The 102,144-nt window shown below is 41.8% G+C and overlaps 2 protein-coding genes and 1 long non-coding RNA gene across 3 annotated transcripts; all 3 read right to left on the bottom strand.

Moving 5' to 3' along the window:
• Positions 1–2,140: 2,140 nt before the first annotated feature.
• On the bottom strand, positions 2,141–4,018 carry LOC119882785. Its single transcript, XR_005440541.1, has 3 exons — positions 3,925–4,018; positions 2,388–2,516; positions 2,141–2,184 (listed from the first exon to the last, which is right to left on the bottom strand). It is a non-coding gene; the product is annotated as an uncharacterized LOC119882785 (long non-coding RNA).
• Positions 4,019–15,250: 11,232 nt separating this feature from the next.
• On the bottom strand, positions 15,251–21,186 carry LOC119883205 (mucin-5AC-like). Its single transcript, XM_038693773.1, has 2 exons — positions 18,174–21,186; positions 15,251–18,098 (listed from the first exon to the last, which is right to left on the bottom strand). The coding sequence occupies exons 1-2, from the start codon at positions 21,164–21,166 to the stop codon at positions 15,251–15,253; spliced, it is 5,841 nt and encodes a 1,946-aa protein (XP_038549701.1). The 5' UTR covers positions 21,167–21,186.
• Positions 21,187–26,017: 4,831 nt separating this feature from the next.
• Positions 26,018–59,411, bottom strand: LOC119883204 (mucin-5B-like). Its single transcript, XM_038693772.1, has 29 exons — positions 59,268–59,411; positions 58,566–58,657; positions 46,316–46,401; positions 46,086–46,145; positions 45,692–45,953; positions 45,361–45,475; positions 45,041–45,131; positions 44,849–44,955; positions 40,567–40,792; positions 39,925–40,050; positions 39,705–39,822; positions 39,241–39,379; positions 38,143–38,253; positions 37,571–37,640; positions 36,390–36,527; positions 35,806–35,970; positions 35,627–35,721; positions 35,388–35,514; positions 33,923–34,178; positions 33,538–33,590; positions 32,747–32,850; positions 32,455–32,606; positions 32,195–32,333; positions 31,577–31,687; positions 31,046–31,225; positions 30,674–30,913; positions 29,242–29,398; positions 26,405–26,533; positions 26,018–26,172 (listed from the first exon to the last, which is right to left on the bottom strand). Exons 1-29 carry the CDS (start codon positions 59,409–59,411, stop codon positions 26,018–26,020), a joined length of 3,948 nt encoding a protein of 1,315 aa, XP_038549700.1.
• Between the last annotated feature and the right edge of the window lie 42,733 nt (positions 59,412–102,144).

Raw genomic sequence — 102,144 nt, 5'->3', positions numbered from 1 at the left:
TTTCAATCTACAGTTTCAGTTTTAACAATTGATGATTAAAAGGGGAACTCTCCGTTCACTACTCATGGCTAGAACTACTGAGCCTGTGATAAGTTGCATAATGTATTCTGTGGTTCTGTGGGAACAGATTTTGACCTTTCTCTTTTAATCTGTCTCTTACAATTCCCCCAGCTTAATGGAAACGCCGCTTTAAAGTGATAAAAAAGCACAACAGGAAATGATCATAAGGAAAATGACATGAGGAGGGACTCACAAGGTGTAGGTACCACATGCACCATTACAGGATGTGACGTTAACCAGTTCTTTGGAGTGGCAGCCCTGGCTCTCCAGGTGCACAGCAGTGGTGGACACAGTGCAGGGACGAGTCTTGGGAATACCTGAGGCAGGCAGGAGATTCATGTTGAAAAAGGAATAACATCTCATTTGAGTTGATTTAATGACTCAGAAACAAAAGATGATGGTGCGAACACAACTACACTTTCATGCGTCTTCGTTTGTTTTGAGAAGTAAAACAAATCCAAAACTGCAATTAACTAAACAGGAGGAAGCTGTTCTACCTCTTTGTTCTCAGCTCTGGATCAATACAAATAAACATGAACCAATTACTGAATATATAAAGAGGCCCAATCCACCAATAATGCTTTGAATGTAGGATTCATCTCATCTAGATAACAGAGCTGCAATGATTAGCGTAACATAATCGACGACGTCAACTATAAAAATTTGACAACGGGAATTTTCATTGTCGATGCGTCGTTACATAGATGATAGATGTTTAAGGGAGAGATATAAATCTTCATATTAGGAACATTTGTTTATTTCTAACTGCAACCCATCACAGGAAGTGCTGGGGGCAGTACCGCTTCCACTGTCTGCCATGACTGCTTGACTGTGAGACTACTCACGAAGAAGAAGCTTTCATGCGAGAAGCGGAAAGAAACGGAGAAAGAGCCGAACAGCAGAACGGCTTTTGTTTTTACAAGATTTGTACACTATTTAATCACTAAATACACTTTTGAACGGTTTTGAGGCCAAAGTTGATGGCGAATCGAAAATGTGCTCAAACGTTTTCAGGGTTGAGAAGCTCCACAAGTGCCGGCGGCGGCCGGTGCCAGTTACATCCACAGAGCGCCCTGGTCCCAGACCACTACAGCAGCAGAGACTGAGGAAAGGCAGTGTTTCCTATACGTTCATTTAGTTGTGGTGGCCCGCCACATACTGATTTTTATTTTATTTTACTAGGCCTATTTAAATTGATTCCAGATCAGCGCCGTAGCGCATTCACATTCTAAAAGTTACTATAAATCTTCATAATGTATATGGCAGCACTTGTAGAAGCAGTAGCCGCTAGCTCCTTCAAACTTCACTACACTTAAATGTTTTCTCTTTTTTTTTTTTTTTTTGCTTTATTGCCGAAACACGTGTTACCTCTGACATAAATACAGTCATGGGAAGATAAATATGGGGTTTTTACATTAAAGAGCAGCAGACCATGAGCCACCCGGCCATAGAAGAGGAAAGAGCCAGGAGAGGAGCCATGTTGGCCCAGCTTGGACTTAATTCTTCTCCTAAAGTGGACAAAGTGGGACTCATTTTGACCAAGCAACGGAATTCAGAGACTGTTGTGTCCACATCGTTACAAAGACCTGTCCCATCAAGCACTCAGCAAGTGGTCCATGTTCCGAGCTGTCAGCGTAAGACTCCATCAAGATGAGAGGAGGTGGACTCAAATGCAGTCAAGATGGACTCTGTTTCCCAAATGTCAGACTGTTTACTGTGAAGATGAACCTTTCATACTATAATCTGGTTGCTGCTGTTTATATTCAGCCCAGATGCAAATTCAAAAAATTCACTGCAGAATGTTCTTGATGTTTCCGTGCATGTTTAAATGTACATAAATAACTGTATATATTTTCATGAAGGAACTACAAATATCATTTTGTTATGCAACCTTTACTATTTTTACTACTATTACTATGCTGTATAATGACAAATAAACAACCTTCTACCTTGGATCACAACTGGTCACAATGGTTTTGTCCTTTTGCGTGAGAGGTTAGCTCTAATAGACATCATGGGGCTTTTGTGTAAGAAGAGTGAATAAAAATAAGTAGATATGAAAAACTCATGGAAGCAATACATACAGACATGGCAGCATCCATCTGGAGCTATGGTCTCTGTTCCCTGCAGGACACACACACACACACACACACACGTTCACATCAGTATTCATGTTGTAGAGTTTCTCATTAAACAGCAGATGGCAGTGTGCTCAGTCTATTTCCAGTGCTTTCTTGTGTCTCATGTCATCAGTGAATGTGTGTATTTTCTATTCAAATCTTCCAAGAATAGGATGATGATGGTTTGTGTGTGTGTGTGCAATCTACCGGTACGCATTCACTGGAGTTGAAAAGAGGACAGACGGTCTTGGCCTCAATGGTGATGAACTGATTAGCGATCTTCACACACTCAAACTTCAGACAGGGGCTCCAAGGAGGTGTCCAAGTGGTGCCGGGCTGAAGAATAACATAACAGAATAACAGAAGGACTGGGACATGAATCCCTCTCATCCATAACAACATGTCTGATATGGCTTTAGTTTTGTTAGTAGGGCTGGGCAATAATGATAACTATATAAAACAATTATCGCAATATATTTTTCCTCAATAACAATATAACAAATGTTTGATTTAATTAATTTGAACCAATACTTCATTTTTCTATTAAGATATTTATTTTGTTGAGGAAAAGACTGAAAAAAGATTTTACTTCATTTTGCTCATGCATGAAAAAAGATATTTATCATAATAGTTTTGAATTTTTTACCTCAAGTGATCCACTGTTAAGCATCAAGTGTTTGTTCTGACCATAACAAATAGTTTAACCACTTGGAAACTACCACCTATTTCCTGGAAAAACGCCTAAAATAACATACCCAAAATAAATCATTCTCGCCTGGTATAAAATCTATATTTTAATTGCAATATCACCATCAAAACCATCATCCAACTCATTATAATGCAACTGAATATCTTCTAATACACCGAAAATACACCTGTAACTGTAAATTTGATGAAAAGAAACTAATACTAATACACAATTTTTCAAAAATATACCAGGCAAATTTCCATGTTTTATTTACTGTTCACTAGTATTGGGGGTTTTCTTCAAAACACTATTTCTCTCCATATAACCACGTTCCAAATAACATAAAGCTTCCAAAACATTGAAATATTGATTAAAATTGTGAATATTGATCAATATTCCTGTGACCAAAAGTACTCCTGTGCTTTACAGGTGCACAAGTTGAGAACAGAACATCCTACAGGGCTGTAAATGGGCTCTTTCTCTTCGTATTGAAGAGATGAATGGTTTGATAATAATTTGTTCATGTGTTCTCAGACAGTTTAGTGGTATGGATCCAGTGCAGTTAACTGGATGTCTGTGTAGGTCCTATGGGTTGGCCAGTAGAAGACGATAAAGACCGTCTGTTCCAAAGCAGCACTTTTTCTCTCCTTCATTTTGATTGCACAATACCAAGATGGCAGTGCCTTAACATTCTGTACATTTCCTATTTACTATAAAAGCAAAAATTCTAATTAATTCTATTGATGTAATACTGTTTGATCTGATTCTCTCGTTTAACCTGTAGTAATGTCACACCTCCAACTGCAAATGACAGCTTTTTTCAACTGCACATCCAGTGGTATGTTTTATTTTGACCTGCCATCATGTTATGTTATGTTATGATGAAATAGCAAAGTAATAGGTGCACCTGTACAAATGAAGGCAATGTGATCTGTTAGGATCATTATTGTAGTAGAGATGTTAGAGACCTTAGTGACCCTATAGATACATAAAATCTCCTCTTTTCACTCTTTTTCAAAACAAACACACACATTGCATGCACAGCCATATACCAACCTTTAACATGTATGTGGAGTTGTTCAAAAGTGTGACAATGCAGCCTACTTGGACACACTTCCCACAGCACTGGCCAGGGGTGATCTTGTACTCATAACCCTGAAGAGCAACGCAAAGAAAAACAAATCCAGCTCAACATCAAGCTAGATGAGGCTATTCAATGTCAGGATTTGGACATTAGTATTCTGCTGGGTTTACAGCATGGCTTTTTCAAAGATGTACCTGTAAATGTAACTTTCACATATTTGAATTAGTTCTGTCAGTTCTTGCTCTAGCAGTAATGCTCAAAAACTATGCTTCGGCCAGGACTGCATTACCTAATAGTTTTGGTTTTATTTTCTTTTGATATTGTCGATATGGGCAATTCAGTGTTCAGTATCTTGCCCAAGGATACTTTGACACGCAGCCTGATTGAACCGCCGACCTTCCGACTAACGGGCATCCCACTCTACCTCCTGAGCCACAGCCGCCCGCTCAACAACCATACATATCCTGTACACATAAATATCAGAGACCCACAAGCTGCTTTGACTGTTACTACTACACTTATTTACGTTCTTGTTATGACACCTTACTGTATGTGTAGTCTGAATGTTCCCTCCTCCCTCCCACTGAATGTTGCATCATTCATTGTTTTGTTTTGCAACAGTTTCAAACTTGTGATTGAACAGACAATAAGGCAAAATAGAAAAAGAGGTCAGTGTTACAATGACACTCAGATCTTTGGGAGAGACTGTGGTCAATGACTGTGCTTAACATTAGACAAAAATGAGTGTATGAGCCTGTGTGTCTGAGTTAGAAAGTAGGTAAGTGAGAGGGTGGGAGGGCAAGAGAGAGAGACTAGTCTTACCAGAGAGCAGTGTGTGTCACATGGATTAGGCTGACATTCTACTGTGTGCCAGCTGCTGCTAGCATCTGTCTGGTTACTACAACGGCAATTCTCACATTGCTTCATGGGCACAGTGTCTCCAACCTGGACGGACAGAGTGTAAAGGTCAGACAGATACAATATATAGACAGATACTCTCAATATAATGCAGTCCAGAATAACACCACTGTAAACTTTAACTATGTTTATTATTGAGGTTAAAGTAATACCTCTGACAGTGTCAGTCAACGGCTGAACATTATTATTCTGGTAAAGGCAGAATTGAATTGGATTGCATTAGGTTTTACAGGTATAACTCACAAAGTGGCCACAGAGTGTATGTCCATAATGCCCCGTGTAGGGATGGAAAGAGGAATAAAATATGCATCCAAATGGAATCTTATGAATTCAGCTTTTGTAAAAGGTCAACAACATCTCAACTCAGATTCAGACAGCTGCTCTACAAAAAGGTACGCTTTGGAAAAAGTTTTGTACCCTGCGCTATAAGAGCGTTAAACTCACAGACTAAGTTAAGGATGTCACTCCTGTGTTATATGTGTAGATATGTGTACATTGTCTGTATATGTGTACTATATGTAGTTTGTATGTAGAATTCATGTTGAAGGTGTTCTTTGTACAGACTGTGAAAACAAATTTCCTCCACTGAGGACAATAAGGAATGAATCTGAATCTGACTCTGTCCTAAACCTAAATTAGCAATTTCAACAACACTACGTAACTAATACACAAACTGTGACTTTGCCATCAACAGATCTAGGTTACGAAACTTTTGTTTTAATCCTGAACCATCAATCATTTTTAAGGTTTCAAAAAAACTTGCCGAAGGACTGCAGTTGAAAATTAGCCAGTAGGCTGACACTGGCACATTTACAGTAATGTTGATTAATGTGTGCTGTGAGGCAAAGAAGCAAAAGAGTTTTTTTTTCCTGGATTCACAGATCTATCACTATGGGACACAGCCATTTCCACCTAGATTTGTCTACATTTTTATGCTTTCAAACTTTTCCTGCCACTCTATCATTAAAGTCCACCCAGTCTTTGCTATTTGATATGCCGTTCCCATATCTTGTCATGTAAGTGGTTGTTAAATTTTATAGGTGTGGACTAATGCTGCTGTGACAAATGTAAATAACACTGAGGAGTAAGACTTGTCTTAGTACATGGGAATCCTGCAAAATCTGATGGTATTTGGTATATGGCACTACAGCAGAATAGTACATTTAAAAGGCCATAACTGAGTGCTCCTGAGTTGCAGCCAATTTGACAACACATGACTCCTAAAAACCATGCCGTAAGTGTTCACCATTATAACCAGTTATTCTGTCTATGAATGTTATGTGATTATAACATATATATTATAACTTTCTGATGACATATGATTTCACGATCCCACAGTCTATGTTTCGTGTATTCTAGTGGCTTCCCATCAGTTTCACAATGAGGAGGTAGGTGTGACATCTTACCTGATATTCACGGTTGTTGAAAACACACACATCGTTTTTGGGCACTGTGAAGGAAACAGTAAATCAACCAATGCATTTTAAATGTACTGTAATAGGCACAATGGCCAAAGTGAAACCTTGCTATGCAGGTACAGTAACGTGCACACACTCACCGCAGGAGTATTTGTGACAGCAGACTCCCATGGTGGTGTTCAGAGTAAAACCAACAGCACAGGTCGGCACAACATCAGGGCACAACTTCACATCACACACTGTTCAGATACAGATGAATAAGTGAAGGAGGGAATGTTCATGCCAACAAATAGCATGTGAGGAGCTCAAGACTCCTTTTGATTCTGAACACAAGTTCTCCAACATGGATTGATTACACACTGTGTTAAATATATACATTTAGTGTGTATTGACTCCAGTATAAGATGTTGCTACCTTCTTGGCGCTCACTTACCACACTTCTCCTTTTCACAGCAGCCATCAGTGTAATTTATCTTGACTTGACCTTCTTGGTCACAGCTGAGGGGTGGTGGTGATGGACAGGACATGGGTCTGCAGGTCATCTGCCATGTATGGTCCTCACATATACACTCCTCACAGCCTTCTGCCCATGTTTCATTGGCCTGAGGACACAATGTTTGTTGTAGAATTTTCTCAGGAGGCATGGCATTATCAGCAATTACTGGGTTATCAAATGGTTACAGAAAAAGGGACTTCATTAATAAACTTCAATCATTTACCAATTTCCATTTTCCATTTGGCAGCAGACAAATTTCTATAAGGAGAAAAGTATAAAGCATTAAGTCATTTCCATCCTTTAGGGGTTTGGTTAGCCTGCCTGTGGAGCCAGACTAGTAAATGCTGAAATCACAGTTTTTAATGATTCTAACCATTGCTTTTCCATTAAAGCAGTCTGTTAAAGCACAGAGTTGTTTAGTGGTCAAAGGTCGCGGTACTTTCTCAGGTGCGGATACTGACTAGCTAAAGCTGAATCTGTTTTGTCACATAAATAAACTAAATGAGACTAAAACAGGTGAAGCAGCAACTTATGTACAGTATGAGGGCAGGCTACTAACCACAGACTATGTTGATGACATATCTGCAAAACACTGAAATATATAGTGACATTTTGTTTCCATAATAGAGTTATGGTGAAACACTTGGTTAAAGTTATGGATAGATTGTTGTCATGATAAGAACAGCCAACGTTAATTGTTAGTCTAAGGTAAGGTGCAAACTGGGTTAATGGCATCAAAGTTCAGTTCGCTGACCTCTGCACCCTCATTTTCCTCTTTGCTATAGGATACTGACTGTGTCCGTATGCTTTTATTTTATGATAGAATAAAAAATGGGATTTTAACGTGGTTATAAAAAACATAAAAGTGTGGGACATTCTTAAGTGCAACATAGCTTTACCGCACTGTAGGGTTATCTGCTCTTACCACAGCTGGGCACACATTCATTTGAGCTGGATGAGAAGAGGGTGGTGTTAATTGGGCAGAAGCAACCCTCCAGTTTCACATTTGTCATGGCACTGAACTCATTGGAGGTATAGATGAATTTCTGGTTGTACCTGCAGAAACAACAGCAAACCTTTTTGTGAGTCATGTGAGTCCAAACATAAATGAATGAATTAAGATGACTAAGTATAATGCACAACAACAATGTGTTGGGGAAGTGCTGTACCAGTGTTGACAGGTAGGCTCCACCAGAGGGCCACAGGCCTGATACACTTTGGGACTTGGACATGTATATTCTATTAAGAGATGAAGAGATGATAAACATAATTTTTCTTAGCATAGTTCGTTGCTGCGATCTTGATGGTGAGTTGTGAAATTACGAATGTGTAGTTCTTGACAGTGACATGACATGTTCTAATTACATACCACAGATTCCTTTGGTGGTACTTCTCCAGTCAATGCACACTCCAGCTTCAGCGCAGGCATCAGCATAGGTTTGTAAACTGGTACAGCCAATTTCATTAATGTGCATGTGGCAAATGTCAAACTCACAGGCCACAACAAATGGAGTGTAGTCAACGAGTTTGTGGCAATCTCCAAACACACTGGGGAAGGTAAGAGGTATAGTCAGTATGGACAGTGGACACAAACTGAATGCATCATTACAAATTATCAAGCTGAGACTGTGAACACACGACTAATGTTTTGCTTGCCAGGTGCGTTTCAAAGCTTTATGTAATTTATCTAATAAGTCCTTTTCAGATATGGAATCTGCAAAGGTGCTGGCTCATCAAGTAAGGGATTTTTGTCATTCAGGCAGTGGTCTCTGTTATCTAGTGATTGTTATAGCTTTATTCAGACATGCCAGGATGCACTTGGCTGCATTACTGATGGATTTTAAAACTTATTTTGCAGCAGAAGCCTTGATTACAGTTTTTTCTGTTGCTATGGTACTATTTACACAACTATGTGGTAATATATTATCGCTCTTTGTACAAAAAACACAACAGATCAAGTACATCTGAAATTGAGATTGACTGATTGATTGATTGATTGATTGATTGCAGATCTGTGAAAAGGGACACCTTTTTTAAGCTATCTAAAGCTTGTATGTAGGGGCCAAAACACTAAGGAAATATAAATATATTTGAAGTACTAACACATTGTCTAAATAAATACTACAAATAAATGAAGCACATGCAATTTATAGTATAATTTCTAACCTACACACAGAAAACCCTGAGAGCAAACTACCCTAATCCTACTACCCAGTGGTCCCAAGAAATTCATTATTCAGTCTCTAGCTCTATCATTCTTAAATAGGTTAAATAGGTGAAATACAACAAATGGAGGTGATGGACAACTAAGAAATTGGGGGATAGTGTAGGCCCCCCTTGGAGCGACAAACAACAGGTCCCTAGCACCCTGAATGCAAGTATCCGTCAACTGTCTCTGCACATGTAAATATTATTTCATTTCATTTCGTGCACACTGCACATATTTGTTGTTAATTGTTTAATCTTTGTTGTTGTATATTTTTACAGTCGTCAGTTGTCAGTTTATATTTATGTACACGATACTTTCTTCTGTTGCAACACGTCTTTCCTCTGCAAATAGTTGTATTATTTTTCTCTATTCTCTTATTTTTCTTTTATAACTTCCATTGTCTAATCCATATTTATATATTTCTACATTTATTTATGTCAGCTGTATTGTTTGTCAACATGTAGCACCACATCACCAAAGCAAATTCCTTGTATGTGTAAAATACTACTTGGCAATAAAGCTCCTTCTAATTCTGATTCTGCAATTACACCCCCAAACACTAGCCGGCAGTAGCGCTACAATGTCCACTGTGTTGACATTTGCTAGCCGAGCAGGCTATTTTCTGGTTTTGCACTCTGCTAACGTGAATGAGGGTAAAATTGTATGCTTGCAGCTGGTATAGCCTTTTAATTTGTTATCGACTATACTTTGGATATTAAAAACCTTATTCAACAGTACATTTTTAATTTTTAAGAATGACAGCAATCTCACAATGTGAGCAATCAGGTTTAGGCACACACCCTAATGGTTAGGGTTAGGATAAGATGCTTTTGGAAGCTGTCAACGCATTTTATACTAACATAGCTAGCTAGCTACCTAGCTAGTTTGACTTTGCCGTCATGCCACCGCCATGCAGTTAACCAAAAACTCACAAGTTTGACATCATGGCCTCATCATCATGCTTCTGTAAATAGCATCATAGAGTACGGTCTAGACCTGCTCTTTTATGAAAAGCGCTGTGAGATAACTATTGTTGTGATTTGGCGCTATATAAATAAAATTGAATTGAATTGAAATTGAATCAATGTGTTAAGGGTTTTCTGGGACGAGTTTAGAGTTTTGTACTAAGAGTTGTGAACTTTTACCACATACTTAACCTTATACTTGCGATAATAGTACCAAAGCGATCAAAAAAACTATGATGACAACTGTGAGCATGACCAATGCTAGCCCCACTTACCTCTACAGAATTCTCTACATTTTCTCATCTGTTTAATCATTTAATAGAGAATTCTGCTGCCTATTTTAATTCTGACATTGCACAAGTATGACAGCATGTTAGGTTTGAACTCTCATACACATACATATATATAAACAAACTAACTGAGAATGAATATTCAAACTACCCAAAATTTGAACCTGATGTAACAGAAGACTGGTGCTTATTCTCCTATAGTACCTGCTGCTGATGATCTGACAGAGGGTTTTATCACAGGTATCAGGCAGAGGTGTTGGTGTAGGCTGGATTGGATGTTCACAGAAACTGTCGTTAGCATGCCACTCATGTGCCATATTAGGACATGAAGGATCAATTTTGCCACTGGGCAACATGCAGTCATCTGCCCGGCTGTTGTCACACGTGCCTAGAGAAAACCTCATCGTTAGTAAAATCACAACACAACTAAATTTAGACCTGCACTGCAGTTTCCTGCTGAATGACGCAGTGATGCATCGCTTTATGTAAGCTGGTTCTCTTATCTTATTTCAAGATGTAATCATACTGAGTACAGAATGTGTCAAATAAGTGCAATAGGTTCTAAAACTGTAAGATGCTATACATTTCTACTGCAGAACTCACCACACTGTCCCTCCGTGTTGTTGCCAAATACACTATAAGGCAGGTAGATACTGAATATGAGCCCTGAGAAGGTGACCTTGGCCTGAATTTCAGGGATGAGGAGCACTGTATCAATACCAGTGGTAATTATTCGGAAATCCCCATTCTGGTATGCAGGACTAACAGGCTTGTCATTCACAGAAACCTAAAACAGAAGCATTATGTTTTAAATGTCAGAAACAATCTTCTTTGGAAGGTACAGTTTTACAAATTAGGATTAGTTCGACTATGCAGTAAGTTTTGGTTAGTGACTAGAGCTTGAATTAAAAATGGAAAAAGTCAATAGTGCCACTTAATTACCTGGTTTGTAAAAATGCCATTGATATCCTTCTGGGTCATAAAAATCTTGTAGCTTTTGTAGAAGACAGTGATGGACTGAGGACAGGACAAGCCATCAGCTGCACCACAATAGTAGTTATCAATCATAACACTGAAGTTGTGTTTGGGCAATATCTCTTTCACCAGCCAGTAGGAACAGTTGCCTTGAAAACCATAGTAGGTTCCATCAAAGGTGACGTAATGGGGGTCTCCCCAACCGTAGCAGATACCTTGATATGATAAGATTTTTTGTTAAACATAGATCTGAGTCAAATAAAATGAAAACACAAAAAACAAAACATTGCTACAGTTAAAATGCTTTTACATATTTAATCTGAGGATTTCTGCAGCCAAGCAACATTTTAGTAGGTTTAACAGACTTACATTGGCATTCATAGTGGGAGCAGCATTCATCTTCATCCTTCACTTCAATAGCAGGGAAGTTGTTTGCACACACTACTTTCTTCAGTGCTGGACAGTTTGTGTGGTTATAGGTCACCTTGCCATTATCACATGTTCCAACACGACAGTTATTTACCTTCCAACTTTCACCATCCTACAAGGGGAATCACAGATTGTAATCAAAGAAAAGAAGTGAGGGTTGGTATTGTCGACATGATATTATAAAATCTATAGCAAATTAAATGAGCATTTAAGGATTGAGCAGTATTGCTGAAGAAATGTTGATGGAAACAAATGTAGAAAATACCTTTCTTGGAGGATTTACATCAACACACTCTTTTCCAGGTATAGCTGTAGTTATAGGACACGGGTGATGTATGGACACTACATGACAGCTCTCATTGCAGTAACCTATGAAACAGTGGCCATCATGATCGGTCACATTGTAGACTATGGAGCCTGAAAAGAAGGTACAGGAAGATTGTTTAAAAGGTGACATCACAAATATTACAAAGTCTATCACATATCACACAGATATATATATTCCATAAATATAAGTATCACTTATTATTTTACCACATCAATCAACTAGAGTTGTTGAGTTCTTTTACACATTTAGTTTAGTAGCCACTCTTTAACAGATGAAACTGTATAGTCTCTACAAGGCCGTTCTGAAGATGCTGATGCTTTGGTAAATAGGCTTGTAAATTACCAGCTGTGATTAATTGTAACAGTAACATATTGAACTGTGCCTTTGGACCAAACTGTGAATCATTTTTCATTGCTTTCGCACAAAATGCATTCAATGACTACTTTCTCCAAAATCCATGAACTCTTTTCTCATTACTTCTTACCCACTTGCAAAACACTATGTATATGCAGCACATTTGTCCAAAATTGTTGTACATCATTTTGTCCAATCTCTAGTCACATTTTCAAAACACTAAACACACTTAGTCCAACATTGGTCTGTTCATGCCATACCATTAAAACTATTCATGCTGTTTACACAGAATATGCAGTCAATTAACCCATTTCTAAAATGCTAAGTTTTACTTTACGTACAAGCTTACCCAATAACAAAACTATGGATGTTTTTTGTGTTATTTACAAATGCTAGCACACGAGTGTACGAGTGTAAAATGTGCTTGTCTTTTAGCAGATTTGTTTCAGGTGGTTTCTATATGTAATAAGCATATTAAAGCAAAAAACTGTTTATTCTTGTTACATATGTACATTTATTCATTTAGCTGACACTTTTAACCAAAGTGACTTTCTATACACGTCAGAGGTCACACACGTCTGGAGCAATTAGGGGTTACATGTCTTGCTCAGGGACACAACAGTTGTTGGGTCACAGTGGGGGATTGAACCTGGGTCTCTCAAACCAAAGGCATAGTCTTAACCATTGCACCATTGCCACCTAGTATGTTTCAGTACAGTCAATACAGTGAAAATATGTTATTCTTCTTCTATAATGAAATACTGATTATGTATACTTCAAAGATACAAAAGCATCATTTATGTGTAATGCTCCCTGTTGTTAGTGTTTTTTAGGTCTGTGTGTTATGAGTGAGAATTGTTGCCAGTGTTGGGTTGAATGAGTTTATTTTGAGACATGTAAGTGATGGTGGTGGTTTGAGTGAGTTTTGGAGGTGAGAATAACAATTTGGTCAAGAATTGCAGACTGTATAAAGTGTTTCGAAAAAGTGGCATCAGTATTGTCCGATGCTTGTTAGCAATTGAAAATAACTGTAACTGCTTAATAATTGGGAGCGAGAGCGGCAGAATTTTTGCAATACTGCAGGATCACTGATTTTCTATCTTTTAGCCAATGCTGAAAGAATTCACAAACAAGTCAAGTCAATATATTTGCAGGAATGGTAGCTGACAGCTTGTTGTTGCAACATGGGTTTTATTTTCTTGCCATTGACTTTATAATACTGTACTCATCAAAGTATTTGGTGAGGTGTAAGAACAGGACAACACAGAAAGTTAGTCCACCCAGGCAAGAAAAACAAGCAGTTAGAGGATGACACCAGTTGTGCAACTTCACAGTTTACCCAAAACACCTTGGATGTAAAACCAAAGTGAAATCTTGAAAACAAAACATCATTGCACGAGAAAAGTGTGAGTTTTCCAACATAGTTTATAATTTGTGTTCTGATGTACTTTTGTTCTTTGCTTCTAATATGGATATTCATTACTATTACTTCAGAGCAAAAGAAGGCTTACTTGAACAGGCTTTACAGGTTTATTTGAACGATGCCCAAAATACCTTGCTGCCTATTTAGAAGTCATTGTTACTGAGTAAGGGAAAAGAAGAGCAATACACCCAAGTTTGAAATTCACAGTTTCAATGATGTCTACCATAGATGTGACTCAACTGCAACTTAATGGTTTATGAATCAGAACTTACCAGGGAGAAACTTTGTACCATTGTGGAGGCAATAGCAAATCTGAGATCCAGTAACTTGTGGAGAGGTGGACGAAGTTCCTCCTGTCACTACAGGTACCTCAGGTGTGGTAGGTGTAGAGATGCTTATTGGTGGCTCAGCAGTAGTTGGTGTTTTAGTTGTGGTAGGAAGTGTAGGTGTTTTAGTAATTGTTGTTCGTGGCTGAGTTATGGTTGCTGTTTCACGTGTGGGAGAAGGGGTAGCGGTTTTAGTAGTAGTTGTTGTGTGAGTTGTAGGTGTTTCAGTTATGGTAGATGGTGTAGGTGGTTTGCTAGTAGAAGAAGTTGTAGCTGGAACTGTAGTAGAATGAGGAGGAGATGTTGGACACCCACAGCATTTCAATTGAATCTCATAATCAAAACACTCTTGCTCAAGCCCTTGTTGTTTGTTGATACATATGAGACCCGCATCTGTATTACAAGTCACATCTTGTCCTAGCTGTGACAAGGAAAGACCTGGGTAAAGAACAGCTCTACATCGGACTTCTACTGGGGCTGGGCAAAAAAGATGACCAGCAGAGATTATCTTCTGGATGGATTCATCTTCTCCACCATCAGGTCCTGGTGTGGGCTTTCCCAGATTGATCCATCCTGACCAACCACATGTCATATCATGACCCCCAGGGCAAGCTGTAGTTGTAGGTGGGTGAGTTGTAGTTGTTTCAGTTGTGGTAGAAGAGGTAGAAGTAGTTGTAGATGGGTGAGTTGTAGTTGTTTCAGTTGTGGTAGAAGGTGTAGTAGTAGTTGTAGATGGGTGAGTTGTAGTTGTTTCAGTTGTGGTAGAAGGTGTAGTAGTAATTGTAGGTGGGTGAGTCGTAGTTGTTTCAGGTGTGGTAGAAGGGGTAGTGGTTGTAGTAGTAGTTGTAGATGGCTGAGTTGTAGTTATTTCAGTTGTGGTAGAAGGTGTAGTAGTAGTTGAAGGTGGGTGAGTTGTAGTTGTTTTAGTTGTGGTAGAAGGTGTAGGTGGTTTGCTAGTAGAAGATGTTGTAGATGGAACTGTAGTAGAATGAGGAGGAGATGTTGGACACCCACAGCATTTCAATTGAATCTCATAATCAAAACACTCTTGCTCAAGCCCTTGTTGTTTGTTGATACATATGAGACCTGCATCTGTATTACAAGTCACATCTTGTCCTAGCTGTGACAAGGAAAGACCTGGGTAAAGAACAGCTCTACAACGGACTTCTACTGGGGCTGGGCAAAAAGATGACCAGCAGAGATTATCTTCTGGATGGATTCATCTTCTCCACCATCAGGTCCTGGTGTGGGCTTTCCCAGATTGATCCATCCTGACCAACCACATGTCATATCATGACCCCCAGGGCAAGCTGTAGTTGTAGGTAGGTGAGTTGTAGTTGCTTCAGTTGTGGTAGAAGGTGTGATTGTAGGTGTAGGTGGGTGAGTTGTAGTTGTTTCAGTTGTGGTAGAAGGTGTAGGTGTCTTGCTAGTAGAAGACGTTGTAGCGGGAACTGTAGTAGAATGAGGAGGAGATGTTGGACACCCACAGCATTTCAATTGAATCTCATAATCAAAACACTCTTGCTCAAGCCCTTGTTGTTTGTTGATACATATGAGACCCGCATCTGTATTACAAGTCACATCTTGTCCTAGCTGTGACAAGGAAAGACCTGGGTAAAGAACAGCTCTGCAACGGACTTCTACTGGGGCTGGGCAAACAAGATGACCAGCAGAGATTATCTTCTGGATGGATTCATCTTCTCCACCATCAGGTCCTGGTGTGGGCTTTCCCAGATTGATCCATCCTGACCAACCACATGTCATATCATGACCCCCAGGGCAAGCTGTAGTTGTAGGTGGATGAGTTGTAGTTGCTTCAGTTGTGGTAGAAGGTGTAGTTGTAGGTGTAGGTGGGTGAGTTGTAGTTGTTTCAGTTGTGGTAGAAGGTGTAGGTGTCTTGCTAGTAGAAGACGTTGTAGCGGGAACTGTAGTAGAATGAGGAGGAGATGTTGGACACCCACAGCATTTCAATTGAATCTCATAATCAAAACACTCTTGCTCAAGCCCTTGTTGTTTGTTGATACATATGAGACCCGCATCTGTATTACAAGTCACATCTTGTCCTAGCTGTGACAAGGAAAGACCTGGGTAAAGAACAGCTCTGCAACGGACTTCTACTGGGGCTGGGCAAACAAGATGACCAGCAGAGATTATCTTCTGGATGGATTCATCTTCTCCACCATCAGGTCCTGGTGTGGGCTTTCCCAGATTGATCCATCCTGACCAACCACATGTCATATCATGACCCCCAGGGCAAGCTGTAGTTGTAGGTGGGTGAGTTGTAGTTGTTTCAGTTGTGGTCGAAAAGGTAGAAGTAGTTGTAGATGGGTGAGTTGTAGTTGTTTCAGTTGTGGTAGAAGGTGTAGTAGTAGTTGTAGATGGGTGAGTTGTAGTTGTTTCAGTTGTGGTAGAAGGTGTAGTAGTAATTGTAGGTGGGTGAGTCATAGTTGTTTCAGGTGTGGTAGAAGGGGTAGTGGTTGTAGTAGTAGTTGTAGATGGCTGAGTTGTAGTTATTTCAGTTGTGGTAGAAGGTGTAGTAGTAGTTGTAGATGGGTGAGTTGTAGTTGTTTCAGTTGTGGTAGAAGGGGTAGTAATAGTTGTAGATGGGTGGGTTGTAGTTGTTTCAGGTGTGGTAGAAGGTGTAGTGGTTGTTGTAGATGGGTGAGTAGTAGATGTTTCAGTTGTGGTAGAAATGGTAGTAGTAGTTGTAGATGGGTGAGATGTAGTTGTTTTAGTTGTGGTAGAAGGTGTAGGTGGTTTGCTAGTAGAAGAAGTTGTAGCTGGAACTGTAGTAGAATGAGGAGGAGATGTTGGACACCCACAGCATTTCAATTGAATCTCATAATCAAAACACTCTTGCTCAAGCCCTTGTTGTTTGTTGATACATATGAGACCTGCATCTGTATTGCAAGTCACATCTTGTCCTAGCTGTGACAAGGAAAGACCTGGGTAAAGAACCGCTCTGCAACGGACTTCTACTGGGGCTGGGCAAACAAGATGACCAGCAGAGATTATCTTCTGGATGGATTCATCTTCTCCACCATCAGGTCCTGGTGTGGGCTTTCCCAGATTGATCCATCCTGACCAACCACATGTCATATCATGACCCCCAGGGCAAGCTGTAGTTGTAGGTGGGCGAGTTGTAGTTGTTTCAGTTGTGGTAGAAGGTGTAGGCGTTTTGCTAGTAGAAGATGTTGTAGCTGGAACTGTAGTAGAATGAGGAGGAGATGTTGGACACCCACAGCATTTCAATTGAATCTCATAATCAAAACACTCTTGCTCAAGCCCTTGTTGTTTGTTGATACATATGAGACCTGCATCTGTATTACAAGTCACATCTTGTCCTAGCTGTGACAAGGAAAGACCTGGGTAAAGAACAGCTCTACAACGGACTTCTACTGGGGCTGGGCAAAAAAGATGACCAGCAGAGATTATCTTCTGGATGGATTCATCTTCTCCACCATCAGGTCCTGGTGTGGGCTTTCCCAGATTGATCCATCCTGACCAACCACATGTCATATCATGACCCCCAGGGCAAGCTGTAGTTGTAGGTGGGTGAGTTGTAGTTGTTTCAGTTGTGGTCGAAAAGGTAGAAGTAGTTGTAGATGGGTGAGTTGTAGTTGTTTCAGTTGTGGTAGAAGGTGTAGTAGTAGTTGTAGATGGGTGAGTTGTAGTTGTTTCAGTTGTGGTAGAAGGTGTAGTAGTAATTGTAGATGGGTGAGTCATAGTTGTTTCAGGTGTGGTAGAAGGGGTAGTGGTTGTAGTAGTAGTTGTAGATGGCTGAGTTGTAGTTATTTCAGTTGTGGTAGAAGGTGTAGTAGTAGTTGTAGATGGGTGAGTTGTAGTTGTTTCAGTTGTGGTAGAAGGGGTAGTAATAGTTGTAGATGGGTGGGTTGTAGTTGTTTCAGGTGTGGTAGAAGGTGTAGTGGTTGTTGTAGATGGGTGAGTAGTAGATGTTTCAGTTGTGGTAGAAATGGTAGTAGTAGTTGTAGATGGGTGAGATGTAGTTGTTTTAGTTGTGGTAGAAGGTGTAGGTGGTTTGCTAGTAGAAGAAGTTGTAGCTGGAACTGTAGTAGAATGAGGAGGAGATGTTGGACACCCACAGCATTTCAATTGAATCTCATAATCAAAACACTCTTGCTCAAGCCCTTGTTGTTTGTTGATACATATGAGACCTGCATCTGTATTGCAAGTCACATCTTGTCCTAGCTGTGACAAGGAAAGACCTGGGTAAAGAACCGCTCTGCAACGGACTTCTACTGGGGCTGGGCAAACAAGATGACCAGCAGAGATTATCTTCTGGATGGATTCATCTTCTCCACCATCAGGTCCTGGTGTGGGCTTTCCCAGATTGATCCATCCTGACCAACCACATGTCATATCATGACCCCCAGGGCAAGCTGTAGTTGTAGGTAGGTGAGTTGTAGTTGCTTCAGTTGTGGTAGAAGGTGTGATTGTAGGTGTAGGTGGGTGAGTTGTAGTTGTTTCAGTTGTGGTAGAAGGTGTAGGTGTCTTGCTAGTAGAAGACGTTGTAGCGGGAACTGTAGTAGAATGAGGAGGAGATGTTGGACACCCACAGCATTTCAATTGAATCTCATAATCAAAACACTCTTGCTCAAGCCCTTGTTGTTTGTTGATACATATGAGACCCGCATCTGTATTACAAGTCACATCTTGTCCTAGCTGTGACAAGGAAAGACCTGGGTAAAGAACAGCTCTACAACGGACTTCTACTGGGGCTGGGCAAACAAGATGACCAGCAGAGATTATCTTCTGGATGGATTCATCTTCTCCACCATCAGGTCCTGGTGTGGGCTTTCCCAGATTGATCCATCCTGACCAACCACATGTCATATCATGACCCCCAGGGCAAGCTGTAGTTGTAGGTGGGTGAGTTGTAGTTGTTTCAGTTGTGGTCGAAAAGGTAGAAGTAGTTGTAGATGGGTGAGTTGTAGTTGTTTCAGTTGTGGTAGAAGGTGTAGTAGTAGTTGTAGATGGGTGAGTTGTAGTTGTTTCAGTTGTGGTAGAAGGTGTAGTAGTAATTGTAGATGGGTGAGTCATAGTTGTTTCAGGTGTGGTAGAAGGGGTAGTGGTTGTAGTAGTAGTTGTAGATGGCTGAGTTGTAGTTATTTCAGTTGTGGTAGAAGGTGTAGTAGTAGTTGTAGATGGGTGAGTTGTAGTTGTTTCAGTTGTGGTAGAAGGGGTAGTAATAGTTGTAGATGGGTGGGTTGTAGTTGTTTCAGGTGTGGTAGAAGGTGTAGTGGTTGTTGTAGATGGGTGAGTAGTAGATGTTTCAGTTGTGGTAGAAATGGTAGTAGTAGTTGTAGATGGGTGAGATGTAGTTGTTTTAGTTGTGGTAGAAGGTGTAGGTGGTTTGCTAGTAGAAGAAGTTGTAGCTGGAACTGTAGTAGAATGAGGAGGAGATGTTGGACACCCACAGCATTTCAATTGAATCTCATAATCAAAACACTCTTGCTCAAGCCCTTGTTGTTTGTTGATACATATGAGACCTGCATCTGTATTGCAAGTCACATCTTGTCCTAGCTGTGACAAGGAAAGACCTGGGTAAAGAACCGCTCTGCAACGGACTTCTACTGGGGCTGGGCAAACAAGATGACCAGCAGAGATTATCTTCTGGATGGATTCATCTTCTCCACCATCAGGTCCTGGTGTGGGCTTTCCCAGATTGATCCATCCTGACCAACCACATGTCATATCATGACCCCCAGGGCAAGCTGTAGTTGTAGGTGGGCGAGTTGTAGTTGTTTCAGTTGTGGTAGAAGGTGTAGGTGTTTTGCTAGTAGAAGATGTTGTAGCTGGAACTGTAGTAGAATGAGGAGGAGATGTTGGACACCCACAGCATTTCAATTGAATCTCATAATCAAAACACTCTTGCTCAAGCCCTTGTTGTTTGTTGATACATATGAGACCTGCATCTGTATTACAAGTCACATCTTGTCCTAGCTGTGACAAGGAAAGACCTGGGTAAAGAACAGCTCTACAACGGACTTCTACTGGGGCTGGGCAAAAAAGATGACCAGCAGAGATTATCTTCTGGATGGATTCATCTTCTCCACCATCAGGTCCTGGTGTGGGCTTTCCCAGATTGATCCATCCTGACCAACCACATGTCATATCATGACCCCCAGGGCAAGCTGTAGTTGTAGGTAGGTGAGTTGTAGTTGCTTCAGTTGTGGTAGAAGGTGTGATTGTAGGTGTAGGTGGGTGAGTTGTAGTTGTTTCAGTTGTGGTAGAAGGTGTAGGTGTCTTGCTAGTAGAAGACGTTGTAGCGGGAACTGTAGTAGAATGAGGAGGAGATGTTGGACACCCACAGCATTTCAATTGAATCTCATAATCAAAACACTCTTGCTCAAGCCCTTGTTGTTTGTTGATACATATGAGACCCGCATCTGTATTACAAGTCACATCTTGTCCTAGCTGTGACAAGGAAAGACCTGGGTAAAGAACAGCTCTGCAACGGACTTCTACTGGGGCTGGGCAAACAAGATGACCAGCAGAGATTATCTTCTGGATGGATTCATCTTCTCCACCATCAGGTCCTGGTGTGGGCTTTCCCAGATTGATCCATCCTGACCAACCACATGTCATATCATGACCCCCAGGGCAAGCTGTAGTTGTAGGTGGATGAGTTGTAGTTGCTTCAGTTGTGGTAGAAGGTGTAGTTGTAGGTGTAGGTGGGTGAGTTGTAGTTGTTTCAGTTGTGGTAGAAGGTGTAGGTGTCTTGCTAGTAGAAGACGTTGTAGCGGGAACTGTAGTAGAATGAGGAGGAGATGTTGGACACCCACAGCATTTCAATTGAATCTCATAATCAAAACACTCTTGCTCAAGCCCTTGTTGTTTGTTGATACATATGAGACCCGCATCTGTATTACAAGTCACATCTTGTCCTAGCTGTGACAAGGAAAGACCTGGGTAAAGAACAGCTCTGCAACGGACTTCTACTGGGGCTGGGCAAACAAGATGACCAGCAGAGATTATCTTCTGGATGGATTCATCTTCTCCACCATCAGGTCCTGGTGTGGGCTTTCCCAGATTGATCCATCCTGACCAACCACATGTCATATCATGACCCCCAGGGCAAGCTGTAGTTGTAGGTGGGTGAGTTGTAGTTGCTTCAGTTGTGGTAGAAGGTGTAGTGGTTGTAGGAGTGGTTGTTGGTGTGTGAGTTGTTGTTGCTGTTTCAGTTGTGGTAGAAGTTGTAGTAGTAGTTGTAGGTGGATGACTTGTAGTAGTTTCAGTTGTGGTAGAAGGTGTAGTGGTTGTAGGAGTGGTTGTTGGTGTCTGAGTTGTTGTAGTTGTTTCAGTTGTGGTAGAAGTTGTAGTAGTAGTTGTAGGTGGGTGAGTTGAAGTTGTTTCAGTTGTGGTAGAAGGTGTAGTGGTTGTAGGAGTGGTTGTTGGTGTCTGAGTTGTTGTTGCTGTTTCTGTTGTGGTAAGAGGCTTAGTAGTAGTATAAGTTGTAGAAGGTGCAGTGGTTTTAGGAGTAGTAGATGTCGGTGGTGGAGTTGTAGTTGTTTCAGTTGTGGTAGAAGGTGTTGTGGTTGTTGGAGGAGTTGGTGTGGTTGCAGGTTTTGGTGTTGTGTTGCATTGCACTGTCTTGCAACACTTTACCTTTATTTCGTAATCCAAACATATGGGGGGGTATTGTAAGCTGTTCTTACACAGGAGTCCTTGGTTATTACATGTTACTGTTTGTCCCATTTGCTTTAGGGGAACCCCTGGATAGTGCACCGCCTGACACTCCACTGCCACTGGATTCTCACAGATGTTATATCCTTTTTGGATGATGTGTTTGATAGTTTCATTGTCCCCTCCTCCAGGACCATATTCTGGGTAGTCTGAATTTATCCACTGTGACCAGGAGCATAATGTTTCCTGACAAGGTGTTTCAGATGGAAAAGGGGTAGTAGTAGTAGTTGTAGGTTGGTGAGTTGTAGTTGTTTCAGGTGTGGTAGAAGGGGTAATGGTTTTTGTAGTAGTAGTTGTAGGTGGGTGAGTTGTAGTTGTTTCAGTTCTGGTAGAAGGTGTAGGTGGTTTGCTAGTAGAAGACGTTGTAGCTGGAACTGTAGTAGAACGAGGAGGAGATGTTGGACACCCACAGCATTTCAATTGAATCTCATAATCAAAACACTCTTGCTCAAGCCCTTGTTGTTTGTTGATACATATGAGACCTGCATCTGTATTGCAAGTCACATCTTGTCCTAGCTGTGACAAGGAAAGACCTGGGTAAAGAACCGCTCTGCAATGGACTTCTACTGGGGCTGGGCAAACAAGATGACCAGCAGAGATTATCTTCTGGATGGATTCATCTTCTCCACCATCAGGTCCTGGTGTGGGCTTTCCCAGATTGATCCATCCTGACCAACCACATGTCATATCATGACCCCCAGGGCAAGCTGTAGTTGTAGGTGGGTGAGTTGTAGTTGTTTCAGTTGTGGTAGAAGGTGTAGTAGTAGTTGTAGGTGGGTGAGTTTTAGTTGTTTCAGTTGTGGTAGAAGGGGTAGTAGTAGGTGTAGGTGGGTGAGTCGTAGTTGTTTCAGGTGTGGTAGAAGGGGTAGTGGTTGTTGTAGATGGGTAAGTTGTAGTTACTTCAGTTGTGGTAGAAGGTGTAGTAGAAGTTGAAGGTGGGTGAGTTGTAGTTGTTTCAGTTGTGGTAGAAGGTGTAGGTGGTTTGCTAGTAGAAGATGTTGTAGATGGAACTGTAGTAGAATGAGGAGATGTTGGACACCCACAGCATTTCAATTGAATCTCATAATCAAAACACTCTTGCTCAAGCCCTTGTTGTTTGTTGATACATATGAGACCTGCATCTGTATTGCAAGCCACATCTTGTCCTAGCTGTGACAAGGAAAGACCTGGGTAAAGAACCGCTCTGCAACGGACTTCTACTGGGGCTGGGCAAACAAGATGACCAGCAGAGATTATCTTCTGGATGGATTCATCTTCTCCACCATCAGGTCCTGGTGTGGGCTTTCCCAGATTGATCCATCCTGACCAACCACATGTCATATCATGACCCCCAGGGCAAGCTGTAGTTGTAGGTGGGCGAGTTGTAGTTGTTTCAGTTGTGGTAGAAGGTGTAGTTGTAGGTGTAGGTGGGTGAGTTGTAGTTGTTTCAGTTGTGGTAGAAGGTGTAGGTGTCTTGCTAGTAGAAGACGTTGTAGCGGGAACTGTAGTAGAATGAGGAGGAGATGTTGGACACCCACAGCATTTCAATTGAATCTCATAATCAAAACACTCTTGCTCAAGCCCTTGTTGTTTGTTGATACATATGAGACCCGCATCTGTATTACAAGTCACATCTTGTCCTAGCTGTGACAAGGAAAGACCTGGGTAAAGAACAGCTCTGCAACGGACTTCTACTGGGGCTGGGCAAACAAGATGACCAGCAGAGATTATCTTCTGGATGGATTCATCTTCTCCACCATCAGGTCCTGGTGTGGGCTTTCCCAGATTGATCCATCCTGACCAACCACATGTCATATCCTGACCCCCAGGGCAAGCTGTAGTTGTAGGTGGGTGAGTTGTAGTTGCTTCAGTTGTGGTAGAAGGTGTAGTAGTAGGTGTAGGTGGGTGAGTTGTAGTTGTTTCAGTTGTGGTAGAAGGTGTAGTGGTTGTTGATGTGTGAGTTGTTGTTGCTGTTTCAGTTGTGGTAGAAGTTGTAGTAGTAGTTGTAGGTGGATGAGTTGTAGTTGTTTCAGTTGTGGTAGAAGGTGTAGTGGTTGTAGGAGTGGTTGTTGGTGTCTGAGTTGTTGTAGTTGTTTCAGTTGTAGTAGTAGTTGTAGGTGGGTGAGTTGTAGTTGTTTCAGTTGTGGTAGAAGGTGTAGTGGTTGTAGGAGTGGTTGTTGGTGTGTGAGTTGTTGTTGCTGTTTCAGTTGTGGTAGAAGTTGTAGTAGTAGTTGTAGGTGGATGAGTTGTAGTTGTTTCAGTTGTGGTAGAAGGTGTAGGAGTAGTTGTAGGTGGGTGAGTTGTAGTTGTTTCAGTTGTGGTAGAAGTTGTAGTGGTTGTAGAAGTGGTTGTTGGTGTCTGAGTTGTTGTAGTTGTTTCAGTTGTGGTAGAAGTTGTAGTAGTAGTTGTAGGTGGGTGAGTTGTAGTTGTTTCAGTTGTGGTAAAAGGTGTAGTGGTTGCAGGAGTGGTTGTTGGTGTCTGAGTTGTTGTAGTTGTTTCAGTTGTGGTAGAAGTTGTAGTAGTAGTTGTAGGTGGGTGAGTTGTAGTTGTTTCAGTTGTAGTAGAAGGTGTAGTAGTAGTTGTAGGTGGGTGAGTTGTAGTTGTTTCAGTTGTGGTAGAAGGTGTAGTGGTTGTAGGAGTGGTTGTTGGTTTCTGAGTTGTTGTAGTTGTTTCAGTTGTGGTAGAAGTTGTAGTAGTAGTTGTAGGTGGGTGAGTTGTAGTTGTTTCAGTTGTGGTAAAAGGTGTAGTGGTTGTAGGAGTGGTTGTTGGTGTCTGAGTTGTTGTAGTTGTTTCAGTTGTGGTAGAAGGTGTAGTGGTTGTAGGAGTTGTTGTTGCTGTTTCTGTTGTGGTATGAGGCGTAGTAGTAGTATAAGTTGTAGAAGGTGCAGTGGTTTTAGGAGTAGTAGATGTCGGTGGTGAAGTTGTAGTTGTTTCAGTTGTGGTAGAAGGTGTTGTGGTTGTTGGAGGAGTTGGTGTGGTTGCAGGTTTTGGTGTTGTGTTGCATTGCACTGTCTTGCAACACTTTACCTTTATTTCGTAATCTAAACATATGGGGGGGTATTGTAAGCTGTTCTTACACAGGAGTCCTTGGTTATTACATGTTACTGTTTGTCCCATTTGCTTTAGGGGAACCCCTGGATAGTGCACCGCCTGACACTCCACTGCCACTGGATTCTCACAGATGTTATATCCTTTTTGGATGATGTGTTTGATAGTTTCATTGTCCCCTCCTCCAGGACCATATTCTGGGTAGTCTGAATTTATCCACTGTGACCAGGAGCATAATGTTTCCTGACAAGGTGTTTCAGTTAAACGTTCTGTTGTTGGAGGTTTTGTGGTTGATCTTGGAAGTGTTGTAGAAGGAGTAGGTTGTGTTGGACATGCGCTATAATCACAACATAGAACTCTGACTTGGTAGTTAAAGCACAAGGCCAGCGGTCCTGACTGGTCTTCATTTCTGCAAGTCAGCCCCTCAGCCAGATGACATTGCACCACTTGTCCTACATTGTCTATGGTGACATTGGGGAATTTCTCAGCTCTGCATTGGATCTGATTTGGCTTTTCGCATATCTTGTGCCCTGCCTCTCTAATCTTTTCATAAGTTTCATTGTCTCCTCCTGGAGTTCCCAGTGTAGGGAAGCTGGTATCATACCATGGCGACCATGCACAGGGATTACATGTGACTGTGACTGATTCTGTGGACACACATAATTAAGGTGTTGATTATGTAGGAAATCTTACATATTACACAACTGTATATGTCTCCAGCTTACAAAATAAATACCTTGCACATACCTAAGGTGGTTGATGTAAAAACAAATGTGGTTGGAGACTGAGTGGCTGTAGTAGTGGTTACAGTGGGCATAGGTGTTGTTGGTTTAGATACTGGGCATCGGTATGAGCTCTTGTCAGTGGTACCATTCTTCCCACACACTGCTATGATGCAGTTGCCATGTCCATCTGTTGTGTTATAGATCGTCTTGCCAGGGGGATATTTACTTCCATGATACGTGCAAGTACAAGCTGTAAACCAAAGAGATGTATTAGTAACATATTAACTGAATACAAGTTTGTATTTTTAACTTAAACTCTCCAAATCTTTGTATACCTTGGGCATCGTAATGGCATTGGATGGTCATTGAACTGCATGTACTTCAAAAGACAGAACATTAAAAATAATGTCAGTTTTAATTTCAACTCATCACAAGGTTACAAAACCTTGATTGGCACATGTAATTTATGCAAGTCCTACCATGTATGACAGTTTTCAGTTGTCGGCACTTTGTCATCATTATTATAGTGTCTCCCTTCTTTATCATAGCAGCCGCATCCTTCTTTCAAAACACATGTCATCGTATCCTCATCAAAGTATGGCTTAGCAGGTGGACATTTTGGATAGCAACCTAATTAAAAACAAACAGCTGTTTATTTAGTGCAAGATATGGGTTCTTTAATACGTGTCTACATTATTAAAACCATTGTTACTACCAGTTGAAAGAGGAAATTCTTTTTCGTTCACCTGGCAAGTGGTTGAATGGGATATTACTTTGCCTACCAATTGGTATGATCAATCTTGGATCTCAAATTTAATTTGATGAGCTAATCACGTTAAGTAATAAAAACCTAATCTTGTACCTTCGAGAGGTGGTATCTGTGTAGAGCAGCTGCCTGAGGGGTTCCTGCAGGTTTTCATACAAGGAGATCCACATGGCATGTAGTGCCATTCACATTCACCAGGGGGATTGTAGTAATCACAGAAGATAGCTGGAAAAGACAATAATATTTATTTTATATAAGCATGTTCCAGACTGGAATATTCACAGAGCATACTGATCAGTTAATCACTAATCAGTTAGCTAAACTTCAAGCATGCCTTAAGGATGTAAAAACACGGATTCCCTGCAATGTTCTGATGTTAAACTCAGAAAAAACTGAGGTTATTGTACTTAGCCCCAAACACCTCCAAGACGCATTATTTAAAGATTTTTGTGTATTCTGTGCTAGTATGGGATCCATGGTGGCATGCACCTAATGGATTCAGTTTCCTTTGTTTTTGTAAGCCATGCTGTTGTGAAGACATGCTTTTGTGTTAATAAGTTATAATTGTTATATCCAGTATAACCAAACAGTGAAGATTACAATAAAAAGTGACAATGAGTACATCTGAACCGAATTTTATTCTGATGCCTCCCGCTGACCAGGTGATAGACAACACCAGTGCATGGGTATGTTTGCTTTGTGTGTATGCTGTGCAGCCAGCTAAGTCGGAGGAGTGGGGCAGTGGAAAACTGACAGGTACGAGTAGTGCCAGGGACTTGAAAGGGTTCCAGAAGAGAGTTGTCTTTAAAGATGCTAAGATGCTAAAAGTTACTTTTGGTGGCCAAACATGGATGGTTTGAAGAGATGGCCAAATGTCTTTCATCTTGTCACAAGGTTTGCCACTAGATGCTCTTCATCCCTGGGAGTTCCCACAGGAGCCATGGCATCATGTGCACATTGATATTGGAGATCCAATTGAAGGCAAAATGATTCTTGTTCCGGTTGAAACCAGAGAAAATGGCCTGAAGTGGCTCCCATGAGATCAACTACCACAGAGAAGACACAGACAGAAGTTAGGAGAAATGTTTAGACGTTTCAGATCTCCTACACAGCTAGTCTCTGGCAATGGATCTCAATTTGTCTCAAAGGAAATGAATGCATTTCTGCAAGCGATTAGAGATACCATACTGCATCAAATGGCCTTGCAGAAAGGATTGATCAGAAAATGAAACATGCACTGAAGCATCACAAGGTCAAGGAGCACTGCATTATAGACTGCACAATTGTCTGCTAAACTATAGCAACAGTCCACATGCAACAACAAAGACATCTCCAGTGCCTGTGGAACTGTCTCCTGGAGATTCTATAGGTGCACTAACCAACACACCAAACAAACTGTCCCTGCAGACCTCCGATACCCCACGTTACAGCCTGTATTATTAGGCTAATAGTTACTAACTCATTCAGAATAATCCCCATGGGTACAGTCAGGGGCCAAGGTATTTTACACTTGCCCTAAGGTAGCATAGGGAAGATGTGAAGAAAGGTTTCTCAAATAGAATGGGATCTATGGTGGGATGCACCTGGCTTGTGGGTAACCTTCAGTTTCCTTCATTGTTGGAGCCATGCTGCTGTGAGGAATAGCCAAACTCAGCTAACAAGGTGAGGCTGCTGAAGATGGTTTACTGTCAGAAGTCATACACCATGGCAAGACTGAGCACAGCAATAAGACGCAAGGTAGTGATACTGTAAAAAACAAGGTCTCTCCCAGGCAGACATTTCAATACAGACAGGGGTTTCTAGATGTGCTGTCCAAGCTCTTTTGACGAAGCTCAAAGAAACGGGCAATGCTGAGGACTGTAGACACAGTGGTCGGTCGAAGAAACTTGCTGTAGCAGATGAAAGACAGATCCTGGTCCCTTCACAATTGGAAGATGTCCAGCGTTGTCATCAGCTCAGAACTGAAAGAAAACAGTGGGAACCTGGTACACCCATCTACTGTCCGGAGAAATCTGCTCAGAAGTGGCCTTCATGCAAGTCTGGTGGCCAAAAAGCCTCTGACATGGAAACAAGGCCGAGGGACTCGTGAAATATTTGGCTGTAGCAGAATGCAGTTTGTTCACCGAAGGGCTGGACAGCGGTACAAGAAGTGGGGTGTCTGCAGTCAACAGTGAAATATGGTGGAGGTTCCTTGCAAGTTTGGGGCTGCTTTTCAGCAAACTGAGTTGGGGATTTAGTCTCCTTAGTGATGAGGAGTACAGGCAGATACTTATGCATCATTGGCCCCAAATTTAGTTTGCAGCATGACAACGATCCCCAAACATACAGCGAAAGAACAAGGAGTCCTTGAAGTAATGGTATTGCCCTGTACATAGCCCTGATCTCAACATTATCCAGTCTGACTTTGATTACATGAACAGAGAGAAACAACTTAGGCTGCCTAAATCCACAGAAAGACTGTGGGCAAGCCTATCTGCAGAGCTTCTTCAAGTACAAGTGTACCTAGAGGTACTGATGCTGTTTGAAGGCAAAGGGTGGTCACGTGAAATATTAATTTGATTTAGGTTTGTCTTCTGTTCCCTCACTTTGAATTTTGTTAATTGATAAATATAAAATATTAACATTTGTCTTTTGTTTTTTTTCAAAGCATTCTTACTTCACTTCAGTTTTCTGAAACTTGTGGTTGTACTTTAGAAGACCAAGGACAAAAATGTAGCTATTTCTGATGACAAATGGTTATACTTAGTTATTAGTTAATAATTATAATTTGTCATGGATAGAGGTTCAGAGAGGTTATTACAGATTTGATATTACAGTGATATTACATTAGTGATAGGTATATACAATTTTTACGAGTTTAGCTCATATAAACTGTATCAATTGTATGCTGACTGTAGCTTTTCAACAAGGAATGCCTGCTCATGGTTACTCACGGCAGATCTTTGGGGTTCTCCATCGTACACAGATGCCAGCTTGATTACAGGATTCAGCATAAGCAGCCACAGCAGTGCAGAAACACTCGCAGTCTCCACCAGTGTCACAAGCGCACGAATCAAACACACATGCTTCATAGTATGGAGCAGGATCCACCTAAAGACAAGTTTATGATCAGAGTCTAATGAGTTGAAAGGTAAGAGCATCTCCACAACATAAAATGCTTTATGGAGGAAATAAATTTCTTCTTTTTGTTCAATAAGAAGCATTTATTACTTGAATCCGATAGCTACAATTACAAATTACAAGGGCTGTCCCCGACTAAGGATTTACATAGTCGAATCAGAATCGTTAAGTCCTGCCTGTAGTCGACTGATAGTCCAATCGTGTGTTTTTGTGCGCGCCCATTGAGAGCGGAGGGCTTTTTGAAGACCCTTTTCTTTAGGTTAGGTGATCCTTGTTTCACTGCGAAGCTTCGACTGTGAGATTGACAATCAAATCAGGCTCCGCCCATCGAAGCATCGGATCTTCAACTATTGTGGTTCAGCCCTACAAATTACTATTAATTAGTAAGTATCAAAAACAATGCATGGTTTAAGATTTTTTTAATAGTCTTTCATCCACTCAAAGCACTTTTACCTTACTTAAGTAAGGAATTTTTTTAATGAGTATTTTTTGGCATTGTGGCATTGCTACTTTTATCTGAATACTACTCTCTACTCTGAATTTATGAAAATACTGTGTATGCTACAATCTGTTATGTAGTTATATAATTTTTTCATCATGATAGTCCATGCCATATATTTTTATTATACTGGTTTATTCTGTACAAAGGACATCTGTTGCATGTCTGTCCATCCTGGGAGAGGTCTGCCTCCTTCGTTCCTTTGTTAAAGCCAACAGAGGCAAATTTGTGATTTGTGACATTGGGCTGTATAAATAAATATTTAGATCAATAAATTCACTTGAAGACAAACAGTTTAAACAAAACTGTATGCACCTCTGCTGCTTCATGGCAATGTGCCTATTAGGTTTTATGATGACTTAACAAAGTAAAGAGTTAAACTCGTGAATAGTCTAGTTTGGTCTGAAAAAAGTTTTGATGGTACTGATCATGTTCCTTATGTTGGAAATTATTGCCCTGTATGTCCAATATAGCCCCACTAGCAGAAGGTAAAGGGTTTAAACAAATTATTCAGATAAGGAATGCTGGGGATTAAAGCAAGTTACATGGCAATTTAGGCATTCGCCTTAGCGATGCCTTTTCAAGGATTCACATATTAAATTTCTCAAAGTCTGTCCAGCAGCTGACATATATTCTGGATGGTGTTGGAGGGTCACACTGAGGAACAAAAATCTAACATAATTAGGCTTGCAGGGTAAAAAGAAAAGAAAAACTTCAAAGACAGCTTGACCTCAACAACAACCTACAGTGGAGTGGCAGGCTGAGAAGACGTCGCTCTGTATAATGCTGCACTGTTTCTGGGCCCAGTTCTGTCTGTATGGGTTGGTTGTACAGGGGCTAGTGATGCTTGTAGCATCGGCGCAGCTTGGTAAATCCTTCCAGCTGTTTCCGAACGTCAGCGGGTTGACCACTACAGCATTGCACCTTGTAGTGAAGTCATTGTTTGCATTGCCGTCATAGCTGCCACACAGCCCACAAACACGACCCTGAAAAAGCAGAGCTCCTTATATTATGCAGTGCAACTTAAACATCAAAACAAAGCTTGTATTTTCTTCACTTAACAAATCAATTGTAGTCACATTAAAACCAATACCTTTTTTCAAATATTGCAGTGTTACCTTATATTTTGGGTTGAGCTTGATGAACAAGCTGGTCTTCCTGTCCCACATGAGAATGAGTCCATTGTTGGCTTCAATTACCAGGTAGATGCCCATAGTGCTGTAACGGAATGGAACTGTTTCTTCATTTCCACTTGAAAGCAGCTGGTAACTTCCCTCTGTTAGAATCAGTTCTGCAGTCTAAACAAAGAAAAAAAATACATTGTTTGTTGGTCAATTCTACCTACATATACTGTATAAACTGCGGATTTCCCTCATCTCAACTAAGAAGAAAACGTCTCAGAATATAGCACTGGAGCCATTACTTGAAGCTGTATGTATATGCATGCATGCTGGCACTTTTTGTTTTCAAGATTTTTGTGTAAAATACCAAGTTAGAACTGAAGAACCCTCTTGGATAAGAGGCAAAACGTCATCAAGAATCTAAAGCACACTCAGTTGCCTCTGACGTAGCACCTCTAGATACGTCCAATCAGTTTATTTGTGTAAATCTATCTTGAGTTTTTTTAAAGGTTTTATAGGACTATCTACCCCCAGGAAAATCTTGATGGTCTTGGAGCAGGTGGTTCCTGTGGTTCCACATGGAACATTCTCAGTGATTACTCTGAAGGTTCCATTACTCTGGGCACTGCCACAGTAGTCCTGAGGAAGAGTACACACACACATACACACACACAATCAAATAATCAATATTAGTGACTCTGCTTGACTTCCTGGTTCATTTGTCAGATCAATGGAAAAGATGCTTTAACTGAAGCATTGAAGTCACATTTGGTGGCAAACTAAAGTATTATATTACTTCTAGAATACTGACTTCTATGATAGTAATCGTTCATTCTTGAAAATGTCACAAAGCATGTTGACATAGTTTTCATTGAATACACGTGCACTCCTGTGTGGTGATGCTGCAGTGGATAAGACACAGGCCTTTGATGTGGGAGACCAGGGTTTGGTTCCCACTGTGACACATCCACCAATCTGTCCCTGAGCAACACACTTAACCCCTAGTTGCTCCAGAGGCGGGCGACCTCTGACATATAGAGTAAGTAAATAAAAGTGTCAGGTAAATGTTATGGAACCATGTTCAAAACTGTGTGTCTGAAAATGCACATTAGACTGATCATCAACTGCTTTTGTGCGCATTCATACCTGAGTGAGAATGTATTCACAGCTGCCATCAAAGGTGAAGCGCTTCTGATCAAAAGTCATGTAGTGTCCATCACCATACACAGAGCAGGTTCCATCACACTCATTGCTAGTGCACTGCCACTTCCTGTCTTTACAAGTGCTGTAAAGGGATACAGATGTGTTTGTACACGTCAGTTACAGATGGAGGTTTAACCAAAAGAATTCAGTACCAAGCATACTTCTAGCTTTACAACATTACATTCCACTTGTGATTCACTTACCAGGTGTTGCAGTCCACCTTGGTGGTCTGTCCAGGCTGGAAGGAGATGCCGTTGTGAACACAGGGACAGGCCTCTGGCTTGATGCAGCCTCCCTTGCCGTCAGATACCATCCCAGATGGGCACATGCAGCCGGAGATGCACCCCGTGGTCACCTGGAGAGAAGATCCAACTTCATATATAACAGTCATATGTTTCATTTCTGCTCCAGCAGAGAAAATGTTTAACTTGACCTCAGAGCTCCGATTATCTGAAGATGTAAATGTTCCTTTATTTTGGGGAAGAGGTGACTCACACAGGCCATATCTAATGTGTTGCAGCTCTTCTCACACTCAGTTCCTTTTGCAGCTGGACCGTTAGCAGAGCAGTTGAAGAACACCATGGGAGGAGTGCAGGCTGCTGAGAAAAGACATCATCCAAAATGACTTCACTGTATTTCTAGAATGAATATAGGTCACTAATGAATCTCAGAGCACATATTGGTTCATATTATTAAGACTTTTACACAAAGTTTGGAACAAGCCCCATGAATCTGAAGCCTAAGAATCAAAGTTACACATGATTGCAGAACAAGCATTCTGTAGTTTTAAGGGTAGAATTAGTAGGATATGAATAGGATATTTTCATCCATCATTTCTGAGTCAGCACATTTAAAGCTCATGTTGTCTCTTGTGTGTTTAACCTGTACACAAACAGAAATGTAAAAATTATCATGTATGCTTAATGTAGATAGTTACATATTGAAACTATTTCTTGACAGGCAACAGCTGGGTGCAGTGGCAGCTAGCCAATAGAGGGTCCTAGGGCACTGCCCACCCTGGTGGAAAGTGTTTTGATTTTTCACATTTTTGAAATAAACAATAATTACTCTTTATTATTATAATTACACTTTAAGTATATGTGTGTTTAAAATTGTACAATAACGTTTAATATATAAAATAAATAATAACTAGAAATATCGCCCAGGCAGTATAGCAGCAAGATATGCCCATAGCAACATAAATTAAGCCAATCAGCGTCCTTGAATCTGATGCCTGAAGCAGAGTCAGTCGGTGGTAGAGTAGGGACACCTGACCTGTAACTTACATGGCTGCACAATAAACTCTCCAATGCAGCTGAGTTTGCCCTCCTTACAGGTGCTAGTGGGGAAATAAAAAGAACCCACATCAATATACATATAAGCTTGCAACACATTGATGTAATATTTTCAGAATATCACAAATAAGGTAAAGAACAAAGAGTCACATGGTATTCTAAAGGTCCTTAATCCAAAGGGAAACCGCAAGAGTCAAAATTCAAAACCTGCCTGTCGATTGCTGTCACTCTCACATTTACTGACAGGACTTTGAACATATTGACTACAATGAGTCAGTGACTTTAATTTATAATGTGCTCTCAGTTGAGCCTACCAAATCCCAAATACATATGCAATAACACAATCAAAAACGTATGCAATATATCATTTTCATACCACATGACACCTTCCTTGTTGACAACCTGTCCAGGAAGCACCACAGAGCCTTTGTCATAGCAGGGACAAGCAGTAGGTGGGACACACTTCCCAGAGTCATCCAGATAGGTTCCCTCTGCACAGATACAGCCATCAATGGGTGGGAAGGAGAAGTGGCAGCTGAGGTCTGTGGTACCGATGCAGCGGCAGGTGCGACTGCTGGACGTGATGTTGTAGGAGTAATTCATGTTGCTAGGGCAGGAGCTGGCATATTTCCCTGTAAAGGTCAGACCACAGAATTACTGAATAACTGTTGCACTGCCACATGAAAATGTTTTTGTACAAGTTATCCCCTTTTGTGACAATATCACAACAAGATTTCGTTTGTAGCTTTGCTGTTGTGTTTTAAATCTACCCTGCCTTCCAGGCAGCTAGATTTAGTTAGCACCAACAGTGTTGGATATGGGGCCATCATTGTAGTAGAGTAGAGTGTAGAGTTGTGTAACTGCATTTCTGATCTCTAAATGTGTACTGAGATTTGTGAATGTGTGCAGGAATCTGCAAATGTGTATTTAGAATCTGTGTGCCCATAATCAAATTAGTAAACAGTTAATACGTGCGTATAAAATAAATGCGTATGTAGATTAACTACATTTTTCTAAAAGCACACCCATTTCCCTAAACCCTGCACACTGCACCTTCATTTCTCATTGCCTACGCCATGTGGTCATTGAGAAAGCACAGACATTCAATATTGTTCACTCAAGTCAGCATATGTTGAGCTCAATTAGCACACAGCTACCCAGTCATAATTGATAACACACCAATCAGAACCTATAATAGATAGACAAAAGGGCCAGAGTCAGTTCATCCTGTTTTGCAAGAATGGATCCAGAGAAATCTGAAGGAAGACGTGTAGGACACCAGAGAGGAGAAGGAGGAGGAGGAGGAAACACAGTATGGAGAGGTGAAGGAAGAAGAACAGTAGGAGTTGGAGGAGGAGATGGGATAGGAGGAAGATGAGGAGGTGGAGAACAAGAATCTCTGGCCTGTTGCATGCCTAAGACAGGATGCTGGGGCAGAATAATTAGTTGTTTTGTGTGTTGAACGGTTCAGTCCATTAAGGAATCAAACATGTGCAAATGTTTGTTAGTTTTGAGTTTATCTCAGCAGCTTGTCAGACTGTGATGTAGTGTGTGTTTTTGAGGCCTCGTGTGTTATGACTAAGCAAAGTTTGGTTTTTCAGCAAGATTGAATGGTTTGAGTGGAGAGCTTAGTTCAGAAAGCATAATTTCTCCCAACACTACTAGGGAGTCCTAAAAAACGCAGGTTGAGAGATTCCAAAAGTGGTTTAACACAAAGATTTATCTGATGCTTTATCAAACTGACATCTGATGTTTGTGAGGACGCTGGGTCTAATGGAATGTTTTGATTTTTTATGATTTATGAGAAACACTCTTTTGTTTCAAAGTTCCTCACTACTCACCGCAGATAGTATCCCTCCAGTTGCTAATCTGGATTCCTGCAGCTGCACAGGCATGGACATAGGAGGAGACTGCAGCGCACATGCAGTCCTCACTTTTCTCACAGTTACAGCTGTCATACATGCAGTTCTGTGAGGATCCAAAATAAAAACGAGTTTATTGTGAGGTCATATCCCAGGTCTGGAGAATGGTCCAGGTCCAGTCCACAAAAATATGCAGCAGCTGTAGCTGTGAGACTTACCTCTTTGTAAGAGTCCGGGCTGATCTCTGAGAGACAGGCGGCGAACACTCCCTGAGGGTCACTCAGCATGGAGCACCAGTGCTGGGCATACCTCTCTGTCAGTTATACACAAGTGACCAATATTAGTCATCATGAAGAACCCACAGTGATAACAGAGAATCCACATGAGTCTGACCTACCATTATCCAGACTCAGACTGCAGGGGTTCTCAAAGCTGTTCTTAACGTCGGGGCAACCAGCATGTGTCTTCCAGCTGTTGACAAAACCAGCTGCTGTGGCGTCTGGAACGCCGCTGAGTTTAAGAAAGTCATCAGCCTGGTTACTGTTGAGGTTTCCACACAGACCTGCAGGTAGACACCATAATCTTAGTTGCAATACCTAACTTTTACTTTCGAGGGAAACTGGATCCATTCTGTGGGCACCAAAAATCATCACTACACAAATCATTTTAGAACGTTGTCACTATGGCTTCATCATGTCTTTCTGTCCGTATGTCTTTCTTCTGCTTTCATACTAAAATAGACTGATAAATGATTAAGTAAATGAAAATGCACAGCAGTCCAGTCTGGTTCCAAACTACAAATATTCAATATGGGGGAATTTTGCAGAACTTATTGTAAGTGATAGGTAGCTGAATTTGCTAGGGTTTTGCAATTTTCACTAAAATTCAGGTGAAGATTCTTTGATTCATGAGAGTGTAAATCATGCTGTCCATCAATTAGATATTTAATAACCATAAAACTAATAATTTTAGAGTACATACCACAGGTTTTGCCATAGTAGTCAGTGGTCACTGTGATGTAGAGCTGCATGACTGGCTGGAGCTGTACCTCCAACAGAACACCAACAGACGTCTGGACCAGCAGGTAGAAAGAAGACCCTCTGAATGCAGATATACCAGCTGTGGGTTAAGAGAAACGTTGGGGATGGGAGTTGTAAAAATGGATGGAAGGGAGGGGACAGGATTACATACTGGGCCACATTTCTCTCTTTAAATGTATTTTTATTGATGAGTTAGTTTATTTTTTATTATTTTTTACACATATAATACGCTGGAATTCAAAATCAAGGCAGGACTACACATCACCTTATATGATTTCTATAATAAGGTGAGGAAATACCTTGTGTTTTAAGGTATTTCACTTTACAGAATCAAATTACTGTGGAGTACAGAAACCAGCTTTAATGGTGTAGAAATTATGATTAGATAATATTTATTCCCATATTTGTGTTTAGGAGGGAAGTCAACACACAATTTTTACATTTCTGTGATGCTGATCTTTTATAGTTAAGCTGATGATACACGGGGCAACTTTTTGAGCAATGTTGCTGGGCAATCTTGCTAGTGGCAAGTCTATGTTCTATCTATGTTTTGAACGGATAGCGGCAGTGCGAGGCGGGTGGAGGAGTGGTGGGGGAAGGGGATTATGGTAGTAATCTTTACTCATTACCATTGACGACAACGTTGCCCTGCACGATTGGTCTAAAAGTTGATCTATGTATCATCAGTCTAATAATCTTAGAACCCATCAGCTTTTTCCTGACGATGGTTACGAAAGTCATCCAATCTAGGGTATGATAAAGAGGTACTTATGCCCGTCTGACAGGACTATGAGGCTATGTCAGACAAAAAAGGTTGGGAACCACTGGTGCATTATAAAAAGCAAAAACAGACTTTAAGTGTTAAGTGTTTAAGAGATCAGATATCATAGTTTGGGCTGCTCACATTGAAATATTTAGATATATTTATATTAAATATTTATCTAAGAAACCTGATAGAAAATTAGATCAAATGTTTATTCACTCCTCAGTCATTCAGCCAAACTGTTTGTGGTGTACATTACATAGAAAAAGTGTATATATATATATATATATATATATATATATATATATATATATATATATATGTGTGTATATGTTTTTTCAGAGGAAAGTGTTTCTCACCAGCAGAAAAGGGTAACTGAGCGTAAATGCCATTCACAAACACCTTTCCATTGGGCTGGATGGTGATCACCTTTAAGGAGAGGAGATGATATTATTGAAATCTGTGCTCAATTATGGTGCAATGACTAAAAAAAGTAATCCTGCACTGCATTAATGTGCAACAATGCATGCAAATAAAATAAATCTCCAGCTGTGTTGTAGGCTGTGGGAAATGACAGTTACCAAACACAGACTTGGTATTTGACTATGGTTATGTCCTTCCCATTTCCTTTAAATAGTAATACATAAATGCTGAACAGATTTGGAAAAATATCTTTTTATATAAAACACATTATTCAATCTGTAATATTGTATTTGGATTCAGGATCATATATTATAGACATTATACATTATACATACTTGTTATACATTCATGCCAATAAAGCTGATTTGAACTGAACTGAATTGAATCCTCCATAAAAACATCATCTGTTATCTTCAAGGATTCCGCTCTGAAAATAACAAAGCTATAATTTAAGGTTTTTTTCCGGTTAAAAGAGTGAAATAAATATTGTTCCGTGTACCATACTCACATTAGCCCCTCCAGACAGACCCAAGGTTATGGACTTGAGGCAGGTTTCAGTCTCAGTCAGTCCACACTGCACTAGGTCTCCCAGTACCACAAACTGGTTTCCATTGCAGTCCTGAACATTCAAACACAAATCTGTTCAGCTCCTGATGAATTGAAACAATATACCTGCAGAGAGCAGTGCACACAATACCAGTCCAAGAAGTGACGAGTAGGCAGCAGCACTAATACTGGTATTACTAACAGCAGCAGTATGTTTTTAAATGTATGTACCTCTTATACAGTATGTGTGTTCTTTTTTCACACCGCACTAGTCACTTGCATTTCCACCCTAACCACAGAGAGAGCTTATGTGTTGTGTAGGCCAGTAGTTCTCAAAGTGGGGTACGGGGACCCCCAGGCATCTTTAAATGGTGCCAGGGGGTCCCCAGCAAAAAGGAAAATCATTTATTTTCACTATAATTCCTTCCATAAGTAATACAGTGACAGAATGTGTCACTAATGGTCACACTTTCTGTAATAAAAACATCTAAATGCCAAAATCCTATTAGATGAGCGCTCCTGGGACCAAATCTTATCAAATGGGGGACCGAGGTCTAATTTGATGTGAAAAAGTTTGAGAACCACTGGTTCTGTTAACACGATTCCTGTGTAGGTGGAGGGAAGGGAGGGGATTAGGAACAGAAGAAAACGGAACAATGAGATATCATTATAATGTGTTCTAACTCTGTAGTGACCCTAAAGGTTCAATCCATAAATATTTTGATTAAATCACTGATTATTGCTGTAACAAAACACAGAATACGTTATGAACATATTCTTATTTTTAACACCCACCACTTTGTATTATAACTTATATTTAGTTCATTTAGTTGTTAATGTTAGAGAGTTATTGAAAGACCAGTCAATCAATTTGGAAGTGATATCAATTTCCAGTGCTCTATCTGTGATGGTACAGAGATGACAGTCTACTCACTTGTTTTTATTATCTACAACTCTAATCTCCACCATCTATCAATAATAGCTTTAACTGGTTTGAGGTTGAGGTCTTATGTAGCAGGTGTGTGTGTGTTTTAACAGCAGTGATGATGACGTGCGCTACCTTCGCCAGAACGTAGGAGCAGTCCCCATGAAAGGTGTAGGCTTTTCCATCAAAGGTGTTGACGTGAGCTCCTCCCTCCACAGAGCAGGTTGCTGGACATTTCTCCTCCACACACTTCCACTGGCCACTCTTGCACACACTGTTAGTGCACACAATTTAATCTTATTTGCCAGCACATAGCTGATCAATTCATATGCAACAATCTCGAAAACTGTGTCTCCAAAACCTAGACTAACCCAGGCTGCTGTGTGTGTGAAAGAAGTGAATCGTACAGTGTAAAATTGCTCTGAGTGGTCGAGAAGACTAGAAAGGGGCTACATAAGTACAGACCATTTACTGGACACACACTGACAAAGAAATAGACTGCTTAATGAGATTTCTCTGTTTTTTGAGCACCCAAACATTTGCCTTACTGTGGAGTGTTCCTTTGACATGCAGACAGGCTGACATACTGTATAGCATACCATGTTTTGCAGTTACTGGAGTAGGACTCTCCAGGTCCATAGATCTTGCTGTTGTAGTTGCAGGAGCACTCACTCAGTTGGACACAGCCACTTTTATTCAAATCATCCAGCACCGTTCCTGAAAGCAATCAAAGTATCACTGTACTGAAACACATTGTGTGTGTGTGTGTGTGTGTGTGTAATAGTATACATGTACTGTAGGTGGGACACTGTGCTGTACCTGCAGGGCAGAAACATCCATCAATACAGTGGTTGTCGCAGGTGTGGCTGGCCTCTGGGTTGGAGCAGGTATCAGCACAGGGACTACCACACTCATTGTACTCCATTTTGTCAGGACATGACTTCCCTGTGAATACATCATTTGACTTGAAACCTCTCTTACAACATTTATTCACAAAAACTTGACTTTTGTAGGCTGGTTCCAGCCCGTGAATGACCTGCCCAGGGTTAAGAGTATCCTTTCTTACCCTAGAACCCCTAAGCTTTGAGAGGCAAGTCTCTTAACTCAGCAGGTTAGCATATACTTTTAGCCTTGTGATGTTTTGTGAATGCAACCTCCGCTGTTGCGCTCGTCGTACATTTTTTAAGGGTGCAACATTCTGATAGTCTCCTATCAACACCAACCAACAATTTGTGATGAATTTGCTTTTATTAGGCTTACTGTACAAACTTCAATTTATGATGGCTGAAACATTTTCTTTTTTCATTTTTGTTACATCCATTAAAGATTAATATCTTTACATTTTTTTCTTCAAATCTGGCTTCGTTTGCAATTTCTTTCCATTAAATTGTGATTTTTATCCCAGACCACCTCTCCTTCACATTGAATATTTAATGAGCAGTGTCTAATGAGTGTACTCACAGCAGAGCTCTTTGGTTCGCCAGTTTTTGGGCTTGCCACCAGCATGGACACACTGTCTGGAGAACTCAGACACGGTGTTGCAAAGGCAGAAGGGGTCTGTGTGTTCTTTGCCATTGCCGCAGTGGCAGAGGTCTGCAACACAGGCTGAAGTGAAGGAGGCAACATCCAGCAGACTATGACAGCTGCTGAAAGCTGGCCCTGTAAGGATCTGCTCACACAGGGGTTTCTACAGGATAGAAAGACAGGAATAGGAACAAATGATTAGGCAGGCAAAGCCAAGATGGTGTTACATGCAGAGTAACATACAAACTGGCCTATACTCTGGATTGGCCAGACTATCCATAATTATGGGTCAATACTTTAGAGAATTGACCCATAACAGATATTTAATGATCCTGACCACATCATGTGGGCCAGGTTGATATGGTCAATTGGTTTTCAAATGAGCACAAAAAAACAAAAAGCACAACTGCTAGAAGAACACTGTGACCAAGATCTCACACAAAGAGTAGTAGTCCATTATCCTTGCCATTCTAATTAATGCAAAAACAATGAATGTCACTCAGCATGATGTCATTACATATACTATACTCCACATTCTCACTCCCAACTTGCCACATATGGCCGCTTGGTCAAGTCCCCTTGGCGTTATTTCCATGGGCACCCTCTAGCATTGATTTCTCCACAGTCAAGTTAGCAATAAAAAAATATACATCTGGTTAGACTTTCAAAATAAAACTAGTGGTTAACATTGTAAAACGGCAATTCGTTAACGTTGTATAACCTTGCAATTTGGTTAGGCTTAGGCAACAAAACCACTTGGTTAACAATACAATGCAATTGTAAACCATACAACCAATGTTAAATTTGTCCTTTCCATTTAACCCATCCTAATTAGAAGCAGCAGGCAGGGGTTCAGGGTCTTGCGCAGCTTCGGCATCGGTCCGTGCTGGACTTGAACGGGCAACCCTTTTGTTCCTAAGTCAAGCCCCACGGACTGAGATAATACCACTAATATTGCCCCCCTCGGTTAGGTTTAGAAAGAGGTCATGGTTTGGGTCAAAATAACTACGTGACTTACATGACTCGTGTAACTTACGTAACTTATGTAACTTGTAGCATAACTAAAAACAATCATTGTTGACTGTTTGTTTCTTCAGGGTGAAAGTCCGGTTTCTGACCTACCCAAACACCCCAACCACCTCCTTACATGGAATTTTCTGTTATTTATACTAGGCCTAACTTTTAGGGTCCAAAATAAGACTAAAGATCTCACCCTATTGCGTTGAACTATGATGCTAAGGGTACCACTGTAGCACAAAATTCTGGGCCCTATATGAAATCAGTCTCTGTGGGCCTCTCTTGATCCCTGTCTCTGCCGCATCTTTTGAAAAATGTTGACAAATAATTGAGCTAACAACTGTACACATAAAACAGTGGTGGTGATTAGGGTAGTCACTAATGAACCATTGTTCCCACATTTAAACAAGAAATAATATTCTGTTATTTGTGCTTATGTCTGCGAAGATTGAAATCTCACCAAGTTTCAGACCTCTTTTCTCAACACACTGTATCCTACAATTAATCCTTCGCTAAGCCCCGCCCCCCTTAGTTACTGTTGCTAAGTCCGACAAACTGTTGGCCCTGCCACTGTCTATTACTGCACTTTATTGCTACAAATATTGTCAAATTTGTTGGAAAAAGCGATCTCAGAAAGAAGCAGACAGTTTTGCAGTTGCATTATACATTTGAAGGTTGTATTCAGGCTGTCAAACTGACTCAAACTGACTCAGATGGACGTGAAATACAACAATGACAATGAAAGATAGAAGCTAAAGCCTACCAATCACACAGTACAAGTCAACCAACGCATTCCCCGACGATTGAGACAAAAGACAATGATATTAAGGATCAACACTGTTCCTGTAAAGCTAGGTAGGCCTCTATTCATTATTACAGTCATTAAAAAGCAAATGAGTAGGGCTTTATTACGTTACGTTCAGTAGGAAGTTAGCTAGAGTTAGCTAACTAACATTACATTAGGAACAACCCACAGCCGCCATTTTTCTGGATTTATTTAAATCTAAAATAAATCCAGAAAAATTTTAATCCAGAAATACTTCTCCTTTCAACCTCTCTGGGTAGCAACTAACTATTACAAGTGCCCCAGGAACAGCGTTTGACCATATCTTGGAAAAATACCACAGAAGAAAGCTAGAAAACAACTCCTTTTGCATTAAAGTGACCGGAGCACGGCCATGAAAGTGTCACACCTCAGTTAGAGCGTGTCCTACACTGTGCTGAGATTGGCCAGCTGTGTATTCGGGGCGTGGCTTAGCAAAGGGTCAGTTACTTTACTATGGTTAACTGAGATTTGTTAAGAGTATCACTCATAAAATAACTTTATCTTCTTCATGTATTAAGCATTTATCACTCCCAAGGCATATTACAACACTGAAAAATACCATCTTAGTTGTCATAGCCCTACACTGAGAAAATGCTTACTATGCTACATTATAAAAGACAACTGACCAAGACTTTGCTAGAGTCATGTGTCATTTGCAGAAACAAGAAAAAAAATATCAGCTTTCAAATAAATGATACCCTTTACATTACCATTTGTATAATTTCAGTACATTTAATCTAGCTTTGTGTCCAAGCCTATAGTGTAAGTTAGTGGTTCAAAGGCATGTAGGCCTATAAGCTAAATAATTTAAACTTTTGAAAGTTTAATTTATGATTCTGATAATAATTTATGTTCTAGGCTACTATGCAAATATGCATCAAGCTAGATTCCTGCCTTCAATCTAAACTGCTGATATTAGCTTAAACCATTCTTCAACTGCTAGTTGTGAGGGTGCTCACCTTTCTTGTGAAAGAAATTAGTTGGCAGCTGTTTTCCTTCACTTTGCTATCTTACTCTTTCCTTTCTTTCTTTTTTTGGTACCTTGGTTCCCTTTCTTGGGGACAGACATCACTGTCACAAGGCCCATTGATGCTCCAGCAACAGCCATCACTCTGCTTGAGTAGACGTCTAAAGAGGAATCCTAGGGCCTTTCTGAAACTGCTTGCTACCTACATACTTCCACTCCGTTTGCGCATTCATGCGGAGGGTCCGCCACATTGAGTGCCATCCGAAACCAATGAGGGTGGAGTGGTAGTGGGTTGTTAAACCCTAAAATGCCGAGTCAGCACCGATGCTGGCTTGTTGAAGGTGTGTAACACACTTTGCTGCACGATGGGGGACCTTTCTTTCAATTTGCGTTCCGTGTGACTTCGCCAATTAACATGTAGGATTTTTTATTTCGAAACTACACTAACAATGTCAGTGTCACGTCACCATTCACAGGTTAACAACGTAGCCCATAGGCATATGATTTATATTGAAATTTTTGATATAGGCTAAGTTAAAGAGGTGCTATATAGGCATTTCTTTACAATGAATATCAATCTTTTCATAAAAGAATATAGTATTTATTTTTCGTAAATATATAAAGTCACGTTCGACATGAACACAAACACAAAATGAATGACAAATGCTTTCAGTTTTGTTATTGCAAAAAACACACTTTTCCTCAACATCAATCCTGAATCTTAATATCACTGATGTTTATTTGATACACATATTATAGCAGTGAGTGCAGCGGTAACGTCAGATCCTATTTATGCTGGATAGAGAAGGTAGTTTGTTCAAAAGTTGTGGCTGTATTTAAACCCTACGTGGGTTAGGGAGCTCGATTTGGCCTGAAGGGTGACGCGGACCAGAGTGGAAGTGGCGAGAGTCTAGTTTCGGAAAGGCCCCTAGTGTGGGGCGGACTAAACAATTTTGCGTTTTTTTAAGGGGTCTGAGCCTCCACTATTTTTATTTTTTGGGGGGGTATGCAAAGTTCAGTCTCTCAACCAAGAAATACAACACTGCAAACAAAAACAACCTTTTCATTCCAGGCTGTTCAAGAGCCCTCCCCCCACTGGGGCCCTGGGTAATCAGTCCCACTCCTCCCCACCCACTTCCACGCCCATGATTAAGGGACTAGGGATTATTACTGTGGTTACTTCCATGCTGTGTACCAGCTTCTTGTAAATTCACTGGTTGGAATAGCCAGTATTCAGTATATAGGTTGACTTTCATTACTCATGTTTTGGGTTAACAACTTCAACACAAACTTTATGTTGGTAATATGTGTATCAGTTGTGTAACTGTTACTTCACTACTACAACACAGGAAATGCTGTTGCTAGAACACAGTTGATTGTGATACAGTATATGATGGGTGAAGCCTCACCATAGCGTTGCAGCTTTCTGCTGATTCCAGTGTGTAGTCAGAGCAGCTTTCAGTGGGACCATCCATTTTCCAGAAGTTAGCGAAATCAGCAGGAGATATTTTCACACCTGTTTGAATAATATCACAGAAAAACAGCTCAGTTCTGTGGCCTTGCCTATGCTGATTGACTTGTTAAAGTGGGTCAAAGTGTACCATGGCTGTAGAACTCATTGTAGAGCTGGACTCCATTAAAATCTCCACAAAGACCACAAGTTTGGTTCTTGTACTTCAGGTCTAGCTCCACCTGTGGGGACAAAAGCAATGCCTTAAGCAGTAGCAAGAACCTGCCACCTTAGTGACACTGTAAGTTAACTCTGTTTTAAACTACTGGTGATCAGAATAACTAATTCTTGCTGCTGCACTTGTTACATTAAGAATTATGGAGATTGTAATTTGTTTAGTGTGCAGCATAACTGAGTGTTATACTTTAAGTAATGGTCACTGCAGGCTTTTCAGTGCAACCAAAATCCTACCAGAAAAGAGTCATCCTCATTCCAAATAGCAACTAATCCAAGCTTTGCTTTGATTTTAATGTAGGTGGGAGTCTTCTCGACAAGCACTCCTGCTTGACTGAATGGTAGGATAGCTCTGCAGACAGAAGAAAAAGAAGTCACATTATTTTGGCTGCTAAGTTTTTCACAGTGTCACAGTGTTTGCATATCTGGAATCCATTCCATTCCTGTGAGTTTTTTTTTTATTGAGGTTGATATATTATTAAATACGATTCATATGTATTATCCAGTCTGAAGCAATAACATGTGTGGGCAGAGTGGAAAGGTGTTTGGGTTTTTAGAGTAAACTTACGATTTGCCATTAATGATCACTGAGCCTCTGGAGAGCTCCACCACTGAACCCTCCAGCTTCATAATGATGTTTTTGATGGTGGGATGGCCGGCAGCCTTCTGTCTTCTTATCTGGATGTTGAATTCCTTGTAACTGTCCTTGCATGAAGAGGTAAGTATGTAGTTGCAGGTGGAGTCCAACTGGAAAACGTCCCCATCAAAGGTCTTGAAGTGGAAGTTGCCCCATGTACTGCAAACCTGACCATTGTGGAGGGGACTGACACCTACAAAGACAGATCAGGATGTGATACCACAATACATTTACATAGGTCTTTACCTACATGAATGAATGCTCACACATTGCCTAGATAAGCAAACATCAGTTCACAGTTACTACGAACAATCAACAAGCTCACCTGTTATTTTCTCAGGAATCTGGGAGACGGAGGAGAATGTGTTCACAGCAGACTTTGCCTCTGTTGAAAAAAGTAAGTGTTATTTGTCAAGTAATCAATAATCAAACCTCAAACTACATTAAAATACAATATGGATAAACTTTGCAATAGCTTATGGGTAAACATTTGAACTCTTAACAGTCCCATTAGTCATATTTGTCAGGCTGCATAATTGAGAATAATGTATGTACCGCTGTGCCAAGAAGCTACGATGGCAGACAGGGTCAGCCATAGCAGCCGCTTGTTAGCCATAGCCATTTGCTTCTCAACAGGAACTCTGAGGAAGATGAGAGGGAGGCCCAGGTCTTTATACCAAGGGGGAAGGTGTTAATGTGGCAGGTGAGGGAGTGGCATTCCCATAGCTGCACTTGGTGATTCATCTCTGCTTGTTCCACCCATCCCATTTATTTCCATGATCCCTGGTTCCCTTCACACACCTGAAATGAAGGGCGAGACCATAGACCATCCACATCTGACCAAACATGGTGTTTTTACTTGGGTCCATCTGATTGGTTCTACAGATTTATAACTCCATATATAGCAAATAAGTAAGTTCTACCTGTGGCAATGACCAGTGAAAAGGAAAGCAAGGGTTTCTTCAAGCTGCAGGACACAGCTTTAGCATTATTCAAGGTCCATGTAGAAACACCCACAACTTCCAAATCTGATCTCAACCTGTGGGAATAATAGACCACCATTATGACCAATTATGGATTGATATAAGGCTTTAGATAAATAAAAGCTTCACCAAATGCTTTGCAGAGTGTTTTGATATGCTTTGCTTTATCATATTTTGACTCAAGCGATAAAGGCCTAAACCTATTGAAGGTGTGTTCAGATCTATGAATGATTACCATACTTGTCTTTTGTTTGCTTATCCCCAGCAGCCATCTTTAACAATAGCAGGACTCAACAGTGACTCAACATGAATGTAAAGCAGAGATTAAGTATATTCACCTTAGTTCATTACAGATCCATTAGTATTGTTTTACTGTCCACCCAAATAAGATAATGTGGCTGGCTGAAGTGCGTCGGCTGTAAGCTGCACAGTCATGGGTGTGACCACCATCTGTACGTCAGCAGTAATCAGCAGGTGTTTTCAGTCATGCAGTTTGACAGTAGCTCATAATAATAAAGCTATCGTGTCTTCCTGAAATAAAAATGACTCAATTAGGTCAAATTTAATTTAGGATTTGAGACTGTAGACCTCTAGTTTCACAGCAAGATGAGCAAAGCAGGGACAAATTAAACATTGTGTGGGTTTTCCTTCTACCAGCCATCTCAGGTACAGATATCATAAACCTCATCAAGGTTTAACAGAACTTTACTTATGAAATTTAATTTCACCACTGAGATCCATCAAACTCCAGACAAACTCACATTTACCTCAGCTGACATAACTCTGAGGAAAAAAACTTTATCGTTCGTATTATCAACTGCATGAAAAATGAAATTCAGGCCATATGTGGTTTGCTGAAATATGAATTCTTTTTTAACTGTAGTGTAATATTTAGTGAATTTTACATTCCTGGATCCCATTAAGTAATTTCTAATCACTATAAAATTTTAAACATTTCTATGTCAACAATACTGTTTTTCTACCTTTTTTTTATCTATCGTAAATAGAAATTATAGATAATTTATTCTTATTTTAGCCAGAGTAAATTGTCTGTACTAGGGCTGACCCTAAATAGACCCTAAAGATTCGATGCTTCATGATTCGACTGTCAATCTCACAGTGGAGGCTTCGCAGCAAAACAAGGATCACGCCATTTTGGCAATATGGGGGTGCTCAACATCCGATATTACATAGAACTACCAGTTTTCTCACAATAACTTAATATACAGCCTATTACAATACACATTTAAACGTTTAATGCTGTAAATAAACATGTAAGCCCTCAACTCCTTCAGAGGAACAGCACCGAGCCACTGGGAGAATGAGAACACTGCACCACAGAGCGGAAAACATACCAACAAGCGCCCAAGCCAGAGAGAAGGAACAGAACCACCTGAAGGGGGCACTTACAGCCTGTGGATACCCTAAATGGACCTTTGTGAAAACAGCCACAAGATCCAAGAACAAAACTACAGGGGAGGAGGAAAAGAAGGTCAAACGCAACAACATTGTGATTCCATACGTGTCTGGAGTATCAGAGAAACTCAGGAGGATTTTCAACAAACACAACATCCCTGTGTTTTTTAAACCCAAGAACACACTAAGACGGATACTGGTACACCCCAAAGACCGCACCCCCAAACACAAGAAAAGCAATCTAGTGTATGCGGTCCAATGCAGTGAGGAATGCACAGACCTGTATATTGGGGAGACCAAACAACCACTACACAAACGCATGGCTCAACACAGAAGGGCCAACTCCTCAGGTCAAGACTCTGCAGTCTACTTACATCTGAAGGACAGAGGACACTCGTTTGAGGACCACCAGGTGCACATTTTAGACAGAGAAGATGGATGGTTTGAAAGAGGTGTCAAGGAAGCCATCTACACCCGGGTTGAGAAGCCGTCTCTGAACTGAGGAGGGGGTCTACGCCACCACTTATCCCCCACTTACAATGCTGTCCTTTCATCACTTCTGACTTTAACCTTCGTTGGATAACTATGCTTTGGATGACTTCAGAATCTTCACAGGCAATAAACATGTAAAACGATAAAAAACTTCCAATAAATGTTTTTAAAGTGCATGAATAAATACAAAATTGTAACCGTAACCGTGGGTGCGTATGTGTAGGTGCAGCGTGTATGTGTGTAGTGGCAGGATGAACACTTGCTGAAGAGACGGAGCCCCATCTTCACCAGTTTGTCGAGTTGTCCGCACCTCATGGGACTTTCGGATAATTTATCACCATTGATGAATCACACAAAGAATATTTTATTGTTTTTAAACAGCCACTACTTGAAATAGACCCGAGAGGAACTGCAACGTGCATGCAGCTGTCGGCAGCACGCCAAAAACTCTGCATAAGACCGGTGAATGGCAGGTGAGAGAGAGAACGGTCAACAATAAGCCTCATTTTAGCTTTGGCTCACAATTACCACGCACAAAAACACACGAATATCAGTCGACTATAGACTTGATGATTCTGATTCGACTATGTAAATCCTTAGTTCCAGAAAAACGTTCATATAAGTCAATTGCTCAAGCAACTTATTACGACCCATATTATATTGTAGCTGCAACCTCTAGTGGCCATACGACATAGCAAAGGAGGAAGTCAGGTGTCTTAGTATAAAGAGCAACAAAGTCCATATAAGGAGGTGGATGGGGTGGGTCAAGTAAACTTAAATCATGTGACTTTTGTGACATACTTATTTAACGCAAACCACAAGCTTTTCTTAAACCTAACCAAGTAGTTTTGTAGCCCTAAACCCTAACCAAAGCGACCATTTCATAACGTTAACTACGTGTTTAACGTCATGTAATTTAATCACGAGACTTACTTGACATACTTAATTTAACCCAAACCACAAGTAGTAGTTCTGTTGCCCTACACACTAACCATACAATAACAAACCATGACTGTTTCACAACGTTCGTATCGGTCATATGTCGCTTTGGGAGTCATTGATAATCAACTTATTTTGTAATTTAGGTAGGTGAGGATATGTTGGTAAGTCATTACATAATGAGAGGCAGGTGTGTGGATTGGTGACTGGGGAATGGTGGGAAGGAGAGAATATTATTACTGACCAGGAGAGAAATGACAGGGTCTGAAACAAGAAGCTAGTCAGTACTGGGAAAATATGGAGGATGGGAATGAAAAAGTACTTGCAACAATTTTGGTGAATGACGAGACAAATAATTTAGTTGAATACATTTTCAATGTTGGTCTAGCTTTTTTTTTGTATTAGTCCATTGGCATATATATTTTGTCTCACACTGATTGCTGTTTCTGGTAGTAGCAGAGGGGCACTGAAAAAAGCCAAGAGATCCAACATCAGCCATTTCAGTTTTGGCTTTGTCTCTAACTTGTACGTAAAGTTGCACAATATTGAAATTTTCTGAGTCAGCATTGGATCAGAGAGTGTTTGGAGAGTGTTCACCTCCTTTAACTAACAGTGATAAATGTGCTGAGACTTTGGTGGTTTGGGCGCAATCACAATAAACCAGCAGCTGTGGTTTGACATGACTTCTTTTTAAGAAATATGAATGTAATTTTTTATCAAAATAAGGTTACAGTGCAAACATGCGATAAGATGAAAATAAAGCTATATTGTGTGTACAAAAAGTTCAGTGGAAACGCCCAGTTATATATTTGAGACTAATCTTTCAAATTGTTAAGGAATATGACTAGTCAAATGCCTTATGGACAATCTGAGAATTATTGCCACACATGTAGGCTACACTTTCATTTATGGGTTCTATGTTGTTTTGTGAACTGAAAAACATCTCACAATAAACAGTTTTTTGTAATAATTATGTACTTACAGAACGTAAAGGTAAAGTAAAGTCAAATGCAGTTGTAGCCCCCTCCATGCTCCATTCAGAAAAAGTATAAACAGATATACAAATATTTAATTTGAATAACGCATAAACAATACAAATAGGTGATAAAACAGAACAAATTATATAATTAGCACTAAAAGAAAACATAAAAAATGGAAACTAAGTTGTATTTACAAGGAAGATATACTGATACATATAAACATATACATACAGTACATAAAACAAGGTAGTGGTAATGTGCAAAACCAGCCTAACAGAAGGTTTCATGTCATTTATTTATCTAGATAAGAATGAGGTGGAGTTGAGGAGCTTCACAGCCTTAGAAAAGAAGCTACTCTGTAGTTCAGTGAATACTTTTGTATCAGCAGCAGAGTGAATTAAAATCCTTTGGGCTCTGCAGGCTCCTCCCCTCACCGATATCAGCTAAGCTCGAAGGATGGGTATTGCAGTAGCTATCAAAAGGTAACATTTAGCCGCTTAGAGGGCTGATATAAGGAGGTCTGCCTTGTTACAGTTTTTCTCAGTCGCTTTTGTACATTTCTCATATCAAAATTGAAATCCTCAAAACTGCATGTTCATTCCACACATCATCTTGTCAATTGTGCACATCAATTTCTCATTGTTTTGAACATATTGCAAATGCTTTGACACACTGATTCAAATGATAATGTACAACTGTTCTCAGTTGAACGTCTAGGCATAAGTTCATTGCATAAGTCATTACATGCAAAATGGCTAAACACGTTGTCAAAATCAAAGTCAAACTTTATTGTCATTCTTCGCATTCAAGTATACAGCTGAAAAAAATGTTGCTTTGTACAGACCATGGTGCATAAACAAAATAAGAATAGACAACGACAAATCACAACATACTACAGTAGCAACACAGCCCTCAGACCATTCACCCGATATACACGGTACCATACACAGTGAACTGTAGCAGTAGATGTATATACTAACTTAGATAGATAGATAGATAGATAGATAGATAGATAGATAGATAGATAGATAGATAGATACAACGTTTATTTACTTATTTAATAAAATGTATGAAATTAATTATTCTTATGTAATTTATATGTAGCTTTGGCAATACTTCTGTTATACATTCATGCCAATAAAGCTGATTTGAATTGAATTGAGAGATTGTCTATATCTGTCAATCATATTTTCTATACATGTCTATTAGACTTTTTTTTGTAAATGTCTCCGTAGTGTAAGTGATGAAGATATCCGTTGTGATGTGGATAAAAACCTGTGAACAGGAACGGCAGCCTAAGGAGTATTTCACATGCTTACATTTCTAATTTTGCAATTTCTTCTGTTGTGCAAAGCAGTGCTGTAAAACAGTCCTTTCTTTTTCTTTTCTGTATCACAATGACATGGTCTGACAACAAATTACAATACGAACAGTAAAAACTGTTAATCCTGTCCAATCTCTTGCAATGTATAACTTTATACTGTTGAAATGATATATATTCTATATATATATATGCTATATTGAAAAAGTGCAGCCTTGTGCATTTTCAATCATTCTCTTCAAAACGTTAGCCATAGAGTACACTATTATATTGATGACATGACTAAACATTTTGACTATCTTGTTCGTAAACAATGTGACAAAGACTTGTCATTGTGATGGCACTGACATGTTCAATGACACAAAGGATTTTGAAGTTATGAAGGAAGTTATGGGCTTTTGCAGGTAATCCACTGTGTTGTGCTGTTTGTTTGATATGTTTTTAGAAATGCACTCATTGTTTTGGAAACGTTAGGGAAGATTCAAGAAATGTACCAAAGTGAGTGAGAAAAACTGTAATGGTCAGGCGCCATCTTATCTTAAAGAGCTCACAGTACCTTACTACCCCACCAGAGCACTGCGCTCCCAGAATGCAGGGTTCCCCTTCGAGGGAACTCGAACTGCGTCGGTTACGACACTATGGGAACGCCTCTAGGCGAAGCAGGTCTGAACGTGAATGAAATCACTCCAAACCTATTGGCTTGTTGCTAGAACGGTAAGGTGTGACGGAATAACCGGAGGAGTATAAAGCACACCTGTACACACTCATCATTAGCTTTTTTCTATTCAGCAGGTATGTTGTTTGAAGAAAGCTCCAGTCCTACAATCACCTGTCTTACCTGAAGAAGAAGTCTACCAGCATGTCCGGCAATCAGATGGAGGATGGAGATTCTCATGAGATGTGTGTCTTATGTTTGGGGATGGAGCACGCCCGGGCAGCTCTCGAGGGGGCTGCCTGCGCCCGTTGTGAAGCCCTTTCCGTGCGGGTACTGAGGTACAGCATGTCTCTTCTCGCTAAGGCAACATGGCGGCTTCACTCATGGGTTCACAGCGTGATCTGTCGGAGGATTTCGGGACGGCTGAGGCTTTTTCCCGACCTTCATCCGCTGGCTCCAACGCTTCCTTTCCTCGTTCGGGAGCCCGTTCTCGGCTTCTCCCGCTCGCGGTTTGGATCCGGAGACGCTGCAGCAATCCGACTCCGAGGAGGCGGACGTGCTCAGCGTAGTGGACGATGACTTCCGGGTGTCGGGGCGGCGTCATCTGGCGGCGCCCGACTATGACGTGCTGCTGGAGGTGGTGACTAGAGCCGTGGCTAAGCTCAACATCAACTGGCCACAGGAGGAGCAGACACCACAGGCTAGTGGTAAGCTTGATGAAAGGTCTCTTAAGCACCACGCGCCACCTCCACACCGGTCTCTGCCATTCTTTCCTGATTTACATGATGAACTGAGTAATCATGGGGCAGACCCTTCTCTACATGGCTTTCCACACCCCGATCACTGAACTGAGGAAGATCTGGCGTAGCTTCCGCCAGTACCTCCCTCGCCGGTCTGGACCCAAGGCAGCTGAGGCTGCCAGGCGTAGGTCCCTTCCCTCTACGAGCTCCTACGGAGAGGAGAAGAAGCAGAGTGTCGGTTCTCGGGGGCCCCGCTGAGGAGCTGGGGCAGCGAGACGGCGCTCTCACCCTCAGCATTCTGAGAGACGCGATCTGAGGACCGTCATCCAGTCCCGACGGAGCTCAGGGAAGACCGGGGTAGGGGAGTCTTTCTCCCCTCACGCACCCCCCCCTGAGGCCGATCGAGGTCCCCTTCGCCGTGGCAACGGGTGATGTTATCCCGCCGTTTACACGTTCAGGACGCACCTGCCACCATCGAGTCCACGCCGTACTGCCTGCCCCGAGGGTCTGCAGTCAGGCGGCGTTCAGACTCACTCACCGTGGATCTTCGGCGGCTCTCCCCTGCCGTTATGGGGCTTCAGGGGTCCACCAGAAGATCACACGAGACACTGACTACCAGCCCCGAGGGGTTGGTTCCGTTGGCAGACTTTGCAGAGGCTTGGCGGAACCTGACGAACATTTCTCCGTGGGTCCTGCGCACTGCCATACATGGGTTTCGACTACAGTTCAAAACCCGCCCTCCAAATTCAACAGAAGAGAGGGGGTGGTTTGGTCCGCCCGGAGCAAGGTCCGGTGTTGGGACAGGAAGTTCGTACTCTGCTGAGGAAAGGGGCTGTGGAACCTGTCTACCCCCCAGACAGAGACGCCGGTTCTACAGCCGGTACTTCATAGTCCCCAAGAAGGATGGAGGGCTGCGCCCTATTTTGGATCTGCGGGTTCTAACCGATCTCTGAGGAGATTCAGGTTCAAGATGCTCATCCCCGCCATCGTGACGCACATCTGAGGATTGGTTCGTCACGATAGATCTAAAGGACGCCTATTTCCACGTCTCCATCCGTCCTTCTCACAGGAAGTTCCTGAGGTTCGCCTTCGGGGGTGTGGCTTACCAGTATCGGGTTCTTCCATTCGGCCTGGCACTTCCCCTCGCACATTCACCAAGTGCATGGATGCAGCACTGGCCCCGCTGAGGCTCCAGGGCATCCGGATTTCAACTACATCGACGACTGGCTCATCCTAGCCCAATCTCGAGAGTTGGCGGTTCGGCATCGAGATGTCGTTCTGGCTCATCTGCGGCGTTTAGGGCTAAGGCTCAACGCAAAGAAGAGTGTGCTGGCGCCCACCCAACGGACTACGTTCCTAGGGGTAGTATGGGATTCGACAACGATGCGGGCACAATTGTCTCCGGCACGTGTCGACACCATATTGGCTGCCGTGAAAGGGGTGAAGTTAGGCCACGCCATCACTATAAAACACTTTCAACGAGTGTTGGGTCTCCTGGCGGCTGCGTCCAGCGTAATACCATCTGGACTGCTGCACGAGACCCCTGCAGTGGTGGCTGCCGTGAAAGGGGTGAAGTTAGGCCACGCCATCACTATAAAACACTTTCAACGAGTGTTGGGTCTCCTGGCGGCTGCGTCCAGCGTAATACCATCTGGACTGCTGCACATGAGACCCCTGCAGTGGTGGCTAAGGAACAAGGGTTTTTCCTCCGTCTGATTTGGGTTACGCGCAAGTGTCTTTGTTCCCTATTAGTTTGGAAGGAAACTTGGTTCCTGTCCCAGGCGCCCGTGCTGGGAGGGTCTTGTCGCCGGCTGGTCATTTCGACAGACGCCTCCCTCATGGGCTGGGGCGCGGTCATGGGCAGCCGCTTTGCAAGGGGATCCTGGCAGGTGCATCAATCAGGATACATCCCCAAAGTGCCTTCTTGTGCAGCAGGGTCCACAGTGCTGCAGGCATTTCATCCTCCACCTCATGTGACAGCGGAGGACGGGAGACTTCATCTGCTCTGCCCTGTCAGAGCACTGAGTATTTACACTCTGAGGTCCTCCTGTTGGAGGAAGGCTGACCAGCTGCTAGTGTGTTTTGGGTCTCCCAGGGCCGGGCTCCCCGCATCCAAACATACTATTAGCAACTGGCTAATAGTATTATTAACTATTTCCCTGGCCTATCAGGTGCGCGGTTTGCCTTCACCTGTGGCTGTGAGGGCTCATTCTACCAGAGGCATGGCAGCCTCTCGAGCCCTCCTTTCCGGGGCCTCTTTGCAGGATGTTTGTTTAGCGGCTGGCTGGGCCACTCCGCACACATTCATTCGGTTTTACAGTCTTGACCTTCCTTCGACACCTGGCACTCGTGCGCTCTCCTCTTAGTCGTGCCACTTTACTGCACACTGGGTCAGGCGGGGTTTTCGGCACAGTTTAGTGGGTATCTCGTTCCCATAGTGTCGTAACCGACAGTTCGAAGGGGAACGTCTCGTGTTACGTTTGTAACCCTGGTTCCCCGAGAAGGGGAACGAGACACTGCGTCGGCCCGCCGCACCTCTCTCCCCGCCTGAAGTGCCTGCTTCATAGTTTAAGCTAATGATGAGTGTGTACAGGTGTGCTTTATACTCCTCCGGTTATTCCATCACACCTTACCGTTCTAGCAACAAGCCAATAGGATTGGAGTGATTTCATTCACGTTCAGACCTGCTTCGCCTAGAGGTGTTCCCATAGTGTCGTAACCGACGCAGTGTCTCGTTCCCCTTCTCGGGGAACCAGGGTTACATACGTAACCCGAGACGTTACTTGTGGTTCCTAGAGTCTCCAAAAGTAGAATGGGAGCCAGAGCGTTCAGCTATCAAGCTCCTCTCCTGTGGAACCAGGTTCCAGTTTGGGTTCAGGAGGCAGACACCTCCACATTTAAGAGTAGGCTTAAGACTTTCCTCTTTGATAAAGCTTATAGTTAGGGCTGGCTCAGACACACTACACAACTTGTTGTCTTGTGACCGGAGTTTTGAAGTTCACACTACTTGACAGATCTTTGACTGGAGGTCAGACACTACGCTTTGTCAGCTGACGCTGGTCTCCAATCCATGTTTTGTCAAGAAAACACAGGTGAAATGTGAAACGGGAACCTACACATGAAAGAGCTGTTTGTTATTCTAAAGATAGCAATTATAAAGAAAGAAAGAATGGATTAGCACACAAAGTTAGCAGGGATTGTCTGAGCTACAGAGAGCTGACAAGATACTTTATTGTCACATAATGTTGTGAAATTCATTCTCTGCATTCACTGCAGTGGGCAGCCGCTGTGCAGCGCCCAGATCTTTATCAGTGTTGGTCAGTGCACTAACCCAGAGGACACCCACGCAGAACATGCCAACTCCACACAGAAAGGCCGGGACGACTGGGGTTTGAACTACGGACAAAGTTATTATTGTAGGGGATTTTAATATTCATGTGGATGTTGAGAATGACAGCTTCAGTACTGCGTTTATCTCTCTGTTAGATTCCATTGGCTTCTCTCAGAGTGTTCATGAACCAACTCACTGTTTTAACCACACCCTCAACCTTGTTGTGGTATATGGTATTGAAATTGAACATTTAATAGTGTTCCCACAGAATCCCTCTTTATCTGACCACTGTTTGATAACTTTTGAGTTTGTATTGCTGAACTACACGCCATTGGGCAAACATTTCTATACAAGATGTCTGTCTGATAGTGCTGTAGCTAAATTTAAGGATGTGATTCCATCAGCTCTAAATTCATTATCAAGTCACAAAGTAACTCCTATGCTAATTTCAGTCCCTCCCAAATCGATCATCTCGTTGATAGTGCTGCAGGCTCGCTGCAAATGACACTTGATTTTGTAGCCCCTCTAAAAAAGAAAATACTAAAACAACGACGGTTAGCTCCACGGTATAATACTGAAACTCACAAATTAAATCAAGTATTGCGGAAACTTGAGAGGAATTGGCGTTCCACCAAACTGGAAAATTCTCGTTTAATTTGGCAAGATTTACTTATAGGAAGGTCCTCCGTAATGCCAGAGCAGTGTACTACTCGTCATTAATAGAGGAAAATAGGAACAACCCCAGGGTTCTTTTCAGCACTGTAGCCAGGCTGACAGAGAGTCACAGCTCTATTGAGCCAAGTATTCCCATAGCTCTCTGTAGTTACGACTTCTTGAGCTTATTTAATGATAAAATTCTAACTATTAGAAACAAAATTCACCAAGACCTGCCCTTAACTGGCACCAACTTATCTCTACACTCAGGAACCTTAGAAACAGCTGTAGAACCAGATATATGTTTAGACTGCTTTGCTTCCCTCAATCTTTACCAACTAACTTCAATAATTTCTTCATCTAAACCATCTTAGACCCCATCCTGACTAGGCTGCTTAAAGAAGATTTACCCTTAGTCAGCACTTATATACTAGATATGATCAATCTCTCTTTATCAACAGGCTATGTACCACAGTACTTTAAAGTAGCTGTAATTAAACCTCTTCTGAAAAAGCCCAACCTTGATCCAGATGTTTTAGCAACTATAGACCTATATCTAACCTTCCACCTCCATAAAGCAGTCGTCAAACAGCTGTGTGACTTTCTACATAGCAAAGGTTTATTTGAGGATTTTCAGTCAGGATTTAGAGTTCATCTATTTCTACCAGGTACCAAGCGATCTTTCACCACCGTGAGAATGGGTGTCCTTGATGTAATTATGTTGTGTTTTTGTGCTAAACTGCAAAATGTTCAAAATTCATACAGATTGTTCATAAAGTGAAGAAACATATATAAAAGTTGTTTTCCTGCACAAAATGTGTGTCACTTTACTTGCAAACAATTACGTGTTATAAGGTCTTATAATTAGTTCATATGGTATTATGTCCACCTGTAAAATATTATACAGGGATAGATATTTTAACACTTTACTTAAAGCAAACAAAGACATGCTATATAACTTTAAACATTATTATAAGCTATTATTCCATTTTATATCACTTATTCTAAATGGTGACTAAAGTGTATTTATAACGAGGCAGAGTCGGTGGCTATAATGTGTTGTTAATGTGAACATGGTCAGAGATTCTTGACGCACATTGATGAAAACTGGTATTACTATTAGTTATAAAACATTAAATCAAAAGGTCATAATACATTATGAACTTTGCTATAGCGCCTAATGCATGTTTGTAAGTGATTATAACAACTGTTAAAATGTTTTATGGACGCATTATATCGTGTTATAAATATATGCATAAGTCATTATAGCGATGACCTTCATAGAAAGTGTTACCTAAGGGTCTTCTGCAGGAGGTATTTCAAGGTCTGGACATCCCGTTCTGCTTCTCCATTACTCTGCGGAAACCGCGGGCTGCTTGTGGTGTGCTGAAACCCGTAATCCACAAAGGAAGTGAAAGCTGGTACAGAAAACTGAGGCCCATTTTGAAACTTAAGTTGTTTTTTTTCACCCTGTCCTGCCCAGTAGACTGGTATGCAGTATAAGGAGCTGGATACAATGTTGTGCAAGACAGACTTAGCTTTAACAAAGGAGTTTTAATTTAGTTCTTTGTCATTTTTATTGTCTTTATTGTCTATGCATGTGTATTTGTCACCAGGCCAGACATGGGGGGAAGCACATTATCACACAAACAGACACCACGGAGAAAGGACAGCACCTGCAAGAGAACTGGGAGGGGGATGACAACAGGACAACGACAGAAAATACACCAATTGCCGAAAAAAAAGATACCTGCAGGAAAACGGGGAGATGGGGAATGGATAAGAGATAACCGAACAACAGCAACAAACAGCACTGTGGGAGAAAAACAGTCAAGCAGAACATACAAAACAACACAGTGCAGCAATTGGAAGAGAACCAGGGGCAATAGCCCCCAGCCACCTTCCAAGGCCCCGCGAACCCAAGGCCCGCCCAACCCATGGATGAGGGCCCAGCCCCCCAGAGACCCACCACCGACGGGAGCAGGCAAATACCAACCCTGTCAGCACCGGCCATGTGCCCCCAGAACTTCTGCATATCCTTGTCCTGGTAGAGCCGGCAGGGGACAGCGACAGGAGCATCACCTCCGCCGAAGAAGGCCGCAGCGAGGAGAGGGGACCACGGATCCCAGGCCAAGGTCATGCCACCTCCCACCTGAAATGTGCAGAAGCCCGAGGCCCACAGTCCCCAAGGGGCAGGGAACTGGGCCAATGGGACCGCCACCAGCCTGCATGCATATATTGTATTGTGTTGGATCCATGTAATAGTTTGTGTTGTATGGTGGAGTGGAGATAAGGTGTGAGGTAACTAAGGTGCAGTTAAAATTGGGGGGTAGTTGCAACACGGGCACCACATTTCCATTGATAATTTTTGTGTGATTTTGTTGTCAGCACAAGTATGTAAATAATTGTAAAGAAAAATGTAAAGAGTATTTAATGAGATTATTTCATTCATTCAGATCTGGGATTTGTTATTTTTGTGTTCCCTTTAATTTCAGAATACTCTAATATTTGTGGAAACTGATTACCTCAAAATGTTTATGTAGCGGTTATAATAATATTATTTTTGAGTACACTTAACTTAAATATAATTCAATTCAATTCAATTTTATTTTTATAGCGCCAAATCACAACAACAGTTATCTCAGAACACTTTTCATAAAGAGCAGGTCTAGACCGTACTCTGTGATGTTATTTACAGAAACCCAACAGTTCCCACCAAGAGCAGCACTAGGCGACAGAGGCAAGGAAAAACTTCCATTAAGAGGCAGAAACCTCGAGCATGACGAATTTCGCGGAAGCCTCGCAAACATTTCCCTGTGGGTCCTGCGCACAGTAGTGGATGGCTACAGGCTGCAGTTCTGGGTTCGCCCCCCCAGATTCTGCGGGATGGTCGGGACTGCAGTACACGCAGAACAGAACCAGGTGTTGGCTCTCTGCTAAAGAGACGGGCCATAGAACTCATTTCCCCGCCGGTCGGAGAAGCCGGCTTCTACAGCCGATACTTCCTGGTTCCCAAGAAGGACGGAGGATTGCGTCCTATTTTAGATCTGCGGTCCCTGAACCAATCTCTGAGGAGATTCAGGTTCAGGATGCTTACCATCCCCGCCATCATCAGTCACATCCAATCCAAGGATTGGTTTGTCACGATAGATCTGCAAGACGCAAGATTTCCACAGGTTGTCAGTCAGGTTGGGCGGCCATCTGCCTCGACCGGTTGGGGGGGAGAGAGAGAGAGGGGAGAGAGAGAGGGAGAGAGAGAGAGGGCAAGAGAGGAACATAGAGAAAGAGAGAGAGAGATGGAAGGAGAGAGAGAGAGGGGAGGGAGGCAGCCTACACAATATACACACAGAGGTACAGACAGTAAAGGTGATGTTGCTATAGACTAAATGAAAAATGGTACAGATATACAGGTGCTGGTCATATAATTAGAATATCATCAAAAAGTTGATTTATTTCAGTAATTCCATCCAAGTGAAACTTGTATAATGTATACATTCAATCCACACAGACTGATATATTTCAAGTGTTCATTCCTTTTAATTTTGATGATTATAACTGACAGCTAATGAAAATCCCAAAATCAGTATCTCAGAAAATTAGAATATTGTGAAAAGGTTCAATACTGAAGACACCTGGTGCCACACTCTAATCAGCTAATTAACTCAAAACACCTGCAAAGGCCTTTAAATGGTCTCTCAGTTTAGTTCTGTAGGCTACACAATCATGGGGAAGACCGCTGACTTGACAGCTGTCCAAAAGATGACCACTGACACCTTGCACAAGGAGGGCAAGACACAAAAGGTCATTGCTAAAGAGGCTGGCTGTTCACAGAGCTGTGTCCAAGCACATTAATAGAGAGGCGAAGGGAAGGAAAAGATGTGGTTGAAAAAAGTGTACAAGCAATAGGGATAACCGCACCCTGGAGAGGATTGTGAAACAGTGGAGTGGTCCAAAGTTATGTTCTCTGATGAAAGTAAATTTTGCATTTCCTTTGGAAATCAAGGTCCCAGAGTCTGGAGGAAGAGAGGAGAGGCACAGAATCCATGTTGCTTGAAGTCCAGTGCAAAGTTTCCACAGTCAGTGATGGTTTGGGGCACCCCATCATGTCATCTGCATGTCATCTGCTGGTGTTGGTCCACTAGTGTTGGTCCACTGTATTTTCTGAGGTCCAAGGTCAACGCAGCCGTCTACCAGGAAGTTTTAGAGCACTTCATGCTTCCTGTTGCTTACCAACTTTATGGAGATGCAGATTTCATTTTCCAACAGGACTTGGCACCACATGGTATCCCTGTTCTTAATTGGCCAGCAAACTCGTCTGACCCTAACCCTATAGAAAATCTATGGGATATTGTGAAGAGGAAGATGCGATACGCCCGACCCAGAAGAGCTGAAGGCCACTATCAGAGCAACCTGGGCTCTCATAACACCTGAGCAGTGCCACAGACTGATCACCTCCATGCCACGCTGCATTGCTGCAGTAATTCAGTCGAAAGGAGCCCCAACTAAGTATTGTTGCTTTGGATAAAAGCATCTGCCAAATGAGTAAATGTAATGTAAATGTATTGAGTGCTGTACATGCTCATACTTTTCATGTTCATACTTTTCAGTTGGCCAACATTTCTAAAAATCCTTTTTTTGTATTAGTCTTAAGTAATATTCAAATTTTCGGAGATACTGAATTTGGGATTTTAATTCGTTTTCAGTTTTAATCATCACAATTAAATGAAATAAACATCACACACACAACACACACAACACATAACATCTGTGTGTAATGAATGAATTCACTTTTTGAATGGAATTACTGAAATAAATAAATTTTTTCTAATTACATGACCAGAACCTTTATACAGTAACGTTAATGATAACAATCGTAATGTTAATGATAATAATAGTAATAATAACAATAGGACTAGTAACAATAGTTGTAGCAGAGGGTGTTGAGCAGGAACACCGGAGCAGCAGGTGACTCGCAACCACAGATCCAGAGCCAGAAACACCTGCAGGAAGTGATAGGAGGAGAGAGGAGAGGGACGAGAAAACACAAGACTACCGGAAAGGGGACAAGTTGAGTTAGTAACATGCAATAATGGGATGAGGTTGCATACAGAGGGAGAGAAAGTAGAGGAGAGAGGAGCTCAGTGCATCATGGGAAATCCCCCGGCAGTCTAGGCCTATAGCAGCATAACTAAGGGATGGTTCAGGACTCACCTGAGCCAGCCCTAACTATAAGCTTTATCAAAGAGGAAAGTCTACAAAGCCTACTCTTAAATGTGGAGATGGTGTCTGCCTCCTGAACCCAAACTGGAACCTGGTTCCACAGGAGAGGAGCTTGATAGCTGAACGCTCTGGCTCCCATTCTACTTTAGGAACCACAAGTAACCCTGCATTCTGGGAGCGCAGTGCTCTGGTGGGGTAGTAAGGTACTATGAGCTCTTTAAGATAAGATGGTGCCTGACCACAATAATACTTAAATTTTTTTAATACTTTAATTTCTGCATACTAAATTACACTGATTCACTGATGCTTATTAAAATTGAATTCCACTGACTAATTCTTTACTCAATAATTGGAACTGTGTACAACTTATACTCTGAGGGAAATCTACTCAAAACAATGTATTGTGCTAGACTCAAATACTAATGGGAACTCACTCAACAAAATTACTAATAGTCAACTTAAAATTTATAAAATGCCCATTTTCAGATAGTAGTTCTAAAAAACTACGAATACAACTCCATTATTACAATTCAAGTTCTCTTTATTAAACAATCACTTTCAAACTTCAAACATCTCCTGTCATTTCTACATTTCACAGAAACAAAATATGTTACAGTGACACTTGTTTTCATCAGACGGGAAAAAAATTCTCTTTCTGGTAAGGCACATCTTGCATAAAGCTGAATAGACAATTTAAGTAATTGACTGCTTGATCAGATAATTAACCAGCAACAATTTTGATAATCGATTTGTTTTCACTCTTTTATGCATGCTTTTATGTTGAACATTCTCTATTCACAGATACTTAATCTTTTGGTGTTAAGTGATAATAACTTGACTTTGCTGAATTTCTTCAGCACAGTCCTTTGAGCTAAACAAACTTTCCTTTTACTAACTGCAGGTTGTTATGTGTACATCATGCTGTTCCTAGATTGACAATCAATATAATTATTATACAAATATTTTTACAGCACATCAAGTCATATAGTTTAATGTAATGCAATTTTAAAATAATAATAATATTGATAGCAATAATAATGAATCCATCCAACTGCAACTACTTAAAGACAAGTCAAATTTAAACATTTTCAGTTTCTCTCGCCGTATAATACAGCTACAGACATGTACATGCTGCTTTCTGTCCGCTTTCGACTTTCATTGTCAGCCGTATGTTCCCCCTCGAGGGAACTCGAACTGCGTCGGTGACGACACTATGGGAACGCCTCTGGGCGTGGCAGGGCTGAACTATGAATGAAACTACTCCAATCCTATTGGTGGTACTAGAACGGTAGTGTGTGATGGCGTAACCGGAGGGGGAAAATAAGCACATAGGACACATTAGCTTCTTTCTATTCAGCAGGCACTCTGGCTATGTTTGGAAGCTCCATCATCCTACCTAAAGTCGAGACGAAGCAGATCATGTCGAAGCGATCTCGACAGTGTGTCTTTCCATGTGAGCGTTTCATCATGGAAGGTGATACCCATGGGATGTGCGTCTCATGCCTGGGGATGTCGCACGCTCAGGCAGCTCTCGAGGGGGCTGCCTGCGACCATTGCGAGGCCCTGCCCCTGAGGGTGCTGAGGTCTCAAGCGGCCCTTTTTCTAGAGGATGGTCGGATGCGCTCCCCCCGTGGCACAGGCCCTGCGGTTGCTGTGGCATCACGTCGGCTCCGATCCTGGGGATCGCAACGCGAGATCGCTGAGGGTGCCGGAACGGCTGAGGCCTTTTTCCGGTCCTCGTCCCCGATCGGGAGCCCGTTTCTCGGTTTCTCCCACACGTTGTGAAGATCGTGGAACAAACCCTTCTCTGCACGGCTGTCTACGTCCCCCCGGCTGGACTACGGCAACGTGACGGAGATCAGACAGCACGGCTACGGAGTGATGCCACGAGTGGAGGAGGCACTGGCTAGCTACCTCTCTCCCAACCTTGCCTCATCCCTCCGGACGCCGGTGCTCCCCACCAAGCCATGTCGGATGACGTCCGATTTGGTGGGCAAGGCCTACATGGCAGCGGGTCGAGCTGGTGCCAGCCTGCACACGATGGCTGTCTTGCAGGCATACCAGGCCAATCTCCTTCGGGACTGTGACGTAGGAGGAGGTCCCTCTGAGGAGGACCTGACTGAGCTCCGTAGAGCGACGGACTTGGCTCTCCATGTGACCAAGGAAACGGCCCTTCCATCGGCCGATCCATGGCAGCTTTGGTGGCTCAACCTTTCGGGCATCCAAGGGAAAGGAGAATACTTTTCTCCTTGATGCGCCCCTCTCGCCTTCTGGCCTGTCTGGCGAAGCAGTGGATGCTGTCATCAACAGGTTCCAGCACGGCAAAACTCAGGGAGAGGCGTTTGAGCGATATCTCCCCCGCCAGTCAGACTCCAGGACTGTGACGGCTCAGGAAAGGCGGACGCAGCCTTCGTCCAGCACCTACCGCCACAGCCAGAAGCAAAGCGTCGCTTCACGGGATCCCCCTCAACCAACATGGGACGCAAGACGGCGCTCTCGCCCACAGCCTCCCGGGAAGAGGTCCTGAGACTTCGAGTAGGGGGTACCCACCACCACCCCCACCTCCTCCCCCTCCCTGCTCCCCTTCCCCTGAGAGAGGACGACTGGGCTCACAAACCGTGGTTCACCGGCGAGCCACGTTCACCAAATGCATGGATGCAGCTCTGGCTCTGTTGAGGCTCCAGGGCATCCGCATACTGAACTACATCGGCTCATCCTGGCCCAGTCTCGAGAGTTAGTGGTGGCTGAAATCCAAGGGATTCTCCCCGAGGGGAAATCCGCTCCGTCTGATACGGGTTACAAGCGGGTGCCTTCGTTCCCTGTCTGTATGGAGGAAATCTTGGTTCCTGTCCCAAGGTCCCGTGTTCGGAGCAATCTGTCACCGAATAATTATTTCAACAGACGCCTCAGTCACGGGATGGGGCCGCTTCGCAAGAGGCTCCTGGGAGGAGCATCATTTCTCTTGGCACATAAATTGCCTGGAAATGTTGGCGGTTTTCAGAGCTCTGAGGAGTATTCTGCCTGCCCTCCGCGGTCGCCACATACTTGTCAGAACCGACAATACGGCAGTGGTGCCCTATTGGAATCACCAGGGGGGTCTGTGCTCATGCCCATTATGCAAACTGGCACATCAGATCCTCCTGTGGTCCCAGCAGAGACTGCTGTCCCTCAGAGCGATGTACATCCCTGGGACCCAGAATCAAGGAGCAGACCTGCTGTCGAGACAGGGGCTGAGGCCGTGGACTTGTTTGCGTCCCGAGAGACGGCGCACTGTCCCCTGTGGTTCTCCCTCTCGCCCCCTGCCCCGCTAGGTCTGCCATGGTGCAGTCGCTCTGCTCCCGGGGGTTCAGGAGCGGGTCCGCCAGGACGGCGTCAGTCTACTACTAGTAGCCCCATTTTGGCCGGCATGAGTGTGGTTCTTGGACTTAATATTGCTCCTCGAGGGTCCGCCCAGGCAGGTCAAATTTTGTAAATTGCGTTATTAATGAACAGTTTTGCTCCATTACTTTGAAATTCTTCTCAATCGCCATGGGTAGCCATCTTGAATTTTTTGAAAACGGAAAGACCACGCCTGGATGTTCGGACGTTGATGACGTCATACGCTCTGTCCCTCTGTACACTCATAAATTATCAGTAAGATAACAATGTTCACTCAAAAACAATGATGCACATATAATTAAAACAGAATTACCCGTTCAGAGAACAGTTTATATCCTTCTTAGCACCAGGGTACTTGTATAGCGCCTTTCTAGTCTTTTCGACCACTCAAAGCGCTTTTACACTACATCTGCATTCACCAGTCATACACTGAGCCTAAATGCTCAAACGGAAACTAGCATTCACAGACATTCATACACTGGCGGAACAGCCGCCAGGGGCAAACCGGGGTTCAGTATCTTGCCCAAGGACACTTCGACACGCAACCAGGGGGAGCCAGGGATTGAACCTTCTGATTAACGGCCAACCTGCTCTACCTCCTGAGCCATAGCCGCCCTCCACTTACAGTGAAATTTAAGACCTACATATCAACAACATCTTCTGCTTACTCAATGTCCAATCTTCATGTAAAGAATGTAATTGATTTTCTTTGAATTGTGCTTTTATAAAGCCATTTTAGTCGATGGAAAATGAAGCATCTTTAGAGATAAGCTATTTGCTCATAGAGCATTCCATAGTTCCATAAAATACAAATAATCAGAGTTTCAGAGTTTGAGTCCAGGGGTTCATGGAGTCCTAATTTGCATTTGTGTTTTGTTGGTAAGAAAACGTAAGTAACATTATTCACACGAAGTTCTAGGTTTACATATGTTTCACATGTAATGCCATAGGTTTCACGTGGGATTTCACAAGGGCTTCACATGTATCCCATAGGTTTCACCTGAAAACTGAAATCGGTCTGATAAATAGGACTTAAACCAGCTTAGAGCGGTTCCTTTAATGCCAATTAAATGTTCCAGTCTCTGTAATAGGATCAATGGTATCAAATGCAGCACTAAGATCTAGTAAAACCAGTACAGAGACAAGTCCTTTGTCTGATGCAATGAGGAGGTCGTTAGTAATTTTCACCAGTGCTGTCTCTGTGCTATGATGAGCTCTAAATCCTGACTGAAAATCCTCAAATAAACTATTGATCTGTAGAAAGCCACACAGCTGTTTAGCAACTGCTTTCTCCAGAACCTTAGAGAGAAATGGAAGGTTGGATATAGGTCTATAGTTGGCTAAAACATTCACTCTCCCAATTATCAGCACATCACATTTCACCACTTATAGTGTAAGTCCACAGGAAATGGGCAACATCAGGGAATAACGTTCCTGGATTTTTCTTTTCACCAGCCATCACTTTAGTTTGCTAGCTGGTACTGCTAACCGCCTGCTCAGACAAACACCTCTGTGGTGCATCTTTTGGAGCTCATCCTGCAGTAGTACAGGCTGGATAGTGTTAACGGCAAAGAGTCAAAGTCAAAGAACATGATCCTCACAGTGTCACCAGCCTTGTCCAAGTTAGAGTGGGCTTACTGGGGCAGCTGTGGCTCAGGAGGTAGAGCGGGTTGGCCGTTAATCGGAAGGTCGGCGGTTCAATGCCTGGCTCCCCCTGGTTGCGTGTCGAAGTGTCCTTGGGCAAGATACTGAACCCCGAATTGCCCCTGGCGGCTGTTCCGCCAGTGTACGAATGAGTGTGAATGTTAGTTTCCGTTTGAGCACTTAGGCTCAGTGTATGAATGTGTGTGACTGGTGAATGCAGATGTAGTGTAAAAGCGCTTTGAGTGGTCGAAAAGACTAGAAAGGCGCTATACAAGTACGGAGCATTTACATTTACATTGACTTACTGGAGCAGGTAGATGATGGCATCCTCAATTCCCACCTCAGGGTGGTAGGCAAACTTCAGTGAGTCTGAGATGAGCCAAGACCAGTCTCTCCAGGACTTTCATTATGTGGGTTGTTAATGCTGTTGTTCTATAATCGTTGAGGACTTCTTTGGTACCACAACAAGGCAGGATTCAACAGCACTGAAACCTTCTCCTGACTAAGGCTAAAGTTGAAGAGGGGTTGTAGGATTCCACATAGTTGGTGTGCTCAGGCCTTCAGGATGCCATCTCTCTAGCTCCCTCTTCATCTGGCTGCAGGGTACACACAGGCGGGTAAGGACGGCAAAGGTGGTCATGTTTTCTTGTGTTGGGGGAGGCGTTAGTATGGCTGTGATAAAGACCATAAACATAACATACATAAACATTAAACATAGTTAAATTATTTGTAATTAACAATTAAATCCCAACTTTTGTCGGTTTTTCTGCACATGTAGCCTATTTATAAGAGCAGTCTTCAGTAGTTACAAAACGTTATGTTAACGCCACTCTCTCCCAACGAGTCCAGCATCAGTGACAGCAGCTGCCAGAGTTCAATAAAAGCGCATCCGCTTCAATAAATCCGATGCAGAAATGTTCGCAGTTGAAAGCTTTTTGCTGGTCGCAAACACAGTTTACAATATACGACAATGTTCTTTGCATCTTAGACTATGACACAATAATGGCAGCAGCTACTTACAGCTGTAGAAAGAACGCCACTACCCCTCGTACTCCTTTGAACATTGGACATTAACAACAAAGTCTGGTCCCGCTGAGCAGCTGCACAGTCGTGGATTTATGTCAAAGATGGTGCATTCAGTAATAGTAACGCAGCGTTACTTGCCTTAGTAACTAGTAATACTATTACTGTTTTAGAAAAGTAATTAGTTACACTACTAGTTACAGGGAAAGTAATTTTATTACAGTAACGCGTTACTGCCCAACACTGGTGTCATCATGGATTAATGTCACTAAGATAATGATCATTCTGCACTGATCTGTCAAACTATCCTAGCCTTCTGATTTTATCACTATATACCTAAATGTTAACTGATCACCGGACTGCGGTAAATGGAGGCTATATAAGAGATTGGTATGCTAACTCCAGTTGTAGAGGGAATAACCAATTATTGTGAAAATCATAAAATCTCTCCAGGTGAACTAAATGATTTAATATGAGCTTGTTACCTGTAACGTTGGCTAACGTTACACAGCTAATTTACCACAGGAGACTCAAAGTTAGCAAACTGCACAGCAGACTGACCTTGACAGGACAAGGATGAACCCGATCCCGAATCACGAGTGTTGAGTTAAAAGAAGATTCTCTACTTTATTTTTCTGCTGCTGGTTAAAACTAGGCTACAGTCTTCTTCCTTGTTGTCTCCACCGATGAAGATGATGCTAGCTAGTGCCTGAATCTCCTGTCAGTTCATGGGAGAGAATGTCGCTGTTTCCACTTGCTGGTGTAGCTATTCAATTACTGTCAAATTTCCAAATCTCTGTTTACAGATCTCAGCGGGACAGAGTGGACAAAATTCCACAAATGTGTAAAAAGGAACTTACAAATGTAATGTGAAACACAAATTGACAGGAAGTAATCTGCAAATGTGCAAAAACAGTTTTGTGTAGAAATGGATCCATAAATGCATAAATCACACTTTGTATGTGAAATAAAAAGATCTTTGTACAGATTTAATTGTGTGTTTTTGCAAATTGTGTGATATTTGTGTATATATTTATTTACAGATCTCTGCAGTGCACATTGTACATAATTACACAAATGTGTAAAAAGGAAGTTACAAATGTAACATGACCCACAAATTCACAGGAAGTAATCTGCAAATGTGTAAAAACAGTTTTGTGTGTACACATCACTCTGTATTTTTGTGGATATGATTTTACACATCACAAATGTAAAAATACATATTTGCAGATAGTGAAATATTTGCGCATCATTGTACACATTTGTAGATTGTCTTCTGTGGGTTACAAATATTAAAGTCCAATTAAAACTTCCATAAACCGGGCCCCTTCTTTGGACTCAGTGATGTGTCTTTAAATATATTCCTGCTAGAACTCTCCTCACTCTGTTTTTTTGGTGGTGATTATTCCAAAACCTGATAAATAGATTACAAAACTGAATAAATTAATTATAAACTGTCATCAGATTCCATGAACAACCAACACTATCTCAGCAATTCTAACGCTCAATGAGGATCATATGCATTGTCACCCTAAGGGTTTGAATTTGTATCTACATTTATATAATACAGAACAAAAAATATGTACACTATGTATTATGGCAGTGGGTATTTCTTATTTTAAATGTTGCCTACTTAGCTTGACTTACTTGCTTACAACTTGAGTTGTCTAACAAGATCAATACTGTTCTCATATCTAAACACAAAATAGGTCAAGCTATGTCTTTAAGCCATTTTCAGGCTGCATCTTACATGGCAATATATAACTATATATACACTGTATAATACTATGCACACACTAACAATACACCATTTCCTGCCTTATAATTCATTAGCAACCAAATGAAAGTTGTATTTAAATACAGTATTGAACAGAGAATCTTATGTTCTGATCTAAAAACATACCTTTCTCCTTATAGTTCCACTGCATAACAATGGATAGGTAGCTATTGTTTACGGATCTAAGTCCCCTCTTGGCAATTTCTTTACAAAGCAAAAAAAGCACATTTGCAGTAATATTATGTTAAAAGACAGTAAAAGTAAATTTTGTATTATATTTATTTTACTTCAAAAGGAAACACAGGTCCACACTGGTTGGTTTAAACCAACGGTGCACTGTTAGTTAGGTACGCGTGTGTGTGTGTGTGTGAGTCAATATGTGCATGTTGTACGCACCTGTGTGTGGCTGACTGCTTGTGAATTAGAAAGTATAAAAAATAGCACAGCTGATTGACGTGTAAACAGCAGAGGAACAACAACAGAAGAAAGAGTGAAAAAAAAGAGAGAAAAGTACACAAAACATTATCGGACAAACTAGTCAGAGAACCACAGTATATACTGTTGAGACATGCGCTGCATTTTATAACCATTCACCTGCCATATAGGCTGTAATATACTTCTACTTGAAATTTTGTGCATGCATGAACAATAGAGAGCATGTCCTCCTCTATTTGCACATAACGCGTTTCAGCGTCTGTTAGAGACCTGGAGGAAAAGGAGGAAAATCTCTGGGGCATACTTCAGTCAAAATAGCAGTCTGAGCCCCCTGAATCTGCCAACTGGTGTGGTGAGAAGTAAAGAGTTTTCATCTAGTTCTATCTGGAGGAATCCAGATTTTGCATCCAGGATGTAGAATGCTTTGGCAGCTGGCATGGATGACACAACTTCCTCAACAGTGTGCATAGGGTAGTGTTCTCTCCTGATTACTTTATTTAGATTGCTGGGATTTATGCAGATTCTTATCTTACCTCCGCGTGTGACTGCCACCATTTTTTTTTCATTGTGTATTTACCTGGCAAGGTGCAGTATGCACCAGTTCTGGAAAGTCACTTAAGCCCTCTGGACACACACTGTGACACACACAGACCACTTGTCGTCAGTTAATGAGTTCAGCAAGTCCTCATCAGTTTGCTCTTGTACTTCTGATTCAACACACAGTGTGTGTACTGCACGTTTACACAGCCATCCAGTGATTGGGTTTGTGACAGTAAGAACATGTTGAGCCTTTGCCTTTATTTATTTTATTATACTTGGGATGTGAGTGCTTGCCGCAGCTAGTACAGTTGGTCAGTAGCTTCTGCTGCGCTGGCTTTGGACGTTCTGGATATTTTGTCTTTCTATTTTGGCTGACTGCCTTGGGTTTAGTTGCTACTGTAGACACTTGGGAGCATGCATTATCATCTCTGGATATTTTCATTTGTTTCTGAGACATCTCGTATTGTTGTTGATTTTGTAAGGCTTTAGCTAGCATCACATCCTCCCCTCTGTCTAACAGCCTTTCCTGCACTTTTTTTTACACGGACTCCAGCAATAATGGCATCATTTAGCATGTCATCAGGCTCAGCATACTCTCAGTCCATTAAAAGCAATTTTAAGTCCTTAACAAAGTGGTCAAAACTCTCACTTGCCCCTTGTTTCCTCTGCTTGAAGCGATGACAAGAAGTCCTTTTTATTCTTCCTCGGCCTGATGTAGCTTGCAAACGTATCCAGTACTTTAATGGGGTCCTCTTTCTCACCCTCCGCCCAGCTGAGCATCCTGTAGACTTCTCTGCCTTGTTTGCCTATCCAAGTGCCCAGCCAGCGTGCTTTCTGCTTGGCCGTTAGCGCCGATAGCGGGCCGTCAAAAACTAATTCAGCATGGCTTCTGAATCTGTCAAACTTCTAATATGTCAGCTACATCCCAGTCAATCCTTGGGTGTTCAAACTGGGGAGTAGCCATAACCACATTTTGTCACTGTTCGCCAGAGATCTGACCATGTTATATAATGATACCAAGACCGAAAGAAGAAGAAGACATGTGAGGTGCTCACAGTAATGCCTTATTCTGCTGCTGCACATTTTACAGTTTGAATGGCGTTTCTACATGAATGTATGAATTAGTGGTCAGAGGTTGAACAGGAGTGAGTTTGATGCATTTTCTCATTGACCGTCATTGTAACAAAGTTTCAAATAAAGTTGAATAGTTTGAAGAGTTTGAATAGGATTTGAAAGTTGAATAATACCAAGAAAGAAGAATAGATGTGGAAACTTTTCAGATTTGAATGGAGTGTATAGCTGAAAGTATGAATGAAGCCTTGAAAATTAGGAAATTTAGAACAAATGCCTGGAACATAATAGCGGAATATTAATAATAAAGAATTCCGGGCGTAGGGTTCTCACCAATAACAGACCTTAAGTTCTTTACTTAAAACTTAAATGGTTCTGACATGACATGGGTACATGGGTACTCAGTGCACTGCATTTTCCCATACTTGTCAATGTGAAAGCACTAATTAGTATGTGGAAGCAGTGGAATGTGGAATGGGGTGCAATGCTCAGATTATAAAACTTAATTCAGAGTTTGTTATAGGGGAAAGTCTCTTGCTAGCTTTTTTACACTGTTTCTGTGTGATCATTAAATAAATATTATTTTTGTGCTTGAACGCACCACAAATGCAGCTACTGTCCATACAGCCAATAGGAGGGTGTGACAAAGCAGGAACTAGTCACCAAAGTAGTATTTCTGTGTCAGCGTTGTCATGGCTACTAGCTAAATGTGTGCTGGAAGCTGCAGTGATGTTGCGCCATGCATCTTTGAAACGTTCAAATCATAAAGTGTGCTATCGACATACCATATTTTCCCCGTGATTATGCTAACATAACATTGTGAGCGATAGCTAAATTTAAACAGCTATAAACAGTATACTGGGGGGTGATTAAATATTAAAAATTATTTGGTTCTACCAATTAGATGGGTGTTGTTCCTTTGCTCCATGTAGCAGTTGCTGCATGAGCAACAGTTTCCATCTGATAATCCATGATAATCCTGATATCCATCTGTACATGGATTCAGTTGTTAAGGAGGTGTTACTGTCAACACCTTCAAATCAAACATTGGTTTGCTACATGTAAAGTTGTGTGTTATGTTTTTTCAACTACAACTACAAGACAGACAGATCGCTTGATCTCAAATGCATAAATACAAAAACAAACAAAACATGTCTGCAGTCCACACCACCAACCCCACTTTTTGAAATCTACACAGAGGCCACAGGTATGGTTGAATTTGGCATGCGAGAGAGATAAGCCTAATGTGTAGGTGTATGAGCTGTTATCAGTGTGTATTAGGTTAGACTGATAGCGCCGGGTGCTGGGTGCTACTGTTTGTCTTGCAGGAGTGGTGCTGGATAGGGAGAAAAAACAGAGGAATAAAAAGACAGAGGGAAATCTGAACATTATATAAAAAATATAGAAAAACTCCAGACAGAAGAAAAACAGCACCAGCCTTGCTCCAGAATATTGTTCACACTGGAGGATTTCGCTGTTCACACTTTACATGTAATGCCAGTATTCAGTTTCGGTGCTTGAAGTAGTGTGACATTCTGATAGTAAAGTGGAACCTTAAGATAGGCTGTTGGATGGGTGTAAAAGTAATTTTTTTCCAGTGTCATACTAACATGTCATGGTTAGCATGTCTTTATTTAATATTTAACTTTGGCAACAATTCCACCTGAACTGATTGTTTTAGTTGCCCAAACTTCACTGGGAATGCTGAAAAATCAGAATCATCTTATGAATCCGTACATATAAAATACTTACCGGTTCTTACTGGTACTTAAAAGTAACAATTGGGCATTTTATAGGAAAGAAGAAATAAATTATACTAGTATAAGTATTTTTGTAAACACTGGGTACCCACAGGGTACAGTACTGGTAAACAGAGCTGAACAGTTTACAACAATGACATCCTGCGGTACCTGTCAAGTAATTATAGTATAACATATTTCACAGTTGTGATGTGCTACCCAACTGCAAATGAATGAAGTACAATAAAAACAAGAATGTTAATTTCCTGATGAAAATGCATGTGTTGCTGTTAGCAGCAATTTTTCAAGTATTTTAGCGCCACTTACAGATGAAATTAAATTAAAGACAGACTTGTTCAGCATTCCTATCTGTACAATTTTGCAGAATTTGATCACCATGGAATATTAAATTAAAGAGATATGGCAGTTAATGGTAGTATGGTGGTGTTTCACTAATGGCCATAAGGTGGGGCTATTGGAGCCATGCCTCAATTGTCATGTACACGTTCTTTTGAGAACTTGTTCACCAAGTTTATTTTAATCAACAGAATTGTAGAAATATCATGAGTGTTTAGCATTTCAGTAATAAAGAACTCAAAGTTATGCCATTTGTCCTCACTTCACTGTATTTGAATAAAACTGTCTCCAGTGAGTTTAATTAGGATTGTTCACAGGCTTCTTGAGTTAGGAGCAAATATGTGATAGCACCAATCAATATGGCACTTCAGATATTGGTTGCTTGCCCCCAGAGCATGCATGCCAAAAATGGTGAAATTCTGTATGTCATGGAAATTGTGTATTGCTGGTGAGGGATTAAGCTAATAATTGAGTAACAACAAACCGTTGTCTTTGAATATTTTATTAATAAAAGAGAATACATACAGCTGGTCCAGAGACCTGCCGCCAAGGGCAGCTTCGGGCTTCTGGCCCCAAGCAAAGGGATGTATAATAATTTACATTTCTATGTTTTGGGGAACAGAGATACTCTCTCGGCCTTGAATGAACTTTCAAGGAGAGGAGAGGAACAACAAGAGAGGGAAATCACAAAACAATTTCACAGCTCTGACCTAAACCCTACATCTGTGAGCAGACTAATACAGAGTATGAGAAGGAAGTTTAAGGGTTAATATTGAGAGAAAACATGCATATATATAAATATATATATATAAACCTCCCTCTGCCCATATATGGAAATCCTAGTACAGAAATTTGACAATAGAAAATCAGCCGTAGCTGATTTTATAGAACATACACATTGTTATGTTATGAAATATAGCACAAGCGGCGATTCGCAGGTTCATACCTTTTTTCGCAATATCACCCTCAAAATAATTTCACACACATGGTTCAACATTGTTAGAAAACATATCCTTCAAGTTTTGTAACAACTGGACAACCATTTTCTGATCTATAGCTTGAATTGTCATTCCACGGGGCTGAGGTGGAATTGTGGGGCGATTGTGCTTTTTCCATGGGCAGGGTCTCTGAATGGCTGCTGGGCGTTTAGTTTGTGCATTGGAGTCCAGGGGAGGCATTTCCTCGTTGGCTTGGAGGGACCTGTTTGCGTCCCTGTTTTGTTTCGTTGGCCTTGGATCCATGCTTCCCCATTTCTCTGTCGGCCAGTTGTTGGACCCCTCTGGTCAGTTTGGTTAGTTTTCGGGATGTGCAGTGTGGGTGCGAGGCAGGGCTGTGCTCCGGTTTGTTCTGGGTTTGTGCCTGGAGTTCTCAGCCCTTGACGGGTGGGTGGGTTGTTGGTGGCATGCAGCTGAGCTAGTTGATTTTGCCTCGTTGCTGGTTTGGCTGGTGTTGCACGGCGACCGGGAGGCGTGCTTGGCATTTGGGGGATTTCGGCTGGCGCCGGCGGCCTTAGTTTTTTCCGGCGGTTGGGGGGACGGCGGACTTTTATTGGCGGATGCACGGTGACCTGTGCGGCGCGCTTGCTGCTGGTGTTTCTCTCCACTGGCTTTCGGGGCACTGGTCTATGTTGTGCGTGCACCGCGGTCGGTCCGGATGCTGCTCTTCCGCGGATTACGCTTTTTGCGTTCCGTCGGCATTACGTTGTCAACTGGCAGTTTGGTCGGGGTCTTCCGCGTTTGCATCGCGGTGCATCTGGGAGTCTTTGTTTTTTTTTGATTGATCACACGCACACAGACACAATCAGTCTCACACATAGACAGTTGTCCCTGGTAGAATTATTCCTGATGCTTTTCTTTCAGTTACTTATTTAAATTAATTATTATTCCAGCTCTCGTGGCTGTGCTGTGTTGCTTATTTAGTGTGTGTGACTGTTTCTTGTTTTCATTTTTCTCTTAGTTGTCTTACTATGTCAGCTGTTTATTGCTGCTGTTCGGCTGGTTGTCTTTTACTATTTTTATTGTTTGTTTTTGTTTGTTGTTTTTCTCCTCCCCAAGCCCCCCTCTCTGTTCTATTGCAGGTTTCATTGCTTTCTGCAATTGGTGTTTCCCACTGCTTTTCCCTGTTGTTCCCACCTTCCATCCCCCTTCTCTTACAGGTGTTGTCCTTTCTCTGTGCTGTCTGTTTGTGCCCCCCCATCCCCGTGTCTGCCCCCCTGTCCGGCCCGGTGACAAATCAATACATAATTAAATAAATAATAAAACAGACAAAGGAGTATTTTAATACTCTCTTGTTAAAGTAAAATCTGTCTGGCACAATATGGTATCCAGGTCATCATACTCTATACCAGGCTGCTGGGCAGGACAGGTTTAAAAAAAAAAGAAAAAGAAGATTGGTCATTCCACGTCCAGTTACGATGCATTTATAGCGCCCCCTAGTGGTCGATTTGAATGAAACTTTCAGGGCATATTTCCAGCACTCATGTGGACATATTCTGTGAGTTTTGTGATGATTGGACCAACAGTTGCGGATTTTTGTCTGTTTATGTCTTGAGCCACCCCCTTTACATGTTTATTGGTCAATATCTGAAAACAAAAAGAGCTATCAACAAGCTCAACAAGCAGAGACATTTTGGTGGCAATCAGAGCTACGGTGTAGGAGGAGATGTAAAAAAATTTGTTTTTCAAAAAATCGAAAATGGCAGAGGTTTTTTATTGGTGGATCTTAATGAACCCTGGGGGTATTTTGTAGAGCACACTGTTTCATGTTTCTAGCTCCTTCCAGCTCACGGCAAATGGAGAAAAGCAGATTGCCAACACAAAAACTATCGCTAATATAGCCGCAAGCGGCCATAAAAATCCTGTTTTAATGTGTGATGTATCTGTATGTGTTGGGCAATTGTTCTTCAAATACGCTAGTTGACCTTCCTTAAAAAACAACTACAGCTTTTATTTGTAGGAGAGCACTGACTGCAAAGAACAAAACATTTACTGGGAACAAGCCTACTCAAGATTACAGACATCATGGAGCATAAATATTTTTCTTTCATATTAGACTATATAATAATTTAATTTAAATATACACTATGTATATATACTAGTATTATTAACCGTACTATTTCATTAAAATGGTTTCAAAACAGATGCCAGTAAAAGCTCAGTTTCACAGCATCATCCAGATAACTGCTGGTGTCATGTTTTGCAATGCTCTCAGAAAGATTAAGATGAAGACAGGTACAGGATGGCCTCCCTCAGAGCCAAAGGTGCTTATCAGGTCACGCACGGCTCAGTAGGACAGTGTCTGTTTGACGTTAGCTTGTTGTTAGCGATGTTGCTAACCTGTTGCTATCCGCAGACTATTATAGTTCTTACACACACACAGTACAGTACACAAAACTGTCTAGCACTATGACGCTATGACAAACTTAGCCTGTATATAAACTTATACAATAATAAAATCAAACACAGGCTACAGTATAGAGAACACATACACTATAAAAAAGACAATATAGACAGATTGAGACAATAGTGAGATGAGCAGAGTGCAAAGGATGCAGGAGTAAATTATTATAACCATTATTATGTACATGTCAGAGCTGGATGTGATATACAGGTACACAAACATACATGAATACATGTACAAGTGGTGCCTAGATAATTGCACATTGCCTGTCAGCATAGATTATAATTGCATATTTGACTAAATAGCAGCTAAGATTAGTATTGCGCATTTGAGTAAATAGTGTATTGTATAACAAAGTGAAATAAATTCAGGGCCAGAAAAAACAGACAAAAAGTCTCAAAGGGCCAAATACAAGCAGGGCAAGGCAGTTCAGGAGGCCGACCGGGGCGGCCAGAGGTGAACAAAAGTTCAGGGGGGGGGGACACCGAGGTTGATCGAGAAAACCAGGAGGGCAAAACAGTTCAGGTGGGTGTCCCCCGGGATGACCCATGAGGCCCGGCAAACCAGGGGGGAAACAGTTCGGGAGGAAGTCCTGGAGGACAACCCAACAGGCCGGGCAGAACAGGGAGGCAACAATGTTCAACGACTTGGCAGGACGGCCAACAGTGAGGCAGCAAACCCACTGGGGGCCGAGCAGGAGGCCGACGGCAAGACCTCTCCGGAGGTCGGCACCCAAAGCTTGGGTGATCTGGAGGCACAGCTGGGCTGAGGTCCTTGGACTGAGCAGCTGGGCCGATGACTGGACAGCTGGGCCGGGGACCATGGACTGAACACGAGGAGCTGGAACCGGCTGGGCCACCAACGGAGCTGGTGTTAGTCGGACCACCGACAGGACACGAGGAGCAGGAACCTGCTCGAGATCAGGCATGTTGGGGGGTTGCAGAACACAACTTGGACACGGTCTCAAAAAAAAGTCCTTCTCCAACAGGAGGAGGCCACGAACAGAGCCATCTCTGGGTCTGTCCTCCATATGACCGAGAGCAGCTTAAAAAACTGTGGCTCTTCAGTCGTTAGCTCCTCTTTGGGCACCCCCAATTCCTCCCAGGTGCTGGGCAATCTAACAATGTCCGCTGTGTCCATGTTTGGTCAGGTCATTCTGTCATGGTAAGTGGTGGTAGACAGGGTTCAGCAGGTTGGAGGACCCAAATGCAGGACACGTAGAGAGGTGCAGGAACAGTTCAGAAGGTTTTAATACAACAAACTAAAGGCGAGCACACTTACAAAGAGTCCAAAATCCAAATCCACAGAAAACAGGGTGACACGACAAGCAGGCAAACAGAACATCACAATGACCCGACAAGGACAAGACAGAAACACCAGGTATATATACACAGGGACTAACGAGCAGGGCGGGAGCAACACAGGTGAAAGACATGAGGCTAACGAGGCACAGGCAGGGAGAGAGAGAGAGAGAGAGAGAGAGCAGGGGAAAACAGAGACATGCAGAGGGATCACTGGGGTAACAGACATGACAAGGGTTACCGAACACTAGACGACAGACAAGACAGACCCCCAAAACGCAACAGACCAAAATAACGCTAACTAAACACAAAAGTGCAAAACACGGCATGGCAGACAGGCAGTTTATTGGCACTGTAGTGTACATGAGTGTTTTCCATTTACCGAGGTCAAGAATGCACTGGTCCAGTGCATGTCGAGTTCCGCAGGTGGCTGATGTGATAACCCGAGACAGATGGGAAGAAATAAAACATTTCATTCATTTCAATGACAACATGGCATCCGACAACAGTGATAGACTTTTCAAAGTCAGGTCACTTATTGATTCACTCCTCCCCAAATTTCAGGCTCTCCCTCAAGACCAAATGTTGTCTATTGATGAACAAATGGTGCCATTCAAAGGCAAATCAAGTCTGAAGCAATATATCCCCAAGAAGCCATACAAATGGGGATACAAGATCTTTGTGCTTTGTGACACCAAAGGCCTGGTGCATTCATTTGACATCTTTGCAGGGAAAATTGAGCCTGCACCAGGACTACCAGATATTGGGGCAAGTGGAAAAATTGTGCTAAAGCTTGCACAAGTTATCCATGGTGCTGTCAATCATCTGCTATACTTCGACAACTGGTTTTCCTCCTTGGATTTGTTTGTTGCTCTTGCAAACAATGGGATACCAGCTCTTGGGACTGTACGGCAGAATCGCCTGCAAGGGTGCAGTTTCAGTGCAGACACAGAAATGAAGAAGAAGGGAAGAGGCACACTTGAAGAGCAACAGGTTGTTGTTGACAAAAGAGCAGTCAAATGGTTTGACAACAGAGGGGTGATCGTTGCCAGCACTTTTGCCAGTGCCCAGCCTGTTTCCAACATTGAAAGATGTTATAAAAATCTGAAACATAGGGTCTGTGGAATGCCCTAGTATCATCAACCTGTACAACAAGTTCATGGGCGGCGTTGATGCTCTTGATGCACTGATTGCATATTACAGATCCACATAAGGTCAAAAAAGTACTACCATAGACTGTTTTTTCACTTTGTGGACATGGTCATTGTCAACAGCTGGTTGTTGTATGGGCGTGATTTTGAATCACTGACAGTCCCAAGAAAGAAGCAGAAGGATTTGCTTGCTTTCAGAACATCTATTGCACAGTCACTCTGTATGCAAGGCAAGGATCTGTCAAAGAAGAAAAGGGGACGGCCTTCATTGGATGTTGAAAGGGAGTTTGAGAAGAAGAAACATCGCGGTCCAGCTATGGTTATTCCGACACAGGAAGTCCGATCAGATTCTGTCGGTCACTGGCCAGTGGTTGAAAGTGAGCGACAACGCTGCAAACTGCCACATTGCAAAGGCCAGACTGTAATCAAATGTGCAAAGTGCACCGTTCACCTGTGCCTCAACAAAAACAAGGACTGCTTTCGTGAATTCCACAAGACTGTTTCATGCAATGACACTTCAAGTGACATGGTCACTTTCCACATTCTCAGACTCAGTTTCACAAGACAGATGAAAGTTCAGTAATTGTTTGTATCCTGAGAACTTTGAAAGCCAAAAGCAGGCCAGTAAAGTTTGTGAAACCCTGCCCAAGTGACTCATGCATACACTAACTGTTTAGTGTATCTGCTGCTAAACAATCTCCCAATGAGCACGTTAGGCAACACTTTAAATCATCCACCCTCTTTCCAGAGCTGTTATTTTACATATTATAGTGTGTTCTCTTGTTCACTATGCACTGGCAAAACAAGGACAGAGTTAGACAGACAAGAGTGTAATTTAATTATTATAGTGTGTTCATATGTTCACTATGCACTGGCGAAACAAGGACAGAGCTACACAGACAGAGTTGGAGTTAGTAGGAGAGAGTCATCTCTTTTTATTATGCATTTCATTATCTTGTCATTTCTACCTATTTACCTGTAAGAGGGTGAAAGCTCCTGCTGAATACAGAAAGAACATTTTGTCATGGAATGTATAAAAACTACTGTCAATGTTAGGGAGGAGGAGAGTGTTTTGTTTCTTGCTGTTGTCAAGATTCATTAATTTGTAAATTAAAGTTTAGAAGTTCTAATAACTTTGTGACATGAATAAAATCTACATTCCTGAGATGGGAAAATGTTTATTATTAATTTACCATTTTGTAAAAATATTTACCATAAATGCCTGTTGTCGCTAATTTGCATCATACCTAAATTTATATCTAATCTATATGCTATTGACAAATTAACAATCTCAACTTAATTTAGCATCAACTTGGAAGCAGAAACACACATAATTAATTTTTTTTATATATAATAAAATAAATTCAGGGGGGTCAAGGGGTTAAAACAAGTCAAAATGAGGCTCAGTAGTGTGTGTGGCCTCCACGTGCCTGTATGACCTCCCTAAAACGGCTGGGCATGCTCCTGGCGAGGTGGCAGATGGTCTCCTGAGGGATCTCCTCCCAGACCTGGACTAAAGCATCCGCCAACTCCTGGACAGTCTGTGGTGCAACGTGCCGTTGGTGGATGGAGCGAGACATGATGTCCCAGATGTGCTCAATTGGATTCAGGTCTGGGGAACAGGCGGGCCGGTCCATAGCATCAATGCCTTCCTCTTGCAGGAACTGCTGACACACTCCAGCCACATGAGGTCTAGCATTGTCTTGCATTAGGAGGAAGCCAGGGCCAACCGCACCAGCATATGGTCTCACAAGGGGTCTGAGGATCTCATCTCGGTACCTAATGGCAGTCAGGCTACCTCTGGTGAGCACACGGAGGGCTGTGCGGCCCCCCAAAGAAATGCCACCCCACACCATTACTGACCCACCGCCATCCCTGGAGGATGTTGCAGGCAGCAGAATGTTCTCCACGGCGTCTCCAGACTCTGTCACGTCTGTCATGTGCTCAGTGTGAACCTGCTTTCATTTGTGAAGAGCACAGGGCGCCAGTGGCGAATTTGTCAATCTTGGTGTTCTTTGGCAAATGCCAAACGTCCTGTAAGCACAACCCCCACCTGTGGACGTCGGGCCCTCGTACCACCCTCATGGAGTCCGTTTCTGACCGTTTGAGCAGACACATGCACATTTGTGGCCTGCTAGAGGTCATTGTGCAGGGCTCTGGCAGTGCTCCTCCAGCTCCTCCTTGCACAAAGGCGGAGGTAGTGGTCCTGCTGCTGGGTTGTTGCCCTCCTACGGCCTCCTCCACCTCTCCTGATGTACCGGCCTGTCTCCTGGTAGCGCCTCCATGCTCTGGACACTACGCTGACACACAGCAAACCTTCTTGCCACAGCTGGCATTGATGTGCCATCCTGGATGAGCTGCACTACCTGAGCCACTTGTGTGGGTTGTAGACTCCGTCTCATGCTACCACTAGAGTGAAAGCACCGCCAGCATTCAAGAGTGACCAAAACATCAGCCAGGAAGCATAGGAACTGAGAAGTGGTCTGTGGTCACCACCTGCAGAACCACTCCTTTATTGGGGGTGTCTTGCTAATTGCCTATAATTTCCACTTGTTGTCTATTCCATTTGCACAACAGCATCTGAAATTGATTGTCAATCAGTGTTGCTTCCTAAGTGGACGGTTTGATTTCACAGGAGTGTGACTGACTTGGAGTTACATTGTGTTTAAATGTTCCCTTTATTTTTTTGAGCAGTGTAATTCCCTCCACTGTGTGAATGAATACCTGTACATTTTCTTTTTATGCCCAGGAGGGTAGAGATAATACAAAGATATTTTTCACTGTAGCGATGAAAGTAACAAATTACCATCAAAATGATAAAAGCCAGATTACCTGTCCAGCAGAAATAAAGCCACCATGGTGTAACTTTTCAGCCCCTTGGTGTTCCTCAAATGTCACCATCATTGGAAAGCCACGCAGATATTACCTCTGGTCTGACCGTTTCGCTCGTCAGGTCTGAGCTGACCAGGTGCGTGCATGTGGGCAGCTCCTGTAGCAGCAGGGCTGGTAGCCATGGCAGCGAGGGAGAGTGACAGTCAGCCAGCCAATCATTGCATTTGGTCCGGAAAAAAGCAATGGAACAAGTGGCTGTGTTTACTGCAGCACTGAGAGGACTACAGACTGACAATTTTTATACTCTTTTTTTAATATGCACTGGTGTATATAGACAGTTTCAACAAATATGACAAGTGTTTCAGAAGCAACTTGCCTAACTTGCCTTTAAGTTGACACATTTCCTGTAATTTATTTGCCTCCTGTATGTTGTCATGTAACCAAGTTACATAATTGTTAGCATAAAATGGAAAAATACATATAAGAAGGTAACAGTGCAGGAAATCTGAAGGAACGCATTTTCATGCATGTTGCTCTGGATAAATTTTGTTGTGTTGCATTTTTTCAGATTTTGAGAAAGAAGAGGCTGGGTCCAAATCAAAATTAACAAAAAGATTTAATTACAAAAATGAGTGAATAAAGAGATGGCTTTACAGAACAAACAAATAACACTGCAGTGGACTGAAAAGTTGTTCCTCCTTTCAGATTTAAAGCTTTCAGTCCTGATTCTCACAAAATAAATTGTTAATATCCTCCAGGTATGTGGGCGGGTCCATTTTCCTCCAAATGGCTTAGGTCCATAGCCATTGGTCATTTGGTTAACTTCTTCGTCACCCAATTGGGAAGGGTGTACCTTACTGTTCTACCTTTTGGTCGAACAAAAGAGCATTGATCCCAGACGTGAAAAACAATCTACAGGAATAAACAGTCTTTTGCTCTAAACTAATCATAGAGAACAACTGGGCTTGTCTCCAGAATGGTTGACACCCCATCTTAAGTGTCAATGAAACAGTCAAAACAAAACAGTCCTTCTGGCACTAAACAAAGAGGTGTCAGTTTTCTTCACATTACAAAGAGGATACAAACAATGGTTTAATCAACATTCTAATGCAATTGCCTGGCCTAAAATCCTGCAGTTTTACATTTGAAGAAAAACACTTAAACACTGGAGTACATTAAGTTTGTTGTAACTTTTTAAAATTCAACAGTTGTTTCATTTATTTAATTTACTTATTTATTGAATAGTGAATTTAAAACCACTATACGATCAATGTGTTGTCATGTCAATGTATAGTACTTTTTTGCCAGACAGAGCATGTAATGTTTTTCTACATGAGATGATGATTTTACACTATTGTCCTTTGTCCTCAATGCAACTGTGGAATAAATCTGCTGTTACTAAAACCTGAGGAGCTCTGAGAGATTCAGTTAGGCAGGCGACATACCACAGAGATCATACATGCACATTGCTAACTGTGTGCTAACTGTTACATGCTAGAGAGGTCATCATGCTTAAGTGATCTCAGAGTATAGTAGGTTTATGGCATTAGGGAGGAAACTGCTTGTTTGTGTGCTTTGTCAATAATTTTCCACTCATTTTGTGTTGCCAGGGGAGTTGATTGCAGAATCCGTCTAGATGTAGAGCTCCTGTGTCCCAGCTTCCAGCTCCTTGCTGCTTTGCTTAACTTTTTGTTTTTACTTTTACTTCACAATATATGAACTTAAAATTATTACACTAGGTTCCCATCTATAGGTTCTATCATTATTACCATAATTACTGTTACAACACATTATTGCTAGTCATACAAAACAACTGTGACATTTGCAACCTTTTAATATTGATGTTTTCATTAAGGCAAAATATGATTTTAATTTGTTAAGCTGTTGCTTGTGTACATTAGGCTTCATTAACTGAAATGAGCTGTCCGTAAAATATCAGTATTAGACAAGGAGCAAACATGTACCATCCATATTGTGACAGTTTGACTTATGGGTTTCTTTTGGGGTGCCAGTCAGGTTTCTCTCCTGACACGTAAGATTTTTATGATTTTTCACAGAATAATATATTTTACCCATCAAGTGACACAAAGGGTACATATACGATGTTATGCACCCTCACATTGAGTGAAACCAATGAACAATAATGAAAACCACAACTCAATTATAAAATTGAACAAAGGCAATGTATATTAACAAAAGTGTACCACAAATCAATAAACAAAACTCAAATTTCCTCTCAGGGTTCAGTTCATTTCAATTCAGCAAGCAGTTCAATTCAAAAGCAGTTCAATTCAAAAACGGTTCAGGTTAAGTCTTCAGAGCAAGAAAAAACGCCCATAAAATAAAGATTGCTCTGCTCCTCAAAACAAATGTTAATCCAACATGAGAACAAAAAACCCCCACACACAAAAATAGGGGGGGGGGGGTTCGAAGCACTTACGACCTGCTTGACTGTTAGTGGATTCTGGACCGGTTTGGTGGTGATGGTTTTGGAATACTGGATGGCTGGTTGTTTAGAGGTTTTGCTCAGTTGCGGATGAAGAAAGTGCTAACGTACGGTAGGGCTGGGCGATATATCGATATTAAAAAATATATCGATATATTTTTTTTATAATAATAAAACGATGGACCCGAGATATGAGCTTCCCAGTCGTACATGACTCATTTTGCGTTGACCAGCGATATGTGGTCGAGCAGGACGTGTGAGCCTTACATGAGTGTGACAGTTCACTTCATTCAAGACTGGGAGATGAAAACAGCGTGTCTTCAAACAAGTTATTTCCCCCAGGATCACACCGGTGAGCATATAGCTGAGGCCCTGCAGGACGCAATTGCAAGCTGGAAACTCCAAGAAAATCATCTGGTTGCTATAACAACCGACAACGGGAGCAACATCGTCAAAGCGGTTGAGCTGAACGAGTGGCTGAGGATGCAGTGCTTCGGTCACAGACTACACTTGGCTATTGGTGAGTGCAGTGTTGTATGGAGTAGTCAGATATTTTACTTTAAACAAAAACATATTAAAATGTTAGTTTTTCCTTATTTTAAAAGGTAAAGGTGAAGTAATTATGACTTGAAAATACTGGTTAGCCTGTTGATATCATCAATGTAACATGGCCATTTAGACTATATTTTTTTTCTCTGTATTGAAAGAGCAGACTGCAACTAGAAACTAATGTTGATACGTAGGCCTAAACATTGTGGAGTTTTTAGTGGAGTAGAAATAAGAAGTAGCATTAAAAAATAGCATAAATACTAAGAACAACAACAAGAACGAAACATGAGTAAATGTACATACAGTATAGTCATCATTTATAAATTATACAAAAATAATAATACATACAAATCACTTACGGGATTAAAATTCAGGAAATAAATGAATATAATATTGATATTTATGATTAGGACAGGTGTTAATTAAAAAAATTAACTATGAAACGAGACAATAATATTAATGTAGAATATTTCTAAAGCTTAAAGTGAAACCAGAGTCAAATTTCTCGCATCAGCACATATGTTTAATATTTTTTTATGATTTTGACAGGACATGGCATGAATGACAAGCGCGTCACCCGGGCCATTTCTCTGTGCAAGAGAATTGTAAGCTGTTTTTCATACAGCTGGAAAAAAAGGAGACATCTTGCTGAAGTCCAGATTCAGCTGGGTCTGCCAAGTCACCAACTCATAACAGAGTCTGCCACACGCTGGGGATCGAGGCAGCAGATGATAGAGAGAGTCCTGGAGCAGGAAGGAACACTGGCCAAAGTCCTGTCTAATGACAAAAAGATCAGGCACCTTGTCCCTACCTGGCAGGACTTAGAGGTCCTAGAAGCAGTCCAAAAGGTCCTGAAACCTCTCCAGGACTTTACCGATGCTTTGTCAGGTGGGGAGTACGTCACTCTATCATATGTGAAACCTGTGCTGCACCTTTTTAACGAAAGTTAAAGCGATCAAGACCAGCATTGTTGAATACCTCAACAGCAAGTATTCTGACCCTGCCACTACTGACCTATTGGAGATGGCTTCATTTGTGGATCCACGATTCAGGGCCACCTACATCCCAACTGAAAAAGTCGATGCATTGAAGCACAGAGCTGTCCTGGAGGTGGAGACGCTACTGGCTGATCAACCGCCTTACCTACATGTGCCCACTATGCCTGAGCCTGCAGATGGAGAAGCAGCAGTAGCACCAAAAGCTAAGACACTGGCAAGCTTCTTCAAGCAGCGCACAGCCACCACCACTGCACCAACCAAGAGGGGGGCTATTGAAAATGAACTGTCAAGTTACTTGCAGTCAGCAAGTGTGGAGAGTGACACTGATCCCCTCAAGTGGTGGAAGGATCATGAAGATGTCTTTCCAGCTCCGAGCCACCTAGCAAAAAAGTATCTCTTGGTACCAGCTACCAGTTCACCCTCTGAACGTGTTTTCAGCTGCAGTGGTAATATCGACCTGCCACAGAGCATCTCTGAAGCCGGATGCCGTTGACAGGCTGTTGTTTCTCGCACAAAATCTTTAAAGGAGGAGGACATGCTTATCTGTCTTCTAATGTCTACCTCAAGACAGCATTACTGTTTATCAAAGTAAAAAAAGAGGGTGAAAATGTTTATTGAGTTGATAGTCTGTTTCTTGTGCAAATGGTTGAGACTGTTCAGATAAGAAATTGAGTTAATAAAAAAGGAAAAGGTAATCTCAAGTTGATATTTAAAAGAAATGTTCTTAAACTGAGCACTTTATTTTGTTCTTTCTTTATATATAAATGCTGCCCTTACTAGGGTTTGTCATATTTTAATTCTTTTGTAATGTTCGTTATTCACATCTGTGGATTTGTTAGAAAGTTTAGTAGTAATTTGATTTTAATAAGCCATTTATAGTTGTTGAACTAAAAACACGTTGATATTGTACTTTTCTCATATAAATATGTTTATTTCAGAAAAAATTGTCCTATTTCATTTTATAGGCTATTTTTATTTAAGATATTTTTTTATTTAAATGTGCACCTTATGGAGCTTTGATTTCAAAAAAGGTACTCCTGTTGTTATCCAGTATTTATGTTTACATTTTTTTTATTTAAACAGCTGAGCTTTTATTTATGAACCAGGTGAAGAAACCTCTTTATAATTTAATCATTTGATTTTACAACTGTTAACTGAAATTGCCAGTTTCAATAAAACTACTTGTGCCATGTCATATTTGGCTTTGACTGAACATTTGCGGAAAAAATATCGGGATATATATCGTATATCGATATTCAGCCTAAATATATCGGGATATGACTTTTGGTCCATATCGCCCAGCCCTAACGTACGGGATCGTTGTTGTAGGTGAACGCGGAAGGGATTGACGGCCTCACTATAACTTGTTCACCTATATTAACGTGTCGCTCTGACGCTCTCTTGCTTCCCTCAGCCCTCCTCTTTGGTCAACTGCCCCTCGCTCCCCGACACACACCAAACATTTTTGCACTTCCTGAACTCAGCAGACTCTGGCGCTGACGAATAAGAAACCTCCCACAAAGAGCATGCGCGGTTACATGAATGGGCGACGCCCATAAGCGGTGCAACTGAAAGGTGCAGGCCGTCACAATATGCTCACAATGCGGACAAGTACGTTGCATATACAGCCAACAACCATTAACACAAACAAGTATTGAGAAATGCGTGTACGTCCCTCCTCTAGCAGCGGTATCAGACTCTGCACTCCTTGAATTTTTCATTCCAGCTAGTATAGAGGACTACCTTGATCTAAACAATACGTTTCTGTACACGTGCGTAAAAATCACCAATGCTAACAGCAGAAACCTGGATCAAGCAGACGAAGGTGGCTTTATCAACTACCCTGGATGTACAATATTTTCACAGGTCGACATATCGTTGGGGGACCGACTCATAACGCAATCATCAAACACATATCCTTACAGGGGTATAATAGAGTGCCTTTTGAACTACGGAAAGGACGCTCTGCTGACACAGTTTGGATCCGGACTATTTTGCATTTGTATCAGATTCTTTTAAATGTGTATAATATTAGAAGTTGTGTGCCATTCATTATCAAAATGATTTATAGATTGAAACGTGTATGACAATGTTTTTTGTTATTATGGTGATATAAATAAAAACACTCTGTTGAGTGTTATAAAGTTATGTCTCTATGTATTTATTTAAAACCAACAACGATATACAATTAAAAAGTTATCCAGTCACTCAATCGCATTTCAGGAGATACAAATGGACTTGTTTCATTGTTTGTTTATCGATATCCTCTGGTAACGAGAGGTGTAGATGGCGGTCCAGTAATAAGAGGAGAAGATTCTCCAGAAGTCTTTCTCTTAATCTCGTAAATTTTTCTTTTGACCTGTTGATTTGGTACAACTGATAAAGGTACATTCAATATAGCCAATGATTGCAAATATTTATCCCAACCTGTAGGTGTCTGGCTGTCAGACACGTTGTGAGAAGCAGTTACTCTTCTTATCAAATCATACACATGAGACCCTTTAATAACATCACCGTTAAACACAAACTCCCCACGTTCAGTCCATGCAGATATGTTTTTTGAGGAGGACATTTTATCCAAAATATGCTGGGCTTTATTCCTGCTGTTTTTTGGCATGTTTTTTAAAACTTCTTCACAAACAAAGTCTCTTCCTTCTTGATTCTTCTGCTCTGAAGAGTGAAAATCCTCAGCGACCGGCATTGACAAAGTTAGTGTGTTCTGGTCTTTTTCTCCTTGTTTTACCATGGTGAGAAATCTTTGCAATGTGATGGAATATTGTTTTGCTTTTTCATGAAGATTTTCAGTCTTTTGATCTAGAATGTCTTTAACAGTAAGATCAACAGTTTCTAGAATAGACTTGTGTGCTAGAGGTCTTAAAATATCAAGCTGTTTAGGTACCAGAAACATTTTTTGTGCATACTCCATAGTCATCTAAGTTTGTCTTGAACCAATAAGACTCGTTATAAAAGGCACAGCGATACTCAGGATGGGGAGAAGAAAACCACCAGACTGTTTAAACATCGTCTTCTTTTTCTTTGAAGTGCAAATCTTTTTATTGGCGAGCAGTCTAATCCCCACCGCCTTCTTTTATAATTTTTGATATTGTGTCTTATTTAAAGGAATTTTACGTTTTAAAACATTGTAAGCTATTTCGCATAAGGCTACCAAAAGGTCTGGTGATGTAGATTTAATAATATTCATTCTCTGAGATGGAGATGCTCCGTGCAAAGTTTGCAATAAAGACAAGTTTCTTTTAATGCGATCAGACATGTTTATTTACTTTCTCTTAGGCACATACACAACAGGCAGGTCTGAAAGCAAGTCAGTCTTAGCTTTAAAATTAATCATCAAGTAACCGTAAGGAACACTCGTGGCATCGTCAAAACAAGCCATAAAAAGATTACTCTTCCCATGAAACATTTGTCTAGCCGTTAGCATGATTTGGTATTTATCTCTGGGATTTTTAAACAAAACAAGATAATTGGTATTCAAATTAATAGTAGGGCTAACTTTGCCTTGAAAAAACAAATTCTGAACTAGATATAAACAACTGAAATTTCTATGATACACATATTTTGTAAACACATTTTGGACCTCAAATTGTTTTCATCAACAGGCAACAATGTATCATCGCATAAAGACGATGGCAAGCCTTCAACAAAATTCACATTTCTAATTTTCGATAACTGGTCATACAATGGTTGCCAACACAAATAAATGTATACAACATTTTCAGACTGTTTTGAAATGAACTTTTCAGCATTTTCAATCAACATTTTTTCTCAAAATATGTATTACCGCTGTTTGAAGGACCTGACCCACTTAGACTAAAAGGGTGTTGTAGTCTAAAATCAAAGTCAACACTCTCTCTACCAGCCATTTCAAAAACCGTATGGTAAAGTTCTCAGATCAGGAAAAACTCTGTGTTTCATGTACGACTTGAAATCTTTTGGCATTTCTTTTGAAATTGTTTTGAAAACCTTTTTATTTCTCACTATAGTGTCTGATTTTGTCATCACTTGTTGCATCTCGTCACAAACTCGTGTACAAGATCAATCCGGGTGTCTGGAGTGACGACTGATGCGTTATGAGAAGTTAATGTTACACCTCTGCATTTTAGTAGAGAGTAATTTGTGAAATTAGGTATACTTTGTCAATTAAAGCAAACCAGGAAGCTTTCCACATTTGAGAACTGCGCTGTTTTTCTGGGGTTTTTTTTTCACATTATCCACCAAGGGGCTGCAGCACTGCAATATCCAGGATACATCAATAAAACACCACATACCTAATACAGCCGTTTAAGTTTCAAGGAGTTTTACCATAGTATGTGTAGGCCAATGTTGTGATAATAACTTCATAACAAACCAGTTGAACATCAACCACAAGAGTTGTATATAGTAAGAGCTTGTCCGGTCACAATGCTATCAAATAAAACAGTCCCTTCACTCCTGGTTTCAATAGTAAACTGTCATAGGAATGAAAATTACCAGAAAACATTATATTCTAAGCAGAAGCATTTTAAAAAACATAAATTACAAAGTACCTTCTGTACTTCACGCAAATATAAGTTTTTTTAGTAAATTTTAACAAAGCTCCCGTCACCGCTATGCATCATGGGATTTCTGAGGGACGGCCTTTAAAGCTGATAGGCTATAAGGTCCTCAAATTCCACTGGACAGCGGTATTCAACAGCGGAACTTCACCGTGCTTTTACACCTGTATGGCAGTAGGGGGTGGTAAAGACCTGTGGGGGATGCAGAACAGGGGTCTCATTTATAAAACTGTGCTTAGAAACCTAACTAACAGTGTACGTGCGTCCAAAAGCCAGAAATGGTGTACACCAAAAAATATTCAGATTTATAAAACCGTGCATATGCACACTTGTAAGCATGTTCCCTTTATAAATCACAATCAACTTGAAATGTGGTGTAGGCCTATGTGAGGAAGTGCCATGTCCGATCCTTTCAAACGCTTACAATTGCCTATAAATGGTCAGTGGAATTAATATTAATACGTACTGACTGTGGGAATAAAAGGAGGCAAACTCTGACAGAGAAGCTACAAAAAGAGATTTCACTCAGGGTGACATTGACGTTCCTTTTGGTGAAGCTGAAGTTTTTTGGTGGGTAAAAAACGCACTTTCATGCAACATTTGTGCACCGGAGGAGAAGGGCCACCGGAGCTCCACCCCTTTATAACCGATCTGCAGGAACAGGGCATTCCTCCTGAGTAGTGACGTCACTGACCGGAGGGACACACACACACACACACACACAGAAGACGGGATGACTAATTTGGATTCCCCCCGTTTGAAAAGACCAAAACCAAACGCATTCCACCCGTGTTTAAACATGTATTTAGGTTACACAAACAGTCCACTCACTTAACAACTATGGCGATGAGTTAAAAGAAATAGTCTGTGACTTGTTGTAAATTACAATAAAACAGCCTAGTGTTATTTTCCATAACAAACAAGTGCATCACATCCACACGCTGGCGCACAGCTTTTGGCTCGATTAGGAAGAGAACATGTGATAACAATATAGTATGAAACTATGCACTAGTATTTGCTCTACTGACACAATGAAAACGGCATCAATTTAAATGTAATTTGTCCTCCTGTTCATCTTGAGAATAAATGCTCTTTTTCTCCTCTCTAATAGCACCGTAGGTTACTTTACTTATTATGAAAGCTTAATTGTCTTTATTATTTACAAGACAGATTAACCACGGTTGAAGAAAATAAAACACCTCTCACCGCCAAATCCTTCCTCTATGGGAGTGACCTCGAGCACCACTTTTCACATAGGAGTTACTGCATGTCAGAGTCTCACACACAAACACATATTACGCAGGCGCCATCATCAAAAGAGGAATTATCCAGCAGACATCAATATAGCCATCCCGTTTCACTAACACCAACGTTTGTTCTTTGTAACTGTGGCTCAGGAGGTAGAGCGGTTTGGCCGTTAATCGGAAGGTCGGCGGTTCAATCCCTGGCTCCCCCTGGTTGTGTGTCGAAGTGGGCAAGATACTGAACCCCGATTTGCCCCTGCAAAGTATATGAGTGAGTGTGAATGTTAGTTTCCGTTTGAGCACTTGGTGAATGCAGATGTAGTGTAAAAGCGCTTTGAGTGGTCGAAAAGACTAGAAAGGCGCTATACAAGTACGGAGCATTTACATAGCTACGCTTTCATCTCAAGTCGACAGCTGTCAGGCTATTGACAGGCGGTCACTATTCTCTCCCCCCATCCGCTATCACCCACCTCCCCAAAAACAACCTGAGTTTGCCATTAGCCTACTATCTGACGGATCTGAGTGTAACTCTGGGTCATAGTCTTTTTTCCGTATCACTGCCTGATGGGTCCTGTGACGGGGGAAATATAATAAGCACAAGTTTTCTCGAAAGGAGTGAATTCACAGTTTTATCCTGTGACACCTGTGAGACGCTTTTTTCTCCTAGCTGTGTAAGAGCCTATATTACTTAAATAAAATAAATGCTCTTTTTCTCCTCTCTGTCAATGCGGCAGGTTACAGCAGTCATCTTAAGAGTTACACAAGACCAAAAAATAATCACTCACACATTTTGAAACAAATCGTTACTGAGAGTTTAAAACAAGAACGATAAATAATCACACGCATTTGAAACAGCTTGTTACTGAGTTTAATTGTCATTATTATTTAATAATCTCATCAACCCCTCCTTCCTCTACAACACATCTCACAACCAGGTGTTACTGCATGTCAGAGTCAGAGACTCACAAACCAGCAGACAGAATTTAATTTCCAAGTCTACTTCTCCTCGTTAACACTGAGTACAGATGTTCTGTGTAGTCCACGTGCAGGGTAACCTCGAGATAACCACGAACAAAACCTGCTCAGAGCAGTTTAGAGATGCAGCGTGAATTGCCATGGCAACAGACCCCGGGTAACACCTATCCACCTTTGTAGTTTGGGTTAATCGGGAAGTTACTCCTGAAGTTACCTGGATAAGCCAGTTACCTCGCTTCGTAGTACAGGCCACAGCACTCTGTGAGTTGCTAATGCCATCACTCAGGAAAGAAACCGAGATGAATTTCAGTTATTAGGCTTGTTAGGGCTTAAGCCACCGCTCTGGCCTCCTGTTTATGGAAAACCTATTTACTTAACATAACAACAATTACAAGACAGTATTTCATCTATTCACATGGTGTTAGTGCAATCCACCATAAGATCACGTCTGGACCTGTAGGAAAGACACATATTACTACAGCAGGAGAATTTGAGTTGGTCTTTATTTGTTTTGCTCCACAATCTCTCTGAGATCAGAATCAGAATCAGAAATACTATACTGATCCCTGAGGGGAAATTCTTTTGTCACAATTGCACACTTGTCAAAAGGTAGATAGATCAAGAGTATATAAATATGAGTATAAATTTTAAATATAATAAAATTATTATATTAATTGATATTATTATTAATATCATAAAATTATTGGTGTATGTATGTACAATATTTACATTATTAAGAATTATTATGGTGAACCAAAAAGGACTAGTAAATAAATAGCAGCAGAGAATATTGCATCTTAATTATTAAACAGATAATATTGCCCAAAAATAGATAATAATGTGTCCGTGTGTCAGACACTTAGAGGGAGGAGTTATAATGACTTCCTGTGGCGATCAGTGGTGCATTTTGGGGGAATGAGTCTTGCATTGAAAGTGCTCCTGTGTTTGAGCAACACATCATGGAGTGGGAGACATTGTCCAAGATGACATGTAGCTTGGACAGCATCCTCCTCTCCAACACCACCGACAGAGAGTCCAGCTCCACCCCCACAAAGTCACTGGCCTTGCGGATCAGTTTGATGAGTCTGTTAGCGTTCGCTACGCTCAGCCTGCTGCCCCAGCATGGTCCTCAGCATCGTCCTGCAGATGTTGAAGGACCTCAGCCTCCTCAGAAAATAGAGATGGCTTTGGCCCTTCCTGAAGAGGGCTCGAGTGTTCTTGGCCCAGTACAGGTTTCTCCATGTGCACTCCCAGGTATTTGTAATCCTCCACAATGTCCACACTGACCCCCTGGATGGAAACAGGGCTCACTGGTGCCTTGGCTCTCCTTAGATCCACATGTTTCTGCTCACACCATGTCCCCCACCACAGCTTTGTACTCAGCCTCGTCACCCTGCTGATACATCCAACCACAGCAGAGTCATCAGAAAACTTCTGAAGATGCTAGGACTCTGTGTGGTAGCTGAAGTCTGTGGTGAAGAGGAAGGGAGAGAGGACGTCCCCTGCGGGGCCCCGGTGTTACTGACCACGCTGTCTGACACACAGTGTTGCAGGCGCACATGCTGTGGTCTGACAGTCAGATAGTCAACAATCCAGGACACAAGGGGGGCATCCACCTGCATCTCACCCAGCAGGGCCGGCCGGATGGTGTTGAAAGTCCTGGAGAAGTCAAAAAACATGGTTAACGTAAAATTTTAACCAGGCCTTTGCATGACAAACAGAGAAATGTGTGGCATTTGATGTAATCAATAACAGGTTTGTGTGAAAATTTGAGACCTAGTGCTCACGGATGCACTGCTCCATTTACTGCTAGTTGGTTGGCCTTCCTCACAGATTTTCCTTTAATAGAAAGTTGTGGGAGTGGGCAGGCGAGTCATCACAGGGCATGGTGACTCTAACCTAACAGTGAATTCAAAACATAACCAGGCCTTTGAATCACTAACAAACAAACAAAAATGTTTAATACATTCAAGCGCTTCTTGTTTAGTAGATATCATTTTAGAATCTTTGACTCGTCCAAATCAAATTAGATTTTTTGAAACCTACAGCTATAAACTCTCATTCAGTTAGCATCTCAGACATGAGGTCATGTTGAATGAATGTCTACCCATGGTGTATGGAAAAGATCTTATTGGAACTAGTTCACCGGTACTCAGAACCACAGCAACGTGTGTCAAAACAAGCTTGTTTACATCACCACACTTGCTGTCCCGTTTCTCGGACACAACCACTGTGCCTCATCAGTCAGCCGACTCCGGGTAAGAACCCATCCCCCCCCATCCTTCCAGCTCCAAATCACTTGATTTACCCATGTCACTACCCTTTGAAACAGCTCAAATTAGGGAAAAAAGAGAAACAACACAACAGCGGCAGCTCCCTGTATCCAGATAATATGTTGCAATAAAAAGGAAAATAGCCCTTGTTCTCTGTCCATTTCTCTTTAACTGTCCCTAAATTATTGGTCCATAATTTATTTGTCTATAATCTCATGTGTCCCCCAGACCTGTGTAGACTACTGCAGTGAAATGTATTCAAAAGTCTGCGTGTGTGTGTGTGTGTTTCTGCCTACCCCTTGCATGCAGTAGCAGGGGTGTATTTATGCGTGTGTGTGTTTGCCTTAGAGGTCATGCTCTCTCCAGCTCAGTCCATTTGTTTTCTCTTTTTTCTTGTCAGTCAGTTTTAGAGATTGGGCAACATCTCTTTTCCAATTTACACTTTTGCACTTTTCTTCACCCTCTCTCACTGTAGAGTCCATTTCCTCGTACCAGTATGGCGTGATAGTTCGGCATCAATCATTTTCTTTTGACAGTGATCTTCTTGTTTTGTCATCTGTCTTCGTGTTGATCTTCTTGTAGCCCACCTTTCCCTATCTTAAGCAGGGTGGGGCCCTGAGTTCTTAAATCAAACTAACTGAATACTTGAAACAAGGTTCCCTTTATCTTTGGTCTCTATACACTTTAATTGTCTTGGGTTTCTGTATTTACCTCAAATGAATTGCAACACCACTGTCACTAAGCTAGCGTCTTTTAGCTCTGTAAAGTCACACTTCCTCTCTCTTCCTGTGCACCGCTGAACCCCCTCACCTAGACCAATGAATGACCAGTATTACCCTTATTCTTACATACCACTTCCTCTTTACTAGACAGAACTCTTCAAAATAAAACATTTATAACTGCACATATTACTAACATATTTATTACACTGTAGCTTTTTAATCTTTTATGAAATAGCTTGTAAACCACAATTTTAACAACAATGAATTTGTTTTTAACTAGATCACATGCTTTACATGCTTTTTATCAGTTAATCACAATGTATAGCATTTTTAACCCGGCTACATTCTGTATGTTAAGCATGCTGTTTCTTGGTGTCTGTCTTCAATGATGTGACGTGGTGAAATACTGCGCTTCCTTACTCCAGCAGCAATTTCTAGACTAATCAAGTTCAGAACTTTTAGGGTCTCATTGCATCACGTTTCAGACCGCTTTAGTCCTCAGGTGATGGTCATGCAGACTTGGAGTGTCCTACATGAGTCTGTTCTTGCTGCTCAGCTGCTGGCCTGCATCATGCAGGCAGAACTTAGTCCAGTTGTAATTCTAGATGCGCATTGTCTATTGTTGTACTCAGTGTACTTCAGAATCAGAATCACAATCAGAAGGAGCTTTATTGCCAAATAGTGTTTGACACATACAAGGAATTTGCTTTGGTGATAAGGTGCTACACACAGACAAACATACAGTTGACATAAATAGATGTAGAAATATATAAATATGGAATAGACAATGCAAGTTATATAAGAATATTAAAGAAAAATGATTCTGGGTTTGTGTAGTGCAGACGTATTGTAACAATATATATAAATTGACAATATAAAAACACACAACAAGGATCTAACAATTAACAACAAATGTGTGCAATATGGCGGTTTGTGCATGATATGAAATTAAATAATATTTACATGTGCAGAGACATATGTATTATTTACAAGGGGGTAGTGTCAGTGGGGGTCCCGGGCCTTGTTAATGAGGGTAGCTGCAGACGGGTAGAAGCTGTTTTTGTGGTGAGAGGTTTTGGTCCTGATGGACCGTAGCCTCCTGCCAGATGGGAGAGTCTGAAACAGTTTGTGTCCAGGGTGGGAGGGGTCAGCTGCAATCTTTCCTGCTCGCCTCAGAGTCCTCGAGGTGTACAGGTCCAAAAGAGAAGGAAGATTGCAGCCAATCACCTTCTGTGCAGAGTGAATGATGCGCTGCAGCCTGCCCTTGTCCCTGGCAGTGGCAGCAGCGTACCAGAGGGTGATGGAGGAGGTGAGGATGGACTCAATGATGGCGGAGTAGAAGTGCACCATCATTGTCTTTGGCAGGCTGAACTTCTTCAGCTGCCGCAGGAAGTACATCCTCTGCTGGGCCTTCTTGGTGAGGTCCTGGGAGATGATGGTGCCCAGGAAGCGGAAGGAGTCCAGAGTGGTGACTGGTGAGTCACACAGGATGATGGGGGAGGGTGGAGCTGGGCTCTTTCTGAAGTCCACGACCATATCCACGGTCTCCAGAGCGTTGAACTCCAGACTGTTCTGGCTGCACCAGGTCACCAGATGGTCGATCTCCCACCTGTAGGCGGACTCATACTCACCTGAGATGAGCCCAATGAGGGTGGTGTCGTCCGCAAACTTCAGGAGCTTGACAGACTGGTGACTGGAGGTGCAGCTGTTGGTGTACAGGGAGAAGAGCAGAGGGGAAAGAATGCAGCACTGAGGTCCTGTGGTCCTTGGATTTTTGGGGACAGGAATGATGGTGGAGGCTTTGAAGCAGGTTGGCACATGGCATGACTCCAGTGAGGTGTCTATGAAGACCAGAGACAGCTGATGAGCACAGTGCTTCAGGGTTGATGGGGAGAAAGAGTCCGGCCCAGCTGCTTTGCGAGGTTTCTGCCTCCTGAACAGTCTGTTAACATCCCTCTCTAGGATGGTAAGAGGGGGGAGGAGGTGGGGGATGAGATGGTGGACTGTGGCCGGTCAGTGGTGTGACCGGGGATGGTGTCAGGTCTGTCCCATTGTCTTTCAAAGCGACAGTAAAACTGGTTCAACTCGTTGGCAAGGCGGGAGTCGTTCATGGAGTGGGGGGATTTAGGTTTGTAGCTGGTGATCTGAACTGGTGTAGTCTCTCTACACACAGCTGTTTAGCATATCGCACCGCCTTGCTAAACCTGTACTTTGACTCCTTAAACCTGGCCCTAAACGCCTCTTCCTTTTCCAATCTCAGCTGTCTGAGCTTAGCTGTGAACCAGGGTTTGTCATTGTTATAACTCACCCTGGTGCATGTTGGAATGCAGCTGTCCTCTCAGAAGCTGATGTAGGACGTCACAGTATCAGTAAACTCATCCAGATTGTTGGTAGCAGTCCTGAAAACATCCCAGTCAGTGCAGTCCAAACACACCTGAAGATCCTCAGCAGCTTCACTGGTCCATTTCTTTGATGTCCTCACCACTTAGTTTGAGTTTTAATTTCTGTCTGTAAGCAGGAATCAGATGGACCATCACGTGATCAGAGTGTCCCAATGGAGCGCAGTGACGGCGTGATAGGCACTTCTAACTGTGGTGTAGCAGTGATCCAAAGTGTTCCCCTCTCTGGTTGGACACTTTATAAACTGTATTTGGGGAGTTCTTGGCTGAGGTTTCCTTTGTTAAAGTCACCAAGAACAATAACAAGGTAGTGAAGGTTTGTCAGCTCCACACACTTTTTAAAAATCTTTTTATTATATAAAGTACAAAGGTACATTACAGGGATCACAGAAAACATGAGCCAAGCTCCCCAGACAAGAATGCACACGACAAACATATACAGAGAAAGCACTACCACATGCAGCAAAAAAAGGAGAAACACTTTCCCCACTACACACACAGAGAACACAGATCGCCCTATGCCTGACCCCACAGGGGGGGAAAACCCCACCCCTGCACACACATCAACCAAAGGTCTCATGACAGGGCACCAAACAGGATCTGAAGAGTGTCCGCAAATGGAGCGCGAGGCTGCTCCTGAAGAGGGGCCAGGAGGGAACACACCTCCACCCAGAAGGGGACGAGTCTCTCCTCCACGCGGTCCTACGCTGTCTCCACCGCTGCCCAGCACTGGCACTGTGACTCGCGGCCACTCCCGACCCGCGATCGTCACTCCCGCGGACCCCCCCGGACCTGGGCTGAGGTCCTCGGCCCGTTTTGTGTCGCCGGACCTCCGCCGCCGCTGCTCCTCGGCCTTAACGGCCGCGAGTACCCCCAAACGGCGTCCAAATGGCTGTCCGGGGGGCTAAAACAAACAAAAGACCGGGTAGCTAGCTAGGGCAGAGTCTTAAACACAAGCACAAACAAAAAAAACCCCGGTCGAAATCCACAAAAAATAAGCGAAAAAAAGTTGTTGTGATTTGGTGCTATATATATATAAAAATTGAATTGTGTTTTGGTTGTTTTGTTCATAGGTTTAGATTGGCTAACGTAAACTTGTTCTTTACAACTCAGTGCTGATGTAGCAAGTATAGGGTTTGAAAGCTAACACACTTTTTACTGCGTGGATACCTGGCAGGGTTATTACAGCATCTAATTCACCCTTACTTTACTAACGTTGTCATTCTCACATTGAGTGATGCCAATCTAAAACTTTATATTGGTCGTGACAGTGTAACTGTTAACTTGTTACCGATTGAGATGTTTTCAAAGTCTGATTTCTCCCATTGAGAACTTTAAATTATGTTATCAGTTGTGTGCACTCTTCTCTTTTTCAGGATTGACATGTCTTTCTTTTTAGAGAAGCTTTGTGATTCAATGTAAAATATGATGGGACAGTTCACCATGCTAGATCTATATTTGGTTTCCTCAATCAAAAACAGATGTTTAAAACTTTTAGGTTCGGTTTTATTTCTTCCGCATTTCAGAAAGAATCAGCTAGGGCCAAAAATGTTATCATTTAAAAAAAGTCAAATGAATTCAATAATTCATCAATAATTATCATGAAAAATGTCAATTTCTTAAAGTTTAAAAGCTGACCTTTGCTTCTGATTGAACGTTGAAAAAAACATATAGTTTATTGTGGTTTTAAACTTTTCTTTATGGTCAGTAGATTCATGACAAGAACCTGCCAAACAGTGGTCACTTAACAGATCTCAGGTAGAATGTCCAAAACAATGATGATAAAATCTTTTTTCAAAAAAGGTAACCGAAGGTAGGCATTAAAATAATTCAGGAAAAATGTCTGCACACCATTGGACTGATTGAATAATAACTCTTTGTGAAAGCAATGGTTTGATCTGATCTCATAGATCTGCCTTCAATACAGTTTTATTAGGAGTTGTTGAGACGGTGTGCAGAGCTTTGTCCTTTGTGTCCTGCAGTGAAACTTTTTGTCTTTCACTTGAGTACTTTTGACTGGATGTGCACACACTTAGCCCCTCTGGAGGTTTTATACCAATGACGACCATACAAACAATTTAAAACATTTTGTATAGAACCTTTACACACACAAAAAATGTAGCTCAAATCAAATCACAGATCACAATAATGTGAGAAGTAGTAAAACCTTTCAACATAGACACACTGATGCACACGTAGAAGTGCGTTTAAGATGTCAGAACTGAAGAAGTCCTTTGGATAAGGGACGAAACGTCTAGCTTCAACCAAGTCCAGTTGCCCTTCATTTTAACCTTCGTTGGATGTTTAAGATGTATTTAATACAGTGAAGGCTTCATGTTTGCTAGTTGGCTTGCTACTGTTTATGGTCAACAGCACACACTCTTTTTCATGCACATGCACAGACAGACACAACACCACACTAAGACACACTGTGAGGACAACATTCACAGAATTTCTGTTTTTGTTTTCTTTTAATCACAAGGAGAAGGAATTGAGGAGGACTCTTCAACTGATGAGGTTCGTCCAGGAAGGTCATGGAAGACAGGAAATCCGGAGACCTGGAATGTTAACATCCAGAAAAGTAGGAGATTGAGGGTTCTCTAATTTTTTTTTTTTGATGGTGTGGAAAAATGGAGCGCTCACAGAGGAAGGAGGAAACCCACACAGACACAGGGAGAACATGCATTCTTCACACAGAAAGGTCTGGGATGACGGGTTCGAAAATGAGACCTTCTTGCTGTGAGGCCACAGTGCTTTCCGCAGGCCTTCCATAAGATCTTCCTTCTGGACCTTTTGAAAGTTCAATCACATTTCTGTAGGTCCTCTTCATCGAAAGGTGTACCTGGA

Source organism: Micropterus salmoides, unplaced genomic scaffold, assembly GCF_014851395.1.
Source record: "Micropterus salmoides isolate LMB-PRFRI ecotype aquatic unplaced genomic scaffold, ASM1485139v1 Ms_hic_scaffold_3, whole genome shotgun sequence".
Lineage (NCBI taxonomy): Eukaryota > Metazoa > Chordata > Actinopteri > Centrarchiformes > Centrarchidae > Micropterus > Micropterus salmoides.
Note: the sequence above shows the minus strand (reverse complement) of the source record. Positions and strands in the feature narration are given on the sequence as shown.

Bases quoted from the DNA above. Each gene is read 5' to 3' on its own strand.
- LOC119883204 (XM_038693772.1), bottom strand. From the start codon at position 59,411: ATGACCTTGGCCTGGGATCCGTGGTCCCCTCTCCTCGCTGCGGCCTTC. The intron at 45,954-46,085 runs GTGAGCTTGTTG...CTGTCTTTGTAG, and splicing joins GATTCCTGAGAAAATAACAG to GTGTCAGTCCCCTCCACAAT. The intron at 40,051-40,566 runs GTGAGTACACTC...ATGTATTCACAG, and splicing joins GCGAACCAAAGAGCTCTGCT to GGAAGTCATGTCCTGACAAA.
- LOC119883205 (XM_038693773.1), bottom strand. From the start codon at position 21,166: ATGACATGTGGTTGGTCAGGATGGATCAATCTGGGAAAGCCCACACCA. The intron at 18,099-18,173 runs ATCTCCTCCTCA...TTCTACCACAAC, and splicing joins AAATGCTGTGGGTGTCCAAC to TAAAACAACTACATCTCACC.